This window comes from Nomascus leucogenys, chromosome 9 (assembly GCF_006542625.1).
Source record: "Nomascus leucogenys isolate Asia chromosome 9, Asia_NLE_v1, whole genome shotgun sequence".
Taxonomy (NCBI): Eukaryota; Metazoa; Chordata; class Mammalia; order Primates; family Hylobatidae; genus Nomascus; species Nomascus leucogenys.
Genome location: NC_044389.1, coordinates 8182719 through 8326897, shown reverse-complemented (window position 1 = coordinate 8326897; position 144179 = coordinate 8182719). Strand labels below are relative to the sequence as shown.

At 43.2% G+C, this 144179-nt stretch overlaps 2 protein-coding genes and 2 long non-coding RNA genes across 7 annotated transcripts; 3 read left to right on the top strand and 1 right to left on the bottom strand.

Annotated features, from left to right (window-relative positions):
• Positions 1 to 29561: 29561 nt before the first annotated feature.
• On the top strand, positions 29562 to 30397 carry LOC101177339. The gene is made up of 2 exons (XR_178706.1): positions 29562 to 29670; positions 30106 to 30397. It is a non-coding gene; the product is annotated as an uncharacterized LOC101177339 (long non-coding RNA).
• Positions 30398 to 52797: 22400 nt separating this feature from the next.
• MEDAG (mesenteric estrogen dependent adipogenesis) lies at positions 52798 to 72701 on the top strand. Its single transcript, XM_012501953.2, has 5 exons — positions 52798 to 53394; positions 64026 to 64135; positions 67824 to 67936; positions 68368 to 68653; positions 71424 to 72701. The coding sequence occupies exons 1-5, from the start codon at positions 53117 to 53119 to the stop codon at positions 71546 to 71548; spliced, it is 912 nt and encodes a 303-aa protein (XP_012357407.2). The 5' UTR covers positions 52798 to 53116; the 3' UTR covers positions 71549 to 72701.
• Positions 72702 to 77719: 5018 nt separating this feature from the next.
• On the bottom strand, positions 77720 to 79658 carry LOC100596097. Its single transcript, XR_001114615.2, has 3 exons — positions 79326 to 79658; positions 78293 to 78985; positions 77720 to 77921 (listed from the first exon to the last, which is right to left on the bottom strand). It is a non-coding gene; the product is annotated as an uncharacterized LOC100596097 (long non-coding RNA).
• Positions 79659 to 79705: 47 nt separating this feature from the next.
• TEX26 (testis expressed 26) lies at positions 79706 to 122688 on the top strand. 4 transcript variants are annotated; one of them, XM_003270244.3, is made up of 7 exons: positions 79706 to 79825; positions 86724 to 86808; positions 100010 to 100175; positions 104095 to 104251; positions 113432 to 113608; positions 116083 to 116244; positions 122030 to 122688. In XM_003270244.3, exons 1-7 carry the CDS (start codon positions 79765 to 79767, stop codon positions 122089 to 122091), a joined length of 870 nt encoding a protein of 289 aa, XP_003270292.1. In that variant the 5' UTR covers positions 79706 to 79764; the 3' UTR covers positions 122092 to 122688. The 4 variants fall into 4 exon arrangements, with proteins under 4 accessions (XP_003270292.1, XP_030674268.1, XP_030674269.1 ...); XM_030818408.1 differs by lacking the exon at positions 86724 to 86808; XM_030818409.1 differs by lacking the exon at positions 100010 to 100175.
• The last annotated feature ends 21491 nt before the right edge of the window (positions 122689 to 144179 follow it).

Sequence of the window (144179 nt, the reverse complement as noted above, 5' to 3'; positions counted from 1 at the left end):
GTCCCATGAGAATGCTAGTAAAAGTCTTGGTTAAAAATAAAAACATTCATCTTGGTTCTAATAGATAGAGGGGTGGACCTGAAACTCACCTAACTGTCTGAATAAAGATGAGCGTTTTCCTGGCAGGAGACACAGAATTCTTTATTGATAGTTATCTGTGGCAGCAAAGTTTGTGATGAAGAGATACCCTCCAGCCAGCCCAGAGAGAGGGCTTTTGGAGACACAAATGGTCAGGGGCTGGCTTAGAGGGGACTGGGCATTGAGACTAGAGATGTAAGCTAGGTAGGATGGGAGTGTATTATCAATCTTGCTCAAGGTCAGTGAGCAATTAGATGTACTTTAGCTGATCACAGCAGATGCTCAATTTTTTTCACTTTTTCAGAGATAGGGACTTGCTATGTCGCCCAGGCTGGCCTCAAACTCCTGGCCTCAAACAATCCCTTCACCTCAATATCCCGAGGAGCTAGGATTGCAGGCGCCACATCATCTGGCCCTCAAATAGTTTTGAATACATTAAAAATAAAAATCGCTTCAATGTATTGAGCACTCTCTATGCCAAGGACTGAACTGAGTGTTTTGCTTATCTAAATGCCTCTCCCAAAAGGGAGATGCGTCGACCATCCTTCTGCAATGGTCAGTTTGACGTGTCCACTTGGCTAGGCTATTACCACCCAGTTATGGAGTCAAATATTATCTAGGTGTTGCTGTGAAAATGTGGTTTGTAGATGTGGTTAACATCTACCATCAGTTGATTTTACGTAAAGGGGATTAAAAGGGTGGGCCTCAGCCATCAGGTGAGAGGCCTTATGAGCAAAACCCAACATTTCACATAGGAGAAGAAATTCTCCCTCAAGGCTGTAGTATCAACTCCTTCCTGAGTTTCTAGCCTGCAGACCTGCCCTATAGACTGCAGTCTTGCTAGGCCCCATAATCTTTTTTCCTTTCTTTTTTTTTTTTTAGACAGAGTTTTGCTCTTGTTGCTCAGGCTCACTGCAACCTCCGCCTCCCAGGTTCAAGCAATATTCCTGCCTCAGTCTCCCAAGTAGCTGGGATTACAGGCGTGTGCCACCACACCCAGCTAATTTTGTATTTTTGGTAGAGACCGGGTTTCACCATGGTGGTCAGGCTGATCTTGAACTTCCGACCTCAGGTGATTCGCCCGCCTTGGCCTCCGAAAGTGCTAGGATTACAGACGTGAACCACTGCGCCTGGCCTTAGGCCCCATATCTTGTGAGCCAATTCCTTAAAACCAATTTCTTATATATAAAAGACACACGCGCGCGCACACACACACACACACACACACTCCTCCTATTGGCTCTGTTTTTTTTTTTTTGGAGAACCCTGACTGATGTATCTTCTAACAATCCTATAATTATTTTCATTTTGCAGTTGAGGAATTTGAGCCTCAGAGATGTTAGGAAACTTGTTCACAGTCACACAGCTAGTAAAAGGTAGGGCTATGCCAGTTTCTAAGATCTGTACTTTTTAATGCCACAATACATGGGCTCACGAGGATAGCTGAAATCCAAGAAGCCCAACCAGGGAGTTCTGGAGAAATGAGTGCTCAAATACATGTCACCTCTGCAGTCATCTGCAGAAAAGTTCCCAGGAGTCTGGGCTGAAGTACAAGTAAAATTCTTGAAGTACAATCCTCGGAGAACCAGCTTCTTCACTACTTGACATCACTAACAACCCATTGCTGGCCTGCTGCTATGCTGGCACCCTCGACTGTTCTCACGCAAGCTAATCGTGTGTGCATTCTGGCTGCCTGGGCCACCTGCCTCTCTGTGAGTACCTGGGCCACCGTGCTGCATGGCTGCTGGATGCTTCAGTGTAAGAGTTGCCTGGTCTGCCTCCTGCATTTCCGTCTAGCAGACAGACCATGCGTAATCTTGCTCACCAGCAAATTCCAAGCATGCAGCTCAGAGCTAGCCACATAGTGTACTTCATCAACCTGTGCAGAAGGAAGTCATGAATGGCTGCTGTGACATTTCCACTTTGCAGGTTGATTTGAACTTTGTCTCCATCCTACATTTTTTCAAAGGTGCTTAAAAAAGGCCAATACCCCTATGATCTGAAGTCATGACAAATCTAGAGCTTGGATCTCAGCTGCAGGATTAGCTGCCAATGAATGAATGGACAGCCTGCTGCCTGTTATCAGCGAAGTGCCCAGTGCCTTCCTGTGCTGGCCAGGAAGACACAGCTTGAGAACATCACCGCCACTCCTGGGTGGTCTCCTCACAGGAAGTCCACGCTCACACCATGCCCCTTGGAGCATGCTGTCAGAATCTATAAGCTAGAGATGAATTTGCAAAGACCTGTCATTTCACGTGTAACAGGAGCAAACCTTTAGAAAATGAGCATTCCTTTAGACTCAGTAAACATCCACAGGACAGGCAGAAACTGGCATTTAGGATAAAGTGAGCTGGGCTAGAAAGGGCTGGGGAGAGCTGGATGTTTATCACGTGAATGTCAGGCTGTCACCCTGAAACAGCTGGGGAATTCTCACTGAGCTGAGTGATCTGATGTAACATGTAAAATCATGATAGAAATAAAAAGAATCCTGGCTTTAATCCTGGGATTAGATGATCTAGAAAAGTCCTGAAACTTTCCAGGCCTTCATTTCATTATCAGGGTAATCGGTCATCAGCGACATCTCTGGATTTTTGAGATAGGACTGCCTCGAACCTCTGCTTCTACAGCTTCAAGGTCTAAAGTCCTTGCTGCATTTGTGCAAAGCCCTGGAAGCTTCACTCTCGGCTCCCTCCTTCTCTCCCTTCTTGTGGGTGCTGTCTCCCTTTTGCTGGGCACCAAACTAGACCCAAAACTCAGCACCTTTGCTTGTTTCCTCTCATGGAATCCATCCACTTTGCAAAGATCTGCAAACCACAAGACAAGTATCCCAGCAAGGCAAAGGGCTTCATCATGTCTGGGTGGTGAGTATATGGGGCCCACAGCTGGCCTCCAGGCACTGCTGCGCTGTCTTTGAGTCCCACAGACTCACACTGATGCCACCCCCACCTCCACCAATCTCCAGCACCACACCTGAGACCCTTGAACTCCTGATGTGCCTGAAACCAGAGAAGCTCCTCACCACCCTCTTGTCTTACACCCTGCATGGGGCACCAGGATCCCCTCTTGGTGTGCTCACATCTCTGAGAGGGTTTGGCTAAACAATCAGTCCACTGAGATGCTGGCCTGGGGATAAACCTGCTGTCCACTGCCAGGCCATGTGGAGGAGCTCACCTGCCTCTGACCACAGAGCCACGCAGGACCCATCTGGCTTCCTCTTCTCCTGCAGGGTTTTTTCTCTCAAGAGGTTCCTCAGTGGCTTGGTGAATGCAACTATGGTTATGGTCCTGTTCTCCAGACAAGTGGATGAATCGGGAGTGGATGTAGCTAAAGGTTGAGCAGGAATCTCCACTGTGAAGGAACAAGTGAGTTCTGTATGCTTGGACATCAGGAAGCCTGATTCATGTGCATTCCAGATCACACCAGCCGTGACCTTAGGCAAGTTACTCACTTTGCTCAGCCTCAGTTTCCACTTAAAATGGCCATAAGGGCATGTTTTCTATTTATTTCACAGTTTGTATGAAGCACAAATGAGTGCACATGTGTGAAAGAACATAATTTATTTTGCACACAGTCTCCGTATAGGGTGTTACAAAAACACAAAACATACAAAAGGAGCCTATCTCTAAATTTTTGGATTGGAGATTCTCCCCCGATGTCTGCCTGGAACAAAGGTATGTTGGGGATGAGCTCTAATTTTGCCCCTTTTATTGAGGGAGAGTCAGAATAAAATTCCAAACTTGCTCACATAGGCAGGAAGCTGAAAGCATTCCTTAACATCGTCAGTGCTCTGTCAGATTCTCATCTAAAAAGCATTTAAGCAGTATGACTGAGTTTTAGGTGGTTTTCTAAGGTTGCGATGACATGTATCTGATGTTGAGTTTCTGCAGCTTTTTGTCACGATGGCAATGTCCTTCCTTGCTGAGCCGAAGCTGTGTGTCCGGGGAGCAGTGTCGTGCAGGTAGCCTCACAGTTTGCCACTTCAGCCAACCCATGTAATGTAGCCAGACAAGCAACAGGAGGGTTGACTGAGCTTCCCCCTGAGTTGGGGTATCACTCTGGCGTCCATGGGCCCGTTGTTGTTCCTGATTCCCCCATACACACTGATTCCTTCTCAGATTTCTCAGCTAGGTCTGCCTCCTGAGCCCTTGCATTTCCCTCAGCACTGTCTGTGAGCACAGTGGTTCTACTTGGTCTACATTTCTTCATCTTTGGTGTGTTCTGTTCCCTCAATTCTTAGGACAGGAAATCAAGATTTGGTTTAGCAGCATTAAGTATGAGATGTCCTTTAGGCATCCAAGCTAAGTAGGCAGTTAAATATAGTATTACTGATTTACTGCTGTGTAACAAATTATTCCTAAACTCAGTGGCTTAAAACAACAAATAATATCTTACAGTTTCTGTCGGGGAAGGCATCTGAGTGTGGCTTAGCTGGGTCTTACCTTTAGGTCCATTCCCCAGACTGAGCCAGCACTGATGGCTCAGCTTATCTTCTTAGGAGGAAGCTGCAACCTGTTTGGTTCAGGGTATCTCACAGACTGAACTTGAGGAGCTGTGATCTTATCTGAAGGTTCTTCTGAGGCGGATCTGTTTCTGAGCTCATGCATGTGTCTATTGGCAGGATTGGGTTCCTCCTAGGCTGTTGGACTGAGGGCCTCAGGCCCTCACCAGCTGTTGGCTGGAGGCTGTCCCCAGTTCCTTGGCATGTGAGCCCCTCCCCACAGTGGCTCACAGTGCAGTAGCCGACCTTCATGAGAGTGAGCAAGCGGGAGAGCAAGAGAGGGCCAGCAAGACAGAGGCCTAATCTCAGAGGCAATCCAGCCCACCCTCAGGAAGCAGTGTGAACACTAGGCAGTGGGGAAGATGGGAGTCATCTCACGGGCCGCCTAGCACAGCACACAAGCCTGACATTCTGGGGAGGTGGCTAGGCTCCAAACAGACATCGGCAAGCTGTCAGGTCACCTAGAGATGCAATAACAGGAGTGAATGTCCAAGGAAAAGAGGTCCTTGGCCTGAGCCCTGGATCCTCCAGCCTTTAGGAATAGGAATCCTGGAAGGAACAAACAATGAAGTGAGAGAAGGAGGGTCAGGGAGGTCTGACAGCTGGTACAGGCTGAGGCTAATTAGAAATGACCACTAAGAAATGGAAATGGAAGTGAAGGGATTGGGAAATCAGACCACAGTTCTTCAAGAGGTTGCCTACTAAAAAGAGGAGCCCTTTCCCAATCTTCAGAGCTCAGCATACCTCTCCTCTTCCCTCCTCCACCCTGGCACAGTAAACAATGAACCTATCAGGTGGCCATCCTGTCCTCCTGGGTCTCCTCTTAACTTAAGGCTGGCAGGCGAGTCCTAAACTTCTGGGAAATGGGGAAGAACCTTGAGGGAGGTCAGGCAGTACAAACCAGGAAGCATCTGCAGGAGAGAGAAAGGTTAGCGGCTCCAGCAAATCATTTCCCCAGGACTTTGATCAGTGTGTTTAGGCCCCAGCAGGCAGAGCCGGCTGGCTGAGTCAGCACCAGCACACTGTGGAGCAAACAGCCTGATTTTTCTCTGAGTTCCCCTAGAGCTGAATTGCCGGGTCAGGCAGTCAAATGAGAAAAGGTGCAATTAAGCAAATAGAAACAAAGAAGAGAAATAACAACAGCCAAGCTAGTGAATTAACAGCAGTGTGTGTGGTCTGTTTCCTGTCTTCCAAGGCATTCCCTGGGCTTTAGTATACTAGGTGTTCACTCATTCATTCATTTATTCAGTAAATTCATTCACTGAGCATGTGTGTGCCTCAAGTCCATCGTAGGTGCTGAAAGAGCATGGTAAGCAGAAGTCAACATGGCCTTGTTCTCAAGGAACTTACAGTCTAGAAAGGGAGACAGCTGTGAATCCATGGTCACATGGATACATAAAAATTAGATTAGTGGGCTGGGCGCAGTGGCTCACGCGTGTAATCCCAGCACTTTGGGAGGATGAGGAGGCAAATTACCTGAGGTTGGAAGTTCGAGACCAGCCTGACCAACACAGACAAACTGTATCTCTACTAAAAATACAAAATTAGCTGGGCATGGTGGCACATGCCTGTAATCTCAGCTACTCGGGAGGCTGAGGCAGGAGAATCGCTTGAACCCAGGAGGCAGAGGTTGCGGTGAGCCGAGATGGCGCCATTGCACTCCAGCCTGGGCAACAAGAGCGAAACTCCGTATGAAAAAAAAAATAGACTGGTGGTAACTGATAAAGACTCTTTCCTTGACCAAGCTGGTCAGGTTCCTCTCAGCACTCTTCTCAACCAGGCCCAAGCTTTGAGCTTGGCTGCTGTTCTGTACTTGTGGTGCCTACATCATCTAGTCTTCGCAAAAATCAGTTTAGCAAGAATAAGTCAGTTTAGCAAGAATAAGTCAGTTTAGCAAGAATAAGTCAGTTTAGCAAGAATGCCACATCCTTGATATCTGATCACTCTCCCTATTTGATGAAATTCCTCGTTCCTCACCCTCAGTTTTGTTCACCCTGCCCTGCCTTCAGCAAGAATCCTAAGTCAGTTTAGCAAGAATCCTCCTACCTGCGATGTCTTCTCTTAGTAATTTTCTGTCCATCAACCCCTCACTCTGCTCCTTGGCTATAAATCTCCACTTGTTCTTATCGTATTGGGAGCTGAGCTCCATCTCTCTCTCTCCTGTTGCAAGAATCTTGACACCTATTGCAATCGTCCTGAATAAAGTCTTTCTTACTGTTTTTACAATGTCAGAATAATTTTTAAAGTAACTGCCGAGAAGGCGAAATACCTGACACCGTGGAAGGAAATGAATAGGGGGATGTGACCTTGTCAGGGAGGCCAAGAAAGGCTGGCTTAAGGAAACGACGCTTAAGTTGAAATCTAACATCTTAAGGCAGGATGTAAGTTAGCAATTATCCCAAACTTAGAAATAAGGCAAAAGGATGACTACAGGACTTTCAGTGTCATATTGACACATTGTCTAAGAGGCTTATGCAAGGATCATCCACTTCTCTAGGGGAGTACACCTGGTTTGACCTGCTATTAACTATTGATTAAGGCCCAAACTGTGTGAAGTTAGAGGTTAACTTGTAGGAGATTGTTAAGTTGCAAATAATTTTTTTTTTTTTTGTCTGGTGGAGATGCAAACATTTCTGTCCAGTGGAAAAGATAACCTAAAAGGTCGTAGTTATATTGCCCTGTAGGGTATTAACTTGCTTTGTATCTAACTTAGCAAACCTGTTTCAATATTCCTTTCCTGAGAAAGCATGTTAGTGTCTGTTCCAGAAATACTCTTTGGGCAGTTTTACCTCCCTGTTGGTTCCCTCATTCATGAGTGAAATCAGTCTTTATCAGGTGCTTAGTATATATTTGTATGAGAGTTATGCTTCTAATTATATAAAAGTCATATTTGGACAGAGGTGGGCAGAAGACATTAAATAAGTATGGTTAGCACCTATTTACTCTGGACCCAATACCTGGACTTATTTTTGTTTTTAATTTTCAATTTTTGTGGGTACATAGTAAGTGTATCTATAAAGTACCTGAGATATTTTGATGCAGACATGCAATGTAATGCATTATAATCACATCAGGGTAAATGGGGTATCCATCACCTCAAGCATTTATCTTTTGTGTTACAAACAATCCAATTATACTCTTCTAGTTACTTTTAAACGTACAATTAAATTATTATTGACTATAGTCACCTTGTTGTGCTATAAAATACTTGGTCTTATTCATTCTTTTTTTTTTTTTGTGAGATGGAGTCTCACTCTGTCACCCAGGTTGGAGTGCAGTGGCATGATCTTGGCTCACTACAATCTCCACCTCAGAGGCTCAAGCAATCCTCCCACCTCAAGCTCACAAGTAGCTGGGACCACAGTCACATGCCACCATGCCCGGCTGATTTTTTTTTTTTTTTTTGGTAGAGATGGGGTTTTGCCATGTTGCCCAGGCTGGTCTTGAACTCCTGAGCTGAAGTGATACACCTGCCTCGGCCTCCCAATATGCTGAGATTACAGGCATGAGCCACCGCATCCCACCTTATTCATTCTTTCTAACTACTTTTTGTACCCATTAACCATTCTCACTTGCCACCTCCAACCCCTCCCCCTTCCCAACCTCTTGTAACCATCCTTTTACTCTCTATCTCCATGAATTTAAGACCTAGACTTTGGGCTCTAAGAAAACTTGGAAAAACCTAAATGTGGTCATTGTGTTCATGGATCTACTGGACTCATGAGTAAAAAAAGTAAGAGTTAATAAATTGTCTACTCAGCAAAGTGTCTCATTGCCACAGACACACTGTTTCCCACTCAGCAATGGTTGGGGGATATTCGTGTCCGTCTCCCAATACAAGTTTATGTATCTAAAAAGAATCCCCGTCATATCTGCTCCTTTTGCATACTTTGCTATTGTCAGTGTCAGTGAGGCATTTTCCTCTCTACCCACCAGGCTTGCAGTCTCCGTGTGCCTTCCTCTTCCTCTCCTTCCTCGGCCAGTTGCTCACTAAGTTCTGTCAATGCTCTCTTCAGCCACTCTTTGGGTTCTTTTCATTCTTGCGTGTTCCCGTTCTCCATTATCTTGCTAATATAAGGTCTTCGAGGAATGCCCTCCCTCCTTTCCTTTGCCAGGTGAATCTACTCTTCCTTCAAGACCTGACTTGTGTTTCATCTCTCCCGTGGTGGCTTCCATGACTCTGCTTCCCTGGGTGGATTCTCTGTGCCTGTCTCTCAACACCTGCATCACCTCCTCCCGGGACACTACAGGCAGCCTACGCCACCTTACATTATTCAGTATTCACTTCTCAATATTCAGGAAATGTCTTTCCCTAAGGCTTTTTGTTCTCTTGGTTCAGGGACCAAAGTTTTGATTTTGTGGGATGACAGGATGCATTTGATACCAAATACATCCCTCCACATCTTCCTTCTCATTGAATTGCTGTATAAACCCCCCCTTTCTCTGTCCGGTGGTCCCCTCCCACTCCAGGTGCTGGGATCTGTAGCATCCTCTTCCCTCTCCAGTGCGTCCCACATGTTATTGTCAGATTAATCGTCCTCATAAAAATGATGCTTCCTCTTGACACCGCCCTGTTTAAATCCTTGGGCACTTCTGCAGTTGTAACCCAGACTCATTTCCAGGCTTCCAAAAGCTTTCTACGGGAAAAGCCAAGTGAGGTGCTGGTCATAGTTTCTCCTTCTCGGAATCCTCAGAATGTCTCTCCCCATGCAGGCCTCCCCCAACAAGGGGCTCTGAGTATAGCGTGCCAAGCCGAGAGACCCACTAATAAATTGTGTAGACAACGAGTGGGTGCTTGATTCACGGGCAGCCGGCACGCGCGGCCGGACATAAAGAGCGGCCCAACAGGAGCAGCCAGGCCTGGCTGGAAGCCACGGAGACAATCTGATCCTCTCCTGGGAGTCTAACTCCAGACAGGAGCCGCAGAGGAGAGTTAGTGTGGGGTTGAGAGCTGGTCACCCAATCTGGAGCACTGGTGGCAGCCACAGACGAGGGCACTGCCAGAGCGATATCGTGTTCTGAATGCTCTCTTGGTGCAGTAATTGTGTCTTTTATTTTCTATATTCTGATGCTTTGACATCTGGGCCTTGCTGGCCGTGGAGGGACTGTCCCTCCCAGGGTTACCAATTATTCCAAAGATAGAAAACAACTTGCCACCCCCCCCACAATGTGCTTTTCAAATGCAAACCAACCCCTCCACCACCCCACCCCAGCCACCTCTCCACCTGCCCTAATCACTCCTTCTGCAGGGGCAAGTCCCTAACTAAGGACAGCCCATATACCCCAGAGCCCACTGAAGCCAGCCCACCCTGAGCCTGCCTGCTCTGCCTTGCCCACACCTTCCACCATGCACCACAATAAGGGCCCCCGCCCACAGGTCCAGCCTCTCCGGCGACCCCCGACTCGCTCTGGGGCTCCCCTGTGTGCCCCCTCCCCACGTGGCACAGCATGCCCCCTCCTCTTGGAAACCGTGAGTAACAAGCTATCTTTTTACTGGCAGTTGTCTCCTATCTGTTTGCCTTACCATACCTCAAATTTTTAATTCATTTACGAAGTTTTAAAATACTCAGCTCCCACACTACATTCCTGTCTCTCTGGAGTTCGGCAATGTGGCTGCCCCTGCGTTTTTAGAAGCAGGGCTGTGTGCTCTTCCTGCCTCATTCCTGCATCTCAGAATCAATCCCCTTCACTTAAGGTACATCAAGTGTCTCTGTTCCTTGCAGTCTAAAAAAAGCCAACTTCAGGAATTCCCCATCTTACCCGTCTCTACTGCTACCTGTTCTTCTACTACACTTCTCAGACTCTCCGCTTCAACCATGTAAGCCATCTTTTCATACTTGTGTGTTCCTGTTCTCCATTATCTTGCTAATATAAGGTCTTCGAGGAATGCCCTCCCTCCTTTCCTTTGCCAGATGAATCTACTCTTCCTTCAAGACCTGACTTGTGTTTCATCTCTCCCCTGGTGGCTTCCATGACTCTGCTTCCCTGGGTGGATTCTCTGTGCCTGTCTCTCAACACCTGCATCACCTACTCCCGGGACACTACAGGCAGCCTACGCCACCTTACATTATTCAGTATTCACTTCTCAATATTCAGGAAATGTCTTTCCCTAAGGCTTTTTGTTCTCTTGGTTCAGGGACCAAAGTTTTGATTTTGTGGGATGACAGGATGCATTTGATACCAAATACATCCCTCCACATCTTCCTTCTCATTGAATTGCGGTATAAAATTCCCAGTTCCCAGAAGAGTTGCTGCCTATGGACCCAGGGCCTGGCCTAGAGGGGAAGCCAGGTCTCTGCTCACCTCTAGTCTAGGCTTTTCCCGTTTGGGAGGTGAGGTCAGCCTGCCCCCAGCTTTCCTGAATGGAGAGCGTGCATTCATTTCCTAATATGTCGCGATTCTTGGGAAGATTTCGTTTGCTTTAGTTTGCTGTCAGGCCTGGAAGGGAAGGTGAAGTGGGGAGTCAGTGAGGAGGAGGCTGGGCCACCTGGTGGGACGTTGGGAACTATTTTCTGTGCAGAGGCCAAGGCTGGGGCTGGGGGTGGGACACATGGAAATCAAACGTGTACTTCACAGTTTGGTCCTGGACTGACCTGTTTATAATAAAAACATTTGGTTTGACTTCCACGGACTCCAACCCATGATGTCAATGTTGATGCATTTCAGGCCACATTCCTTTTAGTCTCCGGAGAAGTTCTTTACAAAAAGCATGAGAAGTGGAATCAAATAGTTCCTGGGATCATCTCCAGTCTGAGACATCACATTTGCACTTTAAGCAAATAATTCAGATACTAAAATTCAAGCCCTAATTATGCCTTTTCAACTACAAACTAATTATTTGTGTCTAAATCAATGGACGGTATCTCTTTAAATGTTCCCTTCATTCCTCATGCATGCTATAATCAGCAGATGGCCCTACCTTCCCCCACCACCCCCTTTTAAACAGACCCTTCTAATAGCTAATATCCTGCAGTGACCAAAGCCATTAGAAGGATTAGGCCATTACTATCCTGTCCAGAAAACACACAATGCTCACGGGGATTGCCTTTTTTTTTTTTTTTTTTTTTTGGTTGTTGTTTTTATGGATGAATCAGGGCCCAATGGTGGGTTGAAAATTAAAACAGGGAGGGCAAAGGGTTATAGTCATTCTTTTCAAGGATACCTCCCAAACAGCCTTAGGATTTGAGATTCCTTTGTTAGAATGACGGCAGATGTCAGCCTTGTGGCTAGTGCAAGCTCCGAAAGGACACAGCACGCAGACCTCTGTCCCTCGTTTCCTTAATATCTAATACTCATCCTTTCCAGAGCACCACTGCAGCTCTCTCTTTGCTCTGCCTGTCCACACAGGCCTGTCTGTGCTGTAACAGACAGGCAACCAGCAGCCCAGCCCAAAGCCACGTTGCAGGGTTCAGGACTGCTCTGAGACACTGCCACCCAGTGGCGCTTCTGAAGCATAACAGCACACAGAAAGGGAGCAGGGAACCCAGTTTCATAAGCATGGAGGGGGCAGGGGGTGCAAAAGCTGGCCTAGAATCGTGAGGCCAAGCTGCAGAAAAGCATGCTCCATGGCACGGAGGCAGGTAACTAGTTTGGAGATGGCTAAATAGGGCAAGTGACAAAAACACGAAGAAAGGCAGCTGGAATATAAAGAGAGGAATAAAGAAATGTAATGACATGGAAAGCGTGAGCAGCCTCTTTTCTAAATGGAAGAAATACGCACTTTCTCTAAGTGAGAGCTGGAGCGAGATGAACGAAAGATGAGTCAATGGAGCCCTTTTTTGGAGTCGGCCTCAGTTCGGATTACTCAGTATCTCACATGTCTGGGTTCTTAAGGATCCTTGAGCTTTGCTGACTTTGGGGAAGTCACTGTACTTCAGTTTTGTGACCCGAAGGGGCTGAGCTGAACCTCTAAACAGCTTCTCTGAGCCCTAACGGTGAGTATGTTCTTAAATACCTGAGACGTTGAGTGAACAAGAAATGCTGAAATACAGAAAATGCAGGCTGCGAGCAATCCTTAAATCTTGTGTTTGACTTCAGAGTATTGTAAGGGAGAACCTGAAAAATACATCCGCTTACACCTTTGGTGGTTCAGGACTTGCCAGGACAGTGCATGGAAGGGACCCCTATCCCACAGGGCGCGGGTGACTCTACCTGCCACCTAACCTCCCTGAATCTCGGCAGCGAAGGCCAGTGCACTGAGATCTGGCACCTCCAGCACTTTCAGTGTAGGGCGAGACAGATTTAGAAGGAATTGGGCTTCTCTAAGATTGAAGCTAAACCAGAAGCTAATGGGTTAGTAATTTAATAGGTCTCCCGTTTCGGCAATATTTTCATTTTAAAAAGAAAACTTCTGTTAGAGGGCAAGTAATTTCAAAGAAATTAGATTCTGCTGGTTGAAACGTAAGAATCCAGGCAGGCGGTGAGGGAAATTCGTTTCCCAGCTTCTCCAATCTAATCTGATAGTGCCCATCTTGCCTCAGTCGTTAATATTTCTTGGGAAAAAGCATATGTGATCACTCTTTTAAAAACTGTTAGAATCACTTTCCTATCCAAGGTCTGAAAGAAGATTTGGGCTCAGGCTCCATTTGAAGAAATCCAGGTTGTATTTCCCTCAGCATTTAGGGTTTGATGGTTTCTGCTTATCTAAAGTGCTCACATTGCAAATATGAGCAGCAGGGCTGGGGATTTAAATTCTGTCTTGATGGGAATTTGAACTGAAATACTCTGCCCACTGCCACTTTAGAAGCTGGGAATCATCAAGCTAGCTACAAATACCTCGAGGGGTCCTTGCAGTTGCTCAACATAAATCAGCAAAATGACAGGCAATTGACTTTGAAGACAGCGCTCACATGGCTGAGTGGCTGGAGCTGCTGGAAGCAGATGAGGGCATTTTCCTGTAAACATGATTGTGATTAGCACCAGAGTAAATAGCGAATCGGGCTGTATCTGTCAGACTCCAGCCTGCTCTGGATTTTTCATTAGGTAGAAATCAACATGTGACTCAGTGCAGCAAAGTTGGCAATTATAAGAAATAAGTTTCTATTTCAACACCTGGTGAATACTTCTGATTTTCCTAGAAGGTAAGCAAGAAGGAAACTTGATTTTGCCATGTTTTCATGTAGGGATAAAATAGGAGTGTGGGAATCAGTCCTTTCACTGCAAGAGCAATTCAGCTTCTAGTCCGTGCTCTGATACTGTCTAACAAAATGTCTGGCATAGCTCAGATTTTGGCTAAGTGGAAAGGTGCACGTTTGAAATGTGGACCCTACCAGTGGGTCATCTGAGGTCACTAATTCATATGCCTAAAGAGCCCAGGAAGGTAACATCAGTAGCTAAGCTGGCTGGAGGGGCTGAGGCCAAGCGGAGTGTGTCGGCCCTGTCCAAGGAGGCAGGCTGACCCTGCTCCAGCACAGACTGCTGTCAACTGGGGCAGAAAGGCTTGGGTTGTCGTATCAACTGGTTTTTCAAAAGAAGCCAGAAAATGGGATTTTCATGTAAAACACTAGGAGTGCCAAATCAAACATGTCTACAAACCCAAAAGCATCTAGCCTGTTTGCAACCTAGTATTGGGCTACCTTCATGTAGGATTCCTCCAGACTCATTCTAGCTACATCAGGTCTCTAAGCCATTTCAAAGGATTTCCAGAGAGAGCTTGCATAGACTCCCTTAGCAAGGAAATGAAAAATCTATCAGCTTTCCAGATCTAGAAGGTTTTTTTTTTTTAAATTCTAATTTAGATCTTTCATGCTGCAACATAAACCACTTCTTTTTATTCTCAATCAATGGAAATGAATCAACGGAAATGATAATCACAACTCACACGGGAATTTTAAACTCAATTGGCACTGAACAGAAGGAAACCTCTTAAATGCTCCGGAGCTCTGTTCTCTCAAAGGTAGCTTGTGCTATAGAGGAGTGAGAACAGTCATAACTCTGGTGGGTCTGGTTCAGGTCACCACCTTCTTTGAACCTCAGTTTTCTCCTTTATAAAATGGGTTTTCTCCACCTCGTGGGCCCTGTACTGTGAAGAGTGGGTACTGGCTGACTGCAGGAAGATGTTTGTCTCCTCTGGGATCAGCTCATCTGGCTGGGAATCTCAACACCACCACTTACTCCATGTGTGACTTTGGGCAAATTTCTTACCCTTTCTAAACTTGAGTGTCCTCATTTCATTTTTTTTCTTTTTTCTAAGACAGGGTCTCGCTCTGTCATCCGGGCTGGAGTACAATGGTGTGATCACAGCTCACTGCAGTCTTGAACTGTTGGGCTCAAGTGATCCTCCCACCTCAGCCTCTCAAGTAGCTGGGACCACAGGCGCATGCCACCACACCTGGCTAATTTTTGAATGTTTTAGGACATGTAGCCCAGGCTGGTCTTGAACTCCTGGGCTCAAATGATCCTCTTCCCTTGGCCCCCCAAAGTGCTGGGATTACAGGTGTGTCACTGTGCCCAGCCTGAGTGTCTTTGTGTGTGTTTGGTGGGGATGGGGGGAAAAGTGTCACTCTGTTGCCCAGGCTGGAGTGCAGTGGCGCAATATCTGTTTACTGCAGCCTCTGCCTCCTGGGTTCAGGTGATTGTCCTGCCTCAGCCTCCAGAGTAGCTGGGATTATAGGTATGCACCATCACACCTGGCTAATTTTTGTATTTTTGGTAGACATGGGGTTTCACCATGTTGGTCAGGCTGGGTCTCGAACTCCTGACCTCAAATGATTTGCCTGCCTCAGCCTCCCAAATTCCTGGGCTTACAGGTGTGAGCCACTGTGCCCAGCCTGGGAGTCTTCATTTTTAAGACAGAGGTAAAATAGTGCTTTCTCCATAGCATTGTGGAGAGGAGTAAATGGAAAGCTCTAAGTTAAAAGCTTGGCTCAGGCCCCAGCCCTCAGAGGGGCTGGAAGGACTGGGCACAGTGGTGATGATGAGGAGGGAAGAGTCTAGGATGATCTCAGGTTTCTGGGTGACTGGTTGGATGAGGGAGCATTAATAAAGACAGATGATACCAGAGAAAGAACTGGGCTGGGAGACAGGTAATTTCTTTAATTCAGGACCTTCTGAGTTGAAGTCGCCTCAGAACCTTTCAGGAGGAAAGGCCCAGTTGGAACTTAAGAAATGGCTTTGAATACTTGGCTGGAAACAGTCTCAGCTGTAAGCAGCTGTACTAACTGTGCATGCGTTAGGATGCCTGGAGAGTGTGTAGCTTGAGAGGACAAGAAATGCTAAGCGGACCAAAACTCCAAACTGGGTGTTAAATGCTGAGGCAAGCCAGGAAAGACTGAGATTGTGCGTCCTGAGAGGTCGAGGGAAGACCTGCAGAAAGGAGCTTCCTGGAAACCAGCAGAGAAATAGAAAATAACGTTTCCATCTTCGATGGCCTTACAAACTGATGAAGGGGCCAAAACAGAAAAACATGCAACAACCAAAGGACTTTCTCAAGACAAAATAGCAACGAGGACCAATTAAAGCAGCCCCAAATAATGTGGATATGCCAGAGGACTTCAGCGAGGAGGAGACACGGGAGGCAGGCAAGGTGCACCACGGGCTGTGGAGAAGACGTACTTGAGCTGGGTTTGCAGGAAGGAATGCATCTGGGCTGGCCAGAGGCAGGGAAAGGGCATCCAGATCACAGCTGGGCTGGAGACCGAGATTCTGCAGGGTGGAGTCCACTCCTCCACTGCAGGGTGGAGCAAGCCCTGTTCAGAAATATAGATGGTTTCAGACAGAAACGTCGAGGCATTTTGCTCTGATGGAGCAAATATTTTCTTCTAAATAGGGACTTTCTTCTCTTGTGTCAATTTTCTCTTTAAAATTTTCCTTTATTACTGGGCTCCATTCCTCAGCTCCTTCTGTCACTCTAGAAGCTCGTTTCCTCCTACCTCTTCCCTTTGGGTGATATGCACACTCGAATGTCCCCAGTCAGAGGCAGACACTTTCCAGGCTGATTTTAATTTCTCTAGGAGGCTGAAAGGTTGGAAAGAGCATGGAATCTGAGCCTAGGGCCCTGGGTTGGAGCTGCTGCCAGTTACAAGCTGTGAAACTGTAAGCAAATCATGGCATTCCACTGCGGTTGCCTCTGGAATGGAGAGGATGCTACTCTGCTCCTTCAGTTTGTAGCGCATGCTATGTGAGGTCATCTAAGGGAAGCCATTAGGGAAACAGTGACAGCACAGGGGTGAGGAGCTCACATAACTCCTTGGCATACACGGGATTGAGCTTCAGGGGCCACTGTGGGGTCGAAGTCAGGGGTTCTTCGGGGTGGTCAGGGGCTCTGTGGGGTGGAGTCAGGGCTCTGTTGGGTGCAGTCAGGAACTCTGTGGGTGGAGTCAGGGGCTCTTTGGGGTGGAGTCAGTGCTGTGGGGTGGAGTCAGGGCTCTGTGGGGTGGAGTCAGGGCTGTGGGTAGAGTCAGGGATCTGTTGGGTGGAGTCAGGAGCTCTGTGGGGTGGAGTCAGGGCTCTGTGGGGTGGAGTCAGGGCTCTGTGGGGTGGAGTGAGGGGTCTGTAGGATAGAGTCAGGGGCTCTGTGGGGTGGAGTCAGGGCTCTGTGGGGTGGAGTCTGGAGCTCTGTGGGGTGGAGTCAGGGGCTCTGGTGGGGTGGAGTGAGGGGTCTGTAGGATAGAGTCAGGGGCTCTGTGGGGTGGAGTCAGGGCTCTATGAGGTGGAGTCAGGGCTCTGTGAGGTGGAGTCAGGGCTCTGTTGGGTGGAGTCAGGCATTCTGTGGGTGGAGACAGGGCTCTGGGGGTGGAGTCAGGGCTTTATGGGTGGAGTCAGGGGCTCCGTTGGATGTAGTCAGGGTTCTGTTAGTCAGGACCTGTGGGGTGTAGTCAGGGTTCTCTGGGGGTGGAGTCAGGGCTCTGTGGAGTAGAGTCAGGGTCTCTGTTAGGTGGAGTCAGGGCTCTGTGGGGTGTACTCAGGGCTCTCTGGGGTGAAGTCCCGGGTCTGTTGGGTGGAGTCAGGGCTTTGGGTGGAGTCAGAGCTTTGTGGGTGGAGTCAGGGCTCTGTTGGTTGGAGTCAGGGCTCTGTGAGGTGGAGTCAGGGCTCTGTTGGGTGGAGTCAGGCATTCTGTGGGTGGAGTCAGGCATTCTGTGGGTGGAGACAGGGCTCTGTGGGTGGAGTCAGGGCTTTGTCGGTGGAGTCAGGGGTTCTGTTGGGTGGAGTCAGGGTTCTGTTAAGTGGAGTCAGGGCTCCGTGGGGTGTAGTCAGGGATCTCTGGGGTGAAGTCACGGCTCTGTGGAGTGGAGTCAGGGCTCTGTGGGTGGAGTCAGAGCTTTGTGGGTGGAGTCAGGGGTTCTGTTGGTTGGGGTCAGGGCTCTGTGAGGTGGAGTCAGGGGCACCGAGCTTCTTATCGGAGTCTGTCTGGAGGGAGTCCATGGCTCTGGCACAGCGATGGTTGTGGGGTAGTGAAGCTGCACTGGGGGCTGGTGCCTGCTTGCTGACTGATGAGCATTCTGGGGACTGATGTGGGGAGCAAAGGCCTACCTCTCTCTCTACCTGTTTAAGGCCCACGACATGGCTACAGAGTGGAGAAGGTGCGGAGGCCGACCTCCCTCCTGAGAGGACAGCAGGGGCCTGGGCATGTCGGCACGGTGCTCCTTGAATCTCAGGAGAAAAGGCCTAGGACGCAGAGGGATGGTGGATGCTGGGTCCTGGCAGGTGGATGGAGGGAACCGAGACGGGTAGAAATTCCTGGAAAATGAAGAGAGCGCTATTTCAGAGGGGGAACATCCCTGCATCAGAGGAGGCAGCTGCTGACTTTTGCTGAAAGGGAAAGGAACCTGCAGGACAGCGATGGTGGCATCAGCTGGGCCGCTGAGGGCAGGCGAGTGTGTACTCCGCGGCCCTAAGCCTGCACGGGCCCTGTCCTTCCCTTGGGGCGACGGGACCTCCCCGCAGGGGCCTGCGCATGGGGACTGGGGCATGAGACAGGGCTCCGCAGAGAAGACCTGTCTGAGCCCGGCAGCTGGGCCCACCAAGGCCGCCAGACAGCCCAAACCCTTCCCAGGCTGCAGGGAGGCCACAGCTGGTGTGGCCTCAAACCGGCATCTGTTTCTTCACTCCTGGGGCTCCCTTTGAACTTGAACCTTGCAAAGCCCAAGTAACAATAAAAAAACCAAGGAACAGGTGCTGCTGCAGAGGACGGAGGACAGGCCGGCTGGGAGCCTCAGGGGGTGCCGCCTTTGTTTCAGCGCCTTCAGTCTCCCCGCTTCCGCATGAAACTGCTCGGGACCCACGTCAGCGCCAAGTTCCAACAAGGAAAATATAGCAGCGCACAATATGTTGTTTTGGCAGAAAGCTATGAATTTTAGTATGGAATGTCTGTCACAGGGCCCATCCAATTAACTCGCTTGTCGAGAAATCAGAATAAATAGTTGAGAGGAGGCGACTGCAGCTTTGCTCAGACCTTTATTTCTTATTTGTTTTCATGGTTAAGCAGGTCTGCAGTCACCAGGATGTATATTTAGGGCAGGAAAGGAGAGAATACGCATCTTCACGGTGGTTCTCCCTTTGGAGGGAAAGAAGGGTATTTTCTATGCATTTTGGAGGAGGGAATTCTGGTGAGCTTCTGTTTTAGAAAAGTGTTATGGAGGCAACACTGGCAAACTCCCTCGAGTTTTGGACTCAGTGCTGTTGAGTCTGAGACAAGGACTGGGCCCTACCAGAGAAGTTTCTCTTCCTCCTCAGATTTTCCACGGTGGCTGGTGAGCATGGCTGTGCCGGGTGAGTGGGTCGGCAGCCCAACCTGACCCCACATCTAAGCCTGGGCCGAGCTTCCTGACGGGGAGGACACCGGGTGCTCTGGGTTAGCAATGGCAGCTGGCACTTGGGGGTGCTGGCATCCCTCCCAGGGTGCCTGCCATGCCCAGAAACTTAAACATTTGTGTGGACTCCCTGTAAGAAGCCCCGCTGCATAGTTGAGGCCCTTGGGAAAGAAGCACCTCAGATATTCAGCAACGGGGCTTCTTTACGAGGGCACCGCCGGCCATGCTTGGGCTCGTCCTGTGTGAATTCCCAGGGGCAGGAGTTCATTGCAGCCCCGGGCAGGGTGCTCTCCTTGTTCCACAAATTGCCAATTATGATTTACAGACATTCAGCGGATAAAACTCTGGGCAGAGAGTGACTCTTTTCTTTGAGGAGTCTTCTTGTGGCTCTCTGAATTTAGAGCCTTGCTACAGCAGAGATGAAACCCAAAGCCGGTTTATAACAGCCTGCATTCCTGAGTTTTGAAGGAACCTAATGTGAGCCAGTTTTATGTAGCCAGAGGGACAGCCAGGGGAATACATTTCAGCTGCCCAAGAAAAAGCTTGGCCTGTAGCTCCCCCACACCTTTTTCCAGCCCAGTGCCTCTGAAAACCACCCTCTCTCTAATCCCAAGGGCCCCAGCCTCCCCTTTTAAGTATACACACTCTGGGGGTGGGGTGCGGGGGTTTACATCAATATTTCTCCAATAGTGGGGCAAGAACCCAATCCAAGGCAAAAACATTTTTTGACCTTTGCTCTCGTGAGCAAAGTGCCCCTAAGTAATGAGGACCTGGAAGAAGGGAAGGGTACGTTCTCTGTAGCCTGCCATCCACATCCCAGGCTGTCAGTCAGGAGGCAAAGGCATAGTCTTTAAGGGCTGCAGACTAAGTTTGTCTTTGTGCTCCGGTGCTGCTTCCATTTCAAAGGCTTCGCCAGCGAATCCCGTGAGTCATTCCTGGAACCTTCAGGAGTCTCCATGGTGATGGGGTTGAGTGGGCCTGGGGGAAGCCAGCATTCACTCCACTTCCCAACAAGTTCCTCTTTTCTGATTTTTTTTTTTCTTTTTTTCAATAGAGACTGGGGCTGAGGCTTGAGCTTTTTTGTTTTTTAAACAAATGGCAAAATAAGAACTCCCTAAGCCTTCTTTCCCCATTTTTTTGGAAACCCATTCTAGATAAATATATAATCTATTCTTACTTGCCTCTATTGAGACCATATAAAACAACAAAGCACAACAAAAACTGTGCATTTGCTTTCTTTTTTGTTTCTTTTCCTGCAAGTGTTTCCAGAAGGGATCTGGTTTTCTCGTTTTCCTCAGTGAAAAGATGAAAAGGCTCTGGGTAACTGATTGTAGTCTGAAGCAGAGATGCCTGCAGCATCAAGCCCAGAGGAAGGCAGGCCTGTCTAGCCTACTGCTGCCCCTGTGGAGGTCTACCAGGAGCCTGAAAATGATGCCCAGTCGTGGTTGGCAGAACTGTGCATATTCTTATAATCCCCACCTCTCCTTCATTCTGTAATGCTCTGGAAAAGCGTAGTGTCTGGGGTTTGTTAGGGAACGAGCATTAAAGTTACCATTTTAGCTACAGAAAAATGTAGCTAAATCTACAGGCATCTATGGGATTTTCCACATGGTACCAAAAATTAAAATTTGAAACCAATTTAATGTGAATTGATGAACATAAATAATCTTTGGGGGTATAAATCCTGTGTCAAATTCCATAATGGTGTGTGGCCCCAAAGTTCCCACGCCTGAGGGTGAAAATGAGTTTTCAGTAACATTGAAAACTTGCATTCTGCTGACTTCGTTATCCCCTCAGGCTGAAGCAGGACGTGCAGCTTCCTGAAGTTCTGCGCCCAGATTTCTGGGGGTCTCGGGGGCATCTTGCATGTGCTCCACTCTGGAGAGTGCAGCCAATCTCTGCTGGTGGCTTAGAGTGCCAAAGCCTTGCCCGGGGCTGGGGAGGAGGTGGGGAACGGCTTTCTCTGCTGTGTTAGTCATTGCGTGGGGCCCCACAGCAAGGCTGCTTGAGCCTTCATCGACCAGCTATCTAGTTTTTGCTTCCAGTCTGCTCTATCCTCCCTCAGCCCCAGCCTTGCCCCCAGGGGACGGCTCCAGGAGCACGCCAGGTAAAAGCCACATCTTTGTATTTGGAATCCTACTTTGCTCTGACAACTGAGGCTTTTCTAACAGGTCAAGCTCACCGAATCTCATTCTGGGTTCTTAGAGCATGGTTTCTTAAGCCTTGAAATCTTTTCAAAAGGTAATAAAAGCCCCAGAAATTCTCTCAGAAAAGTGAACATCTAGGTAACAATTCACAGACAAGCTCAGGAGTTTCTGGCCCTTCGGGAGAGAATCCTTCGTCACAGGAATTTCCTCTCGAGAACTTTCTCAGCCCCTGCTGTGGATGTCAGTCCAGCCTGGCTCGCTACGGAGCCTGATACACTCAGTCACAGCAGAAGCCTCACGGTGGGTGTGTCCCAGGCCACGCTGAGACTGTCATAACACACACAGTGGTTTTCCAAGCCCATGTTCCACATGTGCTGTCAACAAATAAGTGTGCAAAAAATATGACTTTCTACTCAAGCCTGTTCTTCAAGACCTCTCAAAAAGCTCTGCTTGGAAAAATGGAGTATCAAGGCCTGATGTCAAATCCCAGTGAGCCCAGGAGTCCAGTACCTGGAGTTGGAGGATCCAAAACGGAGTGGCCTGGGAAAAGATATGTGTGGGAGTCCTAATCTAACTTGAATTTTCAAAAATTCACATAGTTAAATTTTTCTGCCTATTGTTTTGCTGGTAGTGAAGTAGTTTTTGCTCTGTTGCCTAGGCTGGAGTGCAGTGGTGCCATCAGAAGTCACTGCAGACTCAAACTCCTGGGCTCAAGTGATCCTCCCACCTCAGCCGCCTGAGTATCTGAGACTGCAGGCTCATGCCACCTTACCAGGCTAATTTTTTTGTTTTTATTTTTTGTAGAGACAAGGTCTTGCTATGTTGCCCAGGCCGGTCTTGAACTCCTAGATGCAAGCAATCCCTCTGTCTTGGCCTCCCAAGGTGCTGGGATTATAGGTATGAGTTTCAGATAAGTAACTTACCTCTAACTTGTCCTCCTCTGCATATTGTCCTTCAGCTCCTAGATATCGGGATGCTATTTGTATTAGTTTCCCAGGACTGCTGTAACAAATTACCCCAAACTTGGTGACTTAAAACAACCAAAATTTATTCTCCCACAGTTCCGGAGGAACACATTGAAATAAATGTGTTGGCTGGGCTGTGTTCCTCTGAAGGTTCTAGCAGGGACCTTTCCTGGCCTTGTCCAACTTCTGGTGGCTGCAGTTATTTGGTGGCTACGGTTGCATCACCCAGCCTCTGCCTCCATCTTCTCACAGCCTTCTCCTCCTCCCTGTGTGTGGCTCTTCCATTTGTCCCATAGAATGCTTGTCACTGGATTTAGGGTTCACCTGGCTAATCTAGGATGATTTCATCTAAAAATCCTTAGCTTACTTATATCCACAAAGACTTTTTTTTCCAAAGAAGGTTACATTCACAGGTTCCAGGGATTAGGGTGCGGGTATATTTTTCAGGTGCCACCATTTAACCCACCACAGTATGGCTCATTTATATCTCTAGCATCTAATAGTGCCTGGCATGCAGAGTTTAACAGTCACTCATGTATTTGTTTTTGATGGTTTAGATTTACACTTGGACCCAGGCACTCTATCTGCTCCATTTCCAGATCTGAATAAAGGGTGGTATGTGTTTGCAATAAAATCAATGTCTTTGACACTCCTTGACTATGAAATAAGCCACTAGGCTAATTAGGGTAAATAGTTTCTTGTTTTCCTTAGGGATTTCTGTTAGAGTATTTTATGCTATGGTTTCAACTTATCACATGCTAAGTATGCAGGAATCACATAAGCATAAGGCAAATATGTTTGAAGGTCTTTTTTCTCCCTGAGACCCTCAATGGCTGATAATAAATCAGATTTTATTTATGAGATAAACTTTCATGTATGTATTTCATAATATTTATGAGCATACAAAGATAAGTATTTAAAGGAGTACAACTATATATGTAGATGATTTTATTTCCATCATGTGGCATTTCATTGACACCTAATACTGACTTCCAAGTGTCCATTTAGATGATACGCATACAAAGGAAATGACATGCTTTTTCTTCCTTTAAAAATATAGCTGATGTGATGCCCCTAATAGAGAGTAAATGAATATAATCAAGTTTTCCCTACTTTGGAGTACAAATTTTAAGCTTTTATATTAAAACCTATTTATGCCTAGTGTTCCATTATTGGAACACTAAGCATGCGGGAGTTATTTATATCCTACTGCTCAAGGTCATCACCAGGGTCTGATTTTTCGCACTCAAAAAATTGCAACCTCAGGCATAAATGGGTTAAAATGTACTATGACGTATCTCCAACTTCGTCCTGGAATGGTTTTATCTGACAGGGTTAAAAGTGGCAAAGAGAATAAGTTGGGCTGGGCGCGGTGGCTCACCCCTGTAATGCCAGCACTTTGGGAGGCTGAGGCGGGTGGATCACCAGGTCAGGAGACCCAGACCATCGTGGCTAACATGGTGAAACCCCATCTCTACTAAAAATACAAAAAATTAGCCGGGTGTGGTGGTGGGCGCCTGTAGTCCCAGCTACTGGGGAGGCTGAGGCAGGAGAATGGTGTGAGCCCAGGAGGTGGAGCTTGCAGTGAGCAGAGATCATGCCACTGCCCTCCAGACTGGGTGACAGAGCGAGACTCCGTCTCAAAAAAAAAAAAAAAAAAAAAGGATAAGTCTGACTTTGCCAGCAGGAAATTTTAAAAACAACCTCTCCCTGTGTATGTAACTCACATGGTATATACCTTACAATTCATGCGGCTGGTCATATTTTATTTATGAAATATTTGGAATCTGGAATCCAAAATCAGGGAAGGTGCAGATTCTTTGTTCCCTATCCATAGTGGAAATTGGTTCAAGTTGCTTTATTTTTAGCATTGCCTTTCCACATTATTTTAAAGATAAGACTGTTGGGGTGACACTTTATTATTATTTTTATCAGCGCCTATTCATTTTTCCAATAATCAAGAAACAGAAAAATCAGAAGAAAGCCAGAGAAAAAGTGAGTTTCCTGTCTGCAGTGCTCAAAGCATACCACACACATTAGGAAATGACAGAAATGCACAAGCTAGACATCCAGCCAATCAAAACACATTGCCCAGAGCAGTCAAGTTTAAATGGGAGCATGCGTTCCACGTCTTGAAGTTTAAGACACATTAACATTAAGCCTTTCAACTTCACACAGTAATACAATCCAGCAACAACACAGCATCAATCAACAAAATCAGACTTCACTAAAAGAAAGAGCTTGTGCTTCCCCCAGGGGAGCCCTGTAGACAGATTGCACCTCAAAGTTGAAAGGACAGTTAAAACTGCCTTCTCCTTGTTGCTTTCTCTGTTCTGGGACCACTTTGCAATTTTCCTTCTTTCTGAATATGTTTTATCTCAGGTACAAACAGGTTGGCTCTTCTGCAAAAGACTAGCCAACTAGTCTACCACAGAGTTAGTTAAGTCTCATTGTTTCAAATACATTTGTGTTTCATTTTTAAACTCATTGACAACTCTATGTGTTTTTAATCAACTTCTTTGACTTCAGTTGTTTGAAATCCGAAAGTGGGCTTGGATAAAAATTAGCTTTATCAGTTTATGCCAGTGTATGTTTAACCAGGTTTTTTCTTTACTATACATTGACTCCAGATAGATGGGGACTATTGGTTCGTCAAAGGCTGGCTTTTCCTGCATCTCTGTGGCAGACACTGGTTGGGTTACCTTGTGCAAAACGGCTCACACCAAATAGGGTTGGGGGAAGAACTGACACTTCCAAAACCAACTATGGTTGCAATTGTATACAAGTGTCAAAGAGCCCGCATTCTTTATAAAGCTTAGCTAGGCATCGAGATGTAGGCTTTTAAAATATGACTTCTTTGTGGGTTTGTTTTGGTTTTTTGTTTGTTGGTTTTGAGACAGGTTCTCACTCTGTTGCCTGGGCTGGAGTGCAGTGGCACTATCATGGCTCATTCTAGCCTCGACCTCTTGGGCTGAAGTAATCCTCCCACTTCAGTCTGCTGAGTAGCTAGGACTACAGTTGTGTGCCACCACACCCAGCTAATTTTGTTTTGTTTTTTATTTTTGTAGAGATGGGGTTTCACCATGTTGCCCAGACTGTTCTGGAATTCCTGGGCTCAGGTGATCCTCCTGCCTCAGCCTCCCATTGGGATTACAGGCGTAAGCCACCATGCCCGGCCATAATATGACTTCTTAAGCACCTTTAATACACCTAAATGTTGGGCTCTATCTTTCGATTTGCCAGATACAGGGTGGCCATATAATTTATTGTCCATGCAAGGATCTTGAGAATGGTTAGGGTTACTAACCAGATGGGTTGCCAGGACATCTGGTGTAAACCTGGACATCCATATATATGGGTCTCTTTTGCCCCATGTGCCACTACCAAGTGTTTTTGAAAGCCATGTGCGTGTTGAAAATATTGCTAAATTTCACCTGCTAATTGTTCTGATGAATCTATGAATTTTTTTCATCCTGGAATCATCCATGACTTCCTACTTGATCCATCAGATATCAGTATATCACTATTTCTGGACCCCAGGACAATTTCCCACCACGAAGTTCTTTTTCTGCTTACAGTGCTACTGTCTGTGTTTCCCATCTCTGTTCGTGGAGATCCCAGTGATTCTTTGGGACCTAACTCAGCAGGGCGTCTTCCATCACCTTAGCTTCCACAGGGCTGTATTTATATCCTCCTTAGGGCACTCACCTCTTTCGGTTTTGTTATATTTTTATGTGTTGTATCATTTTTCGTTACGTAACTCAGAGAAGGAACCAACCATGAAGCTGCACCTCTACATTACTCATTGAATGTGAGCCCCTTGTTTTAGCTACTTCTTATATGTTTGGTGAATTGTTTTTTAAAGTGTGGTAGGAAATAAACATCCAAGAAGGTAGAAAGCCTTGTTGTATTTGGCAAGGAACAGGCTGATGCTACTGCTGGATTTGAATGCCGGCTTCTCCAATTAAGAGCTGTGCAATCTTGTGCAAGTTACTTAACCTCTTGGCGACCTGTAAAATGGGGATAATAATAGTACCTACCTCCTAAGATATTGAGTATTTAATGTTGCCAGGCACTGTCCTCACAGAACAGTGCTTGGCAAACAGTGCCTGGCAACATTAAATACTTAATATCTCAGCTATTTTTATTGTTCAGACTTCATTTCCCTATTTTTTGAGGTTTTATTCACATTTTTTAATTGTATTGCAAATAAAAGAAAACCAAGAGCTATCGGCATGTGTAATGGAGGGAGGCCTAATGGCCACCTATGTCAGGCACACCAGCGATATCCGCTGAGAACTAATGCCTTGGTGACCCAAAAGACACTTGATGGGACAGAATAAAAAGTCCTCCTGACTTGAAGGGCCAACCAGGCCAACCCCAACCTCTCAACTTGAAATCAGAGAGTTGAGGTGCTAGTTCTCTGCACATCTGTAGAATAGGGACCATAATAGTACCTACTCATGGGGTTACAGTAAAGATGAAATGAGATCATCTGTGTAAAGCACTCAGCATAGTTTCTAGTACCTGCTCTATATTTGCTATTGTTCACAGCATCTGTCCTGGAACATGAGTTGATTGTTGAGAGAAGTGTGGTGGGTGTTCCGGGGGAAGATATCCTCATGTTTCCTCCAGCCGTCAGGAACCTCATGGCTAGCTCCACCAGGAGAAGCTCAGCAAGAGAGTGAGAATGCAAGCCTCTCGTTTTTTTATTAGAAATGGTGATGAGGAGACCACCTTCCCCTCTCTGCGAGCATCCAGTGCAGGAAGGCCAACATCTACAGCTGCAAGAATGATCAGGTCGATGCTGAGGCAAGAGTTATGATTAGCAACAGAAGTGGCAAATTTAAGGTCACTAACTAGCAGGCTGGGAAGAGCCAAGAAATCTGTACTAATCATCAAGGACAGAACGTGAGCTGTTTGAGACTCTGCAGGGAGAAAAGAGGCTGAAAGTACCCACAGTTCTTCTGGAAGGGGGCTCAGAACCAATGAGTTTTCATTAGCATGGCTATTGCATCCTATAACCCTGGAGTGACTCACCCAGACTATAGTGGCCTAAAGAACTCACGGTTACACACAGCACAGAGCCACTGTCCCAGGGAAAGAAGTTTATTTGCTTCCAGGCGCCTCCGTACCTAACTGTTACTGTTCTTTTCCCAAGGTCCCCAAAGAAGAGAGTTCCACCAACTTTTCTTGGCATTCTCTGCCAATAATTAGCAATTTTTTCTTTATGTTTATCCTTATTAACGCCTATTCCTGTTCAGCTGTGCTCATGGAAAGATAGCCAGCGTGGTTTGCACTATCCCAGGCAAGCACATCTCAGAGTCCAAATGGCACAGTTGCCTTCAGTTAATTTTCACTTAGATCTTAACCTTCTGAGTTTATTTCCACTTGAACTCTGGATATTAAAGTAGAAATAATGCTTTGTGACCTTTAAGCGGGACGCCAGCTGCTTCTCCACCCTTTCCCCTGTGGTTTAGTGACCCACACAGTCCAGTTCTGCAATAGCCTTGTTTCTGGAGTTCTAACCTCCTTCCCAGCAGGGAATGACTAATGCTTAGAGCCACGCATTACACCAAGGTTTACCAGGCAGAGCAAATAAATGGTCATCTGAGACATGCTTTCAAACAGAGATCTCTGTTCTTGGCATGAAGGTTAAGGTTAGTGAAAAAAAGTCCCACCTCTGCCCCTTTCTCTTCAGTTCCACCCCTTTATCTTCCCAAGGACATGATGAGAAAGATTTTAAAAGTGATCACAGTGGTTTATCTTCATGACATGGGCAGAGTTCCGTGAGTCCTGTGACTCAGTGACACTCTGAGGAACCCATGACTGTGGGGTGGGCTTGGAACAAACTCACTGTTGGCAGAAGCTGTCCACTGCCCCCATTTTTTGCTCTGGCAAAAATAGATTTCAGTGGCAGCTTAGGAAGGGGCCACGGTGGGGAAGAGGTTGTGGTAAGAGAACGTTCTTTCACATTCTCCAAATCTTCCAAACCAAGCTTTGCTCCATGGGACCACTTCACCCAGAAGTCTGGGCAGGAGCTCAGGCTCTGACGCTGTCATGGCTCCCAGCTTGATGGATGGGAGGAGGCCGGGAGCTGGGTTTCCGGCCAGGAACTAAGGGAACTCTATGCTACTACAGTCCCTTTACTTACTGGGATGGTGTTCACGGCCGCTGCCCACTGAGCCAGCCAAAACAATCTGTCACAGCCAAGCCCAATCACTCCCCATTCCCTGCTCCAAAAAAGAAGAAACCTTGCTGCAGCTTCATAGACACTTGGTCAATCTGCAATAATAAAAAAATAGAGGCAGTGGGGCATGGGGAGAGGGAAAGAAGAGAGGCTGGGGGCTGGTGATGGGACAAGTTGAGTTTGGAGCTGCAGAGTGGGAAACTTTGGGATGGGCTGGGAATACACAGGGGAGGATGCCTCCTTAAAGTAGGCTTCGGACTATGTATATGGATCCCCTTTGGGCTTTGGGATAATTAGTGAAAGATCAGAGTTATCTTGAAATTCTTTTGTTTGCAGGACTGTGTGTTAGGCTGCTCTATGGGGGTCCTGGCTGTGTAAAGGTCACACGTGTAAGTGGATCATGGGCTCATTCATCTCCACAGGGCAAGCTGAAGAAGTTTTTCTTGACTCACTGGAAACAGAAGTAAAAGGCTGAGGAAGGCATTGTAGGGTGGGTATATCACACAGGCGATGGTGAAAAGTGGAGGTGATGTGGTAGGGAGGAAGGCATCCGTGTTTGCTATTGACTTTCTATTTCTTCTGCCAGGGAGCCTGGCATCTGGTTCGCCTGTTGCCCAGCAGTGGAGCAGTCACTTCATTTCACTGTGTGTCACAGTTGTCTCTGCTGTTGGCAACTGGATGTGGGAGGGAACAGTGAAGAGACTACTAAAGTTTAATGTCCTTTTTATGACCAACTTTTGTTGCTGACACCTTCCTCTTGGAGAAAGACACTGATTTATGACTGAGCCATCCCTACACACGGAAATCAAATCATTCTTTCTGTCTCTTAGCTTATTTTTGTTTAGAGGAGAGGATGGCTTCCATAGGCTGTTCAGAAAATGGCTGGGACAAATCGGAGTAAAAAAACTTAAAAGTTTTATTTCTGTCTCTTTCTCCCCACAAAGGAGTTTGAAATTCTTGCTTCAGGCCATATGGAGTGGATATTCCTTCCAGAAGGAAATTACAGACCACTCTCTGTTTCTACTCAACTGCTTTTCACTCCGTAAGTGGATTCTTTGAAGCAGCCTTTTATTTACCTCAGATTCTGACATGAATAATTGTTTAATTGCCTTTCAGCCTACACAAGATAAGGAACCATGTCTCAAAAATTGTATAATTCTCTTAACTAAACAATAGCGAAGCCATCCGGAGTAGTTTTCAAAGCAAGAAAAGAATTCTTCACATATGTTAAGCATTTTATTCTTTTCAAAATGCATTGCTCTGTATTATTTCACTAAATTGGATAACGTATATGAAAGCACTGTGTAAATTACATCACATAACAAAAAAGTGAAATGTTATAACAATGATCAATTTGATTTTCCATGTGGGAAACTGAGGCTTCACAGGGGTAAGTTACAGTCCCAAATCACAGCAGTTAAACGGAGCCCAGACAGTGGTCTGCCTTCTACCTTCGGTTGTGCTCTCTCCTCTGCAGAGGATGCTTCACCTCTTGAGGCCTTCCCCAGCAGAGGCCCAGGATCACCTGCAAAAGGCTTCCCCAAGGGTGGGGCCAGAAGCAGGGCTGCAGATACGTGTCCTGAACCTCCCTGCTGGCTCCCTTCAAAGGCTTCAGGCATAGCAACCTGCCTTTCTGTCTTGTTCAGTCGCCACCAGTCAGCTGTCTGCAGACTTCTCTCCCTCACGTTGTGGCAGAGGAGTTGTACATTCTCTAGATTTTAAAAATGTATGTTACGTTTTCTTTAAAAAAAAAATTGTCTCTGAAATAAGCTCCCAATACATTTGCATATTTTTAAAACGTGTTAGCAAATTCTCATAATAGGATTTGCGTTTGTTAGAGGAGGACTGGGGCAGAAATCACAGAGGGATGAAGCACCTGCCACTCCCCCACCCCTCAGTGGGTGCAACCCACCCAGGGAGGCAGCAGGATACAAGGTGGAGGAGTACCCCCAATACCCAAGAACCCCAGGCGAAGGGCAGAGCAGCCTGAGAGCAGGGGCAGGATACCAGAGGGAAGGGCTCAGGAGGGTTTCAAATGCATCAAAGGACACAATCAACAGAGTGAAGGGGCAACCCAAGGAGAATCAAATAAAATATTTGCAAATCATATGTCTGATAAGGGATTGATATCCAGAATATATAAAGAACTCCTGGCCAAGCACAATGGCTCATGCTTGTAATTCCAACAGTTTGGGAGGCAGAGATGGGAGGATTGCTTGAAGCAAGGAGTTCAAGACCAGCCTGGGAAACAAAGTAGGACTCCATCTCTACAAAAAGAAAAAAAAAAATTAGCTGGATGTGGTAGTGCACACCTGTAGTCCCCACTACTTGGGAGGCAGAAGCAGGAAGATTGCTTGAGACCAGGAGTTTGGAGGCTGCGGTGAGCTCTGATCTCACCACTGCACTCCAGCTGAGCTGGTATACAGTGAGACCCCCTCTCTTTAAAAAAAAAAAAAAAAAATTAAACATTTAAAAATAAGAACTCCTGTAACTCAACAACAACAAAGTGAGTCCAAATAAAAAATGGGCAAAGGACTTGAATAGACATTTATCCAAAGATTATATGTATACAAATGGTCAATAAGCATATGAAAAGATGCTCAGCATCACTAATCAATCTTAGGAAAATGCAAATCAAAACCACAATGAGATACCACTTCACACTCATTAGGAAGGCTATTAATGAAAAAAAATAGAAAATAACAAGTGTTGGATATTGAGAAACTGGAAGCCAGATGCATTGGGAATGGGCAGGAATGTAAAACGGTGCAGCCACTGTGGAAAACAATATGGTGGTGCCTCAACAAATTAAACATAGAATTACCATATGTTTCAGCAATTCTGAAGCAACATCATTCTCTGGGGTAAATACCTGAGGTTTGCCATCTCATGCCAAGGAAATCGAGTATGCAGACACACAGGAAGTGGGTTTGGGAGCAGAGGTTTAATAGGCAAAAGAAAGAGAAAAGAAAACAGCTCTCTCTTCTGTGAGAGAGAGGGGAACCTGAGTGGGAGTTCCGGCCGGTTGTGGAGTGCACAGGGTTTTATAGAAAGGCTTGAGGAGGCGGTGTCTGATTTACATAGGGCCCAAAGATTGGCTGGACCTAGTGTGATGTTTACATAGCTTAAGGGAAGCTGGCTGCCCCACCCTAATCTTATGCAAATAGGCTATTTGCCTGACTAGCTCCATGTTGTCTGCCACCTGCTGCACATGTGGTTGGCAAGGAAAGGGGAAGATGAAGCTGCCATTTTGAACATGCCTATTTCCCAGGTAACCCCTTTCCTATTGGCACAACTGCCAGCATTCACCTGTGCAAACTTCTAGCCTGCCTTTCTATGTCTGCAGCTTGATTTTACTGGCTGCTCTTTGTTAGAAAAGAAAATGATTTGGGGGCTGCTTTTCATTAAAAGGAAAACCTTACTGAGGACTTCCTTACCCTCACTATCTGCCTAAATAATGTCTTTTTAACTCCTATACCATTTCCATTTCTGGGTATATACCTAGAAAAGTGAAAGCAATGACTCAGACAGTTAGTTGTACACCCATGTTCATAGCAACATTATTCACAGTAGTCAAAGGGTGGAAGCAACCCAAGTGTCCATTAGCATATAAATAGATAAGTAAAATGGGGTCCATATAATGGAAAATATTCAGCCTTAAAAAGGAAGGAAGTTCTGACACATGCTATCACATGGATTAACCTTGAAGACATTATGCTAAGTGAAATAAGCCAGACACAAAGGAACAAATATTGTATTGTAGACCAAAAATAAAATTATAAGGCCCCCCAGTCATCTGTAAGGACCCCTCGTCTCAGCCAAGGGCACTCCAAAGTTAACCTGAAGAACTTGTTCAGGTCATCATGGGAAGGTGGGGTGGGACACACCTCATTATACCCTCCTCCCTTTTGGAATTCAGAAACAGCCAGCCAGCATTAACATGAACACAGTCCTTAAGTCTGATAAGAAACATTTACAACCTCTTCTCTTTGGAGCCTGCTACTTGGAGGCTTCATCTGCATGATAAAACCCTGGTCTCCACGAGGACATTTACCCAGACATTCCTTTTTTTTTTTTAGATGAAGTCTTGCTCAATCGCCCAGGCTGGAGTGCAGTGGCATTATATTATCTTGGCCCACTGCAGCTTCTGCCTCCTGTGTTCAAGTGATCCTCCCACCTCAGCCTCCCAAGTAGCTGGGATTACAAGCATACGCCACCATGCCTGGCTAATTTTTGAATTTTTAGTAGAGATGGGGTTTCACCATGTTGTCCAGGCTGGTCTCAAACTCCTGGTCTCAAGTGATCCACCCCCCTCCGCCTCCCAAAGTGCTGGGTTTACAGGCGTGAGCCACCGTGCCCCACCAGACATTCCTTTTTATGATAATAACTCTTTCAACCAATTGCCAAACAAAAAATCTTTAAATCTACCTATAACTTAGAAACTCCCCCACCCCCCCAACCTTCCACCCCTCCCTTGCTTTGATTTGTCCTGCCCTTCTAGATGGAACCAATGTGAATTTTACATATACTGATTAATGTATTATGTCTCCCAAAAATGTACAAAAACAAGTTATATCTCGAACACCTAGGCTGCAAGCCATCAGGACCTCCTGAGGCTGTGTCATGGGCATGTCTTCAAATTTTTTTTTTTTTTTTGAGACAGAGTCTTGCTTGCTCTGTCACTCAGGCTGGATGCAGTGGTGTAATCTCGGCTCACTGCAACCTCCACTTCCCGTGTTCAAGCGATTCTTCTGCCTCAGCTTCCCGAGTAGCTGCAATTACAGGCACGTAAGACCACACTCGGCTAATTTTTTGTATTTTTCGTAGAGATGGGGTTTCACCATGTTGGCCAGGCTAGCCTTGAACTCCTGGCCTCAGGTGATCTGCCCACCTCGGCCTCCCAAACTGCTGGGATTACAAGCGTGAGAGAACTTCCCAGAAAAATGTGAAGGTCTGAGGAGAGAGGGAGGTATTGAAATCCATCGAAGCCCTCTCCAGGGAGGACACTTTCTGGAGGCTGCTCCGCTGAGGCCAATGCCACTTAGAAGAGGAACTCACGCCCCTCCTCACCTCTGCAGTGTGTGACAATCCCTCAAAGGCCCTTTCCCAGTGGGTACATGGCCTGGGAAGGATGAAGGACGAGGTGTCCAGCTCCTACCCCAGGGTCATCTATCTGACAGTTCATCTCTCCTGTCCCATCCGGATGGCAGACAGGACAGACTGTGCCCATCAGGGACCATAAAGGAAACTCCCCTGATCACTTGGCTCCTCCAGAGGGTAAGAGAAGAAACACCCTGTGTATACAGAATTAATACAGAGGGTGATGTGTGACAGAAGTTTGACCTCATCCCTTTTTCCATTGGTTTTTAAGCTTTCATTTAAGCCAAAACAAGTGGTTCCAAATCGTCACACTCACACACACACACACACACACACACACACACATACACACACGTTTTATACTCAATAGTTATTAAGACCAGCTATAAATTTTGCTAATTTCTTTGCTTCTTCCTGGACTACACTTTCCAGCAATCCTTTCAGGATAATTGATGGGAGGGACACTTTCTCAGGTCTTATATGTCCAAAAACATCTAATTTTACCCCTCATACTTGAATGATAATTTGATTGGGTAGAGAATTCTATAACAAGGTCACTTTTCCTCAGCATTTCAGAAAGTGACTACTCCACTGTCTTCTTCCACTGGGTGCTGCTAGTGAAGTGTGATGTTAGACTGATTCACATGCCATAGTGGGTGACATGCTTTTTCTCTCTCAAAGATTTGAGTTTTTCTGTATCCTTGATATTCTGACGCCTTACTCTAATCTACAGGGGGTGATTTGTTTCATTAAAAAAAAAAGTATCTTGCTTTGTCCTCCAGGGAACTTTCAATTTGAGGACTACAGTTTCAGGAAATTCTTCTCTGTAATTTCTTTGTTAGTTCTGCTCCCTCTTCTCAATTTTTTTCCTACTGGAACCCTTAAAAGAGGGCTTTTTAACCTACTGTGTCTGGAGTCCATATTTCTTACTTTTCGTTCTTCCATTCCATTTCTTTATCCCTGCGTCCTGCTTTCTGGGAGATTCCCTCATGCACTTGGACTTATTTGGATATTTGGCCTTCACGCTTAGGTGTCTTTCTTTCCTTCTTTGAGACGGAGACTTGTTGCTCTTGTCGCCCAGGCTGGAGCACAGTGGTACAATCTTGGCTCACTGCAACCTCTGTCTCCCGGATTCAAGGGATTCTCCTGCCTCAGCCTCCCAAATAGCTGGGATTATAGGTGCCCATCACCATACTCAGCTAATTTTTTTGGATTTTTAGTAGAGACGGGGTTTCACCATGTTGGCCAGGCTGGTCTTGAACTCCTGATCTCAGGTGATCCGCCTGCCTCAGCCTCCAAAAGTGCTGAGGTTACAGGCGTGAGCCACTGCGCCCAGCCAGGTTTCTTTATTCACAGTGACATAGACTAATTCAATTTGCACTGACTGCTAATAGGAGAGGTGGATGCAGCCGCCTTGTTCTGTGCTCCTCTCTATTCACAGTGACACAGTGGGGAATGAGTCCACCAGGGTGGCTCTGTTCTTCCCGAATAAGCACCCTGCCTCTTGTGCCTAAGCCACCCAGCTCCTCGATTCCAACCACCAGGTGGGACAAATATTTGGTGGCACCTGGCCCTTCTGCAGCAGGACTCTCTTGCACACACCTTAGGCTATTTTTTTTTTCTTCCTCTGATCCTTTTGGTCTTTTAGGGATTTTCAGTTTCTGAAAACCCCTTACCCTAAAAATCTACAGTGGTGCAATCTCGGCTCACAGCAACCTCTGTCTCCTGGGTCCAGCGATTCTCCTGTCTCTGCCTCTCCAGTAGCTGGGATTACAGGTGAGTGCCACCATGCCTGGCTAACTTTTGTATTTTCAGTAGAGATGGGGTTTCACCATGTTAGCCAAGCTGGTCTTGAACTCCTAACCTCAAATGATCCCCCCCATCTCGGCCACCCAAAGTGCTAGGATTACAGGTGTGAGCCACCACGCCCAGCCTGTTACATATTTTTTCTATTGTGTCTGAAAACCTAGTGCTGAAGGGAAGGCAGCAGTACGTGTTTGGGCCACCATTTTGAAAAAGGAAAGCTTCAAATAAAATCTTAGAAGTTCGAGATGTAAGAGATACAGTGCAGCACTTTAGTTGAAGCAGAGGTGGAGGCCCCAGAGGTCTGCTTCCCTTCTCCCTCCCAATGGCCTGTGGGGAGGCTGCAAGGAACACCCAAGGCTCTGTGGAGCCTGGCATGAAAACCACCCACCCATGTTATTATTGTGGCTTCATGTCAGCATCACAATGGATTTGATAGTTGGCACCAGGATCCTGATAGCCTGATCCCACCAATGGTGACAGACTACTTTTTTAAATTTAGAAACTTGGGACCCTTTTAGGACTTTCCTTGAAATTTCCATTTTTTGGTCTGACAGTTCACTTGCAAAGAACTGTAATAAGTAGGAGGCCATTGGCTTGAGGCTGTGCAGGTACTTTGCGTTCCTACACAATGAACTGCAATCTAACTTGGTATATATAAACAAACGAGAACCTAACTTAAGAGTGTATTTTTTTGTAACAACCGGTCTCAGCCAATCACAAGCAGCCAAGCTTCAGCCATTCACAGGTAGTCAGCTGATCAGACCATGTCCAAATAAGGCAAATTCCTAGCCATAACCAATCAAGTTATGTCTGCACTTTACCTCTGCATTCAGCCTATAAAAGCCACAGCTCATGCTGCTAACTTGGAGCTCTACGAACCTCTTGAGGTTCTGAGTGCTGCCTGATTCATGAATCATTTTTTGTTCAAGTCAATTCTGTTGAATTTACTTTCTATAAAGTTTTTCTTTTAACAGAACTGACATTCTTTGAGCTCAGTAAATTATCATGCCATTGCTGTCTCTGTTTATTAAGCCTGACTACATCCCCAAGTGCTCTCTGATGACTTAGTAAGGTGGATCTTCATACCACCCCAGACCATAATCTTTCAATATGTAGTAAATATACTGGCTATCAGTTCCACCTATGTAAGAGGTGTTTTTAAATTACTTTATATGGAACTCTCCCACTGTGGATATGAGGTAACAAACCCATTTGTCTCATGCACACAGTGGGGGATGGTTGAGTGCAAAGATTGTTGATGTTTTGCTGTGTGTTCCTCTGTGTAAGGCCTTCCTGGGGGCCATTGAGATAACTTCGGTGATTTATATCACCTCAAAACTTTTAAGGATTTAGACTTTCTTCTCTCTTGGTTGTATTCCTGTCTAAGGCTGGCCTATGTATGACCCAGCCTTATTCAGGTAACTTATTCAGAGGTAGAAGATATTTTATTTATTTAGAGAAATAAGAAATCATCATACCAGACTAGTGATTTGAGTAAGAGATTTAAACAGAAATTTTTTTTTTTTAATTCTTGAAAGTATGTGTTGTTGGACAAGCAAAATTTTAACGTGTCAAAAATTTATTTAAACTATGTGGCCATTATCTGGAGTAGAATAGTGAATTATGTCAATTATTTTGTTAATTATCTTACATTTTAAAGTCTTATTTACATACATAATTTTCATATACACCATAGAAAGTCTACTCAAGCCTCCATTTTCTCCAAATATTTAGTTGTTCTTAGTTACCTGTGATCATAAAATGGATTTTAAGCAGTATTATTTGGTGGACTTTTGCTTCAACTCCAGCAAATCCAGCAGTTTGTTGGTTTGTCACATATTCATCACCTATTCTCTTATCTGTGTTCTTTTCTAAGCAGCCCACCACCTTCCACTGGGGGATCTATGAGATTCCAGGGAAGCTGACTTTATCAATGGGAGTGAGGCATGAGGTCTAAGTTAAGCCAATCTGTGCTTTCCATTTCTTGGAACACAGATATTGGCTGCAGAGGGGGCATGTGTCTTAAGGGGGTCCAAACAGAATGAACTTTCAGATTTTCCTTGGAAACATTAGGCAGGAACGCTGTCCTGCTTCCCTGCTTCCCTTCTGGATTAGAATGAGGAAGTAACAGCCCTGAGAGCTCCTGGAAGCCATAGGGGATCTCAAAGAGAGTCAGCCTTAGAATTTGGCCCCAAAAAGGGCAATATGAAGAGCTAGGAACAAATAAGGTTCTTGGTGACATTGTTGAGCTCCTGGATCAAGCCTTATCTGGAGCCAATATTACCTCTGGCATTTTCAGTTGCTTGAGCCAACAAATTCCCTTAATTGTTTAAGCTATTTTGAATGAAGCTGTTTGTTGGTTGCATTCTAACTTGTATACTTTGTAGATGACATATTAGTATACAACTTCACAGTTTAGAAATTGTATTATCTTACTTCATTGTCACAACATCTCCACAGAGGTATTTAGAAAAGCTGTTACTCCTCTTGTTTTATATGAAGAAAGGGACTGTGAAAGCATTGCCCTAGGTTAAACAGATGGTTAAGTAGAAGAGGAAAGTTATATGAGGACAGGAAGAATGTGTTTATTTTAAAGTTGTATTCTCAGCATCTTTTATGGTGCTTGCCAATTCAATGTAATACAAATTTGTTGAACAAATAAATCAAATAATAGAGCTGTAATAGTAAAAAGAATAATGGGCTTAGCTGTAATTGATCATTCATCTTTTCCAACAAATATTTACCAAATGCTTATGTAGAGGTATGAGGCTCAGTTGTGCCAGTATGTCTAGTGAAAAAGACAAAGAAAATTGGTATTTCTAATGTTCTGATGCTCTTTTTAAAGTTTCAGAGAGTTAAACGATTATAGTATTTACATATCAAGTCCTGCCATGACTTGTTAGGGAGGGTCCTTGCGTTTCAAATCTCTTTCTCTCTTTTTTTTTTGAGATGGAGTCTCACTCTTGTCATCCAGGCTGGAGAGCAGTGGCGCAATCTTGGCTCACTGCAACCTCTGCCTCCCAGATTCAAGCGATTCTCCTGCCTCAGCCTCCCAAGTAGCTGGGATTACAGGTGCCCGCCACCACACCTGGGTAATTTTTGTATTTTTAGTACAGACAGAGTTTCACCATGTTGACCAGGCTGATCTTGAACTCCTGACCAGGTGATCCACCTGCCTCGGCCTTCCAAATTGCTGGGATTACAGGTGTGAGCCACTGCACCTGGCTGTTTCAAATTCCTTTTCTATTGCATATATCCATAGTTTCTGCCATATTCGCCTTGAGAATGGGGACTGCTGAGGTAGAAAGTCATGCCAATTGTTTCATGTTGTAAGTACTCAGTACCATCTGAATACCTCACAAATATTGAATTATATTCTCAATGTCTAAGTCTCTCTCTGGCAGTGTCTTAGAATGTCCTTTCATTCAAATCTCTTGGGGACCATTAAGAGTTGAATTTACTATTTTAGCATGTATTATAGTAGATCAAAAATCCATACTTCATGAATGAGGCAATATATAGATTTGATATTCTATCAGATTGCAAAGTAATAAGAAAGTAGAAGGAGAATCACCCTGTGGGAATGAGGCACCAGCTACCCAAGCAGTCAGAGAAATAGCCTGAATTGTAGTTCCCCAGGGATGGAATGAAAGAAGACACAACCAAGAAATTTAGCTCTTTAGATCTAATAGAAACCTCAAAGAATTAGATTTCAAGAATTGATAGATGAAAATTGTTTCAGGATTTAAAAAACTCAGCAAGGTTCCATTTCCTCTTTTCAGCCGTGAGTATTGGAAAGAGCAAAACCTTTTGAGTGGGACAGAACAGGGTTCAAATCCTAACTCCAACAATTTAGGCAAGTAACCTGCTCTCTCTGAGAGTCATTTTTCTTATCTAGAAAATGGATAGTATTTACCTTGATAGGGCCAGGCATATAGGAAATGATAGCTGTTATTCTGTACTTTTTATATAAGTAGGACAAACTTAGAGTCATGAAAAAAAGTGTTGTCACACTTATTTTTTGCTTTTCTTAGAAGAAAAAAAGGCCATACTTCAAAGCGTTCAATAGCACAGAAAGAAAAAAGAAAATGAAGGGCACATTTTGTAGAATCAAGATTTTTTCCTCAAATTCAATCATAGCCCCATAATGAGCTAATGAGGGTGGAACATTGCTCTCTCGTATCTCTCATTGCTACATTTACTAGCTTTCATCTGAGAAAATGAGGGAAGCTTTAGTTCACATACTTGAATACTGTTCCAAATGTCTCATGTTTCTGATAATGTCCTTCAGGACCCTGAGCAAACTAACTATAAAAGTGATGAATGACTGTGGATTATTCAGCAGATTCTTGGTATCCTTTCAGAAACGTTAAGAACAGCTCCTTAACTCTTCACTCATAAACTCGGTGTTGTTTCCCCTTGGGTAATTTCTCTCATCTTTGAAGTTGAGTCCCATCAAGTGACAATGGCATGATTTATTCACGTCCAGGGCCAATGGAAGAAGCACGAGGGTGGGAGGCTGTTAGCTCTCGCCAGCGCCCCCTCTGGCCACTCCGGCAAAGGCCGCCAAGTGACAGCACACTGAATTCCGGTGCAAGGCTCTGGTGTGGGTGGAGGCGGCCCTGAGCAGAGCCCAGAATGTTGGAACAAGAGTGGGGTGACCCGGCTTGCTGCTTCTGAACCTATATCATCCTCACTACTCTGATTAGAGAAAAAAATGGGAGAAGGCTTGCAAATACTGTGCAATAGAGGTGGTAGTTTTACATAAATCTAAAATATTTGGCATGAGTTTTATGGAGACTCAAAACAACTTAAGGAATGCAATTTTTTTCATATAAAATACCTGATAATTAACCTCTTCTTACTTTTTGAGTTATTAAACTTGAATCTTGGTAGGTCTTTTTTTTTTTTGATAGTATTAAGTCAAATCTGTGATATGTGTAAAGTATCACTGACATGCTCAGAAAATACCTTTATCCTACACCACCCCCAATGGCTCCCAAGTACGTGACTTAGGAACCTTAGTGAGTTCATCAGTCATTCAAATCAAGGAAACTTATTGCCGAGTATTCTCCCTTCTTGGGAGAACTCAAATGTTGCACTCCTGTGTCTCACTTCTTTCTCATCCTGAAGTTGAATTTAGTCATAATTGTTATACTACTATAGCATTTGACAGTTTTCAAAGCATGTTTATTCACAATATTACAAGCAGAGAAGATTTCACTGTTTTTGCTTTTTAGAGGAGAACATTGGTGTTCAAAGAAATAGACAAATTTTTGTTTAATCTATTACAGTCTTGGATACTGATCAATTTATAGAATCCCTGAGTCTAGAGAAGAAACCACACATATCAGCTTTTAGTTGCAAGTTAAGTTTGAGATAAATTCAATTTTAAAAAATCAAATTATAAATTCATTGGAAGAAAATTTTTAAAAATATTGTTATGATTTGGGGGAAGGTAGAGAAAAACTTAATAACTGGGGATTCCAGGACAAAAGTCATAGTGAAAAATATTGCTAGACTTAAGGGCTTAAAACACACACACACATACACACACATTCAAAATTTCTGAATGGTAAAAAATATATTCTGATATATTTTGGAATTTATCAAGCAAAAAGGCAAATGACAAGAATTTAAAAAGTAACATGTTTAATATATAAAGAGTTCTTGCAAACAAATAAGGAAAAGATGTCTCCATATGTTAACAACAGATCTAAATTGCAAATTCACAGTAGAAAAAATAAAAATGGCCAATAAACATAAAAAGTTTTAACCTTCCTGGTAACAAATTTAAAAAATTAAAACAATAAAATTCTCCAACCTGGTAGGGAAAAATAAAATAGAATAATAATACACAGTTTTGGCTAGGACTTTGGGAAATAGGTAACTTCATGCTATGGTTTTGGGAATTTCAGTTTGGAGAGCAGTTTGACATTACATATCAAAATCCTTGAAAAAGAGCATAACATCTGATCCAGGTTAGGGATGAATCAGCCAGTAGTTGGAGAAGTTGCCAAAGACCCAAGTGCAAAAATGTAAATGGCAGTATTTTTATTTTAATCATGAAAAATGAGAAACAACTTAAATTATTGGTAATATGGGGTCATAGATGTCATAATTAAGCCATAAAAAGAAAGGCTACCAAATACAATACCATGAATAGTTTGATGTAATTTTATTTAGGAAAAATGCACTCATTAATAAATACACACATATATAAATATATGTCATAGTGTACATATAAATTATATATATTTCTGTGTGTGTGTATGTGTGCATATGTGTGTATATATATGGAGAGAGAGAGACAGTGCCAGTCTTGGTTCTCAGTGCTTTACATATAACAGTTCATTTAATCCTCCCTACAACCCCAAGAAGTGAGTGCTGTAATAAACTCCATTTCACAAATGAGGAAACTGAGGCAGAAAGAGGGAAGCACTTGCCTAAAGTCACACAGCTAACGAATGGCAAAGCCAGGATTTGAATCCAGATATTGAGGCTCCTAAGTCTCCTGTCCTGAGCACCAACCCGGCTGCCCTGGGTGACATAGGGAGCTCTATGCCCTCTGCTCTAAACAGATAGACAAAGGCTTGGGGGACGCACAGTAACTGGCATTCAGTGCTTACCTCTGGGTGGTGGGATGATAGAGGGGACTTCTGTTTATTACTTGAAAAAGTTAAATCAATACTTTCTGATTTTTCTGCACTTACAAATCACTTAGTGGTGAAGCAAAACAAATGTTTTTGTTTTGTTTAGTTTTTGAACTACAAAGTTTAGAAAACATGGATTTCTGCCCTTGTCCCGGTAACTTACAGGCCAAAATAGGATTAAGGGAGAGCTGGCCTAGCTTTCCCCACTCCATCTCTCTGCTAAGCCCTTGATTGTGAAGCCTCACAAAGACGCAAAATGTGTGTGGGGGGTTTGCTTTTTTGTTTTCATTTTATTTCTTTCTGAACATTCTATGCCTGTCAATATTTTTTTTTTAGTAAAGGAACTATTGCATTAGGCCCAGCATTCCAAAGACCTGACATGCAGGCCGGGAGTTCAGGCCGTTCATGTGATGGGGCCTCTCCCTCTGGCTGTTGTCAGCCAGGCATTGGAGGTTTCTTGTTATTTCCGCTCAGTGTTTTTTTTTTTTTTTTTTTTTTTTTCCAAAATCACAGAGGATTTTAATGTGAGGAAAATTCTCTATTTTTTTTTTTTTTTTTGTGGCTCAAAAAGTTTTGGCTTTTATGATTGTGACAAATACCTAGGGGACTAGAAATAGTACAGTGTTTCCTGGTATTAAATAAATAGAAGTTTTTAAAAGAGAACACAGATTTCTGAAATCTGTGTCAGCTTGATCGACTCTGAGGTGGACCTGTTTAGACTTTTCCGGACCATGGTGGTGGTGATGGTCGTAATGACGGTCACAGTTTTCTGGGGGCTGGCCCTGTGCTCTGCCTTGTGCAAAGCGCTTTCCGCACATTGTTTTTATTGACTGCTCCTAGCATACATGGGAAGGAGTTAAGGGTATCCCCACTTTTTGCAGGGCCCAGTGGTTTCCTGGCTGCCATGGGGTCACAGAGCTCCAAAGTGGAAGTGCTGGGATCTTAACTCAGGTCTGTCCAAGTTCAAAGTGTGTGCCTGACCATGCAGTTTGGGTCTAAGACCATAGGTAACTACTGACTTTGTGGAGCGTGAGTGCCCACTTCCCATTCCCTCATCCACCCTGGAAAGCACCGGGGCAAAGGGGCTCAATCAACGTTTATGGAATGAATGAATGACTGGGTGAATGAATGCATGAACGCAGTCCCCACCAACATGCCAAAGGGTGTGAACAGTAGAAAAAAGGCCATTGTGTAAAGTTCCTTTTAAAACTTTAAGACAAGGACTTGAGGGATGAAGAGTCTGGGTTTTGGGTGGCTTTATTCTCTTTTGGTCTGGATTATTTTAAATGTGGAGGGGGAATACTTTAAGTTCTGGAGAGAGAGAAGGGTGCTGAGGGTTGCCTAGAGAAGACAGAATAACTTACTCTAAATTACAGTTTGGTCTCTAGAGCAGGGAGTGGCAAACTTTCTTTGGAAAAGGGTAAGCAGTAGACATTTTAGGCTTTAAGGACCAGAGAGTCTCTGTTGCAACTATTCAGCTCTGCTTTTGTAGCATGGAAGCAGCGATATGTAAACAAATAGATGTGGCTGTGTTTCAATAAAACTTCATTTAAAGACTTTGAAATGTGAGCTTACTTTGTATTATTTTTGCATGTCACAAAATTATTACTCTTCTTTTTTTTTTTCAACTATTTAACAATACTACCCAAAATGAGCTACAGATTCAGTGCAATCTCTATACAAATGAAAAAACATTCTTAATCATGGTCATACAAAAATAGGCAGCAGGCTAGACTTGGCTGGTGGACCATACTTTTCCCACCCCGTTCTATAGTCCAGACAGATGTGAAGAGTGAAGCTTTTCATCTTTTCCGTCTTGTCAGCTCAGCTGCCTTGGGTAGGAAGGGGTTTATAAAAAGTGCTTCTTCACTGCATCAGCTGTATGGTTGGGCAAGTTACAAGTTACTGGCACTCTGTGTGCCTCTATTTCCCCTTCTATAAAATGGGAATACAAATAGTTCATAGTTTGGAGGAGTAGATAAAATCATCCATTGAAGACACTTAGAACAGTGTCTGACATGGGGAAATCTTCACTAAATATCAGCCATTCTCATTATGGTTGTTGTGGTTGCTGCTGTTTGTTAATGGGGTGGAGAAAGACATGAAATCCCAGGAACAGTTTGGCCCTTTGTTCCAGGAGCAGCAATAATTTTGACAATATTATGGGATGCCCTGGGTTCGTCCCTTGACTTTCCCAATCTGCCCATTTTAGGGTATAAATCTTTAGCGTTGGAAGGGTCTTCTAGTGAAACCCCCTTTCTAAAGCCAATCTTATCTGTAGACACCATTACTAAGAGCCATCCCTCTGTTTTTTATTCTTTTATAAGATAGGTGCAACCACAAGAGGAGATGCAGGAGAGGCTCAGGAAAAAAAGAAGCTGATTATACTCGCAAGTCCTAGGGACAAGGGGCACACACGCCGTGTTGGTCCATATGAGAAAGACACCAGGGTGGAGTGCACAGAAGACAGGATGAGGGGGAGATTTAAGCCATAACCTTTGTTGGGGTTTCCGGGGAAAGGCAAGGCAGGGCAGGGTGAATGGTTTTGGATGGGCTAGACTGAATAATTCTGGCAGGCTTTGGGCTACAAAGAGGGGTCTCTGTTGCTGGCACCTGGTCCTGGGATGATGTAGGCAGAGGAATACTGCCTCGTGGGATGCACTGGCCAGATGCAGGAGGTCTGGCACTGCACTGGTTAGTTTGCATATCAAAGGCATGCTTCAGTCCAAGTCCTTTCTCTAAGAATTGGCCGGATCCAGGAGGGGCCGTCTCTCCCCAACCAGAAAGGGTTTTAAGATGCCAAAACATCATAATATACAGAAAATTTTAAAGTCTTTGCAACATACCCCCTCAAATGTGATTTCAACTGCATCCAACCCCATTAAAAGTTCTAGATGAGCCCCAGTTGTGTCCTGTACCTAACCAACACTCTTGTTTTTAGGCTTAGAGACCCTCCATCCTGACTTTCTCCTACAAAACTGGCTGTGCTCGTGTCCCCCTCCTAGGTCCTCCGTCTCCTCCTCCAACACTTATTGACCACTTGTAGGTGGCTTGACTTGAGGCCCCGGAGACAGGGAACAGGTCTTAGGCATCTTGGAGTCCCACACTCCTAGCCCACGCCAGCATTCCATCAGTGTTTGTATAATTGAGTGGTACCCTGGTTCCCACACGTGGTTCACATCAACAGACTCACTCTTCTCCAAAGTCACTTGCGCCTCCTCCAGACGCTCCATGTACTGGATGCTCCAAGCTGCTGCAATGTCCTAACCTACATTTGCCCCAGTGCCCCACAGCACTGAGCACCTCACCAGCAATTAAAGAGGTTTAACCAAAGTGCCAAAGCACATACGTAACCAGGATCAACTGACTGGCCTGGGAAAGCTTCTGTGTGAACCCTGCCACCAAAAGCGAGTGTTTGTTTGGGCAGACAGGAAGCAGTGAACTCAGAGAATAACATAGGCAGAGCCCAATGAAGTAAGCAGAGAGAAGGAAGTAAAATTTTCCATTCTAGTTTAGCCATGACTAAAGTTGTCAGGAATCAATGCAATAACTTCGAATTTGAACGTATTTGCATGAGTGGATCTCTTTGCAAATCTGGGCTTTTATTTTCCCATATGTTCCTACTTTAGCTTTCACAAGACTTTTTACAGTTACAATTGCAGAAGAAATGATCTGAGACATGTTCAGATATATTTTGTTCATTTATTTAACAAACACTCAATAGTGCTTATTTATGCCAGGCACTGTTCTCAGAACTTTATATATAGCCATGACTCAATGCTGCTTTTCATTCATTTATTCATTCATTCAATAAAAATAAATCTGATATCTTCTGTGAAACCACATTGTACCAGGAATAAAAAGGCATAAGATACCGTTTTCTTTTCTCTTGGGCTTAGTGGGTGAGACAGACAAGTAAATCAATAACACAACGCTTATAGTACGTGATGTGATAAGGGGACACACAACATGTATCATTCGTCCTATGGGACAAGGAGGAAGGGCACCAAAATTAGCCTTGAGTAGGTGACTCTGAAACTGGGTCTTAAAAGATGAGTGAGGGGCTGTGAAGATAAGAGGAAGCTGTGGCAGGAACAGCTTGTCCACAGCATCAAGGGAAAGCTAGCTGCACCCTCAGGGAGCCAGGAGCCGTCTTCCACAGCCTTAAGCAAAGGCTGTGTATCTGAACATGAGGAAGGGGCTTAGACAGCTTAGGCGGCAATCACAAAGTGCCGCCAACTTTGTGTCTTAGTTTGTTTATGCTGCGATAACAGAATACCAACTGGGTAACTTATAAAGAACAGAAATATATTTGCCTCATAGTTCCAGAGGCTGAGAAATCCAAGATCAAGGTGCCAGCATCTGGGAGAGACTTCTTGCTATGTCCTCCCATGGCAAAAGGTGAAAGGATCAGAGAGAACCAGACTCACTTTTATGACAAACCCACTCTCCGTAACAAACCGGCTCCTGAGATAATGACATTAATCCATGCATGAGGCAGTGCCCTCAGGACCTAATCGCCTCTTATTAGACCTCACCTCCCAACTCTGTTGCCTTGGGGATTAAGTCTCCAATCCATGGACTTTGCTTCGGATTTGTTTGACACATTCAAACCAGTGCAAGATGCAAGTTCAGTTTCTGATGAGGGCTCTCTCCCTGGTTTGTAGATGGTTGCCTCCTGCTGTATCCTCATGTGGTCTTTCCTCTGTACGCCCACAAACTCTGGAGCCGTTCTCTTTTTATATGGACACCAGTCCTATGGGATTAGAGTCCCACCTTTATGACCTCATTTGACCTGAATGACTTCTCTAAACTATCTCCAAATGCAGTCACATCCTATGGTGCTGGGTGTTAGGACTTCAGTACATGAATTGCTACGGGAACGTGGGGAGGAGGGATTGGGAGAGAGGAGACTGGTATGAAGGCTACTGAGATAGTCCTGAGAAAAAATGGCAGAAGGCTAAGCAAAATCAATGGCAGTGGGGATGGGAAGGAACCAAGAGATGCCTGAGATTTGTAGAAGGCAGAGTCAGTGGGTGGAGGCACCCAGTTGGCTAGGAGGACTGGGGTGGAGGAACAGCAGAAGATCGTAGCGGGGGAGGGAGGAAGTGAGAGGGTGCACTCTAGGATGCCCTCACAGCGCTGGATGAAGGGATGGTGATGCCTCCCTGGGATGAGAAACACAGGAGAAACAGCACATCGGGCAGGAGGAAGACGATGAGTTGCAGGTGCCAGGGGGAAATCATGTGGAGAGGTTAGCAGGAAGTTTTGTAGATTGGTCGGAGAGCCTGACAAGAAATCTGGCCTGGAGCTGGAGATTCAGACATCACCAGCTTATAAGCGGTCATCAGAGCCAAAGATTTGGACAAAGTCATCCAGGGAAGGTGGACAAGGACAGAACTCTGCAGTTCAAGAAAATGAGTGGCCTGAAATTAGGGACAAAGAGTGGGAGAAGACAGGGAGCTGGTACTATTACTCGAGAACCAGGCACTGAGCTAGATGCTGTGCGTGGGCAGTCACCTCACTGTACCCTTACAGAAGTCCCCTGATGTAGGCATCAAGCAAACACACTGCACTTACTATATGCCAGATAATTCTTTGCCATAGCACATCAAATCCTCACAAACAGCACTCTTCACATGTGAGGAAATGTAAGCACATAGGAGTAATGTGTTCAAGACTGCAGAGCTAGACTCAAGACGCCAACTCAGGTGACAAGGCACCAGAGTCTGAGTTCTTAACCGTGTTGCTCTCCTGCCTCTCCCGCTATTACCCTAATTGTAGAGATGAGAAAATGAAGGACAAGAGAGTTTAGGAAACTTGCTCAAGATGACATGGCTAGCAAATGTTAGAGTTAGATTTTTCAACTCTAAACCCTTTGCACCTTTCACTACATTGTGCAAGTTCTTCACAAGCTAAGGGAAGAGAGAACTGCAGGGACAAGTGTAGTCTATTGAGATCAAAACAGAAAGTGTTTATGAGGTTTAGTAACAAGGAGGTCATTGGAGACTTGGTCAGTTTCAGGAGGTGTGATGGGCAGAAGTCAAGGTATAAAGTCTTGAGGAGTAAATGTCAGGCAAGGAATTCAGAGAATTTTTTTCAGGGAGTTTGACCATAGAGAGAAGAGAGATGGAAATGTACTAAAAGGGAAAGTGAGATGTTAAAATGTTTAAAAAGTTATTTTTTTTAAGACAGAAGAAACCTGTAGATGTTTGTATGCTGACAGAAAATCCAAAAATGGTGGTAGTGGTGGTGCCTAATTGATTTTTAATCTTTTGTGAATTTGGTAAGGTTGAATCAAAGTTTCTGAATATGAACTTTGGACCTCCAAAGCTGAGAAACTGAGCCTGCAAGCTGCTGACGTCACCAAAGCACAGTTACCTTAATGGGGACACATAAGGATGGCAAAATCTTTGCCTTGTCTTTTACCTGTGAGCATAGCCACAGACTCACCAACTGGTGATTGCCTTGCTATAAAGTCTCTAAATTTGAGTGGTAACACTATAGCTCAACTGTTAATCTCACTTGTAGCTTAAATAGCTATGAGGTACCCTACTCCAACTGCAAAGATTTAAAACCATGAGAAATCACTGCTGGTGAGAAGACAAATTGGTGCAGGCCTTTAGGAAAATGATGACACACGTTTCCAGAGCAGTACACATTCTCATATCATTTGTCCCAGTAATTCCATCTCTGAGAGCTTGGATACAGAAAACAAAATCTAAGTCTGAAGATGTTTATTGCAGCATTGTTTATAAGGAAAAACCAGAAACAATCTGACTGTTCAAGAGTAAAGAAATGTCTAGACAAACAATAGAATACACACTTGATGGAAAACAGCATAGTGATTTAAAATACTATTCACAAAGAAAATGCAATTTTCACAATGTAATATACATATAATGTTAAATGCGCAAAGCAGAATGAAAATTCTACAATAGGAACACAACTATGTTAGCAAACCTAAAAAAGACTGAAAAGGTCTTCGCCAGGAGTGATTGTTTGCCTAGTTGGTACTTGGGTAATGAAAAAGACACTAAACATGAAAGGATCTCTCTAGCTCTCTACTGATTAGCAATGGCTTACATTACATTGAACACTATTTTTTTTCTGTTCACTTTTTCATATCTTTCTCTGGCATTTTGGTAATGCGTAAATTACCCATAAAGAAATGCAGGTGTTTTGCTGAAAATGCATCAAATGAAACCTCTAGACAACATACCAAGAAAGCATCTTTAAAATATTTTTATTATGCTCAACATCATGTTTCTGTATAAAACAATACACATTTATTTGGAAAATACAGGAAAATTGTAAAATCACAGAACTGTGGTGAGGTAAAGAAAAATTTCGTTTAATTCTTCTACTCAGATCTAAGTATTGATACCTTACTGTGAAGGAAACTGATTTTTTTTTTTTTTTTTTTTTTGAGACAGAGTTTCACTCTTGTCACCCAGGCTGGAGTGCAATGGCATGATCTTGGCTCATTGCAACCTCTGCCTCCCGGGTTCAAGCGATTTTCCTGCCTCAGCCTCCCAAGTAGCTAGAATTACAGGCATTCACCACCATGCCCAGCTAATTTTTGTATTTTTAGTAGAGACGGGATTTCACCGTGTTGGCCAGGCTGGCCTGGAACTCCTGAGCTCAGGTGACCCACATGCCTTGGCCTCCCAAAATACTGGGATTACAGGTGTGAGCCACCGCACCCGGCCAGGAAACGGATTTTGATGGGAGGGACTGGTATGTTTATCTTAAACAAATGCATATAATTCTGATATAAAACCCCAGTTTAACATTTTACCCTTCAAGAAAGCCAAATCATTCATAGACAGTGTGGTGTAGGTTTAAGGGCAATCAAGAGTTGTTGAGCTTGATCTATGTGAAGCTCATAGGGTGAGTTGTTGAGTTCGATCTATGTGGAATGGGGAGTGTAGGGGCTGGTGAGGGCTCTGTAGTGGACCTACCCTCATTAGTGGACCTACCCTAATTGAAAGCAACTTTTGCAGCTGTTATTGTTGTTGAGGTTGTAGTCCACCAGCAGGTTGGAGACATGGGCAAAATATAACTAGATTTCAGCCACATGTTTGGACATGGTGCCAGAAGACTAGTTCAGGTTGATTCCTGCATTTCTCCCTGTTATTTGAGGACAGGGACCATCCTCTATTCAACTCTATATCTCCAGCAAAGCACTGAACATAGCAGATGCTCAATTAACATATGTTGAAGTAAACTAAAGGCTTGGGTTCAAATTCCTACCCTATCATGTATTAGCTAGGTGCTCCCATTCACTTCTTTGGCTTCAATCCCATCTTTGATCTAGAGACTTTCAAATCTCCATCATTGACATTGTCTCTCCAAAACGCCAGACCCAGCTAACTCCTTGACTCCTGGACTTTTCTAGCTTGATGTTCCATAAGTAGCTCAAAATCAGTATGTCCCCCTTGAACTCTCACTATCTCTCCTCAAACCCCTACTCTTCCTCCTGTGAACCCTAGCTTCGTTAATGCTGTCACCATCTCTCTGGGTACCCAAGCAACAAACTAAGTGTCTCTCTCTGCTCTTTTTCATTTATTTACTCGTGAGATCCCTCCTGCTGACTCTAACTCAAAAATGTTGAAACCTCATCTCCATTCCCACAGCTGCTTTTGTTCAGACCCTCATCATATGTTATCTGGATTATTACATCAATCTCCTAACTAGTTTCTCTGCCTCCGATCTTCCTGTTTCAAAACATTTTCTACATGGTCATAACCAAAGGTTTCTGTCTGAACTTAGGCATAATTATATCACTTCCTTTCTTTAAAACATCCCATGGCTCCTCATTGCCTTAAGAATCCAAATTCCTAGACGACTCAGAGGGCCTGTCACAGTCTGGCTCCAACAGCCCTTTATGGTCTCATCTCATATAAAACTCACCCCTCTTATCCCAAATAAGATGGTCTGCTCTAGCTGTTTAAAAATTTCCCCCCTCCCCCAGATGGAACCATAGCATCTCTCTTTGCATAGAATGGTACAGAATCTCCTCTCCCATCTTCTTATTGCTGCTGCTCCTTCCGCTGGGAGCTTCCCCTCTCCATTGGAAGTCTAGCCCTGTGTCACCTACTTTGAGCACCCTTCTTGGGGCAGAACCACTTCTTTCTCATAGTGCTTAGTCCATACATCTGTGGTAGCACTTATTGGATCCTTGTGTGTGTGTGTGTGACCTCAGAGCTTAAGATGGTCCCTGGTGCATAGTGATGACCCTGTCAATGTTTGGGACAAGAGTGAAGTTCTAAGTAGGGCACAATGGATTTAACTGCTGGCACCAAATCCCTCCCCTGTGAAAACAGCCCCAGCCTCTGAGTCCTGTCTACAGTCTCAGCCCACCCCAGACCCATTCTCTATGCAGGGACCCTCAAACCTCCCTTTGCAAGAAGGTCTTCTGGATGATTTTTTCACAGGTAGAGCATCCTTCCTGAGCCACAAAAGATTGAGTCAGTAGTGATCAATTCATGCTCAGTGAATTAGATTTGTTCAGAGAGGCCCAGAGATGGGGTAATGATCCCATGGGTAAAAGATCCATGTCTGGAGAAAGGATAGGTGTGCACCTAGAAGAAGAGGAGAGAGTGGGGCTCATTTATATTCTGAGATTTAAATGAGATATGGCAGGACTCTTCATCCCATCTGATTAAACCTACACAAGAGTTCATGTGGGGGCACACAAAGACTAACTAAGGATATTCTCTAAGTTCTACTCAACTTTTGGGATGTAGCTTAGAAACCTAAATCACAGTACTACAGAAAGCCTCAAAACTAGGCTAGATTCTCCTCCCATCCCATCCAGGCTTCTCCGCAGCAGAAACAGGTGTTTAATTAAATGGAATAATATAGTTCTCCTTTCATACCTCAGGAGATCGATGAGCCCATAGCTAGCACTCACATATTTATAGACTGAACAAATGAACATATTCTGGGGCTCAAGGAGATCACCACCTACTGGGAAGGCAGGGGAGGTGGGAGGATGCTAGGACCCCGCTATCCCCACTACACGGCACACTGCAGTCTAGGGTTCACCATGCAGTAGAAAGGAGAAGCAAAGCGATGAAACCCTCGTGGGATTCGTGAAGGCTTTATGGAAAAGTGATGTGATGATCAGTGGGATTTCTAGGGGGAAGGGATCCAGGGCCAGGAACCAGCTGAAGGAAAGGCTGAAAGGAGGGAAATGCAGGGTACGATCTGGATGGAGTTAAAATGGCAGAAAACTGAGGCTGAGTGAGAGGTCTGGTACCGAGGTGGGGATCGGAGTTCCAGCACTGGCCTCTGACAGCCTCTGGGTCCCAGGTGGAATGGGTGGGGCGAGAGCCCTTGCCTTCTTCTCCAATCAACATCAGGGGTGTGGTGTCTTAGGCAAGGGTGGGTGCTGTGCGCCCTGCCGCCCACCATAGGCAGGGCCTGGGAACCCGGAGAGGACTCTCCCCACCTCCAGCCTCCGGCACTGTCCGCCAGGCAGGGCGGGGGCCAGCCCTGGTGTTGAGTAGCGGACCCCAGGGGGATGACTAAGCCTTGGCTGCGAGCAGACACGAGCCTGCCAAGTTATGAGACGATGATAACTCGGCCCCGAGCCTCTGGGGTCGTGGCCGTGGGCCGGCAGGGGCGAGGCGGGCGTCCGGAGGGCGGATAAAAGGGGCCGCGCTGCGCCGGGGCCGCTTTCTCCGCGCGGTGCCTGCAGGGCTCCTAGCGAGTGGCAGCTTGGGAGGGGCCCCCCGGGCGATCAGACTGGCACCTGAGCGGCCACCGCGTCCCGGCCAGGCGGGCAGACCGACCCCCTCCGCACCTCGAGCGCGACTGACGCAGGCAGGGCGCCCGGCCCCTCCTGGGGACCATCAGGTGCCGGCTGGGGGCTGTAGGGACCGGACGGAAGCAGGCGGTGTGAGGACCGACGACGCGGGCATGGCGGGGGCGGCCTGCGAGCCGGTGGCCAGGCCGAGCCTGACCTCCATCTCGTCTGGGGAGCTGCGCAGCCTGTGGACCTGCGACTGCGAGCTGGCCCTGCTGCCTCTGGCGCAGCTGCTGCGCCTGCAGCCCGGTGCCTTCCAGCTGCGCGGAGACCAGCTCGTGGTGGCCGGGCTCGGGGAGCCGGCGGCGGCGCGGGGGGGCTTCAACGTCTTCGGTGACGGCCTCGTGCGCCTCGACGGGCAGCTCTACCGCCTCAGCAGCTACATCAAGAGGTGGGTGGCCTCGCCGTGCGCCCTGGCCCGTCGCCTGGTACCCGCAGACGCCTCCACCCGGCTGCGGTCTCTGGGAGCCTGGGCTGTCCTCGCTGCCTGCAACACCGCGTGGCCCCTTGCTCCGTGCGCTTCTAGACTTTCCTTCTGCTTCTATCACCCGGAGCCTGCACGCTCACCCTGGTTCTTCTGCCTCTTGCACTGACATTTTGCAGCTGCTGCTTGAAGCCGCCCAGAAGGGCATCAGGACTGGGCGCGAGGGGGAGGGCAGGGGCCCCCAGCCGGAGCTCATGACTGGCGGACGCTTCTCCCATTCTGGCTCCTTAACTAGGTCAGATGAGCTCAAATTGGGAGCACACCCTTTAGGGGCTGTCTGCAGCTCTGCAAGACTCACATCCTGGCTTTGGAGCATGGGTGGCGGTGAGGAGCAGGGGGCATGCACCATTCTGAGCACTGCCAGCCCTCTCCAGTGAGGAGACCGAGTGGAGAAGCATGCAAAAGCTCAAAGTTTCCCATGTCTGGCCTCCTTTCGTGTTTCAAAAGTAAACAAACCGCAGCTGAGAAGGGAACAAAGCCCCTGGAAGTCCAGCCCGGGGCCATGTGGGCTGTGGAAGGCACAGATAAGTTCTGGGGAAATAAGTGAGAAACCTGAGGGTCTTAATGGGAAGGAGGCCCCCAGGATGCTTGACTGTTGTGGTCAAAGTGCCCCCAGGCTCTTCTTGGCAGACCAGCAGGATGTGGCCCAGCGATCTGAAGCAGGCTTTGGTGCCACGGGGTAAAGGAGGGCACTTCAGGCCTGAGTCCACATGGCCTCAGGCCTCCAGAGGTCACTCTTGGCAAGGGCCTGGAGTGCAAAGCCCTGTTATATTTGTGCTGAGAGGGCCAAGTGCCTGAAGAGGCAAGCATGGTCTAGAGTTTGACTCAGAAATGAATAAGATAGCCAGCTTTTGAGACACAGCGCCTTTGCTACTGGGAAAGACAGCGTGCTGTGGCACCCTGTGGGTAGGAGGGAGCCAAGAGAGGCAAGCAAACAAAATGAGATATTGAACGTGCAGTCTTCAAAACTCCTGGAGAAAAAACCTTGCTTTTCCAAAGATAATGAGGGCTTTGAATGCCTGAAGAACCATTCCCCAGCAAGAATTTCTCCCTTTCTTCGTGAAATGAAAATTCCAATTTCAAACCATAAGTGGAGGACTGTGGGAGGAACTGAGTCAGAAATCAGATGTGCACAGATTTAAAAAGAAGATACCCATTGTATTTGAGAACAGGGTATGAAAAATAAAAATGTCCAGAATGAACTAAAGCCATAAGTTAGGCTTTTGACAGAACCAGTTCTCCTAATTGTAGCAAATAGTGCTGCAGAATCTGAAATGATTTTGAAGTCCATCATCTAACTTTTGCTTTGAACACCTCCTACACAAAAGAAAATTAAACAACAGTGATTCCCCTGACAGCTTTGAATCTAGAATAAACAGCTGGGCCACAATGACCAGGTAACACAGACCAGGGTGCAAATACAAACCCACAAATAATAGGCTATCATTGTATAAGCAATACTGTGAGGGCTTTTGTACCTGGGAAATAGCAAGGAGCCTCCGAAAATAATTTAGGTGATGGAAGAAGGAGCTATCTATTGTCCTCAGGCAGGGAAGGAGTCTTTTATAACCGAGTGTGCAGTCCTGAAGGATGGCCAGGAGGGAATCTGGTCTAAATGGAGACAGCCTTCCAGACAGAGGGGGAGGACTGGATTCTGGGCAGCAGTGAGAGGTTCTGCCCTCGTGAATCAGGAGGTGGGAGGCATGCCGAAGCCAGAACTCAGATATCTAAAGCTTCGCTCCTCTGAGCTGCCAAATTTGCCCAGTTGCTTTTGGTTTTAGAGATAGCATACAACCTCCCTCCCTCCCTTCCCTCCCTCCCCACTTCCCTCCCTCCCCACCTCCCTCCCTCCTTCCCTCCCTTCCTTCCTTCCTTCCTTCCTTCCTTCCTTCCTTCCTTCCTTCCTTCCTTCCTTCTTTTTGAAAAATAAGCTCTGGCCAGTTTTATTAAAGATTTGCATGATTTTCTTTCACCAGTCTGTTCTGGCATGCTTCCAAAGATCTCAGGGCTGGGTGCAGTGCCTCATGCCTATAATCCCAGCACTTTGGGAGGCTGAGGTGGGCAGATTGCTTGAGTCCAGGACTTCGAGGTGGGCAACATAGTGAGACATCCTCTCTACAAAAATTAGCTGGGCATAGTGACATGCACCTGTGGTCCCAGCTGCTCAGGAGGCTGAGGTGGGAGGTGGATGGCTTGAATCTCAGAGGTGGAGCTCGCAGTGAGCCAAGATGGTGCCACTGCACTCCAGCCTAGGCAACAGAGTGAGACCCTGTCTCAAAAAAAAAAAAAAAAAATCTCAGAATCCCCTGGATCAGTGACACCAGGGTGCACTTCCTATGGTATTTTCCACATGCTGTGCCCAATTTAATGTTATTACTGCTGGAGTGGTAGATGGCAGTTTTGAGAGTGTGTGGCTTAGTTCTGTATTTCAGATTTCCTCAAGGCCAGGCAGTTGGTGGGGATGACCAGTTTCACTTTGCCTTGTGTATCATCTTCAGAGCCGGCTTGCCCAGCTTGTATTTTCCACCCTTCTTAATGGGTTTGGGCCTAGAGTGGATGGACTCCAGTGACTTTTCATCTTCTTTGTGGCCACCATATTCTGGCCTTGGATGTGGGATGGCCTCTAACCAAAAGCAGCCACCAAGATGGCCAGGGATCCCAAAAGGCAAAATGGTTCTTGATCATTTTGGACCATAGAACTTTTGAGAATTGTATGTAGATTCCCCAGAAATGCAGATATATACCCAATTTTTGCTGACCATCCAGGATGTTCATGAGATACTTGGACCCAGGTTAAGAATCCTTGCTCTATTAATTAATTAGTTCTTTTTAACTCAACAAATATTTTTGGCATATGGGATAAGCACCTGGTATAATTAGAATTTCTTTCTAGGACTTCATAAGTATATACTGTGGCTTTCATGAGGCCCTTTTCCAAGGAACCCCGAAAGGCTAAGAGGCACCGACCCTGACTTTCAGGTTATTCAATCGCTAAGAGAGCAAGAGGATGATTTTAGCAGCCCTACTTAGGTTTGTTTTCTAATACTTTAACATTTTTTCTAAGTACATACCTACTAAGTAAACTAAGGAAATCTAGCATAGAGGGAAAGTTTAGTGATGACCACCAGCTCTAAAGCTCCTTCAAAAACCTACTTTAAAAATATTTGTCCTATTTTGTAGGATTTATGGCAAGATCTTTATTTTTATTTTTTTCTTTCAAGAGCAGGATTTTCGCCCATGTTGTAAACACAATGTGCTCAGGACACGAGATGTGGGCAATGGTCATTCAGGGAGCCATTCACTCAACACTTAAAAGTCAAAATTACCATTAACTATGACACACACACACAAACACACACCTTTTTTCTTATAAAGCAGCCTCTTGGTGAAGTATAATGGCAAATGTTTGGCAAAGAAGACCTAGAGTCCCTTCTTTTTGGTGCTCCCCTAGCATGAAAGAGGCTGCTTGGGGAATAAAAATAAATACAATAATAATGGTGGCTACTAACATTTACTCAAATGATGCAAAGTATTTCACAGCTATTATCTCATAAAAGTTTACAAAGTTCGCATTACTGCTGTTTCTCCTTTTTACAGATGTAAGCATTAGGACTCAGAGCTTAAGTAATTTAGCTAGGTAAGATGCTGCTAAGTGGGAGAACCAGTAGAACCAGGAGAACCTATGCTTTCAGCAAATTACTTCAAACCTGAAATAATCTTGCTTTCTCACTCATTTTCTGAATCTACAAATAAATAACTGGAATTATGTCAGCTAGTGCACATCTTGTACAATCATCCTACAAAAGGAAGTAAGTGCAGTGATTTTAAGAAAGCCACTAAAAGCAGAGCTGTGACCTGCTCCTGGATGGGTGACAGTCACACCTACTCAGGGCGGAGAATGCAGGTGAGGTGAAGCGGCACTCATGGGGGTAAAATAAGGACAGTCGGGCTGGAACACACTTGGAAGTTTATTGGGGGAAGCCTCACCTCCATCCCGCAGTGGGAAGTGCTGGGCTCTGTCTGCCAGCCCAGGCCCAGTTCTCAGAAGAGATTCCAACTTGAGGCTGGGAGGTTGGAAGATGTGGTCTTAGATGTAGCACCCTGCTTAGGACAGCAGCCCCTTAGCAGGACACATAGTGATGTTGGTGGAATAATAACCATGCATTGAGCTGTGAGATTTTTAGGAGAGTCCGTCTAGAGGAAGGGCTCTGCTCTTTACTAGCTGAATGACCTTGGGAAATTTACTTACTGTCCATGGGACTCCGTTTCCTCAACTATAAAGTGGGAATAGTAATAATACCATTAAGCAGCACCAGAAGCCAAGAGCTTTACACACATTATTTAATCTCTTAGCCACTCATGGGGTACCTTTTTTTAGCCATATTCTACAGGTTAGGAAAATGAATTTCTGCAAGGTTTAAAACACTAGCTGAGGTCACAGAGACAGAAATCACACTCAGATCTGATGGGTCTACAGCAACGTGCCAACTGGCCTTCTTTCCTGCCTGTCTTCTTCAGAGCCAGGCTCTGGACTTGCAGCCACACTTGGGTCTCCTTTCTACTCTCAGCTCCCCTGGTCCTTGCCACCTACCTGCCTGCCTGCCTGCGTGCAGCCACCCCATAGTCCCCATGGATGGGCTAGGCCGTGGCTCTTCCTGGGGTGTCCCCTGCCTCTGCTCTTGTCCAACCCTTGTGGGCTGTTTGGCTTGACAGGACAATCTCTCTCCTACTACCCATCTCACCCCAATACATGGCTCTAACCTCAGGCCCCTCCTGATTTGCTCCCTTTGGCTTAACTAACTAGGAGAGAACCCAGTGGAGCCTGGACACATGAATACAGAGAACTATGCATTTCTCTGGCATTAGTATGTTTGAATGATTTACCGGTTTGCAAGCCTATGAATAGCAGGGACCATGTCTTAGACCGGTGCTTCTCAAACTTTAAATAAGCATGCAAGTCTCCTGGAGACCTTGTTAAAACACAGATTCTGATTGATTCTCGGGGGAGCCCCGGATTCATCATGCCAGGTGATTCCGGTGCTATTAGTCCAAGGATCACACTTTGAGCAAGAAGGTTATACATTCATCATTTCATACCAAAATGGTGTATTTTCTCATCTGTCTCCCTAAGAGACTGTATGCTCCTTAGAAGCAACGCTGTTTCCTTTCTCATCTCTGTGTCCCCAGTGCCCAGCGCACAGTAGGTACTCAGTAATCATTCCTCGCATGCATAAATGAATGAATCATTCTCTGCCCCATCAGAGTTTCACACACACTGTGTCAATAATTCCTTAAGGAATGAATGTATGAACATGTGTACCCTTGAATAATGTCTGTATGAGCCACACACATTAGAGTGAGAAGTGTAAAAATTTTGCTTTATTTCAGTAGAACTAGGGCAGAAGGCAGAGGGAAGAAGGAAAAATAGATTAGGGCGAGACTCTGTGTAAGGCGATCAAGCTAACACTGGAAAGTCATGGTAGGGGCAGCCTGCTTCCCCCAAGAGTAAAATGGCTTTGTAAGCTTTTGCTTAGTGTCATAGCAAAGAATTATGATGGTGGCAAGCAGTTCCTGGGCCTCCTACACAGACTATTGCAGTGTGTGTTCCTCTTTTTCTCTGCTCAACTGTCCATATTTTTTTTAATGAATACACACACACACACACACACACACACACACACACACACGAACTCCACCCGTTGATGGAGGCCATGGAGGATTTGAATTCCTATTTGTCACTGAGCAGAAATTGTTAGAGCCAAGAGAAATTTGGGGAAGCTTTGAAAGGTGGGTGTCTTAGAGGTGGGCCATCTTTCAGTGGCTCCTGATTTGCTAGAAGCAAAACACAATGCTCTTTTTTGGTCCTCCTTTTCAGATGTTGTTGTCATTAAGCTGCTCCCTTTAGCCTCCTAAACTGAAAAAATGAGGAAAGAAATTGGAACAAGGAAGGAACAACTCTTCCTCATTTATCAGATGCTGATATTTTCCTCATTTCCTGGGAACTCAAATGAACACAGCCCTGGTTGGGAGTCAGAAGCTTACAGAACTTCATCCTATGGGTTTGCCAAGTTGGCCAGGATTAGAGATACTCATGATGTTTATCAAGCATCTACTATGGGTTCAAATTCATATGTTTACATTGCATGTACTGCATTTGCTCATCATGAGGGAAAAAATACTGTTATGCCCTTTCCACAGATGAGTGAATAGGTGCAGACAGGTTAAAGAAGTCCCTCAAGGTCACAGTGAGTTGTGGCTCTGGAATTGAGTTCACATAGCCAGCAAATCAGGACATGAATTAGATCTTATTTTGAAATACTATGTTTCCCATTACATTGTCCTGCTGGGGTTTTTTGTTTGGTTGGTTGCTTTGGGTTGTTTGTTTGTTTGTTTGTTGAGATAGGGTCTTGCTCTGTTGCCCAGGCTGGAGTGCAGTGGTGCAGTCATAGCTCATTGCAGCCTGGAATTCCTGGACTCCAGCAGTCCTCTCGCCTCAGCCTCCTGAGTTGCTAGGAGTATAGGCATGCACCACCACACCTGGCTAATTTTAAAAATTTGTTGTAGAGGCAAGGTTTTCCTAGGCTGGTCTGGAACTGCGTTGCCCAGGCTGGTCTATAACTCATTGCCTCAAGCAGTCCTCCTGTGTTGACCTCCCAAAGTGCTGGGATTACAGATGTGAGCCACCACGCCCGGCCTTGTCCTGCCTTTTAATCTTTGGATTGAAGCCAGGCTTAGAAACTTTCATCCCAGAAGCATTTTGGGGCCAGGGTAAAGCAATGAAGAAATGAGAGTTTAAAGAAACTGTCTACCTTAAAGTGTTTGCTTTTCATTCCTAATGATAAGAATTTCAGCAACTATGATAAATATTCAATATGTAGAAGCAATATTTGCATTAGTAATTCTGAAATATCTATGATTAAAGCCCGGGTGTGATGGCTCACACCTGTAATCCCAGCACTTTGGGAGGCTGAGGCAGGCAGATCATTTGAGGTGAGGAGTTCGAGACCAGCCTGGCCAATGTGGTGAAACCCTGTCTCTACTAAAAATACAAAAATTAGCCAGGCATGGTGGTGCATGCCTGTAATCCCAGCTACTTTGGAGGCTGAGGCAGGAAAATTGCTTGAACATGGGAGGCAGATGTTGCAGGGAGCCAAGACTGTGCAAGTGCCCTCCAGCCTGGACGAAAGAGTGAGACTCCATCTCAAAAAACAAACAAACACACAAACAACGAAGATCAAATAACTAGTCCCTAATATAATCTAGTAAGGATAGTCTTAAACTAAAACCAGTGATTACATGTCAGAAACTTAAATATCTGTGCACCTTAACAACTAAATTCTCCGATCTTACTGTATTTTAGTGAATGCTCACATTTATTTATTTCAATGGAATTTCAAGGTGTTTAACAATTGGACCATAACTGGGAGGCTAGGGACGGAGGAATTAATGAGGTATTTCTTATCTGTGGCCTGGCTAGAGATTGGGAGCTTATTAAGTAGGGATCTTGCCACAGTCTCTTGTCTGTAAGTTCTGGCATCAGAGGTCTTCTATAAGCAGTGTTTTCACACATCTGTGGTACAGTGATAACTGGCATGCACTGTGATGAGGTTTACAGCCTGTTAAGGAGCTGAAATTCAAGTACCCCTGAATCACCAAAGGCAGATTAAATTATGTTGCATGTAGTTTTATTATCCAAGGTGTTTTATGTAGCTCATGTGTAGGTCATACATTACACTCAACGTGTGGCTATCCAGCAGACTTCCTTCTGTGACCATGCCAAATACTTGCTCTTTGAGCCCAGTAGCATTTGAAAAAGCCTTCCACCAAATTCCAGGGAAAACTGATTATTCTCTGAACCAGAGATCATTTGTAATTTGAGATTTTTATTTGTGGGATCACTGACCCATCGGATGTCAATCAATTTTGCACGCAGAGGGAAATACTGCACTGGCATTTGTGTCATCAGAAAAGGCATCACAACTGCAGATTTTCTGGGTGCATTGTACACAAATGCCATGTGCTTTCCATTAAGAATGACAATCAGACTCCAGATATTGAGAGAATAGAAGAATCACCATGAGGAATATAGTAAAGAAGCTGAAATGACCATGACTGAACTCCATGTAAACAGGGTGGTAGGAGAATAGGAAACCTGCCTCGAATGGGTCACAGGTGGAGCCTACCCCCTGCCTGCATCACCCATCTATTTTTTTATGTTTCTGTCAACCAGACTTGCCCTTTTCTTCCTCTGTTGCTACAGGGGTTTTCTTTCTCTTTTCTCCCTCTGTATCCTCACCCCCAATGTAACCACAGACTTCACCTTCTCTTCACCCGCTTCCCAAGCCACTCTTGCCTGCCTGCCTAATGATAATTTCAGCAACTATGATAAATATTCAATATGTAGAAGCAATATTTGCATTAGTAATTCTGAAATATCTATGACATTTGTGCCGGGTGTTTGGCAGCTGAATAGATGGATGGCAAGAGGGATGCGTGAGCACAGGGGCACCCTGCACTGCCTCCTTCCACTGACCCCTTTCTAGCCTCTGAGCCCCTCCAGCATAATAAGGCAATGAGACACATGTAAATGCCCACCTGGTGCCTGGCCCATCAGTGGGACTCAATGAAGTTGCTGCATGAATGAATGAATGAGCCCAGCAAATGGTGGTTTTCTTTTTCCTGCCTTCTCCTTTGCTTTCTTTCTCTAGTAACTTTTGGCAGTTGGTCAACCGGGTCAAAGAAGGGCAGGAAAATTCTCTCCCAGCTGACGTGCAACACCAGCACCACTTCCCTCAGTCTCCTGAGGTTCCCCCCATCTCACCTCCTTTCTCCTGTTCTGCCCAGGTGAGGGTGAGGGCAGGGGAGGGGTGAAGGAAGAACCATACCAAAGCCCCGTGTGGGTCTGCATTCTCTTACCTGGCCGTCCATTCCCTTGTAACACCCCAGCGCCCCACCCCAGTGCCCCTCCTCCATTCCCATCGTCCTCTCCTCGACTCCTGCCATCCTCACCCACTCTGTGAGCATCAACATCCGCACCCACCTTTTTCTTCTCTGGAACGCTGCAGCCCCATGTTCCCCTCCCCACCCCAGGAACAGCTCCCAAGCAGCCACCACTACAGATGCGGTGGGAGGTGAAGACTGCTTTAAAAGCTCCGTGAAATAGAAGGCAGGAAACATTTTAGAGGCTCCATCAGGGGTCAGGTTTTAAACGCTCTCAAAATCAGGTCTGACAATCCCAGCAGAAAGATAATGACATAGATTTCTAAGAAACCACGCTGGGAGACAGCCGAGCGGAAGCCGTGTTTTCCTGCCTCAGGGTAGATATTCTCTCGCACGCTCTTGACACATGCCCTGGTCACTGTCTTGCGTGCTGGCCCCTCCGAGGGGTGGTGGGAGGTGGACGCAGGGGAGGGATGCCGAGAGTACTGTGGCCGCCACTCCCTGCAGCGGCTGTTTTCTCGCCAAGGCTGTGATTTTCATGTCAGGCACTGGAAGGACAACCAGCCAGAAAGAATTGCTTGGAGCTGTCTCTGCTGATGACTAGATACAAGAAACAAACATGCTGTGGTGTAGCAAAAGGCAGCCCGCGCACTCAGCTCAGCCAGCCACTCGCTCCGTGCAGATGCTCGCAGCTGTGTCAATGGGGAACCAGCTCCGTGTTTCAGAGAGACTGCGGCAGGCGCATCCTTCAGCCCGCTGGGTGCCATTCAGCCTGCCTATATCCACATGGCATCTGAGCTTGGGTTTAGTTAGAAAATTAACTAGCTTCTTCAAGGAAGCTAATCTGCACTTGGACCTTTTTATCAACGATGCGGACAGAGACGTAGCTAGGCTGCTTGGAAGATGTGAAGGGGAGGGAAGAAAGCTAACATGCTGGATGACACAGTCAGGATTCAGGAAGATCTTCCTAAATGAGAATAATGAATGAAAACCAAAAAGGTTAAATTTAACAAGGATGTAGTGAAAAGTCCAACATCAGTTGTTTTAGTTTTTTAATTACACAAGCTCAGCATAGGGGAGATGTGAATTAGTGATAGTTCATATGAATATGGGTTGATTCTGTAATCTATGGAGGGGGCTGGTTTATCTTGGGATTAGCGGGGAAGTGGGGAGAAGGAAAGGAAAATTCCAGACCCACAAGTCAAACAGGATGACTCCACTGGAGAAAATTCAGCTAATTCTACTTATTATGTAGAATTCATTATCAATTCAGAGGGACTTAGAGCTCTTATAGCTTCAAATGAACGCTTTTAGCCCAAATGACAGATGATACTGATGATCATCTGGTAAAGTCTGAGAGCCAAGCGTTGATGCCAGGACACCACCAGGACCATGGCTGCCTGTGGGCTGCACGCTGATCCTTCAGCCAATCAGCCATGACCAGAAAGATTCATTTATATGGTGACCTCTATAAGGATGCATTTCAAGGAACTTCCCTCCAAGGTCTGGGGCTGTGGCTGATACCTGTCCAGTACATGCTCTTCCTAACTTAGATGAAAGGGTATGGTACATTTGCAATGATCTCTGCTTTTTCATAGGTATGTGGAACTGACCACCTACTGTGATTATAAAGACTACAGGGAAACTATATTGAGCAAACCAATGTTGTTCTTTATTAATGCACAGACCAAAAAAGACACTTCAAAAGGTAAGTATCTATATTAGTCCATTCTCACACTGCTATAAAGAAATACCTAAAACTGGGTAATTTATAAAGAAAAGAGGTTTCATTGGATCACGGTTCTGCAGGCTGTTCAGGCTTCTGCTTCTGGGGAGGCCTCAGGAAACTTACAATCATGGTGGAAGGTGAAGGGAAAGCAGGCACGTCTTACGTGGAGCAGGAGGAAGAGAGCGGAAGGGGAGGGGCTACACACTCTTAAACAACCAGATCTAGCAAGAACTCACCCACTATCGTGAGAACAGCAAGGGGAAAATTCACCCCCATGATCCAGTCATCTCTCACCAGGCCCCTCCTCCAACATTGGGAATTACAGTTTGACATGAGATTTGGGCAAGGACACAAATCCAAACCGTATCTAAATAGTTTTGGTTTGGTCCTTGCTGGGACCAAACTGGGCTGGGGTGTGGACTGATGAGCAGGGCAGAAATCAGCTTGTGACAAGATAGACAGCAAGGAGCCTGGTGTGTGAGGCCACCTGAAGCACAGCACAGGCCTGCAGAACAAACCCCTCAGTGATCCTAGGGCAGAAGCCACCTGTCTGGGAGCTTCTTTTCTACTTCCTGCCTAGGCAGGAAGTGATCTGACATTCTGAGACTTTGGAGGTTGCAGAAATGACTAGAGTGATGAGGAGGATATATAACATGCTCTACCACATATCAAACACCTACTATGTCTCAGAAGTGCTCTAATGTAATGGATCACCACAACAACTTTGTAGGGCTTATCAACTGAGGACGTTATGAACATGAACATCATTACTATCAATAATTATTCTGGGATGAAGGTATAAACTGACCCGGGCAAACTAGGATGCGTAATTATCCCACTTAGGAGGTGCTTACACTATTCCCATTTTATAGATGAGGAAACTAAGAAAATAAATAGCTGTTGTGGATGCTTTTCTGTTTCATGCCATGATGTTGGAATGTCATGTTTAGCCACATCTCTTTATTGTTTCTTCCAAGAAATCAGATTCGCTGGTAACAACTATATTAAACCAAATTTCAGTATGAAAATGTCTCCATTTTGCCTTCCTCCTCCTGCTCAGAATGATATGTGGGGGAAGTCATGGGCATAACGTTCTGTAATAGAAGTAGAATTTCTTAAACTTGCTTCTAACTAACATTCTTAAAATGAGTCCAAGGAAATAAGAAATGATCCATGAATTTCAAATAGATTTCCCCAAACATTCACTCTCATTCAGATTTGTGGAGCTCTCTCTGCTCATTTGACAATAAAAAGTCACGATGCTCTTTCTGCAGGAGAGGCCAGGAACAGAATGCCCAGTAGCAAGAAGTGCTCGTTAGAACATCTGAAGCCCACGTGTTCTTTGGCTTGATTATAACCAGAAAGCCAGATAGTCCTTTAGGAATGTAATTCACAGCTGTATCAAGTACACCTCCTGCATCGATCACTCAGGAGGAATCTAAAAAAAGAGTAAGAGCCCTCTTCATTTTAACATTTTAATGAAAGTATAGGTAGTAGTACAAGGAGGAATTTGTAGGTAGCCTACAGAATGTATGAAGTTGTCGAACAACTATTATGGAAGGAGGCACGTGTCTGAGGCATGCTATAATGTGATGAATCTCCACAACAGAAATCCAGAAATCCACTACTAGTTAACTGTGATAAAAGCCATAAAGTGAAGAGGCTCTATGACACAAAGATTAAGATGGTCAATTTTAAATTGCAAAATTATGATTAAGGCAATATGTCTAGTCTTGCTGTTATTCTAAACTGCACTTTTGTGCAAATCGGAAAAAGCCACCATTTCCTCAAGACGATTACTAATGCTTCCCACAAGTTTGTCATAATATAAAAATAATGCCTGTAAATGTGAATGACAGCCTCTGGAGTTAGGCAGTGTACAACCTGCCCCATCAGTACAACCGTGGAGTGTGGTGGCCATGAGTATATAATGAGCCCAGAGGTGTTAGTTTGGTTTACGTGAGATTTAATTGAAAGTATCAAGGAGTTTGCTTGCTTTGTTTATGTATTGTCTTAAAGAGGATATAAGGCAGCTTATATCTAAAGTGCCCAAAAAATAATTCTGGAGAAAGAAAAACATGAGTAAGAAAAACAAAATGAATAAGGTTAGTTTAAAATGCCTTCCTCGAGGACGTAAACACTTGCTGTTGGTGGACCGAAGGTTTGTCTCTGAGATATCTCAAAGTCAGTGTAAAACACTGAGTTCTAAAAATCACACAGTGGCTGGTCCCTGGCTGTTAAATGGAAGAGAACACAGGTATCTATGTGTCTCCTTAGACCAAGGACTGAGTAATTAAGGCCATGGAGCTTGATGCTGGGGACTGGAAAAGTTAAGAGGTTGCTGGTTAATACCATTTTATATTTCCTAATGAGTAAACAACCTTCTTTTGGCTTAAATCATGCAGAATTGGACATGAGGGGTTACCGAACCAATCAATCAACAACAAAAAAATCTGTCTGCCAGGACAGACACGTGGTATTATTTAAACAATGAGAGGGAGATGTTTTCCCACTTGGGATTGTGTTAGAGGTAGCGGCAGGGAGAAGAATCAACCTCTGGTTGCCTTGGTCCATAGACCCCTAGACTAGCCATTTGTCAGAAGCATGTCTGGTCCCTGGAGAAGCTGGGGAGAGCTGGGCACGGGGGGGGGGTAGGGGTGGAGGTGGAAAGCATGGAGCAGCCCCGTTTCCTGACCTTTGCAGATTTTCTTTTGCAAATAAGAAAGTTTCTGTAAGAGCCAAGCTGTGATTTGAATACCCAGCAAGTCATGGTGGCTTATGCCTATAATCCCAGCACTTTGGGAGGCCATGCCTGGCAGATTGCGCGAGTTCAGGAGTTCAAGACCACCCTGGGCAACATGATGAAATCCTGTCTCTGCAAAAAAATACAAAAATTAGCCAGGCATGGTGGCAAATGCCTGTGGTCCCAGCAACTTGGAAGGCTGAGGCAGGAGGATCACTTGAGTCCAGGAGGTTGAGGCTGCAGTGAGCCTTGATTACACCACTGTACTCCAGCCTGGGTGACAGAAACTCTGTCAAGAAGAAGAAAGAAGAAGAAGAAGAAGAAGAAGAAGAAGAAGAAGAAGAAGAAGAAGAAGAAGAAGAAGAAGAAGAGGAAGAGGAAGAGGAAGAGGAAGAGGAAGAGGAAGAGGAAGAGGAAGAAGAAGAGGAGGAAGAGGAAGAGGAAGAAGAAGAAGAAGAAGAAGAAGAAGAAGAAGAAGAAGAAGAAGAAGAAGAAGAAGAAGAAGAAGAAGAAGAAGAAGAAGAAATCCAGCAAGGCAGGCACATGAAAACCGGCTATCTCGATCTTCCACTTTCCTTCCCCACACTGGATACATGCTGTGGAGGCACAGTTCTCATCTGTGATAATTATAGAGTGGAATTTTTGATTTCTGAGACTCCAGTTACAAACTGCAGCCTTGTGGGAGCTGATTGTCTAGCCTGCCTTTACAGCAGCCCAGAACCTCCTTCAAATCTGCAAAATTCTCAGAAACACTTCTAGAAATCTGGCGAGGCTTTGTAGTAAGGTTGTGAGGGAGCAGAGAGGAAGGTTATAAATGAATAAAATCTCCAAAGGAGGTGGGAACCACTGCTATAGCAAATTATAAGAAGCATGCTTATGGCACATGGACACACTTGTTTCTGAATTCTGCTTGCTAATTTCTAGAAAGGACGTACGCGTTTCTTGTAAACACAAGGCACCCCAAGATAAGAAGACAGATAGAGCAAGGGATGGACATGGTCATCTCCTCAGTGATTGGAGAAAGTTACCGGCTTCAGGTAAGTCTAGCCTGTCTGAATCCAGGGCTGTCAACCACATGGAAGGAGCTTGTGCATTTCATGCAGGAACTGAGGCCCTATTGCCCTGGCTTAGGCCAAGAGAATGGCCTTTAGAAAACAAAGTGCATTCAGACACTTGATTCTCGAAGGTGGCATTATTGCTACCAATAAAATGAGTTTAGTTCTTAGCAACCTATTAGAAATGGGTAAGAATAAATGTAACTTTGGCCAAGCAGTTCAGAATTTTTAGATGGAATATGATGCAAATGCAAAGTTTTGTTAGAAAAAATAAAGACAACAAAAAATATCTGTGAGAGTGAAAGGGAAATAAGAGGTGTGATGTTTTGGATATTTGGGCGGTTGTTAGTTCTACAATGTCAACAGGATACTTAATGTCCGGGAAGTCAATGCAATGTTCCTCTCTCTTTCAGTTTGATTTTCAAGAGGCAGTGAAGAATTTCTTCCCCCCAGAAAATGAAGTGGTTAATGGAGAAAATTTAAGCTTTGCATATGAATTCAAAGCTGACGCATTATTTGATTTCTTCTATTGGTTTGGGCTCAGTAATTCCGTTGTAAAAGTAAATGGAAAAGTTCTGAATTTGTCAAGTACAAGTCCAGAAAAGAAGGAGACGATTAAGTTATTTCTGGAAAAAATGAGTGAGCCTTTAATCCGAAGGAGCAGTTTCTCTGACCGAAAGTTCAGTGTAACTTCCAGAGGTATGTTAAAAATTCCCAAGGACATGTGGAAGGTAGTTAAATAAAAGGGTAGAATAAAACAATGGAAGAGAGTCAATTGATTCAAAAGGCAAGACCTATTAACAAAAGGGAAATAGATCACAAAATTCGGAAAGTAAGAAGTGGGACATGTTTATTACCAAAAACAAATGTAGTGACTTTTCCTTTTGGGCCCCTTTAAGTTTTCTGACATCAGGATTATATTATGCAGTATACCCCAAAATGACTTTAAAGATTATTGTTAATTTAAATGAGTATTAATGATCATTTAAGTATTATTGGCAATCATTTAAATATTAGGAAAGAATGCTGCCTTCCAAATGTTCATATTCTATATAACAGAATGTGAACAAAAATAATCAGTTGGGAGGAGTCTCTATATGGTCAAGATATCAATCTTTTTTTTTTTTTTTTGAAACAGAGTTTCACTCTTGTTGCCCAGGCTGGAGTTCAGTGGTGTGATCTCGGCTCACTGCGACCTCAGCCTTCTGAGTTCAAGCGATTCTCCTGTGTCAGCCTCCCGAGTAGCTGGCATTCCAGGCGCCCACCACCACGCCTGGCTAACTTTTGTATTTTTTTTTTTTTTTTTTTTTTTTTGAGACGGAGTCTCACTCTGTCACCCAGGCTGGAGTGCAGTGGCACAATCTCGGCTCACTGCAAGCTCTGCCTCCTGGGTTCACACCATTCTCCTGCCTCAGCCTCTCCGAATAGCTGGGACTACAGGCGCCCGCCACCACGCCTGGCTAATTTTTTGTATTTTTAGTAGAGATGGGGTTTCACCGTGGTCTCGATCTCCTGACCTCGTGATCCGCCCGCCTCGGCCTCCCAAAGTGCTGGGATTACAAGCGTGAGCCACCGCGCCCGGCCAACTTTTGTATTTTTAGCAGAGATGGGGTTTCACCATGTTGGCCAGGCTGGTCTGGAACTCCTGACCTTGTGATCTGCCTGCCTCAGCCTCCCAAAGTGCTGGGATTACAGGTGTGAGCCACCAGGCCCAGCCAAGATATCAGTCTTTACAGTATTTGGAAGGGTTCTCCAGATTTGGACAGAACACAAAAGAATAACTCTTGAGAAGGTTTCATTTAACACACTCTTGATGACATGTGGCAGGTTCTTGGTATTGACACCCGTGTGGCTGCAGGTGGCATGAATCATGGCTTGTCTGGATGTGTCTTCTGCAGAGCCCATTCTCTCTGTCTTTTGCTAGTCTGGACTGGAGAGCAACTTCCCTGAGTCAGGACTCTTGCTGCTAATTGCAGAAAACCAGCAGTCTCTGTGAAGTTGTGGTGTTCTCAGAGTTCAACTGTAAAATGCAGAGTCCTCATTAATTGTATTTACAGGCTGTGTTTTTTGCTTTTTTGTGTGTGTTTTTCATTTTTTGAGATGGAGTCTCGCTCTGTCACTCAGGCTGGAGTGCAGTGGTGCCATCTCGGCTCACTGCAACCTCCTCCTCCTGGGAACAAGCGATTCTCGTGTCTCAGCCTCCCAAGTAGCTGGGACTACAGGTGCGTGCCACCATACCCAGCTAATTGTTGTGTTTTTAGTAGAGACGGGTTTTCACCCTGTTAGCCAGGCTGGTCTCAAACTCCTGCCCTCAAGTGATCCAACTGCCTCAGCCTCCCAAAGTGCTGGAATTACAGGTGTGAGCCACTACGCCTGGCCACAGCCTGTGTGTCTTTCTTCAAATGTTTACAACAAAAATGCTTGCTACTAGCTATTTCTTATCCTAGATGTGGTCTCTCTCTTTCTCTCTTCCTCTCTCCTTCCCTCCTTCCTCCTCTCTCTCTCCATTTCTTTCTCTTTCTCTCTGTGTGTTTTTCTCTCCTGCTCGTTCTCCATCTCTGTCTTCATTTCAGTCTCTATCTCTTCCATCTCCATTTCTGTCTCTGTCTGTTTCTCTCTCTTTCCCTCTCTTTCTGTCTCTCTGTCTTTCTATTCATCTCTTCCCGTGTCGTTTCAGCTTTCTCTGCCTGGGAGTTACTCACAAAGATGCTTTTGTGCTCTGCTCTGTTGCAGTCATGTGGAGGATTATACTCTGATCCTTTTGGAGGGGATGATTAACTGGCCCCTTTGCTGCAGTGCCATATGTGCCTGGGCCTTTCTCTGACACCCCTGAGTTCACCTATCAGCCCCAGCAGCCTGGGCAGGATTTTCCAGTTTCACCATGGCTCACCCTCTGTCCTGTGGGCTGCCCGGAGTGTCCACCCCATCTTTGGGACACTGAGGAACATTTGAAGTTAGGCAGTGCTTCCTTGAAAGTTTACTCTAAGCCAGCTCCGGGGCCACTTCAACTTCAGAGGAGTGTGGCAGGATCCTTCCTGGAAGCTGTCATCATGCACTGCAGGACAGCACAGCCAAGATGCACCTCCTGCTTGTCACGCAGTCCGAACCTGGCACCCACGACAGGCAGAGCACAGAGCCACTAGGGTGCTAACCTGGCCCCATCCCCTGCAAAAACTGGCCTCTGTCTTCAGTAACTATTCCCAAAATAGAAGCCTTTTGCCCTCAAGTGTGAAAGAGTATATTAAGCTCATTGCAAGTTCACTCTAGCCCGCAAAAAAGCAAGTGATAATCTTGCCCCACTAATTAAAAAAAAGCAACACATTTCTGTTTAGCCTTTTGAATTTTTCTGAGGAAGCCAGGATTCTCTATTAATTATTGAAATAGTTATGTTGCATGAATTTGAAAGGCACTGTTGGTTTTTCTTCTTTCACTGATGGTAATAATGCACGCTTTGTTTACTGTTTTTTAGGTTCAATAGATGACGTTTTTAACTGCAATCTGTCACCCAGATCATCTCTGACAGAGCCTCTTTTGGCAGAATTACCATTTCCAAGTGTTCTGGAATCTGAAGAGACACCCAACCAATTTATCTGATTGGACTGAACATTCTAGCAGTTGCTCCCACACTCCAGGCCTGTGCTAGACTATAGGCTGGGGGAAGGGTAGGAGGTGGGAGGCAGATACTTCCACCTGCGTGTCAATCTCCGGCTCCTCCATGGCTTCTATGGAGGACTCCTCTCTTCTGCTTCTGTGAATGTAATGCCCTGGCAGGCCCAGGGCAGCTGATTCCCCTAAAGGTTATGATTACCAGGATGGAAAGGCCTTGGTCCCATGGCATCGGGTGGGGCTGGGGGATATTCTCTACTTTGAACACTTCTCCAAAGAGGCAGAAGGGCCACAGAGTTCTGCCACCCTGAACATTTTTCTCAGTTTCCTGGGAGTTTTCCTGGCAGCCTTTGTGGGAGTGGTCTGACTGGCTGTTGACCCAGCATGCTTCATAAATCAGGGTTTGGCCTTCTGCTTGGAGCATCCGACCCCTTTATCTCAAACCTATCGAGCAATGGGTTAAGAGTTCTATTCTCTTGCCAACCTGCCTGGGCAAAAGCCTGTGTCATCATCTTTCACTGGAAGGCAAATATGTTTTTCATCCTGCCGTATGACACCTATGAGAAACGTTCACGGTGAGGTTCACTGGAGGAGTAGCTAGGATGCTAGGACAGTAACCCTGCCACACACTGCCCGAAATTGGAGCTCCCTTGGCCTCCCTCTTAACTAAGTGACCCAGGTAGAAGGAAACCAGGAGATATGCTACCGAACAATGACAGGGGAAGGGTATTGGACACGGCAGTGTCCTCCTTATTGAAAACACATTATGTCAGTTGGGTATTTTAAATAAGCTTTTAGCAATCCTAACACTAAAAGCAAAATAGAAGAAAGCTATACCATTACCATAATCCATTTTTCATCTCATGGCTACAATGGAGTTCTTGAAAAGGAAAAAAAAAAATCCTATCTACATATAAAAACCTGCATGAATGAATCACTACATATGCTTATAATGGGGAAGAGTTATGGGTCCTGAGTGTAATTTTTTATCCTCTCTTACAAAGTTTCTGTATTATGCATTTTGATAACACTACTGATGATCCTTCCACTTATATTTGAAATGTTATGTACCACATTTGCACAATTAACACTTTTCTTAGCATTCAACCTAGAATTGATTAAATTTGTGACTGAGGCTTCATGTGAGCTTTCCATTGTGGTTTGTGGGTGGTGTATTTGCCTTGTAATTTACTGAATTACAATAAGAATTGTGGGTTTTCATAGCCACTTTCTCAAGAAGAGCCTTTTGAAGAACAAAGCTATGAAGTATTTGAAGAAAGGAAATAAAATTTGATACTGATCTTTCAGAAAAAAGAAGGGGAATGCTACTTAATAACAGAAGATGTTAAACATCTATTATTACGCTCAGTAAAAAATGAAGAGTATTAACAATAAACTAAGTTTTACACCAGTGCAAACAAACTTTAGGTGGATATCAAATATGAAATGCTTCCCAAAGGAAACAGAAACTCTATTCACAAATCTGACAAAGAAGACTTTTTTTTAAGTAGCAGAATTGAGAAAAACCATCAGTATCACCCCAGGAATGGACTAAAGATCTCGAAGGGTTCTTTCACCATTAAAACTTCTTTTCAGTCAACTCTGAATCAAATGCATTCGCCCATTCCATATTTACTCAGCAAAGTTTTATTGATTGCCTGTAAGAAATATACACTGTGCTAGTGTATTTTATTAGTAAATACCACAAAGAAGTTATATTGGGCAATCTTTAAAATTGATGAAAAGCCTAGGAACAGATCTTCCTGGGTAAAACAGGCCTCACACTGAGTATAAATGTGGCCCAATGCTGATATTTTAACAGTTTAAGATCAGTACAATCTGTAGGACAACAATGACCTAAGCAAGTAATTCCTTCATTAATTCGTTTCATCTTCATTCATTCAACACACATGCTTAAGTGCCTACTAGGTGCCATAGGCACATACCAGGTAGATGCTGGCATACAAAGGTGCCTAAACATGGCCTTTGCCTTCAAGGAGCTTCCACTCTTGTGAAAGAAGACCCTTGTATAAGCTAATAAGACTAAAACAAGTGCTCTGAGAGAAATTCAAAAAGGAAAACATCTAAGATGCTTGTAATCCAGTTCTGGAGATAGAAACCAATGACATGTAATGTAAAATTTAGTTTTTATTTAATTTTGTTTTATTTTTGAGACAGAGTTTCACTTTTGTTGCCCAGGCTGGAGTGCAGTGGCATGATCTCGGCTCACTGCAACCTCCTCCTCCTGGGTTCAAGTGATTCTCCTGCCTCAGCCTCCTAAGAAGCTGGGATTACAGGCGTGTACCATTATGCCCAGCTAGTTTTTGTATTTTTAGTAGAAACGGAGTTTCACTAACTCACCAGGCTGGTCACAAACTCCTGACCTCAGATGATTCACCCGCCTCGGCCTCCCAAAGTGCTGGAATTACAGGCATGAGCCACCATGCCTGGCAAAATTTAGTTTTAAAACAAATATTTAAGGATTGATTGATCCAAGTGATTGATTTACCCAAACTCTCAGTGACCTTGGAGGCTAGTCACTTATTCCAACAAGAATGCAAGTCCAGAAATTATTTACAGAATGAGGGAGATTTTTTTTGTTTTTTGTTTTTTTTGCCTGATGGTAGTAGCCTGATTTTTGGCTAAAAGATAACATTGCTCAACTTGATCGCCTACCTTAATTATCAGCTTGAATGCCGTTTTGCTGTTTCAAATATCCCATCTATCCTGAAAAAGCAAAGTTATGCCCCCACTGAAGAAATTCAAAAGAATGCATGTCAGTTTTCAAAGGGAGTTTCTAAAGAATTTCAAAAATGCTTCAAGTGATAGCAACAGTAATATGGTTTGGCTATGTCCCTGCCAAAATCTCATCTTGAATTGTAGTTCCAGTAATCCCCACGTATCATGGGAGGGACCAGGTGGAGATGACTGAATCATGAGGGTGGTTCCCTCATCCTGTTCTCGTGATTGTGAGTCAGTTCTCACCAGATCTGATGGTTTTATAAGGGGCTTCCCCATTCACTGGGCACTCATCCTCTCTCCTGCTGCCCTGTGGAAGAGGTGCTTTTCTGCATGACTGTAAGTTTCCTGAGGCCTCCCCAGCCATTCGGAACTGAGTCAATTAAACCTCTTTTCTTTATAAATTACCCAGTCTCGGGTATTTCTTCATAGCAGTGTGAGAACAAACTAATATAAGCAGCATTCAAATAATTACTTTGAAAAAGAGAGCATTCATTTGGATGGATAAGTGCTGGTATAGCAGATTTAAAATGACTGTTCACTTTTGCTGTTTGCTACTTGCATAAACCTGAGAGAAGAACTAACAATGGAAGGCATTGATAATTACCCAATGGCCACCACAGCCTGTGTGTTTCTTAAGTGTTCGGAGAAGAGGCTGGGTGTGGTGACTCACACCTATAATCCCAACACTTTGGTAGGCTGAGGTGGGTGGATTGAGCCCAGAAGTTTGAGACCAGCCTGGGCAAAATGGTGAAACTCCATCTCTACAAAAAAAAAAAAAAAAAAAAAAATAGTTTAGAGAAGAATTAGGGAGAGAAGGGCTGGCTGAAGAGGGAGGTCACATGTAAAAGGGACTGACAAGGTTTTGATAGAATCAATAGTCTAAACTTGCTGTTATGGTTTTATTTAGATGAGATGTAAGTAAATTTGGTAAGCAGCAAGTTAGAAGCAGAGCTTAGAATTTACCCCATTAAATTAGACTACCCTAATAGAAAGTAACTATATAATTTTTTTCTGGAATTTCCAATAGGAGGACCGAAATCATGGACTACTTACCTACAACCCCTCTTAGTGGCAACTATGACCTAGATGACTCAACAAGCTCTGAGTCTGTGATGGCTAATTCTACGTGTCAACTTGACTGGGCCACAGTGCCCAGATCTTTGGTCAACAGTCATTCTGAATATTTCTGTGAGGGTGTTTTTGGATGGGATTTAGATCATGGACTTTGAATAAAGCAGATTGCCCTCTCTGATGTGGGTGGGCCTCATGTAATCAGTCGAAGGATGAACTGGAACAACACATTGGCTTCCCCCAGCAAGAGTGAATTCTGCCAACAGTCAGCCTTCAGACTCAAGCGGCAACATCAACTCTTCCCTGTGTCTCCAGCCTGCTGCCCTATCCCACAGATTTTGGACTTGTCACAATTGTGTGAGATAATTCCTTAAAAGAAATCTCTATTTTATTTTTTGAATAAGCATGCTCGAATCAAAGCACTGCATACTGCATAGTAATATAAAGTCTTTTGTCCAAGTAGAAGAGCGAAGGCAGAGAAGCTTGACTTCGTTTTCTTTGTATCCAAAGTAATTGGCAAGGTGGCAGATTGTCTGTGACCTCTTCTGGGCTTTTGGCAGTGGCCACCTGTCAATTCTTTTACCCGTTCTTCATTAGCTTGCTCTTTAAATTTTTGCCTTCAACTCTTTCCTCTCTCCCTCTCACTTGGGAGATGACCTTGCCTCTCGTATGACCTGGAGCAGTGCTTCTCAAACTGGAATGTTCTAGGAATCCTCCGGAGATCTTGATAGAGTGCAGATCCTGATTTAGCAGCTTTGGGCGGGGCCTGAACTTCTGCATTTCTAACAAGGTGCTATTGAGGTTACCGGAGCACAGCAAGGTTCTAGAGCTGTCCATCTCAAACTCTGTGAATCACCTGGGATCTTGTTAGAAATGCAGCAGCTTCCTGAATCTGAATCCATGTGCCCACACACGCCCAGGGGCAGATATGCACACTCAGATTGGGGAGCGGCTCTCCAGCACACCCATCTTCTCCAGGCCTAGGCCCCATCTGCTCTTTCCTGTAGCTTCAAGCTCTATCTTTCTGCTCCTGACCCCTGGCCTACGAATTTTGTTACTCCTCCTGTTTTAAGTAATAACTCTCTCTACCTGAGCCCCTCCTCCTCCCCAGCTAGAGGTTTTCTTCTCTGTTATAGTTCAAACTTGAGTGTTCTATATTTGCTGTCTCTTCACCCTTACCACCCATCTCAGTCTTTACTACTTCACATCATGTTCTCTTATGTGTGTGTGTGTGCATGCACACGCAGGTGTATGTGTGCATGCAGAAAGAAATTGTCACAAATTTTTTGTTTTTTGTTTTTGGAGATGGGGTTTTTCTCTTGTCACCCAGGCTGGAGTGCAGTGGCACCACTACAGCTCACTGCAGCCTCAAACTCATGGGCTTAATCGATCCTGCCACCTCAGCTTCCCAAGTAGCTGGGACTACACATATGCATCACCATGCCCGGCTAATTTTTTCATTTTTTGTAGAAATGGCGTCTCCCTATGTTGTCCAGGCTTGTCTCCAACTTCTAGGCTCAAAGGATCCTCTTGCCTTGGACTCCCAAAGTATTGGGATTACAAGCATGAGCCACCACGCCGGGCTGTAATCACTTCAACTGAAAACAACCAATTAACATTTAACCCATTCAATACAACTATTCTCAATTGTTTTGGATCAATTTGAAACTCTGCTAAAGACATATCAGTAACCTAAATTAGTAACCTAGATGCTTTAATTTCTGAATGATTAACTTACTCTGGCAGAATGATGTGGAATTTTGCCTCTCCTCCTTCTGGAATGAGAGGCCAGGATTTACTTAAACTTCCAACCTGGCCCCTTCACTGCATTGTTTAACCCAACATGCTCGGGTGAAGTCCAAGCTTCTCAGGATGGCCTCCAGGGCCTTCCACCCCAGCCGGCTCTCAGTTTCCCCTGACACACTTTACAATATGGCAGTATTAAACTACTAAAGGTCTTGGGACTACACACACTGTTCCATGCCTCTGGGCCCTTGTGCTACTTTGTGTCACCTGTCACCTCCCCCTGTTCACCTGGCTGACTCCACGCATCCTTGAGGACCCAGCTCAGGCACCTCATCTTCTAGGAAGTTGTTCACTATAATAATCAGGGTGTTGCCCCAATGCCATCATACAGCTCATATTCAGTGCACGGTCAAGGGAGGGAAGAAAGCAGGGGGGAAATACTCTACTTAATCATTTAGAAGGGTTGCCTCAGGCAACCAGAATTCAAAGGCAGGAATAGTGCTATACCGCTAGCCATAAAATTGACCCATGCAAAAATACACTTTGAAGTAGGAAGACTATAAAAGGAATGAAGATCAGAATAGCAACAAGAGCAATACCTTAGATTTGTGTGATTTTACAATTTATAAATTATTGTTGAAACTTGTCATGTTTACAGCACAGTGAGGTGGGTGCTGGTATTCTCATTTACAGATAAGGAGACCAGGGATCAGGGAAGGATTTGCTTACCCTAAGGGCCTGCAGTGACAGAGAGATCCTTTGGCTCTCTATTTGGTTCCTACTGCACCATTTCACAGCTTGCCTAAAATGAGACAAATTGTAAGATATTAATAAGAATTCACTTTCAAAATTCTATATACTTGCTGCTCTATTTTAAAAATATATTTCTCTTAAATTATGCTATGCTAATTAGCTCTACCATTTCCAGACAGTAATCTGTTATTGGGTGCTACTTTTTAAATTTAGATGCCACTACTAAATCCTAATTTAGACTCATTCCTTTTAATAACATCTATGCCTTCTAATGTGTTCCACCCTCCATTGCTTCAAAACATGAGAGTTTATAATGTGTTATATTCATTCCATTATATGGATAGAACTCTACCTTCAGAAAATTCTAGTTTAGCTCTTCATTTTAAAGACATTCCTTGCACATATATTTGGGATCCTTACCTTGATGCTTTTTCTGTCTCCTTTGATAAATTCCTCCTTTGTCACACTGCACTATTTCTCTGAGGTCTTATATTAGAATAACCCCTTAAGAATAGGAACTGTTGTAAATTGCTTTGTAAACAGGTTGCCAGCTGACTCCGATATGTATTTCCTGTCTTCTCTTTTCACCCAAGTGGGTAATAACTGTGTTGTAACCTGGAGGCAGTCAGTAGTTACTAAACACCTAGTATGTCAAATTACCAGGTAGTGTTATCCAGCAAAAGGGGCTCACTGCACTAGAAGCCAACACTATGACACCAAGTTGTTGAGAAAAGAAAAGCTTCACATTGCAAGTCAACTTCTGAGGAAACAGGAGTCCAGTTCAAATCTGTCTTCTTGGACTGGCTTTAAGGCAGTAATTTTATTACAAAAGGTTTAGGGTTGGATCCTGGGGTTAGCAGGTAATTGGTGGAAGCAAAGGGAACATCTGGGAAGTCTTTAGGCATGGATGGTTCTCTCTTCATGCTTCCTCATAGGTCCCATGTGCAAATTTGGAGGGAGTTAGTACGAAACATGCGGTAGAAATTCAGGCTGTGACATCAGCAAGCTTGCTGTGCGCAAACTCCATTTGGCCATATTGATTCCAGCTCATTTCAGTCAGTTTCGTTATAAGCAGAGGGAGTTTCAGCAAATTGTTTCTTTTCTTATCTGCCCCTGAAAACAAGAATTTCTCTTAGTTACTGGTGTCTTTGACTCTTTGAAACAGTTTCAGTAGTTTCCAAGACATGAAGATAAAAGACCCCCTTCATCAGTGAAAACTCTTACAAGGGGATGAAAGACACAGCTTCCTCTATGACAGTACAAGAACAATTCAATTGACACTCACAAACGCTGTGGTTGGTGCCAGGAACGTGGCCCGGTGAGGAGGACAGTGTCACATCCTCCCTGCCCACTCCTGTTTCCACGCGTGCATTTCCCCTTCTGCCCCTTCTCCTAAGCCAGGATAACCCTTCTGACCACGTGGAACTATCACAGAAACTGCTTCCATTTATACCAGACGACTTGGGATTCAGTCTTCTTGCTTGGTTCTTATTGACTGCAAAGATGCATGACAACTTTGCACACATTTGCTTAAGCCGAAAGCTAATGGATGAAAGTTTGTAGTTGAAAATCTACTTTCTCTTCAATCTCTTCCCTTTTTGCTTCTCTTAGGAAACATACAAGACAGTGGTCCGGAAAGCTCACTGCAAGAACTGTACAAATAATGTAAAAGTAAGGCATCCATAGGATCAAAGCCACATTTCTTTGCTCTCTGCACCCCATTCCCGCGCCGGCCAGGTTAAGCCTCCTGCGTGGCCAGCACCCGTTGGCAGGGGCAGAACTCCCTGGAACCCGACCCTTGTCTCCATGGCGACACGTCACAAAGCAGCCCGCGGCTCCCGCAGCGCTGAGATAGCTGGAGCCGGGGCCCCGCGGCCGCCTCCTGGGGCAGAATGGAACAGCCTGGGCCCAGGGCTCCGGATCCCTCTCTCTGCCGCCACAATCTCCAGCCAAGTAAGACAGCAGACTCTGCCGGTCTGCGGGGCGGGGCTGGGGTCTTTCCCGGGGAAAGGGTCCTGTTGAGAAAAAGGGGCCTTAGGTCTTTAAGGGTGTGGCATCGCTCTTAGGAGTACGCTCAAATGAGGAAGAGAAGGGGAGTCGGAGAGAATGACAGGGCATTCATGACGCTGCCCGTTTTCAGTCCTTCGCATACCCTTTGCCAAGTCCCCGCTCCCTAAAACGCGCAGGGTTAAGTTTTAAACACTCAAGGAAATGCCTGGCTAAGAGAGGACAGGAAAAAAGGAAGAACCGGTGATTTTCCAAGGAAAACAGGGCCAAAGGCAAAGAAGAAAGAGAAGTCCCGGAAGCCCTGAAGAGAACAGGTCCTGCATGAGTCCCGATCCCCACACAGGGTCTAGGAAACAGCAAGGAAAGTTGGGGAGGGGTTGGCTGCTGAATGCAGTCCCAGCGGTGTCTGCAGAGGCAGGGGCCCTCCCTGCGCTGTCGCACAGGCTGGGAGCCATGGCCTTCAGCTGCCACCTCTAACCTGAATTGATTTTTCTTCCACAGAGATTTTGTATTCACAGAGGTAGTGCTTTTCATCCTAATTCTGCCCACAGACGCAGCAGGTTCACCAGTTCAGCCTTCTGGGTCTGTGGAGGGAGAGCCACTCTAGCTGTGACGCTGGTGGCATGATTACCATGTAGTCAGCTCTATCATGGTCTCTTGTGGCAATAATTGCCCATTGCTGCTGTATAGCTGGGTAATTGTGATTCCACAGTGGCTATGGAGGAGTGAAGGATTGTTCAAGTACAAATTCCCTAGAACTGTGCTCGCAAAAGAATGAATGAAATGAATATTTTCATTCCAATTCATTCCCTTGTAAATTAAGAATGGAAAATGAAAATACTTAATTAGTGCAGAAAATACCTAATACACTCAGTTTCTATATGATGGGAAGGCAAACAGGAGAGACAGAGGAGGGAGGATCCTCCTAGCATCCCGACAGCACCCCCTTGGACGCTTCTCTTCCCTTTCTAACCACCCTGTTTTCCCACTGTCTCCCCATTTCATCCCCTTCTCATCTGGGAACTGTTGGAGCCCCAAGATTGATCCTTCGAGGCTTAACTTCTCTTTGTGACCATATCCTGCCACAGGGCTTCAGGTGCTGCATAAAGGTGCCAACAACTCTCTAACCTTTATCTCTGACTTGGACTTTCCTCCTAATTTTTCAGACCAGAATATCTGTCTACCAGACAGTTCCATGTGGGTGTCACAGCAGGGCCTCCAACTTGACATGTGCAAAATCACACTCCTTGTCCTCCTCAAACCTTCCAGACTTTGAGAGTTCAGTTAAGACGGTCCTAGCTGCTCAATTTAGAAGGGAAGGCTGCTTCCTTGAGACTGCAGTTTGATCACCAGGTCTCTTTGATTCTGCCTCCAAAGCTCTTTTTCCCCTAGGTGAATTCACCCCTTTACCTCCAGGCTTGGGCCTCTAATGGCTACTCTGTGCCACTTCATCCCCCACTGCTGGGAGAGTCACCTTCCAAAAGGTAGGCTTGATGTGTCACCACTGCCCAGCTTTGGTCCAAAATAGGATGAGGTTGATGGTGACTGATGACTAACTGCTACTGAATAATTACTACAGATGGGGCTCTCAGGTGCTGTATTAGCTTCCTGTGGCTGCTATATGTTCCCACAGACTGGTGGATTCAAACAACAAAAATTTATTTGCTCACAGCTCTGAAGGTCGGGAGCCTGAAATCAAGGTCTGAACAAGTCTGCACTCCCTCTACAGGCCCTAGGGGAGAAGTGGTCCTTGCCTCTTCCAGCTTCAGGTAGCCATCGGCACTGCTAGTGATGGCAGCGGCTGCTGCCATCACGCTGGCTGCAGCAGGGAAGCACAGCTGGGGCTGCAACACTCCATGGGGCCGGTGGGAGCTGCCCCTTCTGAGTTGGGATGGGAGCTCCCTGTGCCGCTACAGCTGCCTAAACCACAGCTGTAGACCCAGGCCTCCTGCTCTATGGAGCAGGCAGGAGCCCTGTCATCCTGGGTGAGGCTACAGCCACCCAAACTGCGGCTGTGGGTCTGAACCTCCCTGTGCCTCTGAGCCTCCCTGTGGAACCCACAGCTGCAGACCTGGGCCTTTCACTCCATGAAGCAGGCAGGAGCCAGGGACAAGCAGAGCTTTGCCTCTTCCAAGTTGGTGGGGCAGGAGCTCCCTGGTGCAGCTGCGGCTGCCCTCCCAGGCACGGGACCTGGGCATCTCTGCAGCCTGCACCCTTGGACCCCCCAGCAAGGACACCCTTCACCCATCCATCCCTGCAGGCTCAAGGGTATCTGCTCCCATTGCCAGGCAATACCCCACCCCCATCCCTGCAGGCTCAAGGGTATCTTCTCCCACTGCCTGGCCTCTCTCCGCTGGCTCTGATTTCACAGTGGGGTTGGGGCCAAGCCCCAGGGCTGTGAATGGCAGCAGAAGGCAGACAGAGTCCTGGGTGGAAGGGGCTGGGGTCCCCAGTAAGGCCCCAACCTCTGACCAGGGAGGGCCTGAAGTCTGGGGACCAGGCTGCCAGTCAGGAACCTGAGTGGGGACTCATGCTGCCTCCTGCAGCCTGCCCATGGCCACCCATGGACCAATCAGCATGCACTTCCTTCCCTCTGAAGTCCATAAAAATCCTGGGCTCAGCCAGAGCAGGGAAGAGGACAGCCAGAGAACGAAGAGGGCAGGGAGAGACAAGGGAACCCTTAGCTGTAGAGGAGTATGCTCTCTGCTGATAGCTGGAGATGATGGGGCAACTAGCTGCAGAAAGGAAGGAGTACCCTCTCGACTGCCGACAGAGAGGAGCTACGCTCTCTGCTGAGAGCTTCAGAGAGCTGCAGAGATCTCCGAATGACTTGCCTATGGAGAGGAGCTACGCTCTCCAGGGCCTCCTCTCTACTGACAGCTGAACACTTGACCGGATGACCTGCCTACAGAGAGAAGCTACCCACTCCTCCGAGCTGTTCTAACACTAAAACTCTTCTTCACTCTTCACTTGTCTGTGTACCTCAATGTGGGACAAAAACTCTGGCAAAGGCACTGTAGCCACAGAGTTTTCCAGCCAGAAAAATCAACACCCCAGAGATCCTGTAATGTTAGCTTGTGGCCTCATCACTCCAGGTCTCTGTCTCTGTCTTATAAGCACACTTGTAATTGCATTTAGGGTACACGAGGATAATCCAGGATGATTTCCTAATCTCGAGATCTTTCATTGCATGTGCAAAGACCCCTTTTCCCAATAAGGTCAGATTCACAGGTTTTGGGGATTAGGACATGGACATATCTTTTTTGTAGTGTCACCATGTGGCACACTACAAGCAACTTATATTTATCAATACCTTGAATCCTCAAAACAAAGTGAGGGAATAAAAATATATGTGAAAATATTTTGTAAAGTATAATAGAATATACATGTTACTATTTTATAATATTTTTAAAGCTTTATATTTTCCTAATGGTGAACACATCCAGTGGGTGGTCAAGGTTAGCAGAATGAGGCTTTAGGATGCTTTGCTGACCTGTCATTAGCCATCTTTCCCTTTGCTCCATTCACATGGAGCTATTTGTTGTGCCTTATCTCAGACTCTCATATCTCCTGCTACTTCCTCTGTAAATTGCTTTACTTCATGTCCTGTGTTTCTCTTTCAAACATCTACTAAATTAAATCGCAGCTCAGATGCCACCTATGCTATGATGACCCCTGGGCCTGCCCTTGCTGCCCCATCTTCTCATCCAAGCAAAAAGAATTGTACCCTCTTCATGTTCCCTATGACATATAGGACATCAGCACCACATTAAACTTGTGCTCATAGGATACATAGCTCATCTCTTGGCCTGTGAGTTCTCCAAGGCCAGGTCAAGACTCTGTGTCCCAGTGCTCCACAGGGCTTGGTCCATGGGAGGGCTTGGGGACTTGTTTGCAGGAGGAACAGAAAATGAGAGAAGAAAGAATTAGGAAGACATAATCACAGGAAAGATGGATATGAGCTACAGAAAAGGACATTGAAACACTGAGAAGAAAGTAGTGACATGCAGAGAACATACTAGAAACAGATTTTCAGAATATTATGATTACAGATTTCTCAATGAACATTTCTGTTAATGAAGAAAATTAATTCCAATAGCATACTGTACTTTCAGAAGCTTTGTCAATAGAGGTAAAAAGCATGGAAATACAGCCCTTACAAAAAGGGTTGCAGTAAGGGAAATCATTAACATGAAATTAAAGGAAGATGTACCAAAGATCAAGTGTGCATCCAAGCAGGTTAGGATTAGGGAGTGGAGGGAGTGCCTGATCTGTACAAAGGTAACAATGGAAGAGGGAGGCTCGCATGGCCTCGGTTCCTGGAAGCAGTAAGGCATGCTGCTCTTGTCCGTCAGACTCCTGATCCGGGCACCTGGCAATTGGTGACTCCAGCTGCCAAACTATCTTCAGAAGGGATGGGACCCTAGACAGGAACACAGAGAGGCGTGTTGTGCTTGCCCACATGATTGATTGGGAGGTGCTGCCTGGAGTGCTGTTCTGCCAGGCTTTTTGAGGCATATCTGAGCCTAATAGAAATGTGATCTGGACTGTTAGAGTTGTTTGCCTTAGAAAAAAGAGGGAAAAGTTATATGTGGCTTTTGTGCAGAATATCCTTGCTGATCCTTCCAAAAGTCCAATGCAGAAGTTCAAATCAGGTAAGAGAAGGCTTCTTTTATGAGTGGCATGCCTCACAATTTCTTCCCTTTTACTTGTTCACACTTGTAATTCTTTTAACAAAGAACATTGAATTCTGCTATTGGGATAAATGCTTTCAAGCATAAAGTGATGCCCACTAAAGAAGGAATATTGGAGAATGACATCATTTCTTGTAGAGCAGGATTAGAGTACAGACGCTAGGAGTGCATAGAAGCACAGTTAGAGTGGGGAATACAAGGGGCTAAGGCTTCAGTTATCTGACTAAGGGGCTTTTAAGTGGAGGTAGAACTTCAGCCAGGGTTAAGGGCACAGGTGATAGTTTCAGATGATCAGATCCTGATTGGAAATGAGAATCTGTTAAATTATAAACAAGATTTGATTGGGATAGATGAGGAGATGAACATTAAGAGGTTCACAGATAATAGGAGCCATAAATATTTGGCCAGAGCTCCCTTTGCTAAGCAGTAGCATATAGCTTTTAAAAATATTGGGAAATTGAAGAAAAATACTCAATAGCAATTGTAATAGGACACATGAAGGGGAACAAATACAGGCAATGAGGTGGCTACAGTATTCTAGGGATGAAGTGATAGATCCTAGAGAACATTGTGTATTCAAAAAGTAGAGATGTTCAACCCAGGTTCTCATGACATATAAAAAGCAGCAGGTAATTACCCAGATATGAAGAGTGAGAGAATGACTGAATTTTAAATTTAAAATGTATATTCCTGAGAAATTTGGTGGTACCTTGTTGACAGTGGGAGTTTGGGGCAAATGAATAGTGTTGTTGCTGGTATCTACCTGTCTTAGTCCATTTTCTGTTGCTATAACAGAATACTACATACTGGGTAATTTATAAGTAAAAGAATACTACTTTAGCTAATGATCCTAGAGGATGAAAAGTCCAAGAGCGTGGCACTGGGATTGGGTGAGGGCCTATTAGCTGCATTGTAACATGGTGGAGGGCATTGCATGGTGACAGGGCGAGAATGTGCTAGCCCAGGTCTCTCATCCTCTTTTTATAAAGCCACCAGTCCCATCATGGGGACCCCTCTCTGATTACCTTATCTAATCTTAATTACCTCTCAAAGGCCCCACCTCCAAATGCTATCAACATATACACTTGGAGATTAAGTTCCCAATACACAACATTTGGGGGACACATTCAAACAACAGCACTACCAATGGTAAATTCTCAGCTGGCATCCTCCTGGAACCATCAGCAGTATTTAACTCCCTTCTCTGTGACACTTTCTTTGACTTTCAGGATGCCACTGCCTCCTGGTTTCTTCACCTCACTAACAGTTCTTTTCAGCCCCTTTACTGGCTCCTCCTTCTCTCTCCAAATTCTTGACATTGGAGTGTTCCAGATCTCAGCCTTGGAACTTCTGCTCCAAGTCTACTCCCTCCTTCATTGATCTCCCCATTCTCATAGCTTTAAATAGCATCTACACCACAGAATTTTGCACAACCATTACAAGACATGAATTAGAACTACACCAGATGACTTGGAGGAGTTTTCTATCAGACACTGTTAGTGACAGATATAAGAAAAAGACACTTTGTGTCATATGAGCCCACTTTTGTGGAACAAAATGTTGTTAACTGAAACCCGACATGTCTATGTATAAATCAGCATGTGATTACCTCCACATGTATGCAAAGAAACAGGCACAATTGTTAACATGTGCTGCCTGGGAGGAGGGATAGGAAGGAGAGTGGGAATGGCAGGGAAAGGAAGAAGTAAGGAGGTGTCCATTATAAAACTTGATGTGTCTGATATGATCCCGTGTGTGTAAAGTCATTCTGGGTGTCTATAGGTACATCTAATATGATGCATGTAAAGTTGGTGACTAAAACGTAATAGTAGGTCTCTTAAGATGATAGAATTCCAGATGAATTACTTTCCTCTTTATACTTTTATGTCTGTCTTTAATTCTTTAAAATAGCATGCATGAATGCTCAGGAGAAACAGTAGAACTATCTTTTATTTTGGGGTGAAACACAGATAAGTCGAGCTTTCCCTCCTTCCTATTAGAGGTTGTGTTTTGGCCTTTATTCCTTAGACTCTAAAGATAAATTATCCAAAATGTTTTCTTCTCTTGCAAAATTATCTTAATTGTTAAAACAACATTTCATCAAAATATTCTGGTTTGCCATATTTAAAACTGCTTTATTGTACTTTTAGCAGGTGACCCCAACTGGGATTCCTATGCTACCACTATGAGGACTGCATTCACGCCTAAAACAGGAGCAGTGCCTGCCTTAATTCGGTAGATCATTATTTGAGCTGGATTGATATACATGTTTTAATTTGTTGACTTGTCTTTTATGACTCAGAATCCAAACACACAGACAGGAATTAGAGAAGCCTCGTAGAAATGCTTTTGGGTATGGGCTACTGTGTGCATACCTCTACTCCAAGCATCAGTGATACCCCTTCCCCTCAAACAGTATCCAAACCTCCTATAGGGAAACCGAGAAAATGGCTACCAATTTTTCATAAAGTTCCTGTGTATTGTGGTTTACAGCAGACCCAATATATAGGTTAATAAGGTTGTGCTACCTAAACATTCATGTGACTTGAATCCATTCCCTAATATATAGTAGGCAGGCAATGACAATTGAGTGAATAGATGAATGGATGAATAAATACTTGTTATCACAGCATCACCAAGACTAGTCTTGGAAGCTGGAAGAAGGCCACTGTCCCCCTATTCTTATCTCCACTCCTCCAGATACTGCAATATTGGCTTCAGCTTCTCCTCCATTTCAACCTAGTTGAGAGTAGTGGGAGTGTATAAACATCAGCTGCCTTTTTTTCAATTTTTTTAATTTTTGAGATGGAGTCTCGCTCTGTTGCTCAGGCTGGAGTGCAGTGGCTCGATCTCGGCTCACTGCAAGCTCCGCCAGCTGGGTTCACGCCATTCTCCTGCCTCAGCCTCCCAAGTAGCTGGGATTACAGGCATCCACCACCACGCCGGGCTAATTTTTTGTATATTTAGTAGAGATGGGGTTTCACCGTGTTAACCAGGATGGTCTCGATCTCCTGACCTCGTGATCCACCTGCCTCACCCCCCCAAAGTGCTGGGATTACAGGCCTCAGCTGCCTTTCTAAGCTTCTAAGTTCATCAGTAGGTGAGTGAGAGTGGGATTATGGGAACTCCATGTCTTTTTTTTTTTTTTTTTTGAGACGGGGTCTCGCTCTGTCGCCCAGGTTGGAGTGCAGTGGCTCGATCTCGGCTCACCGCAAGCTCTGCCTTCCGGGTTCACGCCATTCTCCTGCCTCAGCCTCCCGAGTAGGTGGGACTACAGGCGCCAGCCACCACGCCTGGCTAATTTTCTGTATTTTTTAGTACAGACAGGGTTTCACTGTGTTAGCCAGGATGGTCTCAATCTCCTGACCTCGTGATCTGCCTGCCTCGGCCTCCCAAAGTGTTGGGATTACAGGCGTGAGCCACCGCGCCTGGCTGCCCCATCATCTTTTACGGTGTCACTGGTAGGTATGAAATCAGCATAGAGAGCCTTCAATTATCTTCATTCTGTGAATTGTGTCCAGTGAGAATCTTTTCACCTTAAGCCTGGCCAACATGGTGAAACCCCATCTCTACCTAAAATACAAAAATTCGCCGGGCTTGGTGGCGGGCACTTGTAATCCCAGCCACTTGGGAGGCGGAAGCATGAGAATTGCTTTAACCCCGGAGGTGGAGGTTGCAGTGAGCCAAGATCACACCACTGCACTCCAGCCTGTGTGACAGATCGAGACTCTGTCTCAAAAAAAAAAAAAAAAAATTTCACCTTAAAAGTTCAAGATATTGAGAAGTGGAGTAGGGTATTGGTAAGACCATGGCTATGGAGTTAGGCAGAAATGGCTTCTATTCTCAGCCCCCTACTCTTATCCGTATTATCTCTGCTACCTTGCGCAAGTAACAAGCCATCTGGGGCTCAGTTTTGTCATTAGTGAAATGGGAACAATGATACCTGCCTAAAGTGGCTGTTCTGAGGACACAAAGCACTAGGACAGTGACTAACACAAAGAAGTTAGTCATTTTCATTCATTTTTCCCACCATAGTATGTGATAGATTTCCAAAAAGTACAAGGCTTCAAGATTCCAGATTTCTGAGTTACTAGCTATCCCAGTGAGTCCTGTAACTGGGAAATTTTATCATCTGACTGTAATGAAAGTGCCAGCTATATAACAGTTGCCTGAAGAAGAAATGTTTAGGATGAAAGCCAAAAACAGATAACTTAGGGAGTCTAGGTCAGTGATGTTTGAATTTATGTATTTATAAAGTTCTCACAAAAGTTTTCAGTATCAAAGTTTTAACTTTTTTATTTCAATAGCTTTTGCGGTACAAGTGGTTTTTGGTTACATGGATGCATTGCATAATGGTGAAGTCTGAGTTTTTAGGGTACCCATCACTCAAGTAGTGCACATTGTACCCAATAGGTAATTTTTTATTCCTCACCCACTTCCACCTCCCTCCGTGCTTCTGAGTCTCCATAGTCCATTATGTCATTCTGTATGCGTTTGGGTACCTATAGCTTAGTTCCCACTTATCAGTGAGAACATATGGTATTTGGTTTTCCATTCCTGAGTTACTTCACTTAGAATAATGGCCTCCAGCTCCATCCAAGTTGCTGCAAAAGACATTATTTCATTCTTTTTTATGGCTGTGTAATATTCCATGGTGTATATATGTACCACATTTTTTTAATCCACTCACTAATCAGTGGGCACTTAGGTTGGTTTTATATCTTTAAAATTGTGAATTGTGCTGTGATAAACATACATGTACAGTTGTCTTTTTAATAAAATGACTCCTTTTCCTTTGGGTAGATACCTAGCAGTGGGATTGCTGGATCAAACAATAGATCTACTGTTAGTTCCTTAAGAAATCTTCATACTGTTTTCCATAGAGGTTGTACTAATTTACATTCCCACCATCATTGTGTAAGTGTTCCCTTTTCACCACATGGTTGCCAGCATCTATTTTTTTTTTGACTTTTTAATAATTAAATTCAAGTACCCTTTTTGCAGGAGCAGAGTGGTATCTCATTGCAGTTTTCATTCGTATTTCCCTGATGATTAGCGATGTTGAGCATTTTTTTTCGTATGTTTTTTGCCATTTGCATATCTTCTTTTGAGACATGTCTGTTCATGTCATTTACCAACATTTTGATGGAATTTTTTTTCTTGGTGATTTCTTTGAGTTCCTTGTAGATTTGGGATGTTAGTCCTTTGTTAGCTGCATGGTTTGCAAATATTTTTCTCCCATTCTGTGGGTTATCTGATTATTCTAATTATTCTTTTTGCTGTACAAAAAAGCTCTCTAGTTAAATTAGGTCCCATTTATTTATTTATTTATTTATTTTTGCGTTGCATTTGCTTTTGGGGTCTTAATCATGAATTATTTGCCTAGGCCAATGTCCAGAAGAGTTTTTCCTAGGTTATCTCCTAGAATTTTTATGGTTTCCAGTCTTATATTTAAGTCTTTTATCCGTCTTGAGCTGATTTTTATAAGGTGAGAAATGCTAGCCAATTTTCCCAGCACCATTTATTAAATATGGTGTCCTTTCCCAAATTTATGTTTTTATATGCTTTGTCAAAGATCACTTGGTTATAAGTTTATTTCTGAGTTCTCTATTCTGTTCCATTGGTCAATGTGCCTACTTTTTTTTTTAAACCAGTACCATGCTCTTTTGGTAACTACAGCCTTGTAGTATAATTTGAGGTCTAGTAATGTGATGCCTTCAAATTTATTCATTTTACTTAGGATTGTTTTGGCTATTTGGGCTCTCTTTTGGTTCCGTATGAATTTTAGGATTTTTTTTTCTAATTCTGTGAAAAATGATGGTATTTTGATAAGAATTGCACTGACTCTGTAGATTGCTTTGAGCAGTATAGTCATTTTCATGATATTGATTCTTCTGATCCAAGAAACACATCCATGGGATTTGTTTCCATTTGTTTGTGTCACCTATGATTTCTTTCAGTAGTGTTTTGTAGTTCTCCTTGTAGAGATATTTCACCTCCTCCTTGGTTAAGTATATTCCTGGGTATTTTATTTTTTGCAGCTGTTGTACAATGGATTGAGTTATTGATTTGATTCTTAGCTTGGTCATTGTTGTATATAGCAGTGCTACTGATTTGTGTACATTGATTTTGTAACTTGAGACTTTATTGAATTCATTTATCCAAACTCTAGGTATATGATCATATATCATCAGCAAACTGCAATATTTTACTTTCTCTTTTCAAACGTGGATACACTTTATTTCTTTCTCTTGCTTGATTGGTCTGGCTAGGACTTCCAGTACTATGTTGAATAGAAGCGGTGAAAGTGGGCATCCTTTTCTTGTTCCAGGCCTCAGAGGAAATGCTTTCAACTTTTCCTCATTTGGCGTAATGAAAACTGTATTTTTGTCATAGATGGCTCTTATTTTTTTGAGTTATATTCCTTAGATGCCTAGTTTGTTGAAGGTTTTTATCATAAAGGGATGCTGGATTTTATTGAATGCTTTTTCTGCATCTATTGAAATGATCATATGATTTTTGTTTTTTGATTCCATTTATGTGATATATCATATTTATTGACTTGTATATGTTAAAGCATGCCTGCATCCCTGGGATGAAACCCACTTGATTATTGCATATTATCTGTTTGATGTGCTATTGAATTCAGTTAGTATTTTGTGGAGGATTTTTGCATCAATGTTCATCAGGGGTATTGGTCTGTAGTTTTCTACAGACCAGTATTCCTGGTTTTGGGTATCAGTAATACTGGCTTCATAAAATGAGTCGGAGAGGATTCCCTCTTTCTCAATCTTTTGGAATAGTTTCAATAGGATTGGCACCAATACTTCTTTGAACGTCTGGTAGAATTCAGCTGTGAATCCATCTGGCCCTGGCTTTTTTTGAAGCCGACAGTTTTTTTATTACTGACTCAATCTTACTGCGTGTTATTGGTCTGCTCAGGGTTTCTATTTCTTCCTGATTTAATCTAGGAGGCTTGTATGTTTCCAAGAATGTATTCATTTCCTCTGGATTTTCTACTTTGAGTGCACTGAGGTGCTTATAGTAGTGTTGAATGATCTTTCACAATTCTGTGGTGTCAGTTGAAATGTCTCTAGTTCTATTTCAAATTGAGTTTATTTGAATATTCTCTCTTCTTCTCTTGGTTAATCCAGTTTATGGTCTCAATTTTACCTTTTCAAAGAACAAGCTTTTTGTTTCATTGATTTTTTGTTTGTTTGTTTAATTTCATTTTGTTGTGCTCTGATCTTATTTCTTTTCTTGTACTAGCTTTGGGTTTAGTTTGTTTTTGTTTCTCTAGTTCCTTGAAGTATGAAATTAAGTTGTCAATTTGTGATCTTTCAGACTTTTTGCTGTAGGCATTTAGTGCTATAAACTTTCCTCTTAGCACTGCTTTTACTGTATCCCAGAAGTTTTGATAACTTGTGTCACTATTATCATGTATTTCAAAGGGTTTTTTAATTTCCATCTTGATTTCGTTGTTAACCCAAAAATCATGCAGGAGCAGATTGTTTAATTTCCCTGTATTTGTATAGTTTTGAGAGTTCCTTTTGGAGTTGATTTTTAGTTTCATTCCACTGTGATCTGAGAAGATACCTGATATGACTTTGATTGTTTAAAATTTATTGAGACTTGTTTTGTGGCCTATTGTATGGTCTATATTGGAGAATGTCCCATGTGCTGATGAGAAAAATGTATATTCTGCAATTCTTGGGTAGAATTTTTTGTAAATATTTGTTAGGTCCATTTGTTCTAGAGTGTAGTTTAAGTCCATTGTTTCTTTGTTGACTTTCTGTCTCAATGATCTGTCTAGTGCTGTCAATGGAGTGTTGGAGTCCCCCACTATTATTGTGTTGCTGTCTATCTCATTTCTTGGGTCTAGTAGTAAATATTTTATGAATCTGGGAGATCCAGTGTTAGATGCACACAAATTTAGGATTGTAATATCTTCTTGTTGGATTAATCCTTTTATCATTATGTAACGACCTTCTTTGTCTTTTTTTACTGTTGTTGCTTTAAAGTCTGTTTTGTCTGATATAAGAATAGCTACTCCAGCTCGCTTTTGGTTTCCACTTGCATGGAATATCTTTTTCCACCCTTTTTCCTTGGGTTTATACGAATCCTTATGTTTTAGGTCAGTCTCTTGAAGACAGCAGATATTTTATGGTTTGTGGATTTTTTTTAATCCATTCTGCCAATCTATTAAGTGGTGTATTTAGGCCATTTATGTTCAATGCTCATAGTGAGATGTGAGGTACTGTTCCAGTCATCATGATAATTGCTCCCTAGATGCTTTCTTTTCTTCATTGTGTTATTGTTTTATAGGCCCTTTCAAGAGGTTCTATTCTGGTGTATATTGACCTTTTGTTTCAGGATTTAGAACTCCTTTTAGCATTTCTTGTAGGGCTGGTCTGGTAGTGACAAATTCCCTCAGCATTTGTTTGTCTGAAAATGAATTTATTTCTTCTTTGTTTATAAAACTTAGTTTTTCTGGATAAAAAAATTCTAAGTTGAGAGTTATTCTCTTTAAGGAGGCTAAAGATAGGACCCCAATCCCTTCTAGTTTGTAAGGTTTCTGCTGAAAAGTCTGCTGTTAGTCTGATAGGTTTTTTTGTTTTGTTTTGCTTTTTAATAGGTTACCTGGTGCTTTTGTCTCACTTCTCTCAGAATTATTTCCTTCACATTGACTTTAGATAGCCTGATGACTATAGGTGTTGGTGAAGTCCTTTTTGTGATGAATCTCCCAGGAGTTCTTTGAGCTTCTTGTATTTGGATATCTAAATTTGTAGCAAGCTCAGGAATGTTTTCCTCAATTATTCCCTCAAATAATTTTTCCAAACTTTTTACTTACTCTTCTCCCTCAGAACACCAGTTATTCTTAGATTTGGCCATTCTACATAATCCCATACTTCTGGGAGACTTTACTCATTTCCTTTTATTCTTTTTTCTTTATTTTTGTCTGGGTTAATTCAAAAGCCTTGTCTTCTAGCTCTAAAATTCTTTCTTCTACTTGTTCTAGTCTGTTAAAACTTTCCACTGCATTTCGTCATTCCCTAAATGTGTCTTTCATTTCTAGAAGTGCTGATTTTTTTAATCTATTTCTTTAGAAAATTTTTTATTCATATCCTGAGTTGTTTCTTAATTTCTTTATGTTGGTTTTCACCTTCTTTTGGTATCTCTTTGAGTAGCTTAATAATCAACCTTTTGCATTCTTTATCTGATACTTCAGAGATTTCATTTTAGTTTAGATCCATTGCTGGAGAGCTACTGTGATCTTCTGGGGATGTTATAGAACCTTGTTTTGTCATATTGCCAGAATTATTTTTCTGGTTCCTTCTCATTAGGGTAGACTATTTATTCTAATTATTCTTGAGTTTATTTTTTATTTGATTTTTTAAAATTTCTTTTTTCCCCCTTAAGGATGTGACCTTAACGTTTACAGTTTATTACAGCCTAGTTTGGCTCTTGGTGCTTTCAGGGGTGAAGACTGTATAAGTTCCTTGGTTATAGAGAGTCTTTGTATGATCGCTTTATCAAATGTCAACATAAATTTAAATAGCTGCAAAAGATAAAACTTCCTCCCCATCCTGCATATTGACATTTTAAAATAAAACTTTTCAATAAAGCCAGTGAATACTCTGAATGCTTTAGCAAATTAATACCTGCCATGATCTTTTAAATAAACACACAAATAAGCTCTTCTTTGATCATTTATTTCATTTCTTTCTCTTCTTGAACTCTCATTCCCACTCCACTTCCTCCATAGAATTTTTCCCTGCTGTAATATATTTTATGTTTGGAAGCAATTTATTGATCATGCTATTATACTTCTTTGCAACTATTTTAGTATATTAATTGAAATTAATTTTTAAACATGTTATATCACCCTAAGTATTGAGTTATCACAATTATTTTAGTACACAATTGCTTAAAGCAATAAATACATTATAAATGTTCACAATTATGAAATACAAAAAGAAAATTTTTTTGCAACTGCATCTTAATGAGATAAATGTGGCTGTTTAGTTTTCAATTCATTCATATATCTAGTTTTGAGTGTTGTTATTTTTAGAATGAAACTGCACTCAGCATCAATTTTTTCTGCTTCTCTCTTTTTTCAATTTATAGATTCTAATGTTAAGAAACCTTGTTCATATATATATATATAAATAAGTAGGTGCAAATGAAAGGAGTTTTAGTATAGCAGTGTCACTCAGTACTCTGAACTCTTTCTGAATTGTGTCCCAGAAATCACAATGTGATTTTTAATGACTGATCAGCTGACAACTTGGTTCGGTACTCCTTAAATTTTACTGAAAGCTATTAATAAGATGATTTGTCATCCAGTCATTGAGTTATTCCCTATCTCAGTTTCTGAGAATATACTGAAAAGGCACGTATTAACAAATGACTATTAAATTGCACCTGTTACTCTTTCACTTGGAGGCAACTTGCTTAATTTTCTATATTCAAAAAGGATTTGCAAAATGAAAACACTAATTTTAATAAATTTCTATAATACAAACTTTTTTTTAATTATTATACTTTAAGTTTTAGGGTACATGTGCACAATGTGCAGGTTTGCTACATATGTATACATGTGCCATGTTGGTGTGCTGCACCCATTAACTCGTCATTTAGCATTAGGTATATCTCCCAATGCTATACCTCCCCCCTCCCCCAACCCCACAACAGTCCCCGGTGTGTGATGTTCCCCTTCCTGTGTCCATGTGTTCTCATTGTTCAATTCCCACCTATGAGTAAGAACATGCAGTGTTTGGTTTTTTGTCCTTGCGATAGTTTGCTGAGAATGATGGTTTCCAGCTTCATCCATGTCCCTACAAAGGACATGAACTCATCCTTTTTTATGGCTGCATAGTATTCCATGGTGTATATGTGCCACATTTTCTTAATCCAGTCTATCATTGTTGTATATTTGGGTTGGTTCCAAGTCTTTGCTATTGTGAATAGTGCCGCAATAAACATACGTGTGCATGTGTCTTTATAGCAGCATGATTTATAATCCTTTGGGTATATACCCAGTAATGGGATGGCTGGGTCAAATGGTATTTCTAGTTCTAGATCACTGAGGAATCACCACACCGACTTCCACAATGGTTGAACTAGTTTACAGTCCCACCAGCAGTGTAAAAGTGTTCCTATTTCTCCACATCCTCTCCAGCACCTGTTGTTTCCTGACTTTTTAATGATCGCCATTCTAACTGGTGTGAGATGGTATCTCATTGTGGTTTTGATTTGCATTTCTCTGATGGCCAGTGATGATGAGCATTTTTTCATGTGTTTTTTGGCTGCATAAATGTCTTCTTTTGAGATGAGTCTGTTCATATCCTTCATCCACTTTTTGATGAGGTTGTTTGTTTTTTTCTTGTAAATTTGTTTGAGTTCATTGTAGTTTCTGGATATTAGCCCTTTGTCAGATGAGTAGATGGCAAAAATTTTCTCCCATTCTGTAGGTTGCCTGTTCACGCTGATGGTGGTTTCTTTTGCTGTACAGAAGCTCTTTAGTTTAATTAAATCCCGTTTGTCAATTTTGGCTTTTGTTGCCATTGCTTTTCGTGTTTTAGACATGAAATCCTTGCCCTTGCCTATGTCCTGAATGGTATTGCTTAGGTTTTCTTCTAGGGTTTTTATGGTTTTAGGTCTAACATGTAAGTCTTTAATCCATCTTGAATTAATTTTTGTATAAGTTGTAAGGAAGATATCCAGTTTCAGCTTTCTACATATGGCTAGCCAGTTTTCCCAGCACCATTTATTAAATAGGGAATCCTTTCCCCATTGCTTGTTTTTGTCAGGTTTGTCAAAGATCAGATAGCTGTAGATATGTGGCATTATTTCTGAGGGCTCTGTTCTGTTCCATTGGTCTATATCTCTGTTTTGGTACCAGTACCATGCTGTTTTGGTTACTGTAGCCTTGTAATATAATTTGAAGTCAGGTAGCATGATCCCTCCAGCTTTGACTTTCTTCACAGAATTGGAAAAAACTACTTTAAAGTTCATATGGAACCAAAAAAGAGCCCGCATTGCCAAGTCAATCCTAAGCCAAAATACAAACTTTTTTGATAAAAGGCTTTTATCATACTTTGAATATATTTTTATCAAAATCTTGGAGCTGAACATTTAGCTTATACAGTTTATACCATCTTTACCTAGTTGGTAAAATCAGTCCTTGTTGTTCAAATCAGTAAGTAAAATCAGGTTTATTTTGTGTCAAAATAAAATCTAGCTATACTTTCAATCCAAATAAATGTTAATATATGTTTTGAGAATATTATAAAAACCACTGAAAAATAAATTATGGAATGCGTATTGTAGAGAAGACTATTAAAAGTAGACAAGAGAAGTGTTAAAAGATTTGGGTCTGATATGATTAATTATATCCAAGTAACTTATATATTTAGCTACACATTTTATTGCATTATTTTTGGATATGATTCAATGAAATATGTAGCTAAATGTATAAGTTGTTTGAGAAGTGAAGAGTATAATAAAAAGTATGATGTTTCCTAAATATATTCTCATGTATATAGAATTCTGCTGCTTTCCTTTTGGGAATGATTAAATACCAATCATGTATAAAAACAGAAACAATTTTATTAATTTCATCAGACATCAAATCAAATATTTACTAGTATTCAATGAAAGAAAGTTACATATAGTGAAAATTAAAATTGGTCTGGCAGGTCAGCCTATAATTTCATTTATTGTTAAATATTTTACAACATAAAATAAAATGAAAATTGGCTGTATTGGAGAAAATATTTTGTAACGTGATTGGATTCAGAATAAAATTTAAATACTTTATTGAATGATTAATACAAAACCTGAAAACAATACAAGATGCCTATTTATCAGTCTTATCCAGTGAATCTTTAAAAATTTGCTGTCTCGGAAAAGATTCTGGGCATGGTGGCTCATGCCTGTAATCTCAACATTTTGGGAGGCCAAGGCGGGTGGGTCACCTGAGGTCAGGAGTTCGAGACCAGCCTGACCAATATGGTGAAACCCCGTCTCTACTAAAAATAAAAAAATTAGCCCAGTGTGGTGGCATGCGCTTGTTGTCCCAGCTACTCAGGAGGCTGAGACAGGAGAATTGCTTGAACCCGGGAAGTGGAGGTTGCTCCACCCTGGGTGACAGAGTGAGACTCTGTCTAAAAAAAAAAAAAAAAAGGCAAGATTCTGGTTATATTTAAAGTAATCAGCATGACCAACCTGTGCTGCTTCATCACCTCAGAGCTGCTTTTCTTTCCAGCTAATTGCATGTCCTAGAGATAAGCTGATAAATGCCTATCTTTAAATGTGGGAGGAAAGGAGTCACTTTAAGCATTCTACATCCTCTGCTCTTCTCTCAGAGGCCTCTCCCTAAAAAGAGGTGAACGTTTTGTAACTGTTAGGAGATAGAAAACCAGACATTACTCTCAGCCATGCTCTGTGACTTACCTAAATTCAGAGCCTCCCCACATAGACCTAGTACCCTGGGTATAGCAGAACCCTTCACTCTGTAGAAATACACATGATATTGAGAACCAAAAGCCCAGGCAAGCGGTTCCAAGCAGAACTTGGATTACAAGGAGGCGTCTCTGAAATCATTCCCACCATGTTTCCCTTCACTGGGGGGCCCCCTTAGGGTTGGAGGCTTATTCCTCGAGGCAATGCACCACAGAAAGAACCTATGGTGAAATGGGGAAGGGAGAATCAGGTAAGCGGTATAGGAAGAAAGAACCCACATACATTTGCAGGTTTGTTTTCGGGTGGATATGTTCTAGGAAAGAGTATGTTGAGAAATTGAGATCTGAAAATTGATTCTTTTAAAGCTTTTTTTGGCTAAGTGTGGTGGCTCACGGCTATAATCCCAGCCTGTAGCATGCGCCTGTAGTCCCAGCTACTTGGGAGGTTGAGATGGGAGGATCGCTTGAGGCTAGAGGTTCAAGACCAGCTTGAGCAACAGTGAGACCTCATCTCGAAAAATAAAAATAAGAAATAAATCAGCTGGGCATGATGGTACATGCCTGTAAGTCCTAACTACTTGGGAGGCTGAGGTGGGAGGATAGATTGAGCCCAGCAGTTTGAGGCTACAGTGAGCTATGATGGTACCACTGCACTCCAGCCTAGGCAACAGAGCAAGACTGTGTCTCAAAAAAAAAAAAAAAAAAAAAAGCTATTTGTGCTGTGTCCCCTCCCTTTGGAAACTCTCCAGTTTATAAACTCTGAATGACGATAGAATGATCATCTGGATGTTTGTTTCTAACTTCCTAGATATTTGCTTCTTACAGAGATAATCTGAATCTATTCACCCCTTTTAAAAAAATAAGTCAAAATGAAATATTTTAAACATACACAAAGAAACATACAACAAATCCCCCACTATGACCCAGCAACAGCAATCATCACTCGTTAGATACTGTTATCTGTACCCTCCACTAATCCTTCCCACTGGAGTATGTGGAAGCAAATCCCAGGCATTGTATCATTTCAATTCTAAAGATTTTGTATGTAGCTCTAAAAGATAAGGATGTTTTAAAAATATGTAACGATTCTATTATCTCACCTATAAGAAAACCAATTCCTTAATATCAAATAGCCAATCAACAATCAAATCTCTCCAATTGTCTCATAACTTTTTTTTTAAAAGGCAGTGGTTTGAAATTGAATCCAAAAAAGGTCCACACATTTCATTTGGTTATCGTCTCTTACCTCGTTTTAATCTTTAAAAAAAAGGAGAGAGAGAACCTTTTTTTTTTAAATTTTCTGACAAATTCTTTGTTGAAGAAACAGAATCATTGTTCTGGGATTTTTTTTTTTTTAACTCCATGATGCCATTTAAATGATTTCTCTTTTCATGTATTTCCTGTAATCCAACATTCTAAAGACTTCATCTGATTCAAGTTTTGCATTTTGGCAAAGATATTTAATAAGTGGTGATGCATGTATTCACTCAGAAGCTCATAGCATCTGGTGGTCCTCTTTTGGAGCTGTGAGTGGACATTGCTGGCCATTGCCTAGATTCATTATTTCATTACGGGCTTGAATCTAGTGATATTTCAATTCTTATATTTCTTCCCTTTATCAGATGGGAGATTTCTATAGGGAGAAGCTTTTCTTCACCAGCTATTTGGTTACACTGAAGTGCCATTTGTACTAGAGAGTGTTCAGCTCTTTAAAAAAATTAATGAAATAAATTTCATATTGTTATGGTTTTTAATTTTATTTTAGGCATCTGTACTTTTGTTAAAAGCCATCCTAAAATACAGCGTTGTTTTCCTTCAAGGAAAACCTGAAATTAAATTATTTCTGGCACCAACTCTTATGCCAATCAATCTTTTTAAAAAATGTAATGAGTAAAATGATTTGACATGTGTACTTTTGTGAGATTTGGTATTTAACCTCTAACTCTAATTTCTGCTGGTTTTTTTTATAGCCAAAATGGTATCAGAAGATTAGGATATACATATTCACTTAGTGATCCTATTCTCAATCAGACACAATATAGTGATGAGTACACTTGGAAATCACACTCTAAAGAAGATTTGATCAAAACTGAGACTTCAAGAGGAATCAAGAGCCACAAATCTCATCTCAATGAAGTAAGATAATATCTACGTATGTGTTGAATTTAATACTGTACTGTATCAACAACCCATAAGAATGAGAGTTTAAATATGTCACAGAGATCTTTCAGCTTCTACAGTCACAGGATACATGGTTCTTTTTAGACTATTTCCTGTCTACCTTCTCACATTTATTTCTAACCACATATGTTCTATCCTCTGGAGTTTTTTTTAAAAAAGGACTTTTTAAAAATTGAAGTGAAATTTACGTGATATAAAATTAACCTTTTAAAGTGAACAATTCACTGGCATTTAGTACATACATGTTGTTGGATAGCCATCACCTCTATTTTTGTTCCAAACCATTTTCAGCATCCTAGAAGGAGACCTCATACCCATTAAGCAATTACCCCCGATTCCACTCCCCACCGTCTGCTTTCTTCCTCTGTGGATTACCTTTTGTGGATATTTTATATGTGGAATCAATAATAGGTGACCTTTTGCGTCTGGCTTCTTTTCACTTTGCATAATGTTTTCAAGGTTCATCATCTAAGAAATTATCTGACCAGAAAGATGACAGGAAAAGCACTATTATGAAGACTACCCATGTAGCATCCATGTAGCAAATATCAGTACTTCCAGTTCTTTGTCACAGTTGAATAATATTCTCTCCCATGGATAAACTACAATTTGTCTGTCCGTGCATCCATTAATGCATCTTTGGATTGTTTCCACCTTTTGCCTATTGTGAATCATGCAGCTATGAACAGCCACATACAAGTACTTGTGCTTAGCCTTGTGTTTCATATGCTCTCAAACCTCCGTTTTCTAAATCGTTCTGTTGCCTCTACCTAGAATGCCCTTATCCTGTGCACTAAGGGAACTCCTATATTTCTTCAAGACTCACATCAAAGAAAGCCATCTCTAAGTCCCTTCTCCCCTGGATGGAAATAACTGATGCTCCCTGTGTGTTTTCTTGTCTTTCTATTCCCTTCTCCCATCACAAAAGGCAATGCTTGGTTGTAGTAAAGGGTTTCATTTACTTGACTGCCACATGGGATGAGACCACCTGGGATGGAGCCACCTTGATGCATTCAATAGATGATAAGGTGGTAGAATGAACAGGATTTGATGACTAGAAGGATGCAAAGGATAAGGAAGAGGAAAGTATAATGTTCAACTTCTGACTTGGACAGCTGGCGTATGCAGATTCTGTTTACTCAGTTGGAACATGGTGGAGGACCAGGCTGGGTGGAGAAGGGCATTGGGGGAACATGTAGTTTTAGTTGAAGACATGTTGGTTGAAGATATGTTCAACAGGCAGTTTAATAGACAGGTCTGGAGCTCTTGGGGGAGAGATGACATTTATAGACCCATACATATACACACACACACACACACACACACATATATATGTATGTATATATCTCTTGGAGATATATACATAAAACTCCTGTCTCTAAAAAATATATATATCTAAATTATATATTTAATATATAATTTATATCTAATATATAAATATGTCTCTAACATATGTATTATTATGTATAATTAGATATATTAGAGACAAGATCTTGCTTTGTGGCCCAGGGTGAAGTGCAGTGGCACAATCAATCAGAGTTCACTACAGCCTCGAACTCTTGAACTCAAGTGATCCTCCCACCTCAGCCTCCAGAGTAGCTTAAAGTACAGGTGCATGCCACCATGCTTGGCTAATTTTTTATTTTTTGTGGAGGTGGAATCTCACTCTGTTTCCCAGGCTGGTCTCAAACTCGTGAGTTCAAGCAATCCTTTCACCTTGGCCTTCCAAAGCCCTGGGATTACAGCCATGAGACACTATGCTTGGTCATCCTTTATATTTTAAAATTAATGTAAAAGAGTTGATTACAATATTATACTGTATGTATACAATATTATACTGTATTTATACATTCACAAACACTCAACCATATAATTTTCCCTTCCTGTAAGTACTATTGAAGGCTGTCAACCAATGAGAGCTAGTGTGGCAGACTGTCCCGTGTGTTCTCAGCCAATGAGTGTTCACATGCCAGACGGCAGCTCCTGTTAATCTAGGCATTGAATATCAACAACTGCTAACGTTACACAAGAAAAACAACCATGTATTATCTGCCTCCTATAGCCTTGTGAAACACCGTTTATTCAGGGATGTCTAATCTTTTGGCTTCCCTGGGCCACATTGGAAGAAGAAGAATTGCTTTGGGCCACACATGAAATACACTAACACTAATGATGGCTGACGAGCTTTAAAAAACGAAATCGCAAAAATATCTCATAATGTTTTAAATAAGTTTATGAATTTGTGTTGGGCCACATTCAAAGCCGTCCTGAGTGGGGCCGCAGGTTGGACAAGCTTGACTTCTAGTTTAGTGAATTTGAGTCTCTGGATCCACTTGCCAAATTGCAGGAAATACAAGGGACAGAGGAACTTGTTAAACAACAAATGCATATGCAATCAACAAAATCCAGACTGTGGGGACCTCTGCACATCAAATGGCTTCTTCAACAGATAAATTATAATTTTATGTATTGGTTTTTCCAGTTGATAAATTGTGAGGGAAAGGAGGGAATCAAGAGAGAACTTGAAAATTAAAAGAGATTTAAAAGGCAAGTTTGGGACAGTGAGTATACCTAACTATTTTGAAGAATTTTGGTGCAAAGGGAAACTGAGGAATAGCTTAGTAACTAGAAGGGGAAGTAGAGTGAAGAGAGTGCTTTCTTTTTAAGATAGGAGAAATAAACCAATACTGATGGCAATGACCCAGCAGAGAGGAGGAGATTCAAGTTGCAAGAGAGAAGTGAGGACTGTTGGAGCGATTTGCTGGAGTAGACTCAGTAGAGGGGGATCTAGTGCTGCAGGCGGGGCTGGGCCTTGCTGAGAGCACCTGCGTGGCTCCCCTCCTGTCACAGCATGTGTGAGTGCAGGTGCGGTGGCTGGGACATGGTTGGTGGGCTGTGGAGATTATTTTCTGGTGGCCTAAATTTTCTCAGGGAAATAGGAAGCAAGATCATGGGAAAGAGGGATGATGGCAACAGGGGGTGGAGATTTCAAGTTTTATCATCCTAAAATCTCTCTTTTTTATTTTATTATTATTATACTTTAAGTTTTAGGGTACATGTGCACAACGTGCAGGTTTGTTACATATGTATACATGTGCATTGTTGGTGTGCTGCACCCATTAACTCGTCATTTAGCATTAGGTATATCTCCTAATGCTATCCCTCCCCCCTCCCCCAACCCCACAACAGTCCCCGGTGTGTGATGTTCCCCTTCCTGTGTCCATGTGTTCTCATTGTTCAATTCCCACCTATGAGTGAGAACATGCGGTGTTTGGTTTTTTGTCCTTGCGATAGTTTGCTGAGAATGATGGTTTCCAGCTTCATCCATGTCCCTACAAAGGACATGAACTCATCGTTTTTTATGGCTGCATAGTATTCCATGGTGTATATGTGCCACATTTTCTTAATCCAGTCTATCATTGTTGGACATTTGGAAGTGAGAAGAGAGTGCTGGCCCTTCCTGTCCTTCAGGAAGTTGCTGAGGCCTCTGCACGTGAGGCAGGGTTTTCCTCAGGGGCTCCCAAGGGGAAAGCAGCCACTGCCTGTGCTCCTTGGGAATGGCCAGAACTAGAATTAACATGGGTTATTTCTTCCCTTAGTCTTATCTGTAGATTTCTGGTTGGAAGCACAACTCTTTGAAGTTTTCAATCTCATTTTCTCGTTTTCAAAGTGAAAAGTCAAAGAAATGTACACAGCCTGCGTTTCGGCTGGGTCAACCAATGGCTCCTGTTGACGGGCTCCCTGCATCCATGCACCTGCAGTGGCAGCTGGTTGTAAAGGATTCTGAAGAATATGTGCACACAGACACTCAGATTATTGATCCTATTAGGTGAACCCATATGGATTTTCTTGAAAATCGTGTTTGCTTTGATAGGACATTTTCCTGTGGACACTACCTCACTGTCAACAAACGGGGACATTAAACAACTGCCTCCCTTGGAAAATCCCTGCTTCAATGAAAGAAGTTAACAAGGCGCTATCAAATCAGTTTATTTCCCTTACTAAGAGAGACTTTGTGGACAGATCAAAAGGTAAACACATTTGTTTTTCTTTTTTTCCCGGGTCATGTGGTAGGCACTGGAGTTGCAGTGGTCGGCAACATGAGTGTGTTCTTCTCCTTCAAGGAACTCAAAGTCTAGGCATGGAAACAGGCAACTTTGCAAATAAAAACCATCAAGTGTAAAAAGGTGCACCTTGTGGGAAATGCAGGTTGCTGTGGGCATACAAGAAGACATCCAGCCTAGTGTGGGATGGGGGGTCAGGAAAGGCTTCCCTGGCTGGCCCAAAGGATAAAGAGGAATTAGCCAGGCAAAGAGGTAGGGGAGAGTTTTGTTACAGGATTGAAGACCTGGAGGAATATTTCAGGAACTAAAAGAACTTCAGCAAGAGTAGCGCATCAAGGGCAAAGGGAGAGTTGAGGGAGGAGATCAACATGGGCAGAGAGCACCCAGTCTGGAAGGGCCTTACAGGGCATACTAAAGAGTTTGGAGTTCATCCCAAAAGCAATTAAGAGGTTTTTATTAAGGTAGTGACACAATTCAGATGTCAGCTTTTAGAAGCCTCACACTGGCTGCAGAGTGAAGAATGGAGATGGCCTTTCAGGAGGAAGGTGGACAGGAGGAGGCTGTTAGAGGAGTGCAGAGAGGAGTGAGGTGGCTTGACACAGGGCTGTGGCAGTGCGGGTGGAGGCAGGATCTGCAAAGTGGTGGCATGGGCACTTCAGTCAGCCATAAGCCCCTTCCAGGGTAGGGGCTGTGGCTCTTGGCTCACGTTGTCTCACCAGCACCCACCCCAGTGCCTGGCTTATCACAGGTGATGAAAATAGATATTGGTTGAACAAATAAATGAATGATAGGGATGAGTGACTGACAGATGTCAGAGATAAGGGATTAATAGGAGTCTGCCTTGAAGTTCCATGTGAATGGGATACTGGTGTCTTCTGTAGATAAATAGGAAACCATGAGAGGATGAAGTGAGGGCCATTTTATTCTCTCCCTTGTTAGAGACGAAAAGTCCAGCATGCTATTCATCCTGCTTCCTGGAAGAGCACACGTGTCCTGGGATAGGAACTCTGCTATGCAGATTCTCTCATGCTTCACCTGGCTCTGCCCTTAGGGCTCTGTGGCTGGGAGCACCTTTGACTGGTTTTTTGTAGGGTAAGTAGAGATGACATCATAGCTCCCATGTCTCAGGGGGTCAAAAATGAGTTCCATCTATGCTGACACTTTTTCCAGAAATGACATATTTGGTGATTCAATGCAATTTTGTTCTTGTTTATCAGCAGGAAATTTACTTTATTGAGAATTCATGAAAATTGATTATATTTTTAAAATCACAGACAGAAACCTTTTCCTAAGTTACTGAGAAAGCTACACATGCTGCTGCATGGCCCATGACACAATGGCAGTTGGAGTATTGATGTTCTCCTACTTTTTGGTGACAAAATAATGACACCCAGTGACTGCTGAGGAAGGCTGGCTGCCCTGTGGGCTCTGAACACAAGCCGGGGAGTGCTGAGGGCCCCTGTTCACCTGAAGACAGGAGAATGACACACCTCTCAAGGCCTAGGTGTCTCCACCTTCATCCTACATCCCCTTTCCTGCCCCAACAGAACCATCAATCCCTGTGAGCTGTGGTTCTGTCTCCCTGTCCCCTGAACAAGAACTTTATCTTTCCAGTTCTCTGGCCTTTTCCCCAACATCATCCCTCCATCTCTAAAGTATTAATCCCACCCCACCAGCATGCACATTGACTGTAGTATATCCCGTCTAGCATGTTCCAGATGAAAACAAAAACAGAGCTTTCCCTCAGCCCCATCTTTTCTTTTAGCTACTGCTCATTTCTCTGCTTCCCTTCATAAACAGCCAACGTTTACTAAGCCCTTAGCTTTTCATAAATCAACACAGTTAATTTTCACAACCTGTGAAGTTATTACCTCCAATCAAAGAGGGGGATCTAAAACTCAGTGTGGTTAAGCAACATGCCCAGGGTTGCCCAGCTCGGGACTGGTGGAGTCTAGGATTTGAACCCAGGCAGTCTGGCTTCTCTTATTAGAACTACCTCCTTCCCAGCTAAAATTCCTTCAAGAGTCAGTTTACACATGGTGTTCTGAATTCCTAACTTCTTGTTTACAGTTTTTAAAAATTAAAATTTACTTTTATTAAACAAATGTATGCATATACTTAAATGATTAGTTACAGGCATATAAAGAAACAACAGTAGTTCCTTGACCTACCCTGCCCCATCCCTACTCCTATTCCTCATTGGCAGACAATTTCAATCTGGTTAACTATTTCTTCTTATGTGATTTTTAAATAATATGCTTCTACTGCTCTTCTTCATTCATGAATTTTAGACATTATTGACTTCCGTTTTGGAAGCTGAGGATTTGGCTGTCCTATAACTCTGTCTCACTGGCCCTCCATCCATCATGTCAATATAATTATATTACAGATTTCTTGTTAAATTCGATTGCTAGTGTATATATTATGATATGACATACTGTGATTACATGAGTACGTAAATGTTTGCTGCTGAGCCAAGTTGTATTTCATTATTTCCTTTACTTGTTGTTTTCTCTTATTTTTACCAGAATTAATTGCTTTTCTCTATGTGTTTACTTTTCTACATGCCTGTCACTATTTTTTTCCTACTTTGTTGTACACTTACCAAAATTTTTTCCAAACACAATGACAGAACAGAACAGAACAGAGAAAAGAGAGGAGAGAAAAATATTAAAGGAGTAATGCAGGAAAAAATTCTCAGAGTTTCTAGATTGAAAGGGCCCCTGAATGCCTGACATAATGAATGACAAAAGACTGTCACTAATGCATGTAAGTGTGGAATTTCAGAATGTCAGGAATAAAGAGATCTTAAGGGTTTCCAGGGGATGACATAAGAAAGGATCAGAAATTAAAATGGCATCTGTCTTCTACATAGAAATCCTGGATGCTAGAAGACATTTGGAAAAATGTGTTGAAGGGAAGTGATTTCCAATCTAAAATTCTATATCCAGCCAAACTATCAAGCAAGTGTAATGAAGAAAAAAAGACATTTCCAGATTGATAAGAATATACTTTCGAAAGTTCCTCCAACACACCCTTTCTTAGGAAGCTACTGGATAGTTGGATCAAGCCTTGAATTATCTTACCTTTTCTCTCCTAGCTTCTTTCTCTTTGTATTTTTGTTCTGTTTATTTGAAAACTTCTATACCTTTTCTGTTTTGTCTGTTTGTTTGTTTTTCATGGAGACAGAGTCTCCACCAGGCTGGAGTGCAGTTGTGTGATCTTGGCTCCCTGCAGCCTCTGCCTCCCAGATTCAGGCAATTCTCATGCCTTAGCCTCCTGAGTAGCTGAGACTGCAGGCACACACCACCACGTCTGGCTAATTTGTTTGTATTTTTAGTAGAGTCCGGATTTCACCATGTTGCCCAGGCTGGTCTTGAACTCCTGTGGTCAGGCAATCCAACCACCTCGGCCTCCCAAAGTGCTAGGATTACAGATATGAGCCACCATGCCCGGCTGAAAACTTCTTTACTTTTTAATCTAGCTCTTCTATTAAATTTTATTACAGGTCTCATATTTTTAATTTCTAAGCTCTCTTTCTTCCTCCCTCCAATTATTTTTTAAAAACAGCATTCTGTTCTTATTTTATAGATGCAGTAATTCTCATGAATTTTAAGATATTCATGATATAATTAACTTTCAGCATTTTCATCTGTTTCTTGCATCGTTTCTATTTTTCTCTGAGTGTCTTAATGGTCTAATGAAAATTTGATTGTCCATATTTGCAAGGGAGCAGAGGCAGATTTATTATAAAGCTAATAAAACTCAAGTTTCACTTTTGTGGACTCTTCTTTTTCTTAAAGTGGGTGCACACAAAATATTAAACTCCAGGGCTCAAAAACCTACAAAGGAGGTACTCAAATATAATTAAAAACTATGTACAAAGAAGGGACTTGTTAGCTGGTATTTGACTTAGGTGATTAGAGGATGAGCTATCTTTTTTGGGGGAAATCCCTAAATGCCATTATTTGTGGATAAGTCTCTCCAGAGAGGTAATGCTGACTGCTGGCATTCTGAGAGCAGGATTGGCGAAGCAAGGGGTTGGGATCTTCCTGGCTGGTGTGCAGTCTTTCACTGACCCCTCTTTTTTTCAATCAAGCATCTCACTCCACTCACCTTTTACTGTGCCTGGTGTCCCTCAGTCCAGAGCTTCTTTGGTTCAGTTTTGCAGAGAATAAACTTCTAAATAGGAAGGAATAGTCATATGACTATGCGGGGTTATGAAGGTGATCCAGAAAGCCACTTGGTATTCAAGCTTTCAGCCAAGCCTCCGTGTTCAGCCCTGAGCCTCGCTCCCTGCCTTCCACTATACCTGTTATCTTTGAGCCTGCAAGTGTTCTGTAGTGTGAGTTACCTAGTTCACTTCTTTGTTATTCCCCTCTGCAGTCATCTAGGCTTCAGCTTCCTCTACTTTGCTCAATCAGTTGCTACATCTACATTTGCTTTCCATTTTCTAAAAAATGTGTTAATATTTTTAATCTACGATCATTTTGATGGAGTTTGGGGACAGAGGAGTCCTAACTGCAGGGATACAATCCACTGGGTTTAATGGGAAGCTTACCCTTTGACTTTTCAACCCCTTCCAACCTGGTGTCTGCCCCCACCATTCACTGAACTGCTCCTTTCAAGGTCTGCAATGACCTTCAATGGAGATTTTTTCATTTGCATCTTACCCAACTTTTGAGCATCGTTTAACTGTGGATTCTGCTCTCTCTCTCAGACCACTGTTCTTGTATTTCTGAGCTGCCACACATTCCCAGTTTCCCCCTACTTTTTTGACTCCTTCTCTCTGGTCATTTTCCTGTTTGGCCTCTAACTATTAGAGTTTCTGATTCCTTTAAAGAACAACTATCCTGAGAACCTCCACATTTGTATCTCTTCCCAAACCTCTCCTCAGACCCTCAGTTTCCTATATTGGGTGCTGGGTAAAAGCCTCATGAGCATTCCAACTCATCTCCTTCCTCCGGCAGCTGATCTTTCTGCATTATCCATAGGTTCCCTCCAATTCTTTCACCACCTGGCAGATAGAGGAGCTTTCCCAGTGAGCTTTTCCAGTTTTGTGTCCTCTAACCCACTGTCCATAAGACAGCCATTGTGAGTCTCCAGATGTGCAAACTGATGTCACTTTATGGATTAAAACCCTTCAGTGAATTTTCCTTGTCCTCAGGATAAAAGCTAAATGCCTTACATGAGTTCTGTACAATCTAGTCCCGGCCGCCATGCCGCCTCGTCCCTTGTCAGCCCCCACCCTCATGACCTTGCCGACCATCCCGACTCACAGCCTCCACATACCTCCATGTCTCGTGGCCTTGTGCTGGTGGCACACATTGCTTCCTCCCTGTGGAGCAGGTCTCCCTTCCTTCTCAGCCTCTGTCTACCCATAATTTAAGTCTAGTTGTAGGCCTCGCCTCTCTTCTGGAAGCCTTCTTCGATCCTCCACCTTTGTGTTGTTGGCCCTCCATGTGTTTTAACAGCCCTGGTTCTTACTTCTTTTGTAGGACTTATGATATTGTAATAATCTAAGCTTCTGAAGCACAAGGGCCGTGTTTTAGCTTTTTATCCTCATTATGGAGTTAAGGTAAATGACTGAGGAGCACTGAAAGGTGCTGCTTTTCACAGTCAGGCTTAGAGAACGTGGCTTTGATGAATCAGTACATACAGCTGATAGACAGCGGAGCTAGTTCCCACTTGGCTATAGGTTATGTGTCAATGGTCCTAATGGTTTTTTTGTTTTTTGTTTTTTGTTTATGAGACGGAGTCTCACTCTGTCGCCCAGGCTGGAGTGCAGTGGCCTGATCTTGGCTCACTGCAAGTTCTGCCTCCCGGGTTCATGCTATTCTCCTGCCTGAGCCTCCCGAGTAGCTGGGACTACAGGCACCTGCCACCATGCCCGGCTAATTTTTTTTTTTTTTTTTTTTTGTATTTTTAGTAGAGATGGGGTTTCTCAGTGTTAGCCAGGATGGTCTCGATCATCTCCTGACCTCATGATCCATCTGCCTCGGCCTCCCAAAGTGCTGGGATTACAGGCATGAGCCATAGTGCCCGGCTGGTCCTAATAGTTTTGAACGGTCCTTACTAAAGACTTACTTTTGTTTGGGCTTTTCTGCAGATGCCATACCTAATCTTAAATGGGCCAGTTTCTTTCTTTGGGCTCAACCATTCCAGTTTTACTCCAGTAGAAAAGAAACCCAGGGGAGCTGAGCTCCTGAGGAACAGGACCCCTGGGGGGAGGCATCATTGGGTCAGATTAGCTCTAACTCATAGTTATTATTTCTGTCCATACTTCAGCACAACTATGGGGGTTTTAGGTGTTGCTTAGGTCCCTTTTTATCAGGAACCTGTCTTCCAAATAACGCATGAAGCTCATTAACACAACATTTTATAAAGAAACAAAAGCCTCAGTTTAAAAGAACTAAGCCCATGCTATGGAATGAACAATATATAGTTTACTAAGGGTTACCTTAAGCATAGCTTGATCACATAGGCAGTCACTAGAGTGTACTTCAGATATTAATTGCTAATCTATAGCAATTATGTTTCCAGGTTTTTTGGTGTGTGCATTCACTCATTAACTTAGTAAATACTTAATGAGTTCTATTACTGTGATAAGTACTGAGGATCAATGAAGAGTGAGACTCTTTGTCTTCTGCAAAACTCTTCCCAGGTGATTCTGATGTCTTATTTCCATGTGAGATCTCTAGTTCCAAGTGTTATGGTTGTAAGGCTCACCACATTCCCCGTTCATTCTATAGATATTTAAGTCTAGGTCCTGACTTTTGCCTTTTGTGGGTCTTCATCTCCAATGATTCCACCTCTATGCCGGTCCATCATTGTTCATGTGGAACGGATGTTCCAGACCCTTCACAGCCTGGCCCCAGCTTGCCTCTCCTATTTCACCCTCAGCTCCTCCTCCCTGCCCTGCATGTCCCACCCTTCTGTGAGCCAGGCCAAGTTTCACAAACACACTATGCACTCTTTGCTTCTGTATTGACCGTTGTCAAAGCTCCTTACTGTGACTGCCTTTTAGTCCTTGTCATCCTCCTCTTCCTCCAACACAGCCCCTCATACTCTCTCTGGGCTCCTGTAGCACCCTATTTAAGCTCTGAGTCAGTAATTCTTAAGCACATGGGTGGTTTGTTTTCACAATCTAAGTGCCTAGGGCTCACTTCTGGAGGTTCTCAATGTCTGGAATGAGGGTCAGCAGATGTATTCTGAGAGACCCTTCCCAGGTGATTCTGATGTCATATTTCCACGTGAGATCCACAGTTCCAAATGTTAGGGTTGCAAGACTTACCGCATTCCCTACCTGTTTGTTCTGTAGATATCTTTGTATTCACACTAATTGTCTTAAGATAGAACGATGACTTAATTATGTATAACCTTGGCAAATAGCACAGAACTGATATAGGAACTGGAAACATTTATTCTCGAGTGGTAGCTCTAGGGAAGAGATATAGATAAAAGCATCAAGTATTTCAGTGGAAATTTGTTTTTGCTTATAAAGTTCCTAGTGAAAAAGCCAAGTGTCTTAGTCTGTTTTGTACAGCTTTGACAAATATGTGAGACTGGGTAATCTATAATGAAATAAATTTATTTGTTTCATGATTCTGGAGGCTGAGAAGCCGAGAGCATAGTGCTGGCACCTCGCAAGAGCCTCCTTGCGGCATCACCCCATGGTGGAAAATGGAAGGACAAGAGCGTGAAAGTGAGAGAGAGAGAAAGGAAGCCAAACTCACCCTTTTGTCAGGAACCCACTCTTGCAGTAATTAGCACAGTCCCACGATAACAGCATTAATCCACTCATGAGGGCAGAGTGCCCATGACCCAAACACCTCCCATTAGGCCCCACCTCCCAACACTATTGCATTAGGGATTAAGATTGCTTTTGCGGGGACACATTCAAATCATAGCACTAAGTTATAGTTGGAAGTTATAGGAACAGTACCATAGGGTTTTCCAAAATATCTTAAGGGGTGCCCTGATTTTGAGCCCCACAAGTTCCTCCCCTCTATAACCTGTCTTCTGTATGGGCAGTTTATGAGGTCATTACGAGGACTATTGAATACCCATGCCCTCTCCTCCTGAGTTATCTAAAGTAAGAGGCAACATGTACTGGAATCCTCTCCTCCTCTGCTGGTCTAGACAGAAATCATTGTTTAAAAATCAATATAAAAATGCTGTCAAGTACCAGTAGGTGCAATTATGTATCCTTTGATATAAGATGTATACCAGTAGGTACCATTATAAATCGTTTGATATGCAATATATGTTAGGATTTATTTTGAAAAGATCTATTGGAAAACTAATTTGGAGGATAATTGAGTTCAGTGTCAATAGTAATTTGCACTGTTTGGACATTGCTCATGAAAGTCATGTTTTTGACATCTTTGTCTTTCTGAATAAAGATGGTGTTACATGATATGTCTCTGAACTAAGGCTTTGTAGCAAGAATCAGGAATGAACTCATTCTAAGTGAGATGGATTGTGACTCTTGCCTCTGTAATCGGATAATGTTTGTAACACTGGCTTCAGTGCTTCATAGATATTGAATGAATATGTTTTAGCAGAGATATTTAAAAGAAATAACAGTGGTGCTATCCACTAATGCCAGTGATGCCTAACCCTCCATCAGTAAGGGATGAGCTTCGAGTGTTTTTTTTTTTCCAGGTAATGGAGATGATATACACCACCCCATCTAAGCCTGCCAGATTAAGCAAATAAAACTATGGGATGCCCAGTTAAATTTGAATAATGATATGCAGTACATAGCAAGTATTTACACTAAAAAAGTCATTATTTATCTGAAATTCAAATTTAACTGGGCATCCCATGTTTTATATGGCAAACCTGGCCCTATCCAAAATCTCTCTGACACCCACCTCTGCCCCAGGGACAAGACAGACCCAGTGGAGTGATGAGTGTCTTCTGTGCCCACTGAGCAGACTCATGACATAAAAATATATTCACTAGAGACCACTTCTGATCATTTGAGCATATACTTCCTGTGACTGATAAAGCAGAAAATTATTTCTCCATCGAAGTGTTCGTACAGGGCACATTGACCGGACCTCTAAATACAACAAGAGTGGGTTTAGCTACTTTGTTCACAAGGAGTAAGTATTGCCTTCCATTTCCATTCCACCCCAGCTCAGAAGATTAAGAAAAGTTCTCACTTGTCTCTGGAAAGGAAAAAGTTACTTCCCCAACCTCCAGACACAGAATTCCGAAGGAATTACCAAATTCCAGCTAAAATTCCTGAGCTTCAAGATTTCAGTTTCAAATATGGATGCTACTCAAGCTTGCCCATTGCTTCTCAGGGTCTAGGTGAGTACAGCTGCAGTTTCTTTTTCTTTTTCTTTTCTTTTCTTTTTTTTTTTTTTGAGACGGAGTTTTGCTCTTGTCACCCAGGCTGGAGTGCAGTGGCACAATCTCGGCTCACTGCAATCTCCGCCTCCCAGGTTCAAGCGATTCATCTGCCTCAGCCTCCCGAGTAGCTAGGATTACAGGCGCACATCTAATTTTTTTATATTTTTAGTAAAGATGGGGTTTCACCATGTTGGCCAGGCTGGTCTCAAACTCCTGATGTCAGATGATCCACCCGCCTCGGCCTCCCAAAGTGCTGGGGTTACAGGCTGGAGTTACAGGGATGAGCCCAGCCTAGCTGCGGTTTCTAAAACAACCTCATAGATCCTAACCCCTAGCTCCAAAACTTCTCAACACAGAGGGCGTTGGCAGCCCGTTTTGGTAATAGTCGTGGAGAAAGCCAGAGATCCTGGCATGAAATCAGAACCTTGTTGCTGTGGCTCCCAACCTGGAACCCAGGGAGCCAGTACATTTCAGAAGATGACTGACTGCTTAGGCCAAGAAATGAGTGTCATCCCTGCTGGGGAGGGGCAGTGGTTGGGATTAGGGGATACTTCCTCCTTCTAAAAAATGAGAGGGAAGGATGCAGTTGCTGTCAAGTGACAGAAAGCAATGAGGCGGGAATCCAATTTAGTCTCAATTTTCTACTGGAAGTGTATCCACATGTGCATCCCTTGAAAGTTTTTAAAAATTCCATGACCAAGCCACCTCCAAGCTACTAGTTAAGCAGAAAACTTGGTGTCAGTCTGAGACATGATTCATTCCTGGCATGGGGTTGGGGTCAAGCAGCACTTGAGACAATAATCAAAGAATAGACGCTTAGCACCTTGGGGTTAGAAGGTGGCCTAGAAATTACCTCGTCCAGAGCCTCATGTGTGTGAATCTTCCTGACTCCATCCTTGCCAAGGGGTGACAGTGCCCCTGCGTATCCACTTCAGGGTAGCCCCATCCCCCTTAATTGTTCGATGCTCCGTGTAGAAGTTGTAGCAGCTGTAATATTCCTTGCTAAACTTCTAGCCACTGGTTCCACTTCTTCCCATGGATGTTATTTAGTATAAATCTATTACTCTCCAAAAAACCTTGTTACATGCCTTCTAAGTCTTCTCTTTTCCAGTTAAAGCATTTCCAGGCCCTACAAACACTCTTCTCGGGGTGCAGTGTCAAATCCTCTCACCAGTTTGGTTCCTCCATTTGGCCAATGACCCCTTAAAGGGGATCCCTGGAGCTGGAAGGTGTTCTTAAGGTTTAAAAGGATTGGGCAGGTCATGAAAATTTGGTTTTTACACCGTGATTTTATTTTTTTCATGATAGTTTCTGGAATATCAGAACTCACATGAAATGAGCAATATTCATAATCAAATATAAGTGATTTGGGTGTTTCCTGTACCTCAGACCCCCATTAGTCCAAATGGACAATGAGTGATGACTGTAAACACCATCATTCTTCTAAAATGCTCATCCAAAGATGCCTAGGTCCCTGGAGGGAGGTCCCTTACTGTGCCATCCCAAATGTGCACAGGAGATGTCCTGAAAGAAGAAGAAGCTTCTATGAGGAACTTTGTTTATTAAGCAGGCAGTGAATGTCACCATCATAGTGGCCAAGGGCAAACTTCCTCTTTACCCTCTGAAGGTTTGCTGAAAAATCAACTGACAAAAAGCAGATTAAAAGGAGAAAAGGCATATAAATTTATTAACATGCATGGGAGTCAAGCAAAATATGAGAACTCAAAGAAATGACAGGAGGGTTGATGCTTTTATATCATCTTGAGGTTATAGAAAGAGCTGGCTAAACAGGTTATGGGAGGCGGAGAAGAGGAGGCCTGGCTAGCAAAGATGGTGTTGTTCAGTGGTAGCAGCCCCCAGAGAGAATGATGGTAAAAGTTTCTTTTAGACCTATGAAGTCTGAGCTTAGTTAATCTTTCTTAGATCCAGACAAGGGAAGGCCTTGGAAAGCCAGGCTTCATCAGTGCGGATTCCCTGTGGATGCAGGTCACCCCACTCTCAAAGACAACTTCGCAGGACTACTTCTGTCTGCAGGCCTTCTCAACAGCCATCTCAAAGTATATCAAAGACGTGTAATTTGGGGTGAAATATTTCCGTTTCCTTCACCATCACAACACACTGACCTGCATAAGAGTCAAGTTCAGGGAAAACTTCTCTTCTGAAAGTGATGGTCAAACTCACCCTTCTGGTCATTGTCTCCCATCACTGCCACTTCCAGCAGCAACAGGCTGGAAGTCCCTGTAGCTCTGCTCAGCCCTGGTCATTGGAAGAACTTGTTTAATACAGAGCCTTAGTGTCCAGCATCATGAAGGACGCTGCCTAAGCTCAAAGCTGGGCTGGGGGCTGTCAGGGTCATTTTCAAACGATAAGGGCAAGACTGGTGTGCTTGGGTGCCAGCCTCCCGACCTCTCCTCCCTTGTGTATTTCTATAGTGCCTTCTGTGCTGCACAGCTACCTGAGGAACCAAGAGCACACGAAGAAACAGACCACGTACCAAAGTGACTACGACAAAACCTACCCAGATTTCTTAATGCTTTTAAACTCATTTACTTCCTCTCAAGTCAAAGAGTACCTTCAGAGTGTTTCCTACAAAGGTAAGATGAGGTCTTATTTCACACACTTACAGATCACAATACATTGCTTTTGCCAAATAGAAACTGTTCAAAGTTCTAGCCACTGGAGTTGAATGCCCACAAAAATGAAAACATTGCCTCAAAAAAAAAAAAAATCTCACAGTGTTGTGCAAACCTCAATCCACTGAAAAGACATTTTCCTTTAAGGAGGCCCCGGTGGCTATATCCCCACTTATTAAAAAAGAGACATACAGCTTTTCCCTCATTTCTGATCTCATTTTGCCTGTGGTTATATTGCTCCAGGATGATTCCTCTTTTTCTTAGAGCTAATTGATTTCTCCTTTGGGTGTTTGTACAGTCACGTTGTTTTGCTGTATTTTGTCTAACCTTTATTTTCTGTTTGCTGGTACATTTTTGTGACAAGCTTTTTAAGGTACAGGAAAATCTCTATATATCACTCTCTCAAGGAGAGCAAATGCCATTGATATGGCTTCACTCCACATGACAAAAGACTTATCCTAGTTTGCAGCCAAGTGACTGGAATTGATTTGGAAGCATCTTAGGTGCAACTGGTCAGTCTGAGAGTGTGTAAAATGTCAACTCAGAGAATAAGAGAGCTTAAGGAGAGGAAACTGAGCTCTTCCTGCAGCTCCCTCTCAGTATCCTACGTGAGGGATCACACACCCCCTATTCCTCCTCATTTGTGAGTACATCACCCAATGCAGATGTAAAAATTTATATAAAATATATTCATATGCCAACTAAACTAATGTATCACATACATTTATAAAACATACAAACTGTTACAGAAGGAAGTAAAAAATATCAACAACAGTCTAATATTTATTCTTGTACCCAGCTGATCATTTTCTGTACCCTATTTTGTGCTCTAGGCTATTTGGGGGCTACTAACTTATTGTGTGCCCTGTGATGAGGTTGGGACTTCCACTGGCCATGTGGGATCCCTCCAAGGGCTCTCTGTCTCTTGTCTGACTCTCTTGGGCCTCCAGGTGCTGTCCCCAGCCACAATCAAAAGAGCTTGCACCTCTGAAATTCTCGCTGAAACCCTCGTTTTTGGGATCTCCTGCCCTAAGAAAGACTGAAAACCTACCGTAGTCAAGGCTGACAGGGAGGGGTGTGTGTGTGTGTGTGTGTGCTGGGAGAAAGGAAGTATTTTCCACTCTCACACATTGAGGGCTGAGAGCCTAAAGACCCTTCTAAGAACTTGAATGCTGGGTTTCAGGGAGGTACGAGAAGCAGGTGTTTCCCTCCTATTGAGACAGGAGTATATGTTTTCTGTTGAGAGAAAGGAACATGGAGGGAGTATCATGCCTCCCTGCTCTCCACAGATGCCTCTAGGCCAGTCTGGCACCTCAGAAGAAAACCAAGAGGCTCCTAAGGGTCCGCTAGCTCAATCTTCCCAGAGATCCCAGCCAAAGCTCTGCAGCAAGCTCAAGTCAGCCTGCCTGTTCTTGCTCTCAATTTTGTATGTAAAATTATCCTCTGCATTTTACAAGGAGCTCTTTTTACCTTTAGGATCCACATCTGTTGGACCCTGTAGAAAGAGAATTTTTGTCTTCCCTAAGCAGATGCTCCCATCTGCCCAGGGACTTGCAATGCAGATGCAGCTGTCATTTCTCTGCCCCCATGGAAACCATGGTGGCTGCAGGCACTGCTGTCTCTTACTGTGTGTCAGGTGCAATCCAAGCCTTAGTGGCGCCCCTGAGGGTGAACTAGGGACTCCTCAAAGTGCTCTGGCAGCCTCGGATCTACATTCTCCAAGATGCCGTGGAAAGCTGATCTTTCGGGTAAACACTCTGTCCACCTAATGGGGCTTTCCTCCCCAGACAGGTGAGGTAGACCTGTTAGCTAACAAGGTAACTTAGAATAAGCTATGGTTTTGTTTTTTCTTAGCTCTTCTGCTTTCCTGGTTCCCTCAGGGCAGCACCAGGGGCAGGTGCCTGAAGGCTCATGCCCCAGAGCTTTGCTCTTTGGGGCTGCCTTGGGCTGATGCAGGATCTGCTTCCCATGGATTTTCATTCCTCTTTCCAAGCTCTGCTGTGGAATGGCCCACTCATCAATGCCAGCTTTATTAGAAGCTGAGAAACAAATGGAAGATTCCCTCTGAATTCTTGTGCCCAAAACCTCTTGTCATTTTCTAGTGTCAGGGATGGCACTGATGCTTTTCAGCTGGTGAGTATCACAGCAGAGATTTTGTGGCTGAGTACATATGCAGATAATTTAAGAACCTGGCAGATGTGTTAAGCAGAATTATTATCAACTCAGCTTAAATTATTTTACAGGATTATCTCTCATAGGTTGTAGGCTCTGATGGAATAGAAGCCTAGAACAGGTACATTTTAAAAGAGAGAAAGAGATACAGAGAGAGAGAAAGGGAAAAGGCCAGGCTTGTTCTTAAGTAATGGACCAAGTTGGGTGGGAGGTGGGGGTGTGAGAGAGAAATGGTGTGTGTTGGAGGGTGAAACACAGAGAAGAGAAAACTCCAATATGACAAAAAATAAAGCTGTGAAAGCGTAAAGGAGAGAGAGCTAAAGGCAAACCTTTCATTTCCACTAACTCTTTGTGTCACCACTATTTGGTATTCAGTTTATTTATAACTTGAGGAGGTTGAGCTAGTTATCTTTAGTGACTATTCTACTTTCAAAATTGTTTTAATCTTTGAGTCTGCTTCAGACCGCTCAAAAGCTTACTCATTGGGCAACTGTTTCCTACTGGTAAAGACTGTGTCATCAGTCCACTTTTCCCCCAGTTGAAAGGTAAAATGATCTGATACCCAGTTTTCTGTGAATTTGTTCAGCTATTGCTCCCTCGCCCTCTCTTCCTCCAACTGAAACTCCCACAAATGGCCATGTAAAAGGCATTTCTTCCTAGCCTGTGATTCAATATTAAGAATCAATGTATTTACTCAATAAATGCTCAGTTGATACAAAGATAAATAAAGAATCTTCTTCTCAGGGAACTCATTATCTGGTATGGGAGATAGACACATTTAAAATGTCACCAGTTCTGTAATCAAAGTAATCTTCGGGTACGGTAGCAGCCTGTGAGGGGTACTCCCAACCCTGTGGATGGACAGGAGATGAGGAAAGGCTGCCTGGAGGAGGGGTCCTATAAGTCTTACAGATGAATCTGCATAGTAAGGAGAAGCAGGACCATTCCTGGCAGAAGCAACAGTGTAAACAAAATCATGAGGAAATGAATTTGCATTTATACATAATAAAGATTGCTATCATTTGACTTACAACTGGTAGCCTTTTTGAACAGTTAAACTGACATTAAATTTTACACACTCATCCTTTTTACTAATTCATGTAAAACTTGGTGAACGGTGTATGTATACCTCTGGTATCAGAAGAAAGGATTTTTTTCTTATTTTAATATAAATTCTTTGCTATAAATTATTTGGTAATAGAGACAATGCTTAAAATGCTTAAAATCAGAAAGACTGACAATAGCAAATATCAATGAGAGAAAGCAGTCAGAACCCCGTATACCATTGGTGGGAATATTAAAGAGCAAATAATACAATCACTTTGTTGTTGTTTTGTGTTTTGTTTTTGTTTTTGTTTTTAGACAGAATCTCCCTCTGTCACCCAGGCTGGAGTGCAGTGGCACAATCTCGGCTCACTGCAACGTCTGCCTTGAGGATTCAAGCAATTCTTATGTCTCAGCTTCCCAAGCAGCTGGGATTACAGGTGTGCACCACCACGCCCAGCTAATTTTTTTGTATTTTTAGTAGAGGCAGGATTTTGACATGTTGGCCAGGTTGGTCTCAAACTCCTGGCCTCAAGTGATCCACCTGCCTTGGCCTTCCAAAGTGCTGGAATTACAGGCATGAGCCACTGTGCCCAGCCATCAAAGAGTACAATCGCTTTGGAAACAGGTCTGGCAGCTTCTGCTAAAGATAAACATATACCTACTCCATGACCCAGAAATTCCACTTCTGGGTATTTGCCCAAGAGAAAGAAAACCATATGTCCACAAAAGGACGTGTACAAGAATGTTTATAACCACTTTATTCTTAATAGCCTCAAACTGGATGCAACCCAAATCTCCATCAGTAGGAAAATAGATAAACAAACTGTGATATATTCACATAATGAAATACCACTCAATAAAAAGAAATTAGTTATTGATATATACAACAAAACGTATGAACCTCAAAAACATGCTGAATGAAAGAAGCCAGACACAAAAGAATACCTTCTGTATGATTTCATTTATTTGAAGGTCTACAACCAGGAAAACTTATTTTTGATGAAAGAAACCAGAACAGTGGTTGTCTTGAAGTAGGGAGTGTTGACTGGGAAGGCGCGTGAAGGGTCTTCTGGGATCGAAGGAATGATTTATATCATCCTGTGGTCATGGGTTACAGTAATGCGTGTGTCACTTCATCAAACTGTACAACAAAAGATTAGTGAATTTCACTTTATGAAAAGTATAGCCAACTAAAAAAATACTGGAGACAAGGTATGGAGTAGGGTAGGGATGCTTCAAAATTAAACATGAAATCACAAAAACAAACAAATGAAGACATAATTGGAGAGAAAACGGGAACAAACACACACACTCACACACACAGACACACACATGCACACACAGACATCCTTGATCTATGGGCTTCCACTGGCATTTGTGACATTGAGCAGGATAACATGAACATTGAATATTAGCATGATATCACTTGCATTTTCACTCCTTTTTGGTTTTCTCTGCACAGGTGATAACTGCTGGGAGTGAATAAAGTTTTACAGCTCCACTCTGTACTATTAAAGATATATATGATTAGGGGCTGGGTGCGGTGGCTCCTGCCTGTAATCCCAGCACTTTGGGAGGCCGAGGCGGGTGGATCACTTGAGGTCAGGAGTCTGGGATTATACTAAAAGTACAAAAATTAGCTGGGCATGGTGGTGCATGCCTGTAATCCCAGCTACTCAGGAGGCTGAGGGAGGAGAATTGCTTGAACCTGGGAGGCAGAGGTTGCAGTGAGCCGAGATCGCACCACTGCCCTCCAGCCTGGGCAATAGAGCGAGCCTCCATCTAAAAAAAAAAAAAAAAAAAAATAAAAAAAAATATATATATATATATATATATATATATATCATTAGGAGTAGGGAATCATAGATGTTCAGAACCAGACAAGACTCCTTAATGTTACAGATCAGGAAATGGAGGCCAGGGAGGGGGAGTTGAAGGGCCTTCCCAAGGTCAAACAGTTACCATTCAAGGACAGTAAAGCTTACCAGTATCGGTGGGTACAAAAGCAGCCCTGGCGTCTATGAAAATTTTGGAACAATAATTTCTATTATCATCACTGTTTATTACTATGCACCCAGTAATAAAAGGATAAGGCAACCATTTATTGTTTTTGATGGGCCAGGCACTGTCTGGGTGCTTCACACACAGTGTCCCTAATCTATTCCAACATCTGTGCACGGCAAGTACTGCTGTGCAAAGATGAGGAACTGAGGAAGTGGAGAGGTTAAATCATTTGCTAACAACTGCCAGCACAGAACTAAAACTTAAGCCCGTTTCATTCTGAAATTCGTGTTCTGTCCAGTAAGTTTGCTAATCCCTTGAATATTAAGTTTAGTCTTCTTAATCAATAATTACGCAACTGTGCCCGTTTAGGTATTAGGTATAATAGCCTGCTATTATTTTGGTCTTACCAAATTTGTGTATTTAGTAATATTATCAGATATTTTCTTCCTTCCTAGAATTTCTCAATTTAGCATTTAAATACTTACATGAAAATTTTCATCCTGTTTTTCTTCATACTTTTCAGATAGACAAATTATTGATCACTTTATTCGTACTCACTGTGACACTAACAAAAAGAAGAAATGAAAAGGGAAAATAGTACAAATGAAGAAAATCTGAAAATCAATGGAAGCACGAGGACATTCCTAGTCGTTTTCTCAATTATCAAGGAAAAATAAGATGCAAATAGCTTCAAGTATGTTGTGATAGTCATAAAATTGTGTCTTTTGCTTCGCTTTATTTTTAAACAATAAAATTAAGTCTACAAAATTTCCCCTGAACATAGCTTTAGCTGTATCCAATAGGTTTTGACACAGTGTTTTTTTCTTTTCCCTTTTGGATACTTAATTTGTAGTTTCAATTTTGATTTCTCCTGTGAACTAGGAATTATGTGGAAGAGATTTCTTAATGTCCCAGTAATTAGAGACTTAAGAAATCATTTTATTGCCTTATCTCTTCTTTGAATGAATGAAAGTTTAAAAATCTGCTTTTGGGAAATCAGTTGCAGTTTTATTTAATGCCATTAATCAAGTATATGATTAATTTGTGTATTACATGAATATAAGAGAAAAAAATTATAGTTTATTGTATTTTTTAATTCCTTATTTCTTTAATTGTATACTTGAATTGTTCAATTCTGAAAGAATATTGGAACCTCCCACAATAAATGTATTTTTATCGATTTTCCCTTGTATTTCTGGGGTTTTTGCTTCATATATGTGGCTGCTATATTTTGTATTCTATTAGGGATTATGAATTATACAGAGCTTCTTCACTGATTAACATTGCCCATTATATACTATTCATCTTTGGCTGGTTAATGCTTTTTGGCTTTAAATTGCATTTTAATTGATATTAATGTTGCTATTGGTGCTGATTTGATTTTGATTTTACCTTTGCATTTGCTCAGTATGTCCTTGCTTTCATTCCCAATCTGTCTTTGTACCTTTGTTGCTAGAAATAAATTATGCCTAGCTTTTATTTCATAACTAATATGTCAGTCTTTGCCTTCAGAGAATTTAGTCAGCACAGAGCAACTGTGATGCTTCACACACTGTGTTTTGTTTTCTATGTCATTTTTTTTGCTTGCTATTTGCTGTTTGTTCTTTTTAGTTTTACTTTTGCTGATTTTCTTCATTTTCCCCTCTAATGTTAGTTTTGGAAATATATTGTTTTTCATCATACTAGTAGTTTTTATCACACATGGTCATTACTAGATTTGGGTTTCTCCCCCAATATATAAAAATTCCATCATCTCTATGCTCTCAGGACCTTGTACTTCCTCATTCTTCCCATGGCTACTGACTGAGAAGATATCCTTTATTTCCTCATTTCACACTGTACTTTTCACTACATCTCCCGCACGTGCTCTTACGTGCACACATGCGCGCACACACACACATACACACAGCCGCCAGCAGGGCTCTTGTGGAGAAGGAGCTTGCCCTCTAGGTTTCCCACCATTAGCAAGAGTTTGTTGTCGTTGTTGCTTTGGTTTTTTTTTTTTTTTTCCTTTCTTTTTTGACCCCTTATTTGGGCCTGTCCTATTTCCTGCTCCCATTTTGTATCAAGGCAGTCATATCCCAACCATCCCTGCTTTAGACAGGGGTAGTTTTCTATTTATCAGCTGAGTGTCTCCCTGCCCCAACGTCCTTTTCAGATCTGGTCAATACTTGATCATTAAGTTGCTTTTATGCCTTTCTTAGAGTGCTTAAGACTGTTGCAGTGGCCACCTAGGAGCTTTACATGGACTGTCTCCTGGTTTAGTGTGTGCAGTGTGGGACTTCCTGACTGTCCTCACAGCATCCGTTCCAAAACAGAGGTCCATACTCCCTCAGGGCCCTGAGCCAAATATTAAAAAATGGTAGCCCCTTTGATCCACACATACTTATTGAGCACCTACTACCTGCCAAGCAGGGCTTTAGGGGATGGGGATAATGCGCTAGTGAAAGACAGTAATGGAGCTTCCATTCTAGAGGGAGGCACCAGGAGGCTCCTATTTGAGATGAAACTTCAAGAGTAGAAGGAGCCAGCCACATGGAGAGATGGGGCAAGACCTTTCCAGGCTTAGAGAACAGCAAGGCAAGGGCCTTAAGACAGGAATGATTTTGGTGTTCTAGGAACTGGAAGAAGGTGGAGTGGTTGACACATACATAGTGTCACTCACATACTGAGTTGGCCAGGGACAGGCAAAAGTCATACAAAAAGAGATCAAGGAGGCAAAAGTCGGATCATGGTGTGAGTGCCATTGTATTTCTGACAGCATAGACTCTTGTATTCTATGTAACTTTATTTCACAAAAGTCAATAAATTTCTATAAATTTATTGAAATATAATTTCAATAAATTTCTATTGATTCAAGTTGTGGATCACCCATGAATGTTGTTTTTATACTATTTGTCTTCTTCAAATTTCGGTAGCAAAGTTTTGTGTAGGACTTGAGGTTTTCACCACTGCAGACGTGTCTGTGTATGCATCTTAAGTTTTTAATATATCTCTACACCTTGGGTGTCCCAAATGGGATCTCTGACCTCCCAAATGATTTTTTAAAAATTCACATACATTGAGGTTCACTCTTTATGCTATAAAGTTCTATGGATTATGACAAAAGCATAGTGCCATGTATCCACCATTACACTATCACACAGGATAGTTTCACTGCTCCAGAAATTCTCTGTGCACCACCTGTTCAATGCTGTCCTCCTCCCCTCAAACCCTGATTACTTCTTTGGAGATCATTTTGGTATTCTGGGGATAGGGTAGCCAAGAAAAGCCAGCATCACCTACCTTGCCCTGGGGCAGACAGCGTATGGATGAGTATTGCCGTCTGTCTGGACACAAAAAATCATCTTACCTACAGGGTTCTAGAACTTGTCAGTGACATCACTCTAGAGCAAGATGTTCTACTTGTGAATACAGTATTGAGATGTCATCATCTACAGACTGTTACTTTAGGGACGGTGGTAAAGTGAAGTATTGGCCCCAATTCTTCATCTCTCCCTGTATCCACACCCCTGGCCATGTAACCTTGCAGTGTCTCCCACTAAAGATGGAATGTATTTCCCCTGCCCTTGTATGTAAGCGTAGCCACGTGGCTTTCTTTAGCTAATGGATTGTCAGAAGAAATAAACCTGGGCTGCTCACTGGTCCCAGGAGAAAAATGAGTCACCCCAGCTGACCTGCCCCAATGACTTACAAACTGTGAATGAGAAATAAATGCTCTTTGCTGCATGCCAGAGGCTAATGTAGCAATAGCTGACTGGTACAGGCACAGCCTTTATTTAGATGCAACATTCCTGGGACCCTCAAAATGAGAAAAAGCTTTGTAGAATCAGTTCTTTCTCAAAAAATTAAATTATATCACTGTCAACAAATGTGTGTTTAAAAAGCAATTGCATTTTAAAGTAAGAGTGTGGTTGATGTTCTCTTGTATCTTAAAAATGGCAAGGGTGTTTTAAACATTGAACACTTCAAAGGTTCTCATGAGGCCAGTAGCCACTGCTTATTTTAATGTGCTAGAAGCTGTGAGTGCTTTAATCTGGTTTATTATCAGAGAAGATAGGCAAACCCAGATCGGTCATGGACCTGGCACGAGTTAATTATGTGGCACTAGAATCTCTACTGTTATATTTCTAAGATAGTAGTTTTTCAGCAGTTACTAATCCTGCCACTTTTTTTTTTTCTTGTGGTATCTCCCGATGGCTCTTTAATTCTCTTTTTCCCTTCCTGAAAAACACTTGTTAGGCGATTTCTGGGGTGTTGATTTATTTCTGGCCAGGAACCTCTGTGGCCACAGCACCTTTGCCCAAATTCTTGTCCTGCATCCAGGAAGAATGAGGTACAGTAGTGAAGGGTGAAGAAGAGTTTTATATAGTGTTAGAACAACTCAGAGGAGTGGGTAGCTCCTTTCTGCTGGCAGGTCATCTCTGAAGCTCTCAGTGGAGAGGGTACTCTTCTCTGCAGCTGGTCATCCAGTCCCATCATCTCTCTGCCCTCTTTGCCCTCTGGCCATGCTCTGCCCTGCTCTGGTTGAGCCCAGGGCTTTTATGGACCTCAGAAGGAAGGAAGTGCATGTCGATTGGTCCATGGGCAGCCATGGGTGGGCCTGGAAGAGGCATCATGAGTCCCTACTCCAGTCCAGGGGACTGGCAGCCCAGCCCCTAGTCTTCAGGCTCTCCCTGGCCTGAGGGTGGGCCCTTACTGGGGACCCTCTTCCTTCTACCCAGGATTCTGTCAGCCTCCTGCTGGGACTTGGCCCCCAACCCCGCTGGGAGATTGGAGTGGGCACTGGGAGAAGAGAGAGGCCAGGCACTGGGAGCAGACACCCCTGAGCCTGCAGGGGCAGGGGTCGTTCCTGGGGCACTCGAGGGTGTAGGCTACAGAGATGCCCAGGTCCTGTGCCTGGGAGGGCGGTGCAGCTGCACCCGGGAGCTCCCGCCCCACCAACTCAGAAGAGGCAGGGCTCCCACTTGTCCCCAGCTCCTGCCTGCTTCCTGGAGAAGCAGGCCTAGGTCTGCAGCCACGAATGAGGCAGCTGCAACTGCACCTGGGAAGGCAGATCCTGCCTGTTCCCGTTTCTCCCAAGAGCACAGGAAGGCTCCGATCCACAGCTGCATTTTGGGCAGCTGTAGCCTCACCCAGTAGTGGGAGGTTCCTTCCTGCTCCCTAGAGCAGGAGGCCTGGGTCTGCAGCTGTGGTTTGGGGAGCTCCTGTCCCAACTCAGAATGGGCAGGGCTCCCACTGGCTCCAGGGAGTGTACAGCCCCAGCTGCGCTTCCCTGCTGCAGCTGGCATGATGGCAGCAGCCACTGCCATCACCCTTGCACACACCTTATTCAAAATAAAAGTGTATATAGTGGATTTCTATGCTTTCTAGAAATATCTGTTCTTTGTTTTGAACCTCTTGAAGAAACAGTTATGTAAATGTGTTTAAAATTGTTCCACTTTGTTTTAAAATGCTTTTGTGAATAAGCAGAAAACAACATCCCTTTAGAATGAAGGCTGCAATAATTTTTAAGAAAGTAAGAAATGAAACGCAGATTATACGAAGTTGTTTTCACTACGTGTTAGAATTCTCCTTTCTGTACAGGAGTTGTATGAGGCTGGCGCAGGGCTTATCAGCCTTGGCTACCCAATCAAATGACCTGGAGAGATTTTTAAAATCCTGATGCCGAGGCCACTTTCCAGACCAATTACATCAGAACTTCTGGGGATGGATCACAGGTGCTAAGGTGATCCCCGTGCACAGCAAAGAGCGAGAACCACTGAACTAGAGGGGGGATCTCATTGGTAAATTGCACCTGCGAAGGTTAAGTTGGTAGTTTAGTCAAGGTCTAAGCAGGAAGCAGAATCCACCCCATTTGTTTCAGATGATAGGGCTTAAGTAAAGGGACTACTTACTAAGGGTGTAAACGTGGGGTAAGGTTCCCAGAGACTTGAGAGAGAAGAAAGCTGTTACCACCTCTCCCTGTGAAAGCCTGGGCTGTCGGGGAGCTGCTGTCCCCTGGAAGGGACAGAGCCATTTTGGGGGACATGACACAGGGAACAAGAAGGGAAAAATTCCTCCAGCCTTGCTCCTCCTTCCCTCTCATATAATCTGATCTCCTGGCAATGACTGTCACTGACAAGCCCAATGGATGCTTACCAGCAAGGTATTGACGGACATGCAGTCCAAAGGGTTAACCTCCTGTGGCACCAGCCAGGCCAGAAAAGGCGATTAAAGGGAATTTGGAAGCAAAATCAGATATAACCAACACAATTGGCCAGCCTTGCTGAATGAAAACCACAAGCAGAGGGTATGGCCAAGTACTGAATAAATTTTTGAACGTAGTTTTATAAAAAGTTTCATAAAATAAGGAAATTATTCATTTAAAGAATTATCTTAATAAAAAAGATATCATAGATATATCATGAAATTGGGACTATTCCAGAAAATTCAAGGCATATGACTATGACAATTTAAACTTTATCCTTTATTTAACATTTATTTTTAAATATTTTTAAAGTCTTTCATACCAGACACCCTGCTGTACTAGATACAGAAATGAAAGACACAGTAATCTATTCTATTTCTAAAGGTCTAAGAGTCTAGCAAAAAGTACAAGTTGGCAAATGTAATGAAATTTACAATTTTGCCAGCCTAGAGCAGCATGCCTCACTTTGGGGGATACTCTCCAACCCCAATCCTGCCATGTGATTCCGATGTCAGCTGAAGGCTCTCTGTGCCCTGCCCAGGCCAGGTACCATCTGAATGTGGTACCTTTCCTCTCTGGCCATGGTTGGGGTTTGGCCCAGGATTTTCTTCCATGGGGACTGGGCAGAACACTCTTTCCTCTGTTTCTATGAGGCTCTAAGAAGATGCATCCAGAGCTACCCGTGGTCTTCCTCCCAGTCCCACAACGGCAACCAGCCCCAGAGAATGGAGACCTGAGAGAGGATGTATGAGGAACAGAAGAATCCTGATGAGACTGGAGTGTCTATCCTTGAAACCATCTCCCTCCACGTCCCATAAACAATTCATTCCTTGATTTGACTACAGCTGGATTTAGCTAGATTTCTGCCACTTGTAATCAACAGGGTTCTAACAAATACAGAAGGAAATCTCAGTAACATCCTAAAAAAGCCGTGTGCAGAATGCTATGGGATTTCTAAGAGCTTGCCTAACCCGGCCTGTAGGGTCAGGAAAGGGTTTCTGGATCAAGGTAAAGGCCCAGGTTTTTATGGATGTACAGCCACTATAATTATTAGGCTATTTTCAAAAGCAAGAGTTTCAAACTGAAATGTCTACAGGGGTGCATAGGCAAGAAAGCAAGATATTTTTCTCTTTCTGTACTCTCCTACTACTCTCACACAACACAGAGCACTACCGTGACCACATGTATGGGGTTTCTCCTCCACCGAATGGTTCTCCAGCACCAGGTAGGTGTCCTCCTAGCTCACAGTTCAATTCAACTGTGACACTACCTGGAGTTGCGCAGACCTTGCAGGATGAGGACTCATGAAACCATCCTTGCAAAAATTATAACAGTGAGAAATCTGTAACAGTGAAAGGGATCTGACCTAACCAACTCCATCTTGTGTCTAACCTTCAAGCTGCCCTTGTTCATTGCTGGACATAGGCTGAACTAACTTTGGGAGGAACTTAGTTTATAGCTTAACTTTGGAACAAAGATGATAACAGCCCTTTCTCAAAACAAACCCCTTCTTGCCTGGGGACTTGACTGCCTTTGTAGGACTAACAAATTAGCCACGAGAAATGCAACTTCTCCATTACTCCTGCAGATAACATCGCTATTGTAGAGCCTAAGATTTGGGATGTCTTTTCAGGTTTTTGGATTTCTGATGACCGATGGCTCTACCCAGACTCAGTATCTGGTCCTGTGGCCCCCACCCAGGAACTGACTCATCGCAAGGTGTCACCACATTCAGATGGTACAGAACTGACTCATCGCACAGCGTCAATTCCCTATGATTTCATCTTTGACCCAACCAATCAGCACTCCCCGCTCCCTGGCCCCCTACCTGCCAAACTATCTTTGAAAAAAGCTAGTCTTAGAATTTTTGGATAGACTAATCCGTGTAATAATAAACCTATGGTCTCCCGTTCATATGATTCTGTGAGAATTAGACTCTTTCTCTATTGCAGTTTCCTTGTCTTGATAAATTGGGTCTATCTAGGCAGCAGGCAAAATGAACCTGCTGGGTGATTCCACTCAGTCCCACAAGACTGCCCCCCATTGCAGAAGTAGTAAGTCCCCAAGTTACTCACAGCTTCTGCCTGACTTGGCTACAAATTGAAAGTTCCCATGATTGCCTTCTTGAGTTTGATCATTTGCTACAACAGCTCACAGAACTCAGAGAAACACTTCACTCATATATGCCAGTTTATTATAAAGGGTATTACAAAAGACGCACACGAAGAGCCAGATGAAGAACTACATAAGGCACAGTATGGGGGAAAGTACAAGGAGCTGCCAGGCCTTCTTCAGGCACACCACCCTCCAGGTATCTCCAATGTTCAGCAACCTGAAAGCTCTCCAAAGCAGGTCCTTTTGAGTTTTATGGAAACTTCATTACATGTGCATAATTGAATACATCATTGGCCATTGGCGATTAATTCAAACTTCAGTTCTTCTCCCTGATTGCAGGGTGGAGCTGAAAGTCTCAACTCTCCACTCAGGATTGGTTCCCCTGGCAACCAGCCTGCATGCAGAGTCTATCCTGAAGCCTCCCTCCTTCCCGGGCAGTCATCTCAGACATCTCATTCACATACAAAAAGACACATCACTTCGAAACATTCTAGGAGTTGCCTGCCAGGAAACTGAACAAAGACCAAAATAGGTATTTCTTATTGTAAGTCACGGTATCACAGGGGGCCTGGCAGGTAACCTAAATGAGGGAAGCGGGCCAGGAGTGAGACCATAGGGAGACTGGTGAAATGAAGAGTGCCCACTATGTTTAAAAGGGCTGCTGAATTATCGTAGCAACAACAACAACAAAAAAACTACTCCATTTTTGTTTAAGGGGCCTTTACCCATTCCTGCTCATAGGCTAAGATAATTTTAGAGCACTAATATGCAAAAACAACAATCATGTAGTTTAAAAAACACTTTAGGATTAAAGGACACATATTTAAACAACTATGTTTTGCCAAAGAGTTACAGGACCATTAAGACCTGACCAAGGACAAAGACATTCCCAACCTCCCCAGACCCTTGCTGGCACCCAGTTGTCTGTGGTTACTGGTTAGCTCTTGATCTCAATTCCCTCCTCTTTCCCCTGCCCTTAACATGAAAAGTACCTACAATTTGTATTGGCTTAAGGTGGTGCTTTAGGACAATAGCTCACCATCTTCTCGGTTTTCTGGCTCTCCAATAAACCTGCTTTTCCTCCCACCAATTTTTTGTCCCTTGTGTTTGGCTTTTGAGTGGCAAGCTGCTGGATGTGGGTTTGGTTACATTATCTCTGGATAATTGTTGCCCTGTTAAAATGTATTAGTCATGTAGGATTTCAGGAAAAGCAAAAAATATGTTTTTAAAATGTATTTACAATTTTTATTGTCACTCTTTCTGGTGTATAGTGTTACAGGTTTTGACAAATGTGCAGAGTACTGTATCTATCACCCCAATCATTATATGGGAAAGTAAAATTCCCTTTAAAATTCCTTTGGCTGTTCCCCTGTACACAGCCCCACATCCTTAGCTACTGGCAATGACAGGTTTGGATTTCATCCCTATCATTTTGCTTTTTCTAGAATGTCATATAAATGGGATAATACAATATATAACCTTCTGTATCTTCTTTGATTTAGCAAAATGAATTTTTGTTGTTGTTGTTGTTGTTGAGTAATCTGTAATAATGTGTTGCTTTTTATGGCTGAGTATGGATGTACCAGTTTATTTATCTGTTCACTGGTTGAAGAACATCTGGGTTGTCTCCAGGTTTTGGCATTTGTGTATAAAGCTGCTATAAGCATTCAGGTTTAGGTTTTCTTTTTTTTTTTTTTCTTTTTTTCTTTTCTGTTTTTTTGAAACAGAGTCTTGCTCTGTCACCCAGGCTGGAGTGCAGTGGTGCAATCTTGGCTCACTGCAACCTTCACCTCCAAGGTTCAAGCGATTCTCCTCTGTCAGCTTCCCAAGTAGCTGGGATTACCGGCACCCGCCATCACGCTCAGCTAATCTATTTGTATTTTTAGGAGAGACAAGTTTTTGCCATGTTGGCGAGGCTGGTCTCGAACTCCTGACCTCAGGTGATCCACCTGCCTCAGTCTCCTGAAGTGCTGGGATTACAGGATTGAGCCACTGCGCCTGCCTCAGGTTTGGGTTTTCTTGTGAATACAACTTTTCATTTCTCTTGAGTAAATAAATACCTGGGAGTGGGATTCCTGTGTCATATGCATGTTTAACTTTATAAGAAACTGCCAAACCATTTTCAGGATGATTGTACCAGTTTGCATTTCACCAGCAACATATGAGAGTTACAGTGGCTCCACATCTGTTATTAGCAATCGGAACTGTTAATTTTTATATTCTGTCAACCTGAAATAATCTATAGGATCAAAATCCAGTTTAAGAGAGTTTATATAAGAGCAAAACTGAGGATGAACACCTTGAAAACACAGACTCCAAAGGAATGGGGTCAAGTGCTCTGAAGCTGAAAAGTTAAGGTCTTATTTATATAGGCAGAAAACAGGGAAATTTAACAGGATTACAACATTTTCCACACAAAGTTGGTTCATGAGTTATAGAAATTTGATTAGGTATGGCTTGTTTTCTTTTCTTTCTCAATTTAAAAGAGTATATTTAACATTCCATTTTAGACAACATGATGCTATTTGTGTAAAAGAAGAAAAAGGAAAGTTAATCTATAACAGAGATCAATAGTTAAGAGGGAAGGGGTTCTTCTCTGGTTCCCTTTAGTCTTTACAACATTTTATAAAACAATGCAGGTAAAGAAAAGGGTAATCTATAATCAGAGAAACAAAGGTTACAGATGCCTAGGCTACAGTTGCCTTTTATATGACTCACGTCCCATAATCACGTTCCTTTAAGGCCCCAAACAAAGTTCCAATAGCTTTGATTTTGAATTACTTATTTTCACATTTCTGTTTGTTACTATTCTAATATTACATCATGGTTTTACTTTGCATTTCCCTAATGAAAATGATATTGAGAAGTTTTCATGTGCTTATTTACCAGCTGTATATATATTGGGGGGAAGTGTTTATTCAGATCTTTTGCTCATTAAAAAAATGGATTGTTTGTATTCTTATTGTTGAATTTGTGGATAATATATATACATATTTGAATACAAGTTGTTGGACAGAAATATGACTGGTAATTATTTTCTCCAAATCTGTGGCTTTTCTATTTATTGTCTTAACAGTGTCTTTTATCCAGTAAAAACTAAGCCAGTGTCACAAAGATTTATCAGGTGAAGGATATTCCTTTCTCCTAGTTTGCCGAGAGTTTTGTTTTGCTTAATCATGAATGGATGTTGAATATTGTTAAATGCTTTTTTTAAACCTATTAAGATGATCATGTGGCTTTTCTTCTTTAGTGCATTAATATGAGGGTTCGTTGGTTGACTTTTAATTGTTGAACCAGCCTTGCATTCCTGGGAAGAATCCCGTTGGTGGGAGAATTGATTAAGGCCAAAAGCACTGGGATTACAGCATGAGTCACCATGCCCAGCTCAATTTCTTCATAGATATTATTCAAACTATTCTTGTTACTCACTTCTCAAATGAGCTTGGTAGTTTGTTTCTTCCAAGGAATTTGCCCAGTTTATCTAAATTGTCAAATTTATGGGCATAAAATTGTTGATAGCATTCCCTTTTTCTCAGTGTACATGGATTTCATAGTCCTGGCCCCTGTTTCATTTCAAATACAGGTAATTTTTGTCTTCTTTCTTTGTTTCTTCATTAGCTTAGCTAGATATTTATCAATTTTGTTGATCTTTTCAAAGAACCAACTTTTGGTTTTGTAGATTTTTTTCTATTGTTTTTTGTTTTTCAATATCCTTAACTTCTGTACTCATCTTTATTATTTCTTTCTTTCTTCTTGCTTAGGGTCCAGGTGTTTTTTACCCCCTAGTTTCTTAATCTAAAAGCTTAGGTGACTGACTTTAAGAATTTTTGTTTTTTCTACTACTTAATGCTATAGTCTAATATGTTTTCTATGCTTAATGCTATAGTCCAATATATTTCCCCCATGCACTGCTTTAGCTACATTCAATGAATTTTGTTTTATTTGTATTTTTATTTTCATTCAATTTAATATGCTTTTAAATTTTCTTTGAAATTTACTCTTTGACCTATGGGCAACTTAGAAATTAAATTTCCAAATATTTGGGATCCTCCCAGACGTATTTCTATTATTAAAGCCTAGTTTAATTCTGTTGTGGTCTGAAAACATACTTGGTATGATTTCTATTCTTTTACATTTGTTAAGGTTTGTTTGATGGCCCAGAATATATTCTTCCTTGATGAATAGTCCATGTGCACTTGAGAACAATGTGTATGTGCTTTTCGGTATTCTATTAATGTCAATTATGTCAAGTTTGTTGATGGTGTAGCTTAAATCTTCTGTATCTTTACTGATTTTCTGTGTATTTGTCAATTACTGAGAGAAGAGTGTTCAAGTCTCCAACTATAATTGTAGATTTATCCTTTTTTTTCAGTCCTACCAGTTTTCGGTAATGTATTTTGAAGTTCTGTTATTAGGTGCAAACACACTGTTATGTCTTCTTGGTTAATTGATCCCTTTTTCAGGATATACTATCCCTCTTTGTCTCTGAAAATGTTCTTTGTTCTTTTTTTTTTTTTTTTTTTTTTGAGGCAGAATCTCATTCTGTCACAGAGGCTGAGTATAATGGCATGATCTCGGCTCACTGCAGCCTCCACCTCTGGGTTCAAGTGATTCTCCTGCCTCAGCCTCCTAAGTAGCTGGGATTACAGGCACCTGCCACCACGTCCGGCTAATTTTTGTATTTTTAGTAGAGACAGGGTTTCACCAAGTTGGCCAGGCTGGTCTCAAACTCCTGACCTCAGATGATCCACCCACCTCAGCCTCCCAAAGTGCTGGGATTACAGGCGTGAGCCACAGTGCCTGGCCCAGGCCTCTCTCTTATTTCCCTGGGGAGCAGTAGAACACTGTGTTCTACCGTGACTGATTCCTCAGTGCTTGTTTGCCTTGTGGTGGGGTGTTCTCTGTTGTTTTGGTTCAGCCTTATTCTTAAGCAGGCACTGTGTCCCTGGGTCTCAGGGCATGGCCTTCTCAGGGCTCCTTCCTTTCCCCCAGCGCTTATTCCTGTCCCTCCCCCATGAATAGAGGATGTTTTCTGTTCCCTTCCCCCAGCAGCAGTGAGTTTTCCCCAATCCTCTCGCAGACCAAGGCTTTGTTCCACAGGTGAGTTAAGGGAGAGGCCTGGTTAAGATTTCATGCTTCTCCTGAATTAGCTGCTGTCCTCAAGGCTTGCACCAAGAAGGATGTTTTCTCCCAAGGTTCACCAGTCCCTTTTGTGAGTCCTTGGTGGGGTACATGGAGAAAAGTCTACGAGAGGGTGTGAACTCCCCTGCATTTGCAGCCCCATCAAGCACCACACTCTCTTGCCAGCCCATCCTCAGCCTATATCAAGTTAGTAAGTATTCTCATGGAATTCTTCTTTCTGGTGTCCAGCCACTTCTGGCTCAGGTAAGTAAATGATAGTGTCCCATCTCTCCCTTCAGATACCTGTGTCTCCTTGGTTTTGGTTGCCCTGTGTCGTCAGCTCTCTGATGGGCATAAGAAAAGTTATGAACTTGCAATTTGTCCGATTTTCTACTGCTGTTATCTCATTAGAGTGGGAAATACACCGTTTCTGACTTTCTAGATTCCTGAACAGAAATCAAAAGTCAGGAATAGGGTTTTTATTTGAAATTTTCTGTCTTTTAACAGTTTCCAACGAATGCAAAATTTTTAAATATGCAAGTCAAAACACATTTTGGATAGGATCCCTATGTGATCTCTGCTCCCAGGGTCTTGCCATGTACCAATTTGTGCCGGTTTGGGGTTCATGGGGATTTTCTAGACCTGTTTAGCCAAATTAAAGGTGTAAATCTTACATCACAAGTCTTTTCTTATTTGCTGTTTATAATTAGTTTATGGATATAACTGGTCAATGAGTAATCAGCTACTAACTAATCTTTTTTAATTAGTCTAATTTTTATTATTGCATAGTAACTATAAACCCCCATAAAATACTTTGGATAACATGTAATTGGAATTGTGTTGGAGTCATATGACGAAAACCCATGAAACTTACTGAAGGACATAATGTAAGGCTTGGGTAAATGAAGAGCCAGTGCAGTCTTATAAAAGAAGATTCAGGCCAGGCACGGTGGCTCACGCCTGTAATCCCAGCACTTTGGGAGGCCGAGGCAGGCAGATTACGAGGTCAAGAGATCGAGACCATCCTGGCTAACACGGTGAAACCCCGTCTCTACTAAAAATACAAAAAATTAGCCAGGAGTGGTGGCAGGCTCCTGTAGTCCCAGCTACTCGGGAAGCTGAGGCAGGAGAATGGTGTGAACCCGGGAGGTGGAGCTGGCAGTGAGCCAAGATTGCGCCACTGCACTCCAGCCTGGGCAACAGAGCGAGACTCCATCTTAAAAAATAAATAAATAAATAATAAAAAATAAAGAAGATTCAATATTGTAAAAATGCCACTTCTTCCTAAATTGACATAAAGTTAACACCAGTGGAATTTCAAATAGTATTTTTTTGTGAGTGCTGTGTGTGCGTGCATGTAACTTGACAAAAAGTTCCAAAGCTCATCTGGGAAAGAACAATATCAAGAATAACCAGGAAATTGTTGATAAGTAAGATGAGTAATTAGGAGAAAACTTCCCTCACAAGTATTAAAATGTATCATAAAATTGTCATACTGTACTATGTTACAGATGCCAGGAAAGATGAGCAGATTAATAGGACAAAAACAGGATCAAGAAAAAGGCTAAAATATATATGAGAACTTAGTATGTGATAAAGGTGCCACTGTAAAACCATGAGAAAAAAATGGCTTATTGAATACATGTTATTTAAAAAAAAAAATCTTTTGGAGAAAATAAAAAAGACACACCTTCAAATTGCTACTCAACAAAAATAAATTCCAGATGGAAGAAATAAACAAATGTAAACTATAAGCTATAACATAAAATTTTCCAACTACTAGAAGATTTTTTATTTTATTTTATTTATTTATTTATTTTACGTTCTGGGATACATGTGCAGAATATGCAGGTTTGTTACATAGGTATACATGTGCCATGGTGGTTTGCTGCACCCATCAACCCATCATCTAGGTTTTATGTCCCGCATGCATTAGGTATTTGTCCTAATACTCTCCCTTCCCTTGCCCCCCACCCCCCGACAGGCCCCAGTGTGTGTTGTTCCCCTCCCTGTGTCCATGTGTTATCTTTGTTCGACTCTCCCTTATGAGTGAGAACATGCAGTGTTTAGTTTTCTGTTCCCATGTTAGTTTGCTGAGAACGATGGCTTCCAGCTTCATCCATGTCCCTGCAAAGGACATGAACTCATCCTTTTTTGTGGCTGTATAGTATTCCATGGTGTATATGTGTCACATTTTCTTTATCCAGTCTATCATTGATGGGCATTTGGGTTGGTTCCAAGCCTTTGCTATTGTAAATAGTGCTGCAATAAACATACATGTTCAACCATTGTGGAAGACAGTGTGGTGATTCCTCAAGGATCTAGAACCAGAGATACAATTTGACCCAGCAATCCCATTACTGGGTGTATACCCAAAGGATTCTAAATCATTATACTGTAAAGAAAAATTTTTAAAAGAAAATCTGTGGCTAAGGAAAGCCCTTTCTAAGCATGCTGCAAAAACCAGAAACTTAAATAAACAGACTACTAAATTTGTCTACATAAAGTATGGCTAAAACAAACTAAAAAGACCTCCCCCTCCCCACCAAAAAAATCATAACCGTAAAAATGTTTAGGAGACAAATAACTGAAAAAGTATTTGCATCATATATTAAAAAGTAGCAATAGTGGTATTATCTATGCAAATATTAATCGTAGTTCATGTAAATCAATAAGAAAATAACCAATGCCTCAATGGAAAAACGGACGATGGTTTGCCACATTGGCAAAGATGACCCAGCATCAGCAAGGGCGGTAAAGGGCACACTCGTGCATTCATGGGATGTGTATGAATCTCCCAGAGTTGCTGTATCAAAGCACCACAAACGAGGTGGCTTAAAATAACAGAAATTTATTATCTCATAGTTCTAGGGGCTAGAAGTCAGAAACCAAGCTGTTTGGCAGGGCCATGCCCCTCTGAAGCTTGTGAGGAAAGATCCTTCCCTGCTTCTTCCAGCTTCTGGTAGCCTAGGCATTCTTCGTTTGTAGATTTATCACTCTAATCTCTGCCTCTGTTGTCACATGGCATTCTCTACCTTCCTTCCGTCTCTGTGTCCAAAGTCTCCTCTTCCTATAAGAACTCCACTCATATTGGATTATGGCCCACTCTAATCCCTCATGACTTTATCTTGGTTACATCTGCAAAGACCCTATTTCCAAATAAAATGGCATTCACAGGTTCTGGAGGTTGGAAATGCAACATATCTTTTTGAGGGACACAATTCGACTCATAACAGAGTGTAAGTTGGGTACAGTCTTTCCAAGGGACAGTTTGGCAATATGTTTCAGAGTTCCATTTTCATAAATATACACTAATGACGTCTTTGCACAAATGGGAAACTTACATACCGGGTTTTGTTGTGATTGTTCATCAAAGTGTCATGGTCAGTGATTGTCTGGGACTGGTGTGTGGGAGTAAAATAATTTACCAAGACAGGAATGAGTTTAGAAAGGCAGGTTTATTGCAGAAAGGGGAGGTATGTTGCAAGGATACAACGGGCAAGACAGCAGAAGGAAGGCTGTCTGCCAAGAGGCAGGGCCTGGAGGGCAGTCGTATAAGGAGGCTAAATGCTTGTGGACAGGATGCTGGAGCATAGATGGGCTGTGAGCTGAGTGCATGTCACAGGATGCCTGAGTGTTAGCGTGCCTTTTGCAGTTGACCCCATTTCTAGGAATATTTGTTCCTTTTTACCCCAGCTAAGCCCGTTCTTTAACTTTTTCTCTTAACTTTTTAGGGCCCCACGCAAAGCACTATATAAAACTCTGGAAAAATGTCAATAATCGTTATGCTCATTAATATGGAACCTTTAAGGAAATTCAGAATGAAACATTATGCACACATTTAGGTCTATTTTTGTTGATATGGAAACACACTCTAGATATCTTGCTAAGTGAAAAAAGCAGGTGACAAAATGGTATGATCTCATGTATATAAAATTGTACATCTTTACATAAATGTAGAGCCTGAAAAAATGTTCAGCAAATTGGCCACGCACGGTGGCTCACGCCTGTAATCCCAGCACTTTGGGAGGCCGAGGCGGGCGGATCACGAAGTCAGGAAATTGAGACCACGGTGAAACCCCGTCTCTACTAAAAAAAAATACAAAACATTAGCCGGGCGCGGTGGCGGGCACCTGTAGTCCCAGCTACTCGGGAGGCTGAGGCAGGAGAATGGCGTGAACCCGGGAGGCGGAGCTTGCAGTGGGCCAAGATTGTGCCACTGCACTCCAGCCTGGGCAACAGTGCGAGACTCCGTCTCAAAAAAAAAAAAATGTTCAGCAAATTAACCAATTAATAGTGGTGACAGTAACTTGGCAAAGGAGCAAGGCAGAGAGAAGTCAGCTCCACCTAACTGAATGGAATGGGCTTTTGATAGGAGAGAGTTCCTGTGAGCCAAACAGAGGTAATAAAGCTATTGGGGCAGAACAAACAAACAAACCCAAACAAAACTACACAGGTGTCCACCTCAGGGAACTTCATCTGGAGGAACTGATATCAAAGTTCTGTACTGGATGATATCTTACATGTAGTATTTAAAATTAGAGCATCTCCACACGTTTTTTTTAAAGGATGGGAGAGGTCATTTTTGTGAAGTTTAAAGAACCCTGCACTTGAGGACAGAGAGCTGGGCTGGCCCATCTCCAAACAGAAATGGCTGTATTGCTTACTGATTATGAAATCTCACATGCATCACATCTTATCTGGACTTTTTTCTTCCTATGTAGGTGAGGATTACAACCCTGCAGCAGTTATTTCAAGGATTAAGTAGGTGAACTATTTGGGGGCCATTGGCAAACTGGGAAGTGCCAATTCATTCTTCAACTGTGTTAGGCAGAGTTCTAGGCTCTGGGGATTCCTCAGGAAAGGGGATAAATGTACATTCATGGAGCTAACATGCTGAAGGGAGAAAATTGATAAACTAATAAACAAATATTTGCTATAATAACAAGTATGGAAGTATGAGGAAAAACATAAAATGCATGTAATACAAACATGTATTTCATATAAATCTGCCATGTAAATATGTATCACAATGTCGAGTTTAGATGTATAAAGAAAAATACAACAGGCTAAGGGCATAAAGAGGCCTGAGAGGTTGCTATTTTAGGTAGGGTGGTGGGAGAAGCCCTCCCCATAAGATGGCACTGACCTCATTCCTGGTGGAAGTGTGGGAGGAGGGGAGAATCTTGGGACCATTTCGGGGAAGAGACTTCCAGGCAGAGGGAACAAGCACAGGAGCCCTGCATGTCCTAAGAGCAGGTCAGTGTGGCTCCAGAGAAATGAGGGAGACTGGTGGTAGGTAAGGTCCAACAGGTAGAAGTACAGATCAGGGTGTGCCTCTGAGTTCGGACTTAACTTTGAATGAGAAAAGAAATATGGCAGGGTTTTAAGTAGAGACTTGACACTATCCAACTTCTGTTTTAAAAAGATCACTCCCTACATAGAATATATTGTTGGGAGGCAGAAATGGAAAGAGGGAGACCAATTAGGAGGCTATTGCAAAGCCCATATGAGAGTCATGGGTGGCTTGTGCTGGGAGGTATTGGGAAAGAAAGTGAGGAGTGGTGGATTCGGATGGAATTCACCTCTATGGAGGTAGAGCCAAAGGGACTTGCTGGTGGACTCACTGCGTGTTTGGGAGAGAAAGGGGAGGGAGATGATTCTAAACTTTTGCCCTAAGCAGTTGGAAAAATGGAGTTAGTTTCTGAGATAAGGAAGGCTGGGGAGGAGTGGAACTGGATAATAAGGGTTCAGTCTTGGATGGCAGGTGGCACCCAAACGTAAGTTAGAATTATTTTATTTTATTTTATTTTTTTATTTTTTTGAGACGGAGTCTCGCTCTGTCACCCAGGCTGGAGTGCAGTGGCGCAATCTCGGCTCACTGCAAGCTCCGCCTCCCGGGTTCACGCCATTCTCCTGCCTCAGCCTCTCCGAGTAGCTGGGACTACAGGCGCCTGCCACCACGCCCGGCTAATTTTTTGTATTTTTAGTAGAGACGGGGTTTCACCGTGGTCTCGATCTCCTGACCTCATGATCCGCCCACCTCGGCCTCCCAAAGTGCTGGGATTACAAGCGTGAGTCACTGCCCTCGGCCTAGAATTATTATTGATTTCACCCTGGCTGGGCAAGATAAGAGAGTATGTTCAATACCAAAGTTATTTTCCTCTTTGTTGACTCCCTGACATTTCGTCCCCTAAACCTGAACTTCACAGGAGCACCAATTACCTTCACATGTGATGGGATTCACTTACCTGGGGAGGAGTGGAGAGAGGAGGAATCTACCCTGGTACTCCAGTAACAAACGCTGGCATGGACAGTGGAAGCTGAACCTCCACTGTGAGTAGATCTCATTAGCATCAGCTGCTCCCAGCATAAAAACAGCACAATGTTCTTCCCAAAGCATCTATCTGATCACTAGTGATTGCTCCATGGGACTCAGTGGACATGATAGTAACCAGTAAAGGAGAACTTGAGCAGTGTTGCTATCTGATACCATGAACTGGAGAGGAAGAAGTTCTGCTTTGGGAATGTTAGAAACTTCTCCTCTTAATAGGTTAGAAACATGAACACTTTTACACTGTTAGTGGGACTGCAAACTAGTTCAACCATTGTGGAAGTCAGTGCAGTGATTCCTCAGGGATCTAGAACTAGAAATACCATTTGACCCAGCCATCCCATTACTGGGTATATACCCAAAGGATTATAAAACACGCTGCTATAAAGACACATGCACACGTATGTTTATTGCAGCACTATTCACAACAGCAAAGACTTGGAACCAACCCAAATGTCCAACAATGATAGACTGGATTAAGAAAATGTGGCACATATACACCATGGAATACTATACAGCCATAAAAAAGGATGAGTTCATGTCCTTTGTAGGGACATGGATGAAGCTGGAAACCATCATCCTCAGCAAACTATCGCAAGGACAGAAAACCAGACACAGCATGTTCTCACTTATAGGTGGGAATTGAACAATAAGAACTCATGGACACAGGAAGGGGAACATCACACACTGGGGCCTGTTGTGGGGTGGGGGGAGGGGGGAGGGACAGCATTAGGAGATATACCTAATGTAAATGACGAGTTAATGGGTGCAGCACACCAACATGGCACATGTATACATATGTAACAAACCTGCATGTTACGCATATGTACCCTAAAACTTAAAGTATAATAAAAAAAAAAAAAAGAAAAGAAAAAGCTATTTTAGCCAGGCACAGTGGCTCACACCTGTAATCCCAGCACCTTGGGAGGCCGAGGCAGGCGGATCACCTGAGGTCAGGAGTTCCAGACCAGCGTGACCAACATGGAGAAACCCTGTCTCTACTAAAAATACAAAAAAATTAGCTGGGCATGGTGGCACATGCCTGTAATCTCAGCTACTCAGGAGAGGAGACTGAAGCAGTTATTTCGAGGATTAAGTGGATGAACTATTTGGGGGCGACTGGCAAACTGGGAAGTGCCAATTCATTCTTCAACTGTGTTAGGCAGAGTTCTAGGCTCTGGGGATTCCTCAGGAAAGGGGATAAACGTACAATCATGGAGCTAACATGCTGAAGGGAGAAAATTGCGCACCTGATGTTGGCTGGGACCTTGGTAAATTGAGAAAATTGAGGCAGGAGAATCATTTGAACCCAGGGGGCGGAGTTTGCAGTGAGCCAAGACCGTGCCTTTGCACTCCAGCCTGGGCAATAAGAGCGAAACTCGCTCTCAAAAAAAAAAAAGAAAAAGCTATTTTCAGTCTTTGCTTTTTAAAACTCTCGTAGAATTTTTAAAACTTCCATTAGCTTGGATTACAGGCAGAGTCGTTTACTGTAAAAATGGGTAGTATAAGGTAACTGTTTATGTTGTCAAAGAAGCAGTGTTTTGCTCATCAGGAGGAAGGTAGAGGGAGATCGATCCCGTTCACTGGGAAGCCTGACCACTTCACCCACAACCTGGCATGAACCATGGTGTACAGCAATGCATCAGGCTCAGTGTGTTTAATGGGCTGTTGCTATGAAATTTTTGTTCTTGTAATCAGAGCCTCTGCCTTGATAACTTAATTGCACTTTAAAAAATCTCTTGAATTTGAGTACATCCTGAGAATATCATGAGGGCTTTTGATTAATGTAAAATTAAAGCTCTTTCAGAAGCATTAATTGAATAAAGAGAACACTATTCAAAGAGCTGTAAGGACATCCCAAACCATTTGAAGATACAGACTCTGCAGTCATTATCTTAAAATCTGGTTAATTAAGGTGCTAAGTGTCATTTCAAACATTTTGACTTCCGGGTACTTTATATTTAAGTTTCTATCTAATTTTCTTGTTCTCTTGACCATTAGGAATCTATTTTTTCTTCTCACATTGAATCTTTTTGTTTCCATGTTAGCAGGAAAATAACTCTAGAATATTTCCAATGCAGTCTTTCAACCCATCTTTCTTACTTGCCAAGTGTTGATGAAATGTCATAATTACAAGTGATCTGTTTCTTCTGTGGTGACTAAGCTAAAACATGCTCCTTGCTTGGCAGAATAATTTGTTTTTTGAATGTTGAAAGAAATAAATTGTAAACATAATATTAAGGTAGTGTTAAGATTGACAAGCCATATACTTAACAGATTGGGTAATTGCTATTTCCCCAAATAAGGTAAAAGAAACCATTAAGTTATGGGTTAACAGTCAAGTTAATAGGTTGACTTGAAACCACAAGTACCATTTAAGATGCTTTTGGCTGAAAGTCATAGAAGATCCATAATGCCTAAACGTTTACAAAATTAATTACCTTACAACATAAACTAGGTGGTAGAGAATTCTCCAAAGTTGGCTAATTCAACATGTAATTTAAATAGAATATTCTTCACTGTGTGAGCTTTAGTCCTCACATTCGTCCTGGCTGCAAGATTCTGCAGCACCTCCATGCAGAAGCTCCCTCTGAGGCAGGACTGGAACTCTGCTTTCTCCTTTTCTTCATTTTTTAAGAGCAGAGAAACCTTTCCCCAAAAGCCACTCAGTAGACTTCCACCTACCTCTGATTGGCCAAAGTTGTGTCAAATGCTTATGACTAAACCCAAATCAGAGAGGAGAATGGGTTGCTGTGCTTGTCTCAGGCGGCTTGATTCACCCACTGAGATGAGGGAGAAACCCCTCCTTTCATGAAGGGCATGACCCCCAACACCTACTCGAAGGCAGAGTTCTGTCAGCCAGGGAAAGATGGGCAGAATGGCTGCTGGGTGGAAAAGCATGTGCTATGATTT

Coding starts and splice junctions, on each gene's coding strand:
- MEDAG (XM_012501953.2), top strand. CDS start 53,117: ATGGCGGGGGCGGCCTGCGAGCCGGTGGCCAGGCCGAGCCTGACCTCC. Junction 53,395..64,025: donor CTCAGCAGCTACATCAAGAG/GTGGGTGGCCTC, acceptor GCTTTTTCATAG/GTATGTGGAACTGACCACCT. Junction 68,654..71,423: donor GTTCAGTGTAACTTCCAGAG/GTATGTTAAAAA, acceptor ACTGTTTTTTAG/GTTCAATAGATGACGTTTTT.
- TEX26 (XM_003270244.3), top strand. CDS start 79,765: ATGGAACAGCCTGGGCCCAGGGCTCCGGATCCCTCTCTCTGCCGCCAC. Junction 79,826..86,723: donor CCGCCACAATCTCCAGCCAA/GTAAGACAGCAG, acceptor TTGTACTTTTAG/CAGGTGACCCCAACTGGGAT. Junction 116,245..122,029: donor TCAGAGTGTTTCCTACAAAG/GTAAGATGAGGT, acceptor CATACTTTTCAG/ATAGACAAATTATTGATCAC.